This window comes from Amyelois transitella, chromosome 30 (genome assembly GCF_032362555.1).
Source record: "Amyelois transitella isolate CPQ chromosome 30, ilAmyTran1.1, whole genome shotgun sequence".
NCBI lineage: Eukaryota > Metazoa > Arthropoda > Insecta > Lepidoptera > Pyralidae > Amyelois > Amyelois transitella.
Window position 1 is genome coordinate 3,788,305 of NC_083533.1, and position 120,644 is coordinate 3,908,948.

At 38.0% G+C, this 120,644-nt stretch overlaps 4 protein-coding genes and 1 non-coding gene across 6 annotated transcripts; 3 read left to right on the forward strand and 2 right to left on the reverse strand.

Moving 5' to 3' along the window:
• Positions 1–5,063: 5,063 nt before the first annotated feature.
• Positions 5,064–32,468, reverse strand: LOC106131031 (wee1-like protein kinase). The gene is made up of 11 exons (XM_060953064.1): positions 32,102–32,468; positions 27,148–27,257; positions 25,940–26,077; positions 25,414–25,499; positions 24,790–25,007; positions 23,951–24,097; positions 21,709–21,851; positions 20,579–20,704; positions 16,379–16,506; positions 15,283–15,449; positions 5,064–13,610 (listed from the first exon to the last, which is right to left on the reverse strand). The coding sequence occupies exons 1-11, from the start codon at positions 32,350–32,352 to the stop codon at positions 13,433–13,435; spliced, it is 1,692 nt and encodes a 563-aa protein (XP_060809047.1). The 5' UTR covers positions 32,353–32,468; the 3' UTR covers positions 5,064–13,432.
• On the forward strand, positions 17,933–19,089 carry LOC106131032 (prostaglandin reductase 1). The gene has a single exon (XM_013330018.2). The coding sequence runs from the start codon at positions 17,987–17,989 to the stop codon at positions 18,992–18,994; it is 1,008 nt and encodes a 335-aa protein (XP_013185472.1). The 5' UTR covers positions 17,933–17,986; the 3' UTR covers positions 18,995–19,089.
• Positions 32,469–33,209: 741 nt separating the features above from the next.
• LOC106131017 (SID1 transmembrane family member 1) lies at positions 33,210–59,575 on the forward strand. Its single transcript, XM_013329996.2, has 20 exons — positions 33,210–33,496; positions 34,066–34,135; positions 35,197–35,293; positions 35,975–36,097; positions 37,841–38,061; positions 38,903–39,088; positions 39,803–39,886; positions 40,469–40,644; positions 41,007–41,161; positions 42,042–42,170; positions 44,387–44,501; positions 45,169–45,280; positions 47,287–47,469; positions 50,036–50,156; positions 51,197–51,319; positions 51,676–51,792; positions 53,195–53,327; positions 53,844–53,969; positions 54,940–55,018; positions 55,567–59,575. Exons 1-20 carry the CDS (start codon positions 33,399–33,401, stop codon positions 55,741–55,743), a joined length of 2,625 nt encoding a protein of 874 aa, XP_013185450.1. The 5' UTR covers positions 33,210–33,398; the 3' UTR covers positions 55,744–59,575.
• A 268-nt stretch (positions 59,576–59,843) lies between these two features.
• On the reverse strand, positions 59,844–101,873 carry LOC106131025 (GTPase-activating protein CdGAPr). 2 transcript variants are annotated; one of them, XM_060952906.1, is made up of 27 exons: positions 101,256–101,873; positions 95,847–95,947; positions 95,085–95,164; positions 94,469–94,563; positions 93,862–93,997; positions 93,185–93,347; positions 91,853–92,037; positions 90,311–90,402; positions 89,654–89,711; positions 88,427–88,553; positions 87,342–87,520; positions 86,593–86,791; positions 85,696–85,827; positions 85,239–85,389; positions 82,774–82,872; positions 82,047–82,138; positions 77,580–77,718; positions 75,473–75,533; positions 75,231–75,358; positions 74,326–74,444; positions 73,214–73,352; positions 72,763–72,866; positions 69,746–69,877; positions 68,917–68,991; positions 66,371–68,335; positions 65,348–65,447; positions 59,844–64,402 (listed from the first exon to the last, which is right to left on the reverse strand). In XM_060952906.1, exons 1-26 carry the CDS (start codon positions 101,307–101,309, stop codon positions 65,366–65,368), a joined length of 4,887 nt encoding a protein of 1,628 aa, XP_060808889.1. In that variant the 5' UTR covers positions 101,310–101,873; the 3' UTR covers positions 59,844–64,402; positions 65,348–65,365. The 2 variants fall into 2 exon arrangements, with proteins under 2 accessions (XP_060808889.1, XP_060808888.1); XM_060952905.1 differs by lacking the exons at positions 91,853–92,037; positions 93,185–93,347; positions 93,862–93,997; ... (2 more) ...; positions 95,847–95,947; positions 101,256–101,873 and adding an exon at positions 91,261–91,400.
• Positions 101,874–115,869: 13,996 nt separating this feature from the next.
• Positions 115,870–115,942, forward strand: Trnak-cuu (transfer RNA lysine (anticodon CUU)). Its single transcript has one exon. It is a non-coding gene; the product is annotated as a tRNA-Lys (tRNA).
• Positions 115,943–120,644: the final 4,702 nt, after the last annotated feature.

Sequence of the window (120,644 nt, forward strand, 5' to 3'; positions counted from 1 at the left end):
CTCGGTCTCCCCGCCTCCTCCATTGTACATAACATTGTTAACATCTTACGGGTATATTTGTAAAAGCATAGATCCGAATAAACTGGTCGCATTTGGTCTTACAAAATTGTTATTGCGGTAAACGATAGCGCATTTTCGTCTTTAACGGTTTACGAATAAAGTGTTTAAGGACAGATGATATTTGTTGAGGTATGTTTGTGTTAGTTTGAGATTTGTGTATGTGTGTGTTTTAGACAAGGGTTAAATAAAAAGGTTGTAGTTGAGTGCTTTTTTTCGATATCTGCAAAAGATCGGATTCATTGTTTTGTACTGTTAATCTGTGTTAGGGCGTGTTCAGAATAAAAAGGATCTTAGGGCGTCTGTGGCCACATACTTTATTGCATAAACTCGTCTTTAACAGGATAATGAGAAAATAAATTGGCATTTCATTTCGTTTGCTTTTTGTGTTGTTAAAGGTTTTTCAAATAGGTAAGTGTTGCTATTATGTTTTGAAACTAAGGGTGGAAAGAGTTAAGAATTCAAGATATATTGACGATTTTTTTTGCACAATCGTTTTATACTTTTGTTACCAATTATTTTCGATACAACAGCGAGGTCGATCAATTAAATTTTATTTAATATTGTAAAAAAAAATACTTTTTATATAAAAAGTTGGTCTAGTTTAAGTGTGGCATGATTTTCATTATTATTTTATAATAAAAGAAAGGACTAAGCATAAGAAGTCATCAATTTTGATCAGGTAATACATTAAAAAAAGTGAATATAAGCAAGTTCGAATAACTGTAGCTAAAGCTACGGCGTAGCAGTTCTTAAACCTTTCATATTATCTATATCATTAATAGTTCGTAGTAATGCGCATTTTAGTTTTGCAATTTAGTGTGTTGTCGACGCTTTTCTGTTTCAATAACTAATTGTCAACTATTGTTGACAATTAGTTATTGAAACAGAAAAGCAATAAAATTTGTTCCTGCTAACTGTTCGGAAAGATAGCTGTGTTAGTTTTTTTAACAACTCCTCCCGCGCTTAATTAAAATTCTCATTCCTCCGTGCGGGATTTTTCAGAAAAGGGTAGCCATAGTTAGACGTATGAGTATTCATATAAAATTTAGTCAGTCCAGCAGTTTAGCTGTGAAAGCATAACAGACAAACATACATACTTTAGCATTAGGTACATTATAGGTAAGTATGGATATAGACTATTAGAAGTACCTGAAAAATATGTAACAAGATATTAAAATGATAATTTAAAAAGAATGGAATTACTGGCTGGTATCACAGCAATAAAAAAAACATTTCGCATTGGACACATAACAAAAGCATAATGGAACGCAGCGTTTATACTCTATGGTCAGAGCAGTACTGGCTGGTTGTGAAGGAAAATCCGACTTGGAAGAAAAAGAAAATTTGAAATTAGCCACACCCCCGCGTTGTGTTATTGGTCGTTTCTCTCGTAACTAAACGACTTATACGCTTACGTTTGCTCATACAATTTTAAACTTTAAATCTAATGATAATAAAGAATGAAATTTTATAATACAGAAAAATTATATTTTGGTTTTGAAAACGTAGTAAGTGCGGTCCATGAATTTTATTTGCAAGTATTTCAGAATGATGACGTCACAAGCAAGGACAGATAATCACATTTAGAATTGAATTATGATATTAGATATTTTCGCAGGGTTTCGCTCATTTAGCAATTTTTAGTTTTTACTTTACCCTTAACGGGGTAGGCAGAGCCAAAGTTTTCGAAAATACTCGTAGGTAAGAATCTCGCGCGATTGCATAATGATAGAATTGGAATTCTGAGTTAATTAATAATTCTGAATTGTTAAACGCTGAATAAATTTAAGCTTTCTGTCAACCCCATAAGGAATAAAGACTTGAAATATTATATTAATTACACTCCCGAAAGTTATGTCATGCACCTACATCTTTGCGCATACATACATATAATCGCGCTTCTTTCTCGGAGGGATAGGCAGAGACATATTTTTGCTATGACGTTCCTTTGTAATTTGGTCAAGATACGTTCGTCTAGGCCTTCCCACTCCGACCTTTCCCTCCACACTCTCCTTGTATATCTGCTTAGTCAACATACATACAGTGACGTCTGTATCCCTTGCGGGGTAGACAGAGCCAACAGTTTTGAAAATACTGATAGGCCACGTTCAGCTTTTTGGCTTGATAATGGAATTGAGATTCATAATTGATAAGTCGCCTTTTACGACATCCGTGGGAGTGATCCTATTCTTTTATCTATTGGTGCCGTGTGGTTACACGGCGTGGCGGCCTTTCAGTTTTTTTTAGACTTTTGGTTCTGTCCACCCCGCAAGAGATATAGACGAGCATGAATATGATGGGAAAAAAATATACGATTGTTTCATTAATAGACATAAGTACATTAATAAGAATATAGATAAGAGCGATACATTCATTAAAACATAGATACATTAATGAGAATATAGATAAGAGATGTGATACTAAGTAGGTACCTTTATGTATAAGTTAGAATGTGTACTAATACATAATAAATGTTTGCAACATCCGAAAGGGTATATTTATGAAGATCTGGTATACATATAAATTTAAAACTTTGTTTCTACAATTTAATTTGAGCTTTCTGAGTAAGAAAGAATGAAGGAAGGTACCTTTACCTTAAAAGATAAAAATACGAAATTAATCGCGCGGACGAATCTTCGGACAAAACCTAGATATATTATTATATAATTTGTCACATCTTTCCGCCTATTACGCATTATTCAAATGATATCATTGTCCATTGTCGTAAAGGGTTGCTGTCAAAACAATAGTTTAACTTTAGGATATGGTCCCCTTCATAGGGAGACCGTAAAAGGGGACTAAACAAGCTTACTCTTGACTGGCTGTTGTCCGCAACTTAGTTCGCGGTAAAAGTTCACTGACATTCTCAATACTAAAACGCTAAACACGCGAAAAATATTCCTCCGATTTTAATGCGGTTTTATCAGATGTGATAGATTTGGTTGTGAAGAAAAAAAGGGAACTGAGAAAAAAACTTTTTTCAAGACTGTTGGCTCTGTCTACTCCACAAGGGATCAAGACGTGACCATATATACATTTGGTTGAATTAAAAATGTCTCCCCTCTCTAAGGGGGAATATTCAGTGAATTTTTATGGGTAATGAAGTCTCAGGCAACAGCTATTTTAAACTATTTTGATAACAGTATGCTTGATTTTGCTTTCGACACACCAAAAGTCGGTTTGGCCAAATCTTTTAGGAAATAGACAAAATAAATTCATATAGGTATAGGTATCCACGTAGGTAGGTTCATAAATATGTTATTTTTGTGTTTTTACGAGTAAACGTGCATTCCTAACAATTTAATTTAATCTCGTTACCATAAAGACATAATGAATAATAGTTTTATTTTTTAAAACCGATATAAATTACGCTAAACGCGGTCGATTCGATATTTAAATTTGACACACATTTTGGCGGGCGGGAACGGTCGCACGTGTCGCCATCTTTTGTTTGATTTGACACGCTTTCCTTTCATAAATTAGTAATGGAGATTTGGAATTGTCATAATTATATTTAGTTTTATTTACGAGGTCTTTAGCAGATGAAATTAGGATTTCATGGTCCGGTATTTAATTTTGTATTCAAATTTCGTATTAGTCTTGATTTGGGGACAGATATTAATTTTAGTTATAGTCATGGCATTCGTCCTGGTTGCGTCCTCTTTGGAGCCCAAGGTCCGTACCATTACCATCGGGGTTGATAACATGTAAGTAGGTTACTTATACTACACGAGGCGAAAGCGCTTATTCCTTCGGTCATCTCTTTCGATATCATCAAATTTGATATCTGAGAGCCGGGCATAAAAAATTTACCAAAAAAACCATCGACAATGTTGTAAAACATTACTAAAAATGTTTCAAAAAAGGAATTTTTGAATTTGAATTTAGTTTACCATAGATTTGATTCAAAAAGTCCATACTACAAAGGAATATTTTTAATTTGTGTGATTCATTGGCAATAAGAACAAGCTCTAAACAATTTATATTTTAATATTAATAAATATCTTCATAAATAGTAAAAATACTAAAACTGCATGCATGCCATCTTGTGGCTAATAGAAGAACAACATCAGATAGAGCCATCTATCTGTGAAAAGCAGAACTTTAATATATTTTTTTTATTAGGCAAGACTAATGAATTATACAGACAGACACATAAGGGCTGAGATAAACAGAGCAAGTAATCAGACTGAAAGCTTACATTTAACTTTGACAGAATTGCTCAGAAATCGCCTAAAAGGACCCCATAATCCTATCTTGTGACTGACTTGTACAATCTGCGAGAGAAGTTAAAAATCTTGCATAGCCTCACAAGAAAAGCCTCAAATATATCATAGCCTCAAAAGAAGCAAAGGTACTGTTATCAGTACCTTTGCTTCATAGCTTTAAATACCTACATATCGTCAAGCCTGTTTCCTATGGGGGTAGACAGAAATGCGGACCTCAGTCTATGATCCTAGTATGAACTATAATGCATACTTTTGGCTTTTACATTATTATAGATTCAATACGGGACTACATACATATAAAGATAATGGATAAAATATCAATAACATACATATTTATATAGGCACGTCTATATCCCTTGTGGGGTAGACAAGAGACAACAGTCTTGAAAAGACTAAAAGGCCACGTTGAGCTGTATAGCTTAATGATGGAATTGAGATCCAAATAGCGACAGGTTGCTAGCCCATCGCCTAAGAGGAATCCATGTTTACAAGCCTCTCCTTTAGTCTCCTTTTTACCTAAAGTGCCGGAAACCACACGGCACTATAAACAATAAAATTACTAGATAATAATAATAGTGCCTTGGAGTTTTGGAAAAACCATTTGGATATTATTATTATTTTTTGTGAATTTTACTATGATAACAATAATTAACTATGTTATATGTGCACGTTTCTGTGGTCCAGTCCAGATCAAAGTGTTAAGTTTATATTTATTTGGACGATGTTATCGATTGTAACCTGTTGTGTATACTATAAATAAATAAAACAACAAAATAATTGAAACAAAGCACATTTATTTGATACAGTATTCATTATAATAGCAAATATACAAACATTTTTATCCACAATCTTTCCATAACCAACCTTTGGTCAAACAGCGAACAGCCATTCCGTCAAACGAGACATTTCTCAAATTATCCGGACATATTATGGTCGAAAAATACAAATTTATCCCTTTTATATGTATATAGGTACTAGCTGTTACCCGCAGTTGTCGTCCGCACGAATTTAGCGCCACCTTCTAAAGAATACAGGTTTTCCGCAAATCGTGTCGTGTCGCAAATGTCGTTCTTTACGACATAAACTATTTTTCCGTGGGATTTTTTTTTTTATTGATCCCGTGGGATCTCCAAATTGTAAAAACGCAAAATTTAAATACAAGTACAGTAGATAACGCGTGAAGAGACAACGAACAAATAAACAAAATTAATTACCTTCGCATTAAAAATATTAGTTGGGATATTTCTTACAAATTGCCGGATAATTTTCGAAATAACATACAATTTAATTACTTTCTATACAGACCGCAGTGCGACGTCGGTCGTTATATATTGTTTTTGAGATCTTCATAACTTATTACACACTCACCATGTGAGTTTATAAATAATTATTAATAATAAGTAATGATAAAAAAAAAACACATGTGTGTGTTTTGGGCGACGCGTCGGTCTTTGGAAAATAACAATCAAAAGATTACCTTTTGTTCAAAATAGTATATTACAAAAAAGGTTTTTAGGTATGTATCTAATTGCAAATCCGCCACGGTTCAAGAATATAAAATAAATGTGCTAATTACAAAACTATTCTACTAGAACTCTCTAAATAAATATGCCAGGGTATAATGAGAAAGGTAGGTTTTTCTGATTGACGTGTGTTTTTTTTTGTGTAAAATATAGTATCGTCGAGTCAGTATCTCGTACTTTTCGAACTTACTTCGAGACTAACTCAATCTGTGTAAACGTCCCGTGTATGTTTATTCACTTTATTTAGAGTTTTATTAGAACAGTTTTTAAACAGAAAATAACACAAAATGTTGGTATCATTCTCACTGATCCTCTATTGGTATCATATCAGCACATTTATTTTTCACACATTTGAACCCCGTTAATTTAGAAAAACCATAAAAAAAGGACATACAATTTTCTCAATTCGATTATTGCCTAAAACTAAATGAAAGAGACAAAAAAAATACATAAAATTTTTACAAGACGGAATTAAAAAAAAAACAATAATTTCGCGCCAAAGACCGCGCGATTTAGCTGTAAGATTATTCAAGCTTCTAAGGAATATATTTTAGTATTCTATATAATATTATCTCTATAAAACTAGTCAGAATTGATTAGATAATAAAAAAAGTAAAATATTAATTAAAAAAAAAATTTCAATCACCATCATCCCTCCTGACTTTGGTCCCGTATCCGGCCTCCCCGGAGAGGAGCCCGGGGTGCGCCTGTGACCACGTGCTTAGAGTACAGTACTCACCACTTTTACAAGTTACACCGATGTACCTGCGCAGGAGTCTAATATTTCGTACGGCGCGAAAATATTTGAGCGGTTGAGCCAATCAGAGCGCGCCGATTGTCCCCACGAACCGAACTGTCCGCTATTGGACCAATATTACGAGCGAGATAGCAAGAGACATTTTTGTTTTTGGATTTAAACTTTAAACGTGCTTGTCGTTATTTTATTGAGTGTTCATTTTGTTTGTTTCGGCGGTAAACGGCGTCTTATAAAAATGGCAGTACTTGAAGTCAGGTTAATTACACTAAGCGACTCCCGTCTGACCTCGGTCACCGTGTTCCTAAGGTAACTCAGCTGGGATCATCGCATAAACAGATTACAATGTTTCAAAAAAAAAAATTGACAGGAATATACACAAATTAAATTTTCATCTTTTCCACACTACTCATTCGAAACTAACCTAAAATTGACCAATAGTTTGTCTACTGTATCATTAGAATAATTAGTTCTGGACATTTAAGATTCGCTTGAATTTATAGTGCAATCACTCGAATGACCAAACCTATTCTTCTTAGATTCAATAGGCATACTATTGAAATAATTGTTTTGACCCAAGGGCGTTTTTGGAATTTCATCATTTCACTTTACAAGTAAAAATCACATTAAATTCTTACAATATGATACCTATACATTTTTTTTGACAGCTAATTTATTTTATAAACTTAAACAGAATATGACCTATAAGTATTTCTAAGTCGACAACATAAATATATCTAGATCATGTGAATTATTCGAAATTTTGTTATATTTCCGGAGTAGATTACGTAGATTTTTTTTATATTTATTTAATCTATTGATAAACTAGTTTTTATGTTGGCGACTTACAAAAACTATAATAAAGTTTTAATATACTTAAAATTAATGTGTATTTATTTTTTTATAATTATTTTACACTTACAATTATTATGAAAAATATAACATATCGTTTAATATATCTAAAATCTATTATGTTATGAACGAGCAAGCATATTTTCACATTTATAGATATTTATTTAGGTTTATCGAAAGAATTTTCATGTGTTTTTACAGCCAAGGGTACAAGTCTTCTAAGGCTTTTTTTCAAGTCACAGTCACAAAGTCTAGTTAGTCAGTCATAGTCATGGCCGAGTCAGAGAAGGCCGAGTAATAGTTGTATGTGTTTTATATTGATTACACAGCTTGCTCGTTATATTACGAGTTTTTTCTAAATTCCCCACCAGATGTCAGCACTAAGGCGCTAAATCAAATGCCCTAACGCTATTAGATTCACAATTAGAGTTTTACTTTTTAAATTTCGAAAACAGTATGATAATAAAAAAATAAAAACAAAAAATCAAACTATACAAAAAATATCAGATTAAAAATAAACTTTTTATGTTTACATCTCTTTCAAATTTAGACCAATCAGAAAGAGGCAGATTATTTCCGTTTCCCACTGTCTCTTTATAATAACATATATCAATTTGTACGGAATGGAAATTTTCTAGGATATTTTTTCCTGATCTAAAGCTTTCTTTGAGCGTTTTTCAAAGTTGGTTATTTTTACATGGACAAAAAATACATACAATAATGACAAGGCCAAAGTTTAATTACCGCCATCTGGTGGTAAAAAATAACGAAAATACCCTCATTGCGTGTTATTTAAAAAGCTGCCTTAACTATATATGTATATATATTTTGAATTCGTATTCTCAAATCATACTATTTTGAATATGCCCCGGATATAAAAGAAAACTGAGTAATTTAAAAAAAAAACTTTATCGAAATTTTCATAATAAAAGCAGAACAAGTCACAAAAATATAATTATAACTGACTTATGTTTGTACACTAAAGATATTTCCCGAAAATTATCGACTTTTTTTAACATAACATTCACTCTCTGTATGGCCAATATAGAAGACAAAAATGTGATTTTGAAGAATTTCCGTCTGTAGGTATGTTTGTACTTGCGTTACGCGTAAATAATTTGATTAATGATTCTACTTAAAAATTCGTTAAAAAATTTCGGCTACCAACGAAATGAAGTTATATTTTTCCATTAAATGGCGGACGAAGCGGACACAAGCCGCGGGCAACAGCTAGTAAGTTGCATACATACATACGGTCACGTCTATACTCCTTTTGGGGTAGACAGAGCCAACAGTCTTGGAAAAGACTGATAGGCCACGTTCAGCTGTTTGGCTTTAAGATAGAATTGAGATTCATATAGTGACAAATAGCCCATCGCCTTAAATCAGAATCCCAAGTTTAATAGTATATCCCTTAGTCGCCTTTTACGACATCCATGGGAAAGTGATGGAGTGGTCCTATTCTTTTTTGATATTGGTGCCGGGAACCATACGGCTAGTAAGTTAGTTGATCAGTTTCATGACTTGCTTAAAAAAATTCGATACTGTTTCTCCGTACTTAAAACTATTTATTTATCATTTTAATTTTATATCACTAATCTAACACCACCCACCCGCATTCATTACTAATACCTACCTAATCCTAACCGACATTATAATATTTATTTTAATTTCATAAAAGAGCACTCAACATACATCCTAACTAAAAACCGTCACAATAATTATCACATCTATTTCACGTTGGAAGATTCCAAAAGGACAGTGTTTATTAATTATTAATAATAATAATAACATACAACATTATATTTTACAAGTAAATTCGTGTTAGCATAGTGATCACATATAAGTTTAAAATGGTGAAGGCACTTCGTTTCTCCTCAACATTTTTTCGTCGAATTGTCAAATTGAATTCGATGAAACGTATTTTATTTACGAGGGTAGCTAGTACCAAGGTCGGTATAGCTAACATTATAAACGTAAGATATGTCTTCTCACTCTCTCTTACCAAAGGATAGAAAGAGATATAAAACTTCTTATTAACGTTCGTGAATAGACCGCCTGTATTCATACGAGACAAATACGGCTCTTGAGTTCTCATTACAAACGTAAGATATGTCTTCTCACTCTCTCTCTCTTACTTTGACCAAAGGATAGAAAGAGATAAAAAACTTCTTATTAACGTTCGTGAAAAGACTGCCTGTATTCATACGAGACAAATATGGCTCTTGAGTTCTCATTACAAACGTAAGATATGTCTTCTCACTCTCTCTCTCTTACTTTGACCAAAGGATAGAAAGAGATAAAAAACTTCTTATTAACGTTCGTGAAAAGACTGCCTGTATTCATACGAGACAAATACGGCTCTTGAGTTCTCATTACAAACGTAAGATATGTCTTCTCACTCTATCTTTGGATAGAAAGAGATATAAAACTACTTGTCAACGTTCGTGAATAGACCGCCTATACTCATACGAGACAAAGACGGCTGCCATTTTTATTTACGCTCAATGTAAAATCATTTCACTAAACAAATTTTACATTTGAGCAGTGTGGCAGTTATATAGACTTAAAACAAAATTGCTTCAGTGTGTTAAAGTTTTTCGGTCAAATCGTAATAACCACATATTAAAACCGTTAACAAAAATACATAGATTATATAGTATGTTCATGTGTGGCTCACAGTACTTTGATATGGTGTTTTTACACAACTTTGTGTAGAAGCTTAGTTTAATGGCGTCCATTTCGTGACTCAAGTTTAAAGCAAATATGGCGACGATGTGAGGGCCAAGGCCTTATAAGGAGATGCGGCATATTGTTTTTTTTTTTTAATATCAAGGCGTGAATAAATAGTAATACATTTTGAAGAAGCTGTGACGTAGATTAATTTTTTTTACATAACTAATATGACTTATTTATTTCGGAAAACTAATCATAAAAAAATTCGGAAAACTAATCATAAAAAAAAAAAATACCAATTTGACGCATCTCCTTTGTGTCTTATTAAGGTCAAGTCATGTCTAATATTATTCCCTATATTTAATAAGGTTGATATTTTCGTGACATCATTATTTCTGCCACTTACAATTCAGTTAAGGATGTTTTTAATAAATTTAATTAAATATTCATTCACATCAACATTCGTTTTAATGTAAATAAATATTAAGTTTATTTTCATCAAAGTTTCGCGTTAGTAGAAGTTTTACCGGACGCGAAAAATGTTCTTTTTTTACTCGTGTATTGGATGACAATAAATAGGTAATAAGTACTGCGATTTAGACAATTTACCAATATGACATTCGGTTTAAACGATTCGTCGAATTGTATTGTACATTATTATACGGCGAATCTATACTATTATTATAAAGCTGAAGAGTTTGTTTGTTTGTTTGAACGCGCTAATCTCAGGAACTACTGGTTCGAATTGTAAAATTAGTTATGTGTTGAATAGAACATTTATCGAGGAAGGCTTTAGGCTATATAACATCACGCTGCAACTATTAGGATCGAAGAAATAATGGAAAATGTGAAAAAAAAAACGGAAATAATTCACCCTTGATGCTTCAATGACGCTCAAAATAACTATTCCACGCGGACAGAGTCGCGGGCACAGCTAGTCGTATATAATATGATTTGACGAATTGTAACTATACCATTCGGCGAATCGTCATTACGAATATCATGATCAACACTCTATCGACATGAAAGATTTTCCTATTATATCGATATTAAATGGGAGTTAAAAGTTTCAATAAGTGAATTTTTAATTTAAAAAAAACCTGATGTATTTAATTAACCCCCAATGAAAAAAAGAACGATTAATGATATAAGTTTGACGTCTATGTCTGAATGTGTGTGGCGTGGCGGGGGGAGTTTACAAATTTTGTCACTCTTCAAAATTCAATTTTTTATTCTTTTGAATACACTATGACAAAAATTGTGTGAAGGGGTTAATAATTTTTTTTTAAATTTAATTACATAACGCATTTAACATCAAGAACAGCGTTTCGCTGAACGCAATAATTTTATTTTTTATCCTTATCAATATTATACGAAGGTTAGTTTCTTTTTATTATTTGATTAAAAAAGTTATTTTTTCAACGTGTTCTCCTCTCTTTCTTTCTTCTCTTTAACGAGGAAAGGAGAGGATATTACTTTTCAAATTATTAATTCGACTTTCGAGTAAATATATTAAAATTAAATTATTTTGTTCACTCAATTTTCAATTTAAACTTTTCATTTAGTAAGAAAAACGTAAATCAAAAATTGTGTTTCCGTTCGAATCTTCTAATTCCACGTTCGAATTTGAAAATCTTGGATGACAAAAAAAGAAAATAATTTAATTTTAATTATAGTCGAAATTTAACATTTTCATTAAAATACCCAAGATTTTATAAGTTTTAATCTTGAAAATATCTCGGGCCCGACGCGTAGATAGGTACTTTTGGAAGCGCACTTAATGACAGAAATTGAAAATCAATCAAATATAATAAATACAAAACTTATTGCGTTACTATCTGACAGACAACATACAGCCGAAACTATTGAGCAGAGGCTGAAATTTGGCTAAGTAAATTCCTTAAATCGTAGCTATACTAAGAAAATTCCCAAAATTCCCACGTTTCCCGAAATTCCCACGTACTATTTCTACTAATAATTTAATCCGTTTTATACTGGGTGTTATAACTAAACGTTTCTAAGTAATATTTAGTGTGGAGTTATTGTATTCAAATGGTGCACTTCCAACGGTATGATTTCCCTTAATCGTATACAAATTTTACATCAATATGTAACAAAACATATGTCTGATCCGAAAAAAATCATGTAAATTTTTAGTGAATAGTTAAAATCAACCGCCATTGCGTCGCGCGGTCGGGTAAAAATTATAACAAAAACCCTAAAAAACAAAGATCAGAGACATACTATTAATTACCCCAAAATTTGGTAAATTCCAAGAAGGCGACCACACAGTCTCTTCGTCTGATCGGGAGACAAAAAGAACGCGGCTAGTTTAAAAACAGGGGTAATTTTATTTTTTTAATTTTATACTTATTTTCAATGGAGAAATCGATAAATAGAATCCAGACAAGCTTCCCAGCATGGTTTATCGCGGATCTGACAGGGTTTTCATTACACACTGTGTATAAACCGAGTTTATATAATAACGAACCTAATATAGATAAATTAATTCGAACAATGTATTCTCTCGTCCACATTTCTATTCTAAGTTTGGATAGTTGTGAAGTTGACGTTGTTAAAGAAAATGCTGCAGTGCAGTTTGTTAACGCTTCTTCTGCACTGACGCCTTGGAAGCGGCAGTGAACTTAGGTTTAAGTAATTTATTTGACGTCAACCAATGTTGTGAAACCAAAAGATTTGACTATTATCAAGCGATATGAAGTATCTGAAAATAATGAATAATTTTGAATTTTTTGAAGTTTGAATAAACCTTTAGAAAAAATTATATTAATTTAGTTATTCGTTGACTTATCTATATTATGTTACATAACTAATCTTTCATTTAGTACAAATCTTTAACGTATCCTGGATAAATCGGTGTAAGTATTGAATGATCTCATCATACACGCATGAACCCAAAATTAGTTTCAAGGAAAATGTACAAGTTAAAAAAAATATGGCTCAGTATTTAACCAAGGTTATAACCTTAAAACTGTGATGGCATATTATGTTATTCGCACATTTTATTACTACAAAAAAAAAAAGACTTTTAAGGGACAAGTCTTAATTATTCTTGCAAAAAAAAATGAGACGAGTTTAAAAAAAAATCCTGAAACTATTTTGGGCCCAATTTCTCATAAATTTTCTTAAATTTCTCACCTCCAAAGTGGAGTGAAATTTAATATACTTTTTTCATATACACACATATATATATATATACATATATTTTTTTGTACGCTAACATCTCAATCCTGTAACGTTTTCATGTTTACATTTCAATTCTTTTTTTTTAATATGTTTATATATACATATATATATATATATATATATATATATATTCACATCTTCTTGCACCTCCTGTCCGTGCGTCTGTCTATTCTGATGGGTGACGTCACGGATTGTATCATTTCCGCGAGCTGGGCGTCGAACCTGGGCTTCTGCAGTCTCTTGGCGGATCTGGTGCGGAATTTGGCCGACTCGTTCAGATGATAATTGGGTGTTAGTTGTTTTATGCACCTGTAACAAAATTTAAATCAATATTTTATGCAGAAAATAGGCTTTCGCAGGCACTTTTCCACGTCATACCATTCGGTTATATCAAATTACTAAAAAAAACGCATATATTTTTGACATATACTGATAACTACATAACATACAACTAACAACATACTAAGTACATACATACATACATATAATCACGTCTATATCCCTTGCGGGATCGACAGAGCCTACATTCTTGTAAAAACTGATAGGCCACGTTCAGCTATTTAGCTTTAAGATAGGATTGAGATTCAAATAGTGACAGGTTGCTAGCCCATCGCCTAAAAGAAGAATCCCAAGTTTATAAGCCTACCCTTTAGTCGCCTTTTACGACATCCATGGGAAATAGATGGAGTGGTCCTATTCTTTTTTGTATTGGTGCCGGGAACCACACGGCACTATTTTAATTTTAATATACAGTATTTGTCAAAAAGCTTAAAAGCTTTAGCAGAACAGAACGAAACGTTATTTATTTATTTATTTACACAAAATTATATACAGGAGCATTTATTACAATAATTCTAGTACAAAGGTGCTGCTTATTTTAAAAGGAATCTCTTCCAGTAGACCCATTAGAGGTGAAATGAATTTTGGAGCGGTATGGCGTGTGCATATAAGTACCAGTCAATTGGAGTAACTTTGGCCTCTCAGGGTAACATTAATCCACACTATTTTTGTAATTACTTTGATTAAATTATCGATAAAAAGTATGAATTAATATTGAAATTTAAATTGTTGATATGAAATAATACGATAGAAAAATTATGATTAAAGATTACTCGAAACGGAAGATAACGAAAAATACGAGGGACTATGTTACTGAATGATGAATTCACTGTAACATGACATAGAATCCCTCTAAAGAACAGAAGGAAACGTTCTTCAAAAGGGACACAGAATCCCTTTAAAGAACAGAACATATCTATACAGAAGAACGCGGCCCTCCGTGACTCTCTGTACCTCTGTGTAAGATATAAAGACGTGATTACACGTTTGTACATACATATAATCACGTCTATATCCCATGCTAGGTAGACAGAGCCAACAGTCTTGAAAAGACTGAATGGCCACGTTCAGCTATTAGGCTTTATGATGGAATTGAGATTCAAATAGTGACGGGTTGCTAGCCCATCGCCTGAAAGAAGAATCCCAAGTTTATAAGCCTATCCCTTAGTCGCCTTATACGACATCCATGAGAACGAGATTGAGTGGTCCTATTCTTTTTTTTGTTATTGGTGCCGGGAACCACACGGCACACACACACATTTACATACATACATAAAATCACGCCTCTCTCCCGGAGGGGTAGGCAGAGACTACCTCTTTCCACTTGCCACGATCTCTGCATACTTCCTTCGCTTCATCCACATTCGTAACTCTCTTCATACAAGCTCGGCGGTTTCGGGTACTTTTGACCTGACCCTTTACCAGGTCCAGGTCCACGTCCTTAATTTGATCAAGATACGTTCGTCTAGGTCTTCCCACTCCGACCTTTCCCTCCACACTCTCCATGTATATCTGCTTAGTCAACCTGATTTCATTCATCCTCTCCACATGACCGAACCATCTCAACATACCCTTTTCTATTCCTGTAACTACATCTTCTTTCACATCACAACATTCCCTTATATGTTTATAATTATATTACCTGGCGGCGTCCTGAAGTTTCCTCAACAATAATTCGTTCTTCATCTCGGCGGCCGCGAGTTCCCTCCTGAGCTGCGACTTGCTCTTGTTCCCGGCCGGGTGCAGCAGGGGATGTTTCCGGAGCTGGGACGCGGTGGGTCGCGAGTTCGGATCGGGGGCAACCATTTTCTATATATAAAAAAAAAAAACATTAATTTATTCCATATGTATGTGTGGGAATGAAAGTAAAACAGTGCGGAATTATATCGTAAATCTTCTTATTTTATTGAACTTGTTAAAAACACATCTTATAACGTCTTACATCGTACCACAGACTCCCTATTCTATCTCTTAGGTAATGTTGCCAGCGTAAAAATAAGTAAGAGGTCAGCTAACAAAAAGGATTTATATAAAAACAAAAAAACAAAACTTCTCCCACATGTATACTAATATTACTAAGATACAAGTTAAGAAACACTCCATCTCTTTCCCATGGGTGTCGTAGAAGGCGATGTCATGCCACTATTTTTTTTAATTCAATATCATTATATATCAGGTATTTTTGTCTTCCTTCGCACCTGTAAGTGACGATAAGAGGTTTACTATTACTACTTCCTATTTTTTTTTGGTTTGGTTTTGATTTATCATGTTTTAAAATGCTCTAAATAATTAAACTGCTCACAATTTAACACTCACTCTTAAAAGCTGATTGAATTCCCTGGACAAGTTTCAAAGATCAGGCAGTCTTTGGTAACTGAAGTCATGTCATAATGCTAAAACTTCTTATATATAAATTATTTTTTTTCAAGTATCAAACTGAAAATAAACAAATACAACACAAATAATCACGTCCACATCCCTTGCGGGGTAAACAGAGCCATCAGTCCCAAAGTCTGATAGGCCGCGTTCAGCTGTTTGGCTTAATGATAGAATTGAGATTCAAATAGTGACATGTTAACCTGTCGGCTAAAAGACGAATCCCAAGTTCATAAGCCTATCCCTTAATCGCCTTTAACGACATCCATGGTAAAGACAATGGAGTGGTCCCATTCTTTTTTCTATTAGTGAACCGGGAACCACACGGGGTATTAAGACTGCTCCAAATTTGCAACACTCACTTTCAACAGCTGATTGAATTCCCTGGACAAGTTTGGAAGGTCAGGGAGTCTTCCATCACGGTAGTCATGCCACAGCTGACCGTTCTTCGGCAGGGGACCACCTCCGCCAGCCTCGTACAATGTTAAACCTGAAAAAATAATAAAATTTGTCATCGAAATTGCCGTGTAGGTTCCCTAGGCACCAATACATACAAGAATAGCACCACTCCATCTCTTTCCCGTGGATGTCGTTAAAAGGCGACTAAGGGGTAGGCTTATAAACTTGGAATTCTTTTTTAGGCGATGGGCTAGCGACCTGTCACTGTTTGAATCTCAATTCTATAGTCTAAGATCCCAGAGCCCCCAGACCTACGTCATTTTAGCAAAGCTGAAATTTTGAGGATTTTTAGTATAATGTGTTATTAAGAGGTACGCGTACCCACTACCTTGAAAGCGGGGCCGTTTCTCAGGTAGCACGAAGTACAGGTACATAAAAAATTAAGTTACCTACGTTAAAGTAGCAAAGATCGTTTTCAAATATGTTTTTGAGTATATTATATAGAATTAAAATTGACTATTGCCAGACACTTTCCGTGGGCCATTACTGCTACCAGACGTCATAATTATTATTTAAAAATTTAGTACTTAAACTACGTTATAGTAGCAAGGCTAAATTTTATATATGTCATTTTAGGTATAATTTTAAGACCCTTTGTATACGGACAGACCAAACCGAAGGGCCATTCGTCCCCCCAGACGCCATTAAACTTTCCCTGTAAGTGCGAGAGTGATGGCATTATTCATACGACGTGACCATATGTATGTATGTCATCGAAACTTATTGAGGTGCGCTCTTGCGTACGGTGAGGGAAAACGTCGTGAGGAAACCTGCACATTCAGGCAACTGGATGTGTGACCATGATGGATCCAATACGGGTTAGGTTCCCGTGCAAAGGTTGCGGAGGTCAGACGGGAGTCGCTTCGTGTAAAAACCTGATTCACCATATAAAGGATCCATAGTCAAAGGCACACCCCGGGCTCCTCTCCAGAGTGGTGAGGATGCAACCGGGACTAAATCCAGGAGTAAGAAGAAAACTTGTAGAGGTATTCAGGGATAGTTTTATTTTGAGGTTCAAATAGTGACAGGTTGCTAGCCCATCGCCTATTAGAAGAATCCCAAGTTTATTAACCATTCCCTTGGTCGCCTTTTACGACTTGCATTCGCTCTGTCTACTACACAAGATATAATATATAAATGTGATAATGTTATGTGAATATATACAATTACAAAAAGTGACTCAAGCCTGACCTACGTGACCCTGTTTATAACGAAGGCTAATCCCACTTGAATTATAGTCCAACATATGTATGTATGTATGTATGTAATATACATGGAATGTTTGTTATCATGCATGACAATGACTTTATTATATCAGCGATTGATAACTCAATAACGTACCGGTATATTTTATATATGTAGTCATCATTAAAAAAAATACGATTTATCATTAAAAACGTCATATCATCACAGATAAAACAGTATTATCTTTCGACGATATGACTTTACACCACATCAATACATCGTCCATATATACCTTGAATCGCGACCTACACGGATCAGTCTTCGAAATGGTGCGAGCGCGAAAATACGTCGTCAAACGTCAATTCCAAGGCGTGCCCAAGCAAGAGGACTTTGAAATAACAACAGAAGAATTGCCAGCGATAAAAAATGGCGAAATATTAGTGAAAACTGAATGGGTGAGCGTGGATCCGTACCAACGCGCTTACAACGCAAGGTATCCGACGCCGTACGACCAATTCGGGTTCCAACTGGCCGTTGTCCAGGATTCCAAGAACCCTAAATTCCCTGTCGGCTCCAAAGTGGTGTCCCACAAAGGATGGCGCGACTACACTGTGATCGACCCGAATTCTGCGCCCACGCCGATGGACAAAGCCTACAGAATGCCCGACTTGAAAGGATTACCAGAATCATTGAGTATCGGCGCTGTGGGTATGCCCGGAGCGACTGCCTACTTCGGACTATTGGAACTTTGCAAGCCGAGACCCGGCGAAACGGTGGTGGTCACTGGGGCAGCGGGGGCCGTGGGTTCGATTGTCGGTCAGATCGCGAAAATCAAAGGCTGCAAGGTAATTGGTTTCGCCGGATCCGACGACAAAGTCGCATGGCTCGAGACCGAATTGGGTTTCGACAAAGCTTTCAATTACAAAACCGTCGACGCTGCATCTGCGTTGAAAGCGGCCGCGCCCAACGGCGTAGACTGTTACTTCGACAACGTTGGCGGTGAATTGAGTAGTACAATTATAAATCAGATGAATACGTACGGCCGTGTGGCCGTGTGTGGTTCTATCAGCGCTTACAATGAGGATCCGTCGAGAGTGCCCAAGGCGTCGATACTCCAGCCTGCTTTGGTTGGTAAGGAGTTAAAAATTGAGGGGTTTTTAGTTCCCAGATGGGCCGACAGGTGGCCGGAGGCGTTTGCAGATTTGGTCAAATGGATATCTTCGGGACAAATGAAGGTACAAGAACATGTGACCGAAGGATTCGATAATATTTTTAAGGCGTTTGTTGGTATGCTCGCTGGGGAGAACGTGGGTAAAGCCGTTGTCAAGGTCTAAGTGCGCGTGAGTTGATTTCCAACAAGTTTTTGTATGTGAAATTTTGTGAGTGAAATGTTGGTATATATATAATGAATTATTTTTTTTAATGAGAACTGTGTTTTATTACTAGACTTTCTCGAAGGTTATGGTTTAAAATCTTAATTTAATTAATAAACTTGACTGTCTTACAATTCAGTCAATACACATCTTTAAAATCTTAGTCAATTTTTCTCTGCCTTTCTGTTTTTTTGAGACTGCTGGCTCTGTCTAACCCTCTCTGTCGGGTGAGTAATAGACGCGATATTTGTACGCATTTTCTTTAAGTCAAAAAGGTCTGTGGTCAAACCCGGTCAGGTCATGATCGAAAACAAACTCATACTGATTGACCTGGATCACAAAACTAATGAACCGATTTTGATGCTCTATTTTAAATTTCATCGAAGTCAGACCAACAACGGTTCGAAAGTTATCGCGTAACAAATATACATACACACAAAAAAAATATATATTTTTGCCTCAAATTGACCAATGATTTAGTATCATGTCCACCCACAAGTCTCAAACATTGGAGTTAGTCCAATTTAAGTGATCTGCTCGTAAATTTTTACATTCAAGGTACTGTTGATCAAATCAAGGACGTCCTGGTCAGGTCAAGAGTACCCGAAACCGGCGAGCTTGCATGAAGAGAGTTATAAATATGGATGAAGCGAAGGAAGTGTGCAGAGATCGTGGCAAGTGGAAAGATGTGGTCTCTGCCTAGCCCTCCGGGGAAAAGGTGTGATTTTATGTAATTATATGTTCAATATATGGTACATTTTGTGTACACATACATATAACCACGTCTATATCCCTAGCGGGGTAGACAGAGCCAACAGTTTTGAAAAGACTGATGGGCCACGTTCAATGATGATAGAATTGAGATTCAAATAGTGACAGGTTGCTAGCCCTTTTCCAAAAATAAGAATCCCAAGTTCAGAAGCCTATGTTCAGCTCTTCGTCTTTAGGATATTGATTTTGTGTACAATATGTATTATCGCTTGCTGCAATAGATAACATCTATCAAGGTAAATCAATGATATAATATAGATTACAAAGTACAATGTCCATTTATTAAGTTGCGCATTATTACATAATATTTATATTTTTACGACACACATTATTTACATCTAATGCTATTCATTCATTCATATGGTCACGTACATATCCCTTGCGGGGTAGACAGAGCCACCAGTCTTGAAAAGATTGATAGGCCACGTTCAGCTGTTTGGCTTAGTGAAAGAATTGAGATTCAAATAGTGACAGGTTGCTAAGCCCATCGCCTAAAAGAGGAATCCCAAGTTTATAAGCCTATCCCTTAGTCGCCATTTACGACATCCATGGGAAAGGGATGGAGTGGTCCTATTCTTTTTTCTATTGGTGCCGGGAACCACACGGCACTATATATATATATAAGTATATAAGTATTTATTACAAAATATAGTATCGTTGAGTTAGTATCTCGTAAAACAAGTCTCGAACTTACTTCGGGGCTAAGTCAATCAATGTAATTTGTCCCCTATATATTTATTTATTTATTTATTTAATGTCATATTGCCAACTCACCGAACGCAAAGATGTCTGCCTTGGTGAGACACGAGAGGTCCGCCTGGAGCACCTCCTTGGCGAGGTAGCGGCAGTCGCCCTCCTCCACGGACGGGGACGATATGCACGTCACGTGGCCCAGGTCACCTGGAAACGATATTTATTCACACACTTATATATATACTAGAGGCCGCCCGCGACTTCGTCCGCATGGAAACCCTATCAATCCCGCGGGAACTCTGGGATAAAAAGTATGCCTATGTGTTATTCTGGGTCTTCAGCTACCTACATACCAAATTTCATGGTAATCGGTTCAGTAGTTTTTGCGTGAAAGAGTAACAAACATCCATACATCCATACAAACTTTCGCCTTTATAATAGTAGTAGGATATACTAGCGACCCGCCCCGGCTTCGCACGGGTGCAAAATTATAAATGTTATTATACATAAAAACCTTCCTCTTGAATCACTCTACCTGTTACAAAAAACCGCATCAAAATCCGTTACGTAATTTTAAAGATTTAAGCATACAGACAAACAGACTAAAATAGCGACTTTGTTTTATACTATGTAGTGATATACATATATATATACTAGCTGTCCCGGCAAACGTTGTTTTGCCATATAAGTAATTTCTAGTTAAAAAAAAAAAAGGTTGAGGGTGGACAACCCTTAACACTTAGGGGTATGAAAAATAGATGTTAGCCGATTCTCAGACTTACTGAATATGCATGCAAAATTTGGTTAAAATCGGTAAAGCCGTTTCGGAGGAGTGCAGAGACAAACTATGTGACACGAGAATTTTATATATAAGATATATATATATATATATATATACATATGTGCAGTGTGGTTCCCGGCACCAATAAAAAAAAGAATAGGACCACTCCATCTCTTTCCCATGGATGTCGTAAAAGGCGACTAAGGGATAGGCTTACAAACTTGAGATTCTTCTTTAGGCGATGGGCTAGCAACCTGTCACTATTTGAATCTCAATTCCATCATCAAGCCAAACAGCTCAACTACGGCCTATCAGTCTTTTCAACACTGTTGTCTCCGTCTACAAGCAAAGGATAAAGACGTGACAATATGTATATATGTATGTATGTATGTAAATCTACTCTATTCTATCAATCAAACAACCGACTCACCAATCTTGTAAGTGTAATGCTGTTTGCAAGTCTCGTCGTCGCCGTAACCGTCGTCCGAGTCGTGAGCGGGCTCCGAGTCGCTACAGACGAATATGTTGCCCGGCTTCACGTCCATGTGAACCAATTCTAACGAATGAATGTAGCTGTGAACCGAAAAATAAAAAGAAAAACTAAATATAATTACTATTCCACTTCAAATCAAATCAAATAAATCATCTTTATTGTGGTACACATGTTTTACATAGATCTTAAATATATAATAATAAATGTTTCAATGCGTCCTATTTACTTTCACTGAAAGAGAAAAAAAAGAAAAAATGTTTATTTGGTGCATAATAATACATATATACATGCATATAATCACGTCTATACCCCTTGCGGGGTAGACAGAGCCAACAGTCTTGTAAAGACTGACAGGCCACGTTCAGCTATTTGGCTTTAAAATAGAATTGAGATTCAAATAGTGACAGGTTGCTAGCCTATCGCCTAAAAGATGTATACCAAGTTTATAAGCCTACCCCTTAGTCGTCTTTTACGAAATCCATGGGAGAGAGATGGAGTGGTCCTATTCTTTTTTCTATTGGTGCCGGGAACCACACGGCAAATAATAATAGTATATCAAGAACAGAAACCTTAATCTATAACAACTATTGTACCAAAATGGCCCCCCCTCGCCATTTGTCGTGGTATATACCGCAACGCTGGTCTTCCAACGTGGAAAATAAAATAATAAAATTAAAATAAGATATGGCTGCCCTCTCGGTACACTATTGATCGTTCGTTTCACAATAAAAAAAAATATCACATAAAAAATTAAGAAATTAAGCCACCGTCACACTATATCATGATGGATACATGTATGTCGTAAAATGCGACTACGGGATAGGCTTACAAACTTAGTATTCTTCTTTTAAAGGCGATGGGCTACCAACCTGTCACTATTTGAATCTCAATTCTATCATTAAGCCAAACCGCTCATCTATGGCCTATCAGTCTTTTGGAGACTCTTGTCTCTATCCACCCCTCAAGGGATATAGACGTGATTCAGTACACAAGGGATATAGACGTGACCATATGTATGTATAATTCAGTACACTCACGCTAAACCATCGGCAATATGGTGCAACAGCAACAACAGCTCGCTCTCTGCCAGCGGGCCGCTCTCTATCTTCTGCTGGAGGGAGCCGCCGTCGCAGTATATCATGATGGATGTAGTAAAATGCGACTACACATAGGCTACCAACCTGTCGCTATTTGTAGCTCTACTATGCTATAGCTCAACTATGGCCTATCAGTCTTTTCGAGACTGTCAGCTCTGTCCACCCCGCAAGGGACGTAGACGTGACCATATGTATGTATGTATAATTCAGTACACTCACGCTAAACCATCAGCAATATGGTGCAACAGCAACAACAGCTCGCTCTCTGCCAGCGGGCCGCTCTCTATCTTCTGCTGGAGGGATCCACCATCACACTATATCATGATGGATGTCGTAAAATGCGACTAAGGGATAGGCTACCAACCTGTCGCTATTTGAATCTCAATTCTATCATTAAACCAAACAGCTCAACTATGGCCTATCAGTCTTTTCGAGACTATCAGCTCTGTCCACCCCGCAAGGGACGTAGACGTAATTGTAGCTCTACTATGCTATAGCTTAACTATGGCCTATCAGTCTTTTCGAGACTGTCAGCTCTGTCCACCCCGCAAGGGACGTAGACGTGACCATATGTATGTATGTATAATTCAGTACACTCACGCTAAACCATCAGCGATGTGGTGTAACAGCAACAACAGCTCGCTCTCTGCCAGCGGGCCGCTCTCTATCTTCTGCTGGAGGGGTCTTTTCGAGACTGTTAGCTCTGTCTACCCCGCAAGGGATATAGACGTGACCATATGTATGTATGTATGCATGTATAATTCAGTACACTCACGCTAAACCATCAGCAATATGGTGCAACAGCAACAACAGCTCGCTCTCTGCCAGCGGGCCGCTCTCTATCTTCTGCTGGAGGGAGCCGCCATCATACTAAATCATGATGGATGTCGTAAAAGGCGACTAAGAGATAGGCTTACAAACTTGGTATTCTTCTTTTAAGGGCGATGAGCTAGCAACCTGTCGCTATTTGAACCTCAATCCTATCATTAAACCAACCAGCTCAACTATGGCCTATCAGTCTTTTCGAGACTGTCAGCTATGTCCACCCCGCAAGGGACGTAGACGTGATTCAGCACACTCACGCTAAACCATCAGCAATATGGTGCAACAGCAACAACAGCTCGCTCTCTGCCAGCGGGCCGCTCTCTATCTTCTGCTGGAGGGAGCCGCCGTCGCAGTATTCGTTCTGTATTATCATGTGATCGTCCTCCGCCCACGCCGAGTAGTATCTAAAATAGAGAAATATAAATAAAGAAGTTAAATAAATATATCTTCACTACATAGTATAAAACAAAGTCGCTATTTTAGTCTGTTTGTCTGTATGCTTAAATCTTTAAAATTACGCAACGGATTTTGATGCGGTTTTTTGTAATAGGTAGAGTGATTCAAGAGGAAGCTTTTTATGTATAATTTTTTCCGAATTTTGCACCCGTGCGAAGCCGGAACGGGTCGCTAGTATGTGTATAAAATTGCAGTGCCGTGTGGTTCCCGGCACCAATACAAAAAAAAAGAATGGGACCACTCCATTTCTTTCCCATGGATGTCGTAAAAGGCCACTAAGTGTCAAACAAACTTTGTATTCTTTTTTTAGGCGACGGGTTAGCAACCTGTCACTATTTGAATCTCAATTCTATCATTAAGCCAAACAGCTAAAAGTGGGCTACAATCAGTCTTTTCAAGGCTGTTGGCTCTGTCTACCCCACAAGGGATATAGACGTGACCATATGTATGTATGTACGTATGCATGATCAGTCTTTTCAAGGCTGTTGGCTCTGTCTACCCCACAAGGGATATAGACGTGACCATATGTATATATGTACGTATGTATGTACTTACGTATATATGTATGTACGTATGTATGTACTTACGTATATATGTATGTACGTACATATGTATGTATGTATGTTTGTTACACATTCACCTGACAACGTGCGGATGTTTGCCGAGCGCCGCGTGCGCATACACTTCAGTGAGGGCGGCGCGCTCCGCCGCCGACCCCGCGACCGGCCTCAGCGACCTCTTGATGGCGTAGATGCAGCCGTCCAGCTTGTTCACGCATTTTGTCACCCTGCCGAACGAGCCGCGACCAATGACACCCAGCTCCAGGAACTCCTTGTTGTAACGGGATATGTTCGATTCCTGCGGACATATAAACATATTAATTAATGAAAACAGGTTGACTAAGCAGTTATACCAAGGAGAGTGTGGAGGGAGAGGTCGGAGTGGGAAGACCTGGACGAACGTGTCTTGATCAAATTAAGGACGTCCTGGTAAAGGGTCAGGTCAAGAGTAGTTCAGTAGTTTTTGCGTGAAAGAGTAACAAACATCCATACTGACATGTGAGAAAGGAATATAGTGAGAGAGTGAGAAAGTAATACAGTGAGAGAGTGAGAAAGGAATAGAGTATGAGAGTGAGAAAGGAATATAGTGAGATATTGAGAAAGGAATAGAGTGAGAGAGTGAGAAAGGAATAGAGTATGAGAGTGAGAAAGGAATATAGTGAGAGAGTGAGAAAGGAATAGAGTGTGAGAGTGAGAGATCTTACCCTGAGTCTCTTGGCGGGTTGTTCGGGAGTGGCGTCCCACGTCGGTGTTTTGGAGAGCGCGCGCTTCTTCTTGTTCAAAGCTTGTCCTGAAAAAAAAAGACGTGAGCAAATTAAAAAAAAATAATTTGAGAATTACAATAACCTTTTGAAGCAGTTGTAGATATACATAATTAGATTTAAGTGATGTGACGTCAATAAGTAATATCTTGTATCCAATTTTGAAAATAAATTTATTCTATTCTATCCCTTGCGGGTTAGACAGAGTCGACAAAAGACTGAAAGGCCACGTTCAGCTGTATGGCTTTATGGTGGAATTGAGATTCAAATAGCGACAGGTTGCTAGCCTACAAGAATAATCTCAACTTTAATAACCTTTCCCTTAGACGGCTCTTAGGATTAAATTTTTAGATAAGATTAGGATCACACCATGTATATCCCTGGATCTATGAGATATACATGGAGTGATCCTATTCCAAAGTGCCGGGAACCACACGGCACACATGTAACACACGACTTCATAACTCACCGTCTGGGGTGAAAGGGTTAATGTTGGCCTGAGGCCTCCTCATCAGGTGGGAATCATCATCCGGTGGTAGACTGCCGAGGGCACTGTCTTCATCACCAGATGGTGGGTGGAGATGGTGGCTGGAACCAGACGGCATGCCTGTGGAGACCATTGTGGGTTAACATCAACGTGAACCATTATTATGATTTTATTTATTTAAACGTCATTGCACAAAATACAAATGTACATATAGCGTAATTGGCGGACTTAACGTAATTATCTTAGCTTCGCAATTTTATAATATTAGTAGAATTATATATGACTTGCCGTTGAACATCAATTCATATTTCAGTGGATAAAAAAAATCATTTAGGTACAACATCAATTGTACAGTCAACCGCATATCAAGTTACACTACATGGTACTTTATAACTCGGTAATAGAGGTGTAGCGGCCGTTCAGCCTCCACGGACGGACAGTCACTTCGACTTGAATTTTAGATGAACAAAACTGACTGACAACATCACTACATAGTATAAAACAAAGTCGCTATTTTAGTCTGTTTGTCTGTATGCTTAAATCTTTAAAATTACGCAACGGATTTTGATGCGGTTTTTTGTAACAGGTAGAGTGATTCAAGAGGAAGGTTTTTATGTATAATTTTTTCCGAATTTTGCACCCGTGCGAAGCCGGGGCGGTCCGCTAGTATTAATAAAAAAAAGGACAAATAATTTTTGACTGAGACGACGACCAGACAAGACGGCTTGAACATACGAAAATCTAGTTTTCTGAACATACGAAAATCTAGTTTTCTAATCTGACTGACCCACCAGACCCTCGGCCCGTTCAAGAGGCGAATTTACTGTAAATTTGGGGAGAAAGCAGATTGAATATATTTAAGATAGAAAGTACCCGAAACCGCAGAGCTTGCATGAAGATAGTTATGAATGTAAATAAATAAATATATACGGGACAAATTATACTGGTTGAGTTAGCCTCGAAGTAAGTTCGAGACTTGTGTTACGAGATACTAACTCAACGATACAATATTTTATAATAAATACTTATATACATGTGAATGTGGATGAAGCGAAGGAAGTATGCAGAGATCGTGGCAATTGGAAAGAGGTAGTCTCAGCCCACCCCTCCGGGAAAGAGGCGTGATTTTATGTATGTATGTATGTATTAGGGAAGATGGCTGCGTTGCTGAAAGTTCTAGAATCTCTTACCCGTCGGCGCGTTGAGTTTCGGCGGGAACAGCCTCGACCTTGGAGGATGGTGTGATGGAGTCGAACATTTCTCCAGCAAGGTCTTCGGCGTGTGTGGACTGTCGGAGAGCCTGTAAAGAGAGAATCTTGGTTCACTACCTGGACACACAATCATGTGTGCCGTGCGGTTCCCGGCACCAATACAAATAAGAATAGGACCAATCCATCTCTTTCCCATGGATGTCGTAAAAGGCGACTAAGGAAAGGGTTTACAAACTTAGGATTCTTTTTTTAGGCGATGGGCTAGCAACCTGTCACTAGTTGAATCTCAATTCTATGGTTTTCTAGTCTATTTCTCAATCAATATATACCATATGTATGTATGTATGTATACACAATCATCTCGTACAGCTTTTACCATATTCACATATAATCAAGTCTATGTATATCCCTTGCGGGGTAAACAGACCCAACAGTCTTGAAAAGTGATAGGCCATGTTCAGCTATTTGGCTTTAAGAAAGAATTGACCATACAGATATATACGGGACAAATTACACAGACATTTAATTTTATACTATATCAACGCGCCGTTTTATTTTACTGTTCCTATCTCTTTTCATTCCGCACAATACGATAATGACAGCATATGTGGTTTCTAATATTTTTTCTTCAATCACTGGTTTAAATTTGAAATATTCTATGGCTCCATTCGTAAGCCATCGATTGTTTTCGAGCTCCGAAGAAATATATATATATATATATATATATTATATATTATAATAGACTTTCTTACACTTACAAAAGTATCAATGTTTGTGTGTTCAGGTGTATGCACGTGTGTGTATTGTTATTGTAATTGTGTATACATCTGTATAACTTCTCGAAGGGTTTCTCAAAAAGAGATATTTTTTTTTTCGTAACTGCCGCCCGAACTCGTATTTTGATGTGCGATCCTAATCGATGTGCATAGATACATATGATCACGTTTATAACCCTTACGGGATAGACAGAACCAACAGTCTTGAAAAGACTAGAAGGCCACGTTCAGCTGTATGGCTTGATGATGGAATTGAAATTCAATTAGTGACAGGTTGCTAGCCCATCGCCTAAAAGATGAATCCCAATTTTAATCAGTCATTAACTTAATCGCCTTTTACGACATCCATGGGAAAGAGATTGAGTGGTGGTATCACACTGTTAATAAAGCGAAACAATTTGTATTTTGTAAGTTTTTAACATATAAGTTTATAAGCCTATCCCTTAGTCGCCTTTTACGACATCCATGGGAAAGAGATGGAGTGGTCCTATTCTTTTTTGTAATAGTGCCGGGAACCACACGGCTTATAAACTTAGGATTCCTCTTTTAGGCGATGGGCTAGCAACCTGTCACTATTTGAATCTCGGTTCTATCATTAAGCCAAATAGCTGAACGTGGCCATTCAGTCTTTTCAAGACTGTTGGCTCTGTCTACCCCGCAAGGGATATAGACGTGATCATATGTATGTATGTATGTATGTTTAACATATAAACTCAAAAACAAGTGTGCTGATTTTAGGTCAAAAGCAGTTGGGATAGGCAGAAGAAGCCGCGAGCTAATGCTAGTAGATAAAACTTATTGTCACTAGACAATAATAAAAAAATAATACTACAATACTACTACAAAAAAAAATTTACAATGAAAAAAAAATTGTGCCGAGAAATTTGAGCATTACACAAAAATAGGTACATCCAATTGTAATCTGAAATAAGGTTTTAAATCCGTAAAAAATCAATAATAAAAGAAACATGTCTAACATAATGTGCACTAAAGAATTTACGAACTAAAAACATGCGCAAACGCGCTTTATCACTCAACAAAGTTTATAATCCAGTGACTTTTTCTTCTAAAGGTGGGTTTAGATGAACGCAAGCAAAAACACACCTTGTCCCTCAAAAAATAAGGTTGACATTTTTGCGAGTTAACATAAAGGTGCGTTCAGGTGGTGTGCGTTTTTGTAGGCGTATTTTTTTAGAGATCAGCTGCAGCATCAGATGTTCGTGCCATTGTCATGATAACTGTACCATAACTGAATTTAACCGAAATAAATTTAATTGTGTGACTTTGAAATTTTTTGACTTTATACTAGTTTTTGTAAAAGACTTTTCTCTCATTAGATTTACTTAGAAGCCTTCCTGAAATCCTCAGTAGATATTTCCTACGTCATTTAAATAATAATACAAAATGATTCAGATAAGAAGTGTCACAACTCTGAAAATGTACATAAATATCACTTAATCACAGAAAATCAGGAAATATAACAGAATATTTTGAAAAAAGCTTGATCAAAGCAATTTAACTTCTTTAAAACTCACACTTCAGAGGTTACAGATCAGTCACGTCTATATCTCTTGCAGGGCAGACAGAGCCAACAGCTTTAAAATGTCTGGAGGGCCTATGTTAAACTGTGTAGCTAAATCATGGAATTGAGATTCATACAGTGACAGGTTGCTAGTCCATTGCCTACATAAAGAATCCCAAGTTTATTAGCCCTTACTCGACTTTTACGACATGAAAAGATATGGAGTTGTCCTAATCTAAAGTGCTGGGTAACACTGTAAATTGTAGAAGTCCAAAAACACATGTTTCTCCCGTAAAGCATGCATTAATATTACAAATGCAAGTTTGTAATGTTGTTTGTGTTTTTGTTAGTCTACCACACAAAAGCTACTGAACTGATTTTGTATATAAGTTTCACATTCTTTCATGTTTTCTTTTTTAATATAGACAATGTGCATTCCTCCAGGATTTAGACTGAAGAGATCTATATTTGTAAATTGACGTCATGTAAAACTGCTGTAGCATAGTTTGTTATGCCGCATCTTCTACTCATGCGCTTTGGAAGCGGCAGTAGATATAATTAGATTTAAGTGATGTGATGTCAATAAGTGATACCTTGTATCCAATTTAGAAAAATGAATCTATTCTATTTTATCATCAAACTTTGCAGTAATACAGCTTAGACATCAGAGTTACATAATAAGTTAAAATTTCTAGATTATTTTTTTAATAATTTGATCATGAGTCATACTAATACCTCTAATTAGTAAGTTAGTTTATTTGTTTGTTTGTTATCTCTACATGCCTTATCTACTGAACTACAATCTTGTTGTAATTTTTCTCTTTTATAATTGAATGTCATTTTGTAAGTATTAATTATGAGATTAAAAGCTGTTCCATGTGCAGTGTCGTGTGGTTCCCAGCACCAATAGAAAAAGTAATAGGATCTCTTGCCCATGGATGTCGTAAAAGTGACTATGGGATAGGCTTATAAACTTAGGTCTCTTCTTATAGGCGATGGGATAGCTACCAGTCACTATTTGAATCTCGATTCTATCATTAAGCCAAACAGCTTAACATGGTCTTTCAGTCTTTTCAACACTCTCTGTCTATGCCGCAAGGGATATAGACATCTATATATACTTAATTAAATACATGTATTCATACATATAATTACATAATTATATGTATGAATACATGTATTTAATTAAGTCTGGAGAAGGATATGTAATACTTGTAATTTCATACATGAATTCCTTATCATGCCTTATGACAGAATTGAGATTTAAATAGTGACAGGTTGCTAGCCCATCACTTTAAAAGGAATAATAAGTTTATTGTCCTAGCCATAAAAAATTGGATGGCCGATTTTAGTCATGTGACATTACTGTATTGCTTATAATGTTACAAGGCCCCAGGAGCCAACATTATCTTATAGTACTGCAACAAGCTATCTCTATGACAAATCCAAATCTATGTAGGCTTTAAAGAGCACTAGCTTATGCCAACAACTGCGTCTGCGTTAGTACCCTATATTCATACATACATACATACATACATAAAATCACGCCTCTTTCCCGGAGGGGTAGGCAGAGACTACCTCTTTCCACTTGCCACGATCTCTGCATACTTCTTTCGCTTCGTCCACATTCATAACTCTCTTCATACAAGCTCGGCGGTTTCGGGTACTTTTGACCTGACCCTTTACCAGGACGTCCTTAATTTGATCAAGATACGTTCGTCTAGGTCTTCCCACTCCGACCTTTCCCTCCACACTCTCCTTGTATATCTGCTTAGTCAACCTGCTTTCATTCATCCTCTCCACATGACCGAACCATCTTAACATACCCTTTTCTATTCCTGTAACTACATCTTCTTTCACATCACAACATTCCCTTATCACGCTGTTCCTTATCCTGTCACTCAATTTCACACCCATCATACTCCTTAACGCTCTCATTTCCTATATTCATCCTCAGGGTTAACACTGTCTCTGTACCATATTTCATCAAATTTGGTTCAGTTGTTTAGGCGTGTAAGTGTAACAGACAAACAAACAAAGTTACTTTTGCTTTTGTAATAATAAGATGGATTGACCTTCAGAAATAACTTGAGACATGTTGCTAGCCCATTGCCTGTAAATGTGGGATATACTTATTCTAGTTTCTCAGATCTACACTTTGAGACATGTTCAAACATGTTACAACCAATTTAAAAACAGGATTTGGAGGAGAGAGAAAAAGGAGATTAATTATTTTGGGAAATTATAATTATCTTGTGAGTTCTCCTGGACTGGTCTCCTACCCTGGGGAAGACTCATCGTCCTCATAAGACTATATACAAGCATTGAAAAGGTTTGATGATTATGCAAAAATAATAGGCAATTTAAAGAGAAATTATTCATAACAGTCATAAAAACATTGTATGTAACTTCAATTATCAAAAAAATAAGAAATTGACTTAAGAAACTCCAGGTGTAAGCACATTTCTCATGGTGAATCCACTTTAACTTTTAAGCAAACAATGATTGTTTATATCAAGTAAAACTTGATGTTGTGATCATAATTCTGTCAAAATAAAACCAAACCGTAGAATAAAACGTGCCTCTTATTCGTACATAGTCATAAACTAACGAAACTTGTGGTGGACAAACATACCTCAGACTTCTGACCCTCTTATACGGAGGACTCAAAGATTCCGGTGGAGATGAAGCATTCCTCAAGCCATCATCATCATCTATACTGCTAAAATCCAGTTTTCTAGGCACTATGGATGCCGGTATTGGACTCAAATTATCCGAAAAGATGTTGTATGACTCGGATATGTTATCACAAGATGTTTCGACCGATAATTCCGAGGAATTATGTCGGTTGTTAAATCCATTTTTCATTCTGTACCACTCACTCATTTTTAATAACACATTAAATACACTATTCAACAATTTTATCACACAAATTCACAATTATTTAGAAATAACACAGCGTACTTTCACTAAATTCTCTTCTTTCAACGTTATGGCGGATGACGCATAGCACCTGTTTAACTGTGTAACCAATCAGAGCAAAGTATTCGACCGGTGAGATGAATGACGTTATTTGATTGGGCGACGACCTTTTTTTTTAAATCCAAATGTGTCTGCTGGCTTACTATTGGCTATAGTTTTAGATGCGTTCTATTATGATAAAAAAAAAAAAAACATTTTGTAAAATAAAACAAAAAGGTTCGTTTCAAAAAAGAAATCTTTAAAATATTAAAAGGCCGAGTTGTCCATTGCCCCATGATAGCGTGCCTAAAACAAGTATCGAAACAGTTCCTTGATTTACTTTTACTATCTTCATGTATTTTTTTTTTGTCAAATCTATCTTTAGTTTTTGACACATATCGCTTGTTATAATTTTTCTCCTGTAATAATTTTTATCATATTCAAGTCAAATGTTTATCCTAGGGTAATCACCCGAGAAGTTTAAAAGACCATGAAAATCTATCGCTGTCCCAATTCACATCATAATAATAATCAGCTATAGTTTTTCGCGCGGTTAAAACTGCTTCGCGCGTGACAGGACGTCCTTTATTTGAGGTACGTCAGCCTTCCCCTTCCAACGTTTCCATTCACGGTGGTGTGGTACAATTAATAGGTACTCCTAGCGGAGATCACCCACCTAACTTGCACTTGGCCCGACTAAGCGGATAATTTTTCCTCCAACGAACGCAACAATTACATACAAGTTGACATTGACGTCTGTGGTATGTACCAGTACCACCGTCAAATTTGTCATTTTTGACAAAGCAAAACAATACAGACAGGCGATCAAACGTTTGCTGATTTGTTCGATTTTTGGAAGAAAAACTAAAAAGCTAGTAAAATTATTGTCTTATTAATGTAGCTTACTAAATTCCTAATCCAAAGTTTGTCTAGTTAGTTATATATTCAACTGATGCTGCATATCATACACAATGGCGATAACAGTATTTTTGCTGAGTTTGTTATTAATACCTTGTTCAGCAGACAAAAACAGCGATGGGAACCAAATAATATTTCATTATAACAACACGTAAGTATTACTGTCATTAAAACTCTGATATTAAACTAAACTTTTCCCAATAATATCATAAAGTACAAATATTTTTTATTGATAAAAAATTTCTTTGTGTGTGAATCATTAGACTTCCATTTACTTTATCTAGCTCAGTTATTTATTTGCTTATAGATAAAATTGTTGTTATTATAGAAACATTAAATTCACTGACAAAATTTTATCTCTTCTAATTCTGCTGAAGGTGGCCTTTCAGTCTTTTCAAGACTGTTGGCTCTTTCTACCCCGCAAGGGATATATAGACATTAGATATAGATGTGACTATATATAATGTATGTATACATAGTCTATGCCTATGTTCTTCCTTAGGGGCTGCTCTATCTCTATGAAATATCATCAAAATTAGTTAAATGAATAAGGTGTGATTATTCATGTTACAATTTCGATGAATGTTGTTAAAGTTTGCTGAATGTACAGGTTTCCCATGATAATAAGCTGAATTATGTGGAGGATCAGAAACATGGCATAATGACTCCTATCATAACTGAACTCAAATTCATTAAAATTTAATAAAAGTTTAATTTCAGGTATGTGTTCAGTAAATATTACACAGTTTATGTAAATAAATACACCGAATACATCATGGAGTTTGCTGGTGTAAGTATAATTTATTTATTGCGCAAAGAAGCGTCTGCCAATCAACTTTGTGCATAAAGACCTTTTTGTATACAAATGTATATATATATGTGCCGTCTGGTTCCCGGCACCAATACAAAAAAGAATGGGACCTCTCCATCTCTTTCCTGTGGATGTCGTCAAAAGCGACTAAGGGAAAGGCTAACAAACTTGAGTTTCTTCATTTAGGCGATTGGCTGGTGAACTATCACTGTTTTAATCTAAATTCTATCATTGGGCCAAATAGCTGAAAATGGCATATCAGTCTTTTAAAGAATGTTGGCTCTGTCTACCCCGCAAGGGATATAGACGTGACCATATGTATGTATGTATAGATCATACATACATTCATATAGTCACGTCAATATCCCTTGCGGGGCAGACAAAATAGTCTTGAAAAGTCTGAAAGGCCAGATTCAAATAATGACAGGTTGTAAGCCCATGCCCTATAAGTGAAATCCCAAGTTTATAAGCCTATCCCTTAGTCACCTATAATGACATCCATGATAAAAATATAAATTGGCTTTATTCTAAAATTCTGGAAACCACACAGCAACATAACTTGATCATATGTATCATACCTTGATCAAAGTAGGACATCCTGGCAAAAAGAGTATCTACTTGAAACTGAACAGCTTGCATAAAGATAATTACTAAAGGGAATGAAGCGATAGAAGTCCCCCTATTTTCTGTCTGTAAGTGCTAATCTCGGAAAGTATGGGACAGACTTTTTTCCTGTTTGAAATGTTGAAACGAGGGTTTTCTAAGGAAGGTTTATATCTGTAAACGGTACCTGTGCAAAGCCAGGGCGGATGGCCAGTGTGGCGAAATCTATACGCCACAAGTCTAAAAAATAAAATTATGCGATGCTATCAATCAAAAACAGCGAAAAACCTAAATCGCGCAAGCAAAGATTTCCGACAACACATTGTTGGAGTCGCGGTTCCCCAGGCATAATACCTAGCCTGGCGGAAGATCTTCCCACGAATTTCCATCGCTCCCGCTACATCCAGTATGGTTATAAAAGCTATGATGTTTTTCAGGATAACATAGAGTATGAAACCCCGGCCAGGGTGTCGGTAGCCAGCGACTTCGCCAACAGATCATATCCTCTCTTCATAACAGCCAGGCAGCAAAAAGGTACAAATCCTTACTTCTGTATGTATATTTTTTTTCTAATGGTTTGGTTTTATCTATACTAATATTACAAAGAGTTTGTTTGTTTGAATTAGATTAGCGCAATCTCAGGAACTTCTGGTTTGAATTGATTTTTTTTTTTGCGTTGAATAGACCATTTATTGAAGAAGGCTTTAGGCTTATATTATACTATTACATTATACAGTTTCTTGCTCCTGCTACTTACACTGCTACTTACTTCTACATATACTTACTTATCTTACCAGCTGTGCCCGCGACTCCGTCCGCGTGGAATAGTTATTTTGGGCATCATTGAAGCCCTCAAGGATGAATAATTTTCCCCGTTTTTTTCACATTTTCCATTATTTCTTTGCTCCTTATAGTTGCAGCGTGATGTTATATAGCCTAAAGCCTTCCTCGATAAATGGTCTATTCAGCACAAAAAGAATTTTTCAATTCGAACTAGTAGTTCCTGAGATTAGCGCGGTCAAACAAACAAACAAACTCTTCAGCTTTATGATATTAGTATAGATTGGTATAGAATTAATTTAAAATGAATTGTTATTAACCCTAGAATAAGTTAAAATTATTTTTTTACTAACATAATATGGATGCAAATCTGAAATAAATTATTTTTATTTATGTATTTATTATTTATAGTGAACTACATATTTGATATTGCAGGCGTTTTCTCCTGGCAGCTCCCGATGCTGGTCCAGACGCCGGTCAGCTTGGAACAGTTCACCAACATATCGAGAACCCTCTGCCCTCACACCAATCAGTTCAGCGAGGATCAGGATAATTGTGGTATGTCGTTTGTGACGTGATCTTAACGCATAATTGTTTTTCGCATAATACGGCCTGTACAGTGGGCTTTTTAAATAGCAATGGCATATGTCTGGTGGAAATAATCTATCTATGTATATAAATCTCTTCCTACTGACTGACCGACAGATAATGCACAATCCAACCAAACTGCTAGATCTAGATTTGACAAATAGGTTCATGTGATCTAAGGTTCACCAAGACAGGGTTTCCTAAAATTCCCATGGGAACGGGAATTAACGGGGTATTTCGTTTCATGCAGACGGAGACGTATATGTTATATACTAATATAATAAAAATAATAATTTTCTGTGTTGACGTCATTATGCAAAATGAACTTTATGCATGTTGATTCAATTGTTTTGGTATACTGTAAATTTTTTACTGTGTTTTTTATGTTAGTGTTGTAAGAGATATTGTATATACATACTGTAACCTCTTGATGTCTAGCGGTGTTAACTTAGTATCTATTGAAACATAAAGCCCCTTCGGCGAGTAGGCTACCAATACAGGAAGGAAGAGTTACTGCAGCCATCTTCTCTTACCAGTAGTCGATTAGTTTGGGCGAAGAATCAGCGCCATTTTGGGGAAGGCGTCCATTTTAAAGAGTTTAAAGAGTGTTTCTTTCTCTTCTTTAAAGGGATTCTGTGTCCATTTTGAAGAACTTTCCTTACTGTTCTTTAAAAGGAACGCTGGCCTTCAAGGTGTTAAGTGCTTAGGTAGTTATTAGCACATAATCAAAAGTCATAATCATCATGATGCCTAAATTTCATGACGAAATTAACAAAAAGCTTTTTAAATTTTTCGTTTTTTCCAAAAAGTATCTTGTGATTTCTCTTTCTGTTCACGCTTGCGTAGTGCGCGGTGAATGGATTAAGGTCTACTGCGGATCGTTGATACGTAAATAATTTATTTATATGTATATATATATATATATAAAAAATGGCCTGTCTGTGGGGAATTATTATGTATGTTCTTAAGAAGGTTTAAAAATAAAAATCTTGATTTGATGTATTTATTACTAGGTTGTTATAGTTATTCAACGCACAAACTTATACATTTTACACTTTAGTATTTGATTGTATGCTATTTAATAACACTTGTCCTGTAATACTTATATAGAAAAAAAATGCAAAAGTTATGATTTAATAATATAACATTTGTGTGTGTGTGGGTTTTTTGTGTATATTAATTGTCTGGTGTGCGTACGTACTCATCTCACGCAATTTCAATAACAACTTGATGTTTATAATTGCGAAAGTAAGTTTGTTTGTTAATTTTTCACGCGTTATCTACTGACCCAATCTTTTTGTAATTTCGCGTATATACATTTAAAGAGTGTGAAGAAGAACATAGGGTAACTTTCATCACATAAATATATTATAAAATTGGAAAAAATACCTAACAAAATTCTTTTACTCTTTTGGATTTTAATGAAAATTTGAAAACAAAAGTTAGTATTATTCCAATAGTTTTAAAGAAGCAATTTTAAAACAATTATGTATGTACATAATAATTTCGAACAGACCAAATAACGGAAAGCATAATATTTTAAGTCACAATATTTCACACAGCACCCTTTTTTTGGCATAACCATCAGTCACTCATAACTTTTCAAACTAAAATTATATCATTTATGTCAAAAACATATTATGACAAAAAATATTATGCCAAACGTACTACGCAAAATCTAAACTAATTAAAAAAAAATAAAAATAATTACAGATGTCTCATCGGGCAACACACCAATTGTTCACTTGACATCATCATCACCGGATGATATAAAAGTGACAATAATGGTGGAAACGGTTCAGGATTTTTTCATCAAACTGAATTCTGTCACAAACCTGACCAGTACTCCGAGTCAGCCGAGGTATTACTTCTATCCGTTCAGTCAGTCGGCTGGCACCGAGTTAGACGTACACGCTCAGCATCTGAAGAAAAAAGTGAGTTTGTTTTTGTTGAATAGAATAGAATAGATTTATTTTCAAAATTAGATACAAGGTATCACTTATTGACGTCACATCACTTAAATCGAATTATAACTACTACCGCTTTCAAAGCGCATGTGTAAAAGAAAGGCGGAACAAACTACACTGCAGCATTTTCATCGGACGTCAATTTACAAATATAGATCTCTTAAAACTACATTGTTGTTGACACGATAACTAATGTACAGTACATTACTTACTGGCTATTGTAGCGGTGTGCTATAGTATTGAATCATAAGGTCCCGGTATCAAAATCCTGTCACTTTGTGACGGAAAGCTTAGTTTTCTGTTCTGATAAGTCTGAGTCAAAAATATATCAATATAAGCATTGCACTTGCATCAAACTTAATTTTATTAAATTTTTTATAAAAAAAATCGAGTGGTTCTTGAGATTAACGCGTTCAAACAAACAAACAAACTCTTCAGCTTTATCATATTAGTATAGATATGGAGTGTCTCATAATAATGAACAAAAATTTTGAATTTGTCTTTTGAATTTGTCTACCCCGCATAGGATACAGAAGAATGTATATGATATATAGATTATAGTGCCGTGTGGTACCCGTCACCAATACAAAAAAGAATAGGACCACTCCATCTCTTTCCCATGGATATCGTAAAAGGCGACTAAGGTATAGGCTTACAAACTTGAGATTTTTTTTTTTTAATTGATGGGCTAGCAACCTGTCACTATTTGAATCTCAATATATAGACGTGATTATATGTATGTACTCGTATACGTATGTATATAGATTACATGAATGAATGAATGAATGAATGAAATTTTTGCCAACAGGTCGCCTGCAAACAGCCATTAAGCGAAATCGAACACGACACACTACAGAGGCACTATTTCGTTCAGAGCATGGCCGATATGGGGATAGGCATAAGGTCCAGCTGGTTCTCGCAGTCCAAGAGTGTCGTGGTCATGATAGAGTCAGACGATGACCTTTGCGCTGTGGTGTCAATACAGAATTACTCGGTGAGTATTACATTATTTGGATCTCAATTCTATCATTAAGCCAAGTTGCTGATCGTGGCCGATCAGGCTTTTCAAGACTGTTGGCTCTGTCTACCCCACAAGGGATATAGACGTGACCATATGTATGTATGTATGTAGTATTACATATGTATGTTACGGTGGTAGATTGAGCCGGGTAGCCTTGAAATATTAAATTGTGCAATTGACTAGCTGTGCCCGCGACTTCGTCCGCGTGGAAGCAGCGTGTTGTTATATAGCCTAAAGCCTTCCTCGATAAATGTACTATTCAACACAAAAATATTTTTTTCATTTCGAAACAGTCGTTCCTGACATTAGCGCGTTTAAACAAACTCATCAGCTTTATAATATTAGTATATAGAAAGAAAGAAAGAAAGAAAAATCGTTTATTTGGTAAATTAACAAAATATAATTTGGAATTAGTGAATTGTTAAATTACATGCATGCACCAAAAATGGCCCTCGCTCAGCATGTGTCATGGCAGAGCCATGACGCTGGTTTTCTGCGAGTACCATACTAAAAATATATAATATAATGTATGTATGTAACAAACAAGGATGTGTTGCGTCACCTTGGCTGTTCAACGTATTCATGAGTTACTAACTGTTTTGATCAAATGCTTTCATGAGTTACTACTGTTTTCATCAAATGCTTAAATTTTAAAGATAATTTAACCAGTTTTTTTTGTTGTTTTAGTGTCCAGTATTTGATAACGAGAGAGACATATTGTATGATGGATATTATTTGACTATGACACGAAGAGGGGGCATCACACTAACGGTGAGTTAATTTCAAATGTAAATTGACGTCCGGTGAAAATGCTGCAGTGTTGTTTGTTCCCTGATGCGACATCGTCGGTTTTTGTTAATCTTGACCTGACCTTTCGCCTGTATGATAAATATGTTAATTATATTCAATCATAAATAATAAATTAAGGTGCCGTGTGGTTCCCGGCACCAATACAAAAAAACATAGGACCACTCCATCTCTTTCCTATGGATGTCGTAAAAGGCGACTAAGAGGTAGGCTTACAAACTTGGGATTCTTTTTTTTAGGCGATGGGCTAGCAACCTGTCACTATTTGAACCTCAATTCTATCTTAAAGCCAAATAGCTTAACGTGGCCTATCAGTCTTTTCAAGACTTTGTTGGCTCTGTCTACCCCGCAAGGGATATAGACGTGATTATATGTATGTATGTATGTAAGTAGGAAAGGAAGTATGCAGGGATCGTGGCAAGTGGAAAGAGGTAGTCTCTGCCTACCCCTCCGGGAAAGAGGCGTGAGTTTATGTATGTATGTATGTAAGTACACACAAAAAAAAGTTACAAATTAAAATTTAAAAAATGTACTTCTAACCCACAGAAAGAAACGTTTCCTGTCGGCTTTTACATAGTTTTCATTGTGAAGACCTCTGACGACGATTGTATGGCGTCGGTCGGAACTAACGCGAGTTTACCCAAGATGGCGTCTTATTTCGGTTGGCGGGAAAGCAGGACGTTGAACGTTAGCGGCAACGATGGGAGGGTGAAGACTTTCAGGTTAGTTGACATACAAACACACACGCATATGTGTATGTATTTATAAATATTATGTATATATATATATATATATATATATATATATATATATATATATATATATAATATGTATTTATATATTATATAGGTATGTATAAAATAAAATTTAAATTACTTTAATTTTTCATCAATATCAATATAATACATAAGACTCGTATGTTGAAAATTGATCAACATACAAATATATATATTTTTTTGTATATATATTTATATATGTAAGTATATATATGTTACCGGAAAATAACAAGACTCGTATGTATATATATAAATATTATATACATATTGATGAAAATTTTATTTGATTTTCTTAATCTTTGTTCCAGCTTCACAATAGTGGAGACGATATCTTATCAGGAATACATGATAGCCGCTGGGGCAGCGTTAGGCTTCTTCCTCAGCTTCTACTTGGCAGCATTTGCTGCCGTACTGTGTCAGAAGCGGAAGCAGGCTTCTGTGCCGGAAGTCGGTACCAGTGAAGGTAAGTCGAACTGTACTGTCGCTATGTTTCTGCTTGCGAAACGCGAAAACTGAAAACTTCAAAAGTGGCGTAAAAAGTAAAAAAAAAAGATAGAATTTATTCATAAAACACCATTACAAAAAAAATGTTCGATACGAATGTTGAATGCGGTATTTTCAGACGAGTCCAACTTCAAAAGTGGAGTCAAAAGTAAAAAAAGATAGAATTTATTCATTTGAATACAGTATTTTCAGATAAGTCCAACTTCAAAAGTAGCGTCAAAAGTAAAAAAAAGATAGAATATTCATAAAACACCATAACTAAAAAAAAAAGCAAACAAGAATATGTACAAATATAGACATGCAGTATGGTGTTCCCGAAAGGGTACCCCCTCAGCATAATGCTGGCGAAATTAGTCAGCTTTTTCAGTGAATTTTCAATGTGAACGAAGTCGCGTGCAGTACTAAATCTATACTAATATTATAAAGCTGAAGAGTTTGTTTGTTTGAACGCGCTAATCTCAGGAAATACGGGTTCGAATTGAAAAATTCTTTTTGTGTTGAATAGACCGTTTAACGAGGAAGGCTTTAGGCTATATAACATCACGCTGCAAGTATTAGGACCGAAGAAATAATGGAAAATGTAAAAAAAAAACGGGGAAAATTATTCATCCTTGAGCGCTTCAATGATGCCCAAAATAACAATTCCACGCGGACGAAGTCGCGGGCACAGCTAGTATACATATAAACCTGCAATTATTATAAATGTATAATACCATAAATCCTCTGCCAATATTAAAAAAAAACCTAACCTAACCTAACCCAACCCAAGTCCCATCCTTATCCCCTCCCATTCCACATTTAAAACAGCAAATTTTCTCAAATCCAGTATAAATGTGCAGAAGGTCTGACCGGCGCCGCGGTGCATGATGACGACACCGCGGCGGTCAGGCGGCGGAGAGTGGTCACCACCAGCGGGGAGTCATCATCGCATTGGGGGAGGGGGGACGGTCAGGAGGTCACTAGACCGGGTAAATAAATATAAATATATACGGGACAAATTACACAGATCGAGTCAGCCTCGAAGTGAGTTCGAGACTTGTGTTGCGAGATACTAACTCAACGATACTGTATTTTATAATGAATACTTATATATAGATAAACATCCAAGACCCGGGACAATCAGAGAAAGTTGTTTTCTCATCATGCCCTGGCCGGGATTCGAACCCGGGACGTCCGGTGTCACAGACAAGCGTACTGCCGCTGCGCCACAGAGGCCGTCAAAAGGTAAGATCTTTACACACATACATATGAGTGAGTAATAATCACGTTCTTGCGTTCCTTAAAGGGTAGACAGAGACTGACAAGTATGAAAATAAATTTAGAGTTCACGTTCAGCATTTGGAACAAACTGAGATGGATGGATAATTGTCACGTCTATATCCCTTGCGGGGTAGATAGAGCCGTAAGTCTCTAAAAGGCTGAAATTCCACGTTCAGCTGTCAGGCTTAATGATAGAATTGAGATTCAAATAGTGACAGGTTGCTTGAAGAATCTCAAGCTCATAATCATATCCCTTAATCGCCTTTCACGACATCCATGGGAGAGAGATGGCATGGTCCTATTCTTTTTTTGTATTGGTTGCCGGGAACCACACGGTATAAGTATTTTTTAAAACCCTTCAAAATTCATAATTTTTATTCATTATTATGGGACACTTCAACATCACTTAATAATTGTCATATCTTTTGGTTTCACAACATTGGTTGACGTCAAATAAATTATGAGCTTAGGGGGAAGTCCCCCAGTGGCGGACACCTAAGGTTATTTCAAAATAAAACATGAAATATTTAAGGAATGTTTATAAAATTATGACTTATATTAGATAACAAAGTTAGAAATCAAATTAATTTAACAAAAATGCAACCTCTGCTAAAAAATAATTAATACTATCAAACAAACTTTGGTAACAAAAAACATAATTTTAAAAAGTGGCACCTAGTACCGGACGAATATTTGTGCACGCAACTGACACCAGTTTCATCACAGTTATAAATTCTTGAGGGTGTGAATGTTGTACTGTTTCATCAGCTTTTCAAGGTTGTCGTAGAAGAGATCCACTCGTGGTTTGTTAAATCCATCGGGGCGCATCATGCTTGTCGATTCCGGTGTTCACAACGAAATGTCAGAATGCCTTTTCATGAAATCGTATTTTTTATTGCGACTTTTATTTTTTATTTATCAGCACTGCCTTTTTCTTTATGAAATCGATGAGGAATCTTCATGACTTCAGCTAAGTCGTATGCTAATTTTAGAAACTTCTTTTTCATGAGCGGCATGCATCTATTCGATAAATCTTTAATGTGGTCCACCAAGACTTCTTCATACTCTGCTGAGAAGGTGTTAGTGAATCTACCTAACTTTGGTTTCATTGTTACTTCTTCTCGATTTAGGGCCTTTATTTAATCATGTATAGTGCTTTTAGGAATATTGTATCGCATTGCAGCTTGTCTTACACTCAGTTCTTTTGACATAACCTTATCAATAGCAGTTTGTAAGCTCTGTGGATCCCAGGATCCTTTCTTTTTCTTGTCTTCCATTTTAACTATCTTCTTTCTTCTATACTCTAAAACAAAATTAAATAATTAGAATAAAATACGTAATTTCTTACAAGAAATATCAATATGTTTACTGTCCGGCACTAAGGGACGACTTAGTGTCCGGTGCTAAGGGACTCACATTTTCGTTCATTAGATGGTACCTACTAAAATTGTTTAAAAGATGTAATAATATTCTACCATTTTACGGATAACAATCGAGTACTGATTTTATCTTTGAATACCACTCAAATATAAATGCATAAATATACTAGAATTACTTACATTGATATTTAGGTGACGCCGTGATTTCGAGCCTAAAACAGCAAATGGTTACTCCTGCCGCGGCCGTGTGCGTCGCTGGCGAGGCGCGGCGCGTGATCTTGTACCTGTACGCCCCAGCACCCCTTTCACTTTTATTTTGAATCGAACTGATTTGTACTCGCTTGAATAGTACGAGTGTCCGGCGCTAGGTGCCGTCCGGCGTTACGGGACTTCCCCCTAAAACTAAGTTTACTGCCGCTTCCGAAGCGTCAGTGCAGAAGAAGCGGTAACAAACTGCACTGCAGCATTCAAATCATCATCTGTCCTATAATAATGCCACTTATAAAGAAAAAGTAGGTAGTAATAGTTCCAATTTCCACTAACAGATGGCGGTAGCTCCTCGTCGGATACGGAATCGGATTTCTCCACGCTGGATGACGTAAACGCCGATAAGGATATATATATGTTGGGTGGGAAACTATGCGTTGCCAACTTAGCCAGGTCAGTATAAGAAATTTCAATATATATATTTATATATATATAATAACTATTTCACGCGGACGAAGTCGCGGGAACAGCTTTATATATGTATATATTTATATTAGCTATAAATATATAGCTGTTGTCGCGACTTCGTCCGCGTGAAATAGTTATTTTGGGCATCACTGAAGCCCTCAAGGATGAACAATTGAACAATTTTCCCCGATTTTTTTTCACTTTGTCTATTACTTCGTCTTCCTAAAAGTTGCAGCGTGATGTTATATAGCCTAAAGCCTTCCTCGACAAATGGTCTATTCAACGCAAAAAGAAACATTTACTTTATTTTTATTTTTTTTCATTGTGACAATAAATAAATTATTGATGTTTTTTATTATGCCGTGTGGTTCCCGGTACCAAAACCAAAAAATAATACGACCACTCCATCTCTTTCCCATGGATGTCGTAAAAGGCGACTAAGGGATACGCTTACAAACTTGAGATTCATATTTTAGGCGATGGGCCAGCAACCTGTCACTATTTGAATCTCAATTCTACCATTAAGCCAAAATAGCTGAACGTGGCCACATTCAGTGTTTTCAAGACTGTAGGCTCTGTCTACCCCGCAAGGGATATAGACGTGTTGTATATGTATGTATGTTTTTATTATTTATTTTGCATTGCTATACAGATGCCGCCCCCGCGTCCTGTCCGCGCGCTCCAAGATGTACCTGTGGAACGTGCTGACTGTGGCAGTCTTCTATACATTACCCGTCATACAACTTGTCATCACATATCAGTTGGTAAGTAAATAAATAATTATACAGGGTGACATTTAAAACAACTGCATCCTTTTAAACATAGACTATACCCATGCTTCTGAGTTGTTTGAGCCTATTTTTATTTAAATTAAACGTCATCATTTTCACATTTAAAAAACCCTCAAACGTCACACGCTTTATTAAAGGCCAATACTACAAAAAGAAATTAAAACTAAACATATAAATAAATGTCTAAAATTTTTTTTTCTAGTATCAAGATCAAGTAAAGTACAGAGTTGTCGAGATTGCTCAGCTGAATGAATTGTGTCGTTGACCTCTGAATCTTACGCGTCGCTTTTCCGCCGACCGGGGTGATATGACGTATTTAGAATCGTGGATTTTAATATTTTTATTTTTTTCGTACTTTCTGAAATATGAACCGTTATTTTTCTTTTAACGTTTTTGAATATCCTTTAGATGAGTACACTTAACAGTTAAATTTATGCAGTTGAATTAAAAGTCACCCTGTATACGGGACAAATTAAAAGTGGTAAGTTAACTTTGATACTGTGTGCACAGTGTAGTTTGTTCTGCCGCTGCTTCTGCACATGCGCTTTGGAAGCGGCAGTAGTTATAATTAGATTTAAGTGATGCGACGCCAATATGAGTATTATGTCCGTATAACAGATAGATTTTTAGGGTACATATATACATACATATCGAATCAGATCAAATCATACATACATAAACTCACGCCTCTTTCCCGGAGGGGTAGGCAGAGACTACCTCTTTCCATTTGCCACGATCCCTGCATACTTCCTTTGCTTCATCCACATTCATAACTCTCTTCATGCAAGCTCGGCGGTTTCGGGCACTTTTGACCTGACCCTTCACCAGGACGTCCTTAATTTGATCAAGATATGTTCGTCTAGGTCTTCCCACCCCGACCTTTCCCTCCACACTCTCCTTGTATATCTGCTTAGTCAACCTGTTTTCATTCATCCTCTCCACATGACCGAACCATCTCAACATACCCTTTTCTATTCCTGTAACTACATCTTCTTTCACATCACAACATTCCCTTATCACGCTGTTCCTTATCCGGTCACTCAATTTCACACCCAACATACTCCTTAACGCTCTCATTTCCACTGCATTTATTCTGCTTTCGTGCTTCTTTTGCCATACCCAACTTTCACTCCCATACATTAATGTCGGGACCAACACGCCCCTGTGCACAGCCAGTCGAGCCTTTTTGGATAGTTTCTGACTGCTCATAAAGGCATGCAAAGCTCCATTCACCATGTTCCCCGCGTTCACTCTCCTTTTAATATCACTATCACACTTGCCATCTGATGTAAACTTTGATCCTAGATATACAAACTCTTTCACTTGCTCAACTTTTTCTCCTCCAATCAAAATATTACATGCTGTCATTTCTTTCTCCATTTCAAAAACCAGTGTTTTAGTTTTACTTACGTTCACTTTCATTCCTTTCTCTTTTAAAGCTTCATGCATAGTTTACCATCTCCTGTAACTCCTCCGCTGATGACGCCAGTATAACCTGATCGTCGGCATAGAGCAGACATTTGACGAGTAATTCATTCATCCTTAATCCACTTTCAGACTCTTTCAAATCTGTCAAACAACTATCCATAAATAGGTTGAACAGCCACGGTGACGCAACACATCCCTGCCTAACACCTTTCTCAATCTTAAACCACAGATCAAATCAACTATTTTATTTTCCTCATATCTTAAGAATTGTTCGGTTCCCAGCACCAATAAAAAAAAATAAAGAGGACCAATCCTTGTCTTTCCCATGGATATCGTATAAGGCGACTAAGGGATAGGCTTACAAACTTGGGATTCTTCTTCAAGGCGACGGGCTAGTGACCTGTCTTTATTTGAATCTCAATTCTATCTTTAAGCAGAATAGCTGAACGTGACCTATCAATCTTTACAAGTCCGTTGGCTCTGTCTACCCCGCAAGGGATGTAGACGCGTGACGCAGGTCTATTACAAAAGTTTATGCATTTCCATTACAGATGTTAAACCAATCTGGCAATCAAGATTTGTGCTACTTCAATTTCTTCTGCGCCCACCCTCTCATGGTTCTGTCTGACTTCAACCACGTGTACTCCAATCTGGGCTACGTCACCCTCGGCATCCTGTTCCTGGCTCTCGTGTGGAGGAGGCACGGGTACCATCTCGCCAAAACTGCCGCTCAGGTGAGGGGTTGAGGGGAGACTTGATTCGGGTCGGGGGGAAGTAAATCGAAGTGTGCAGAGATCGTGGCAAGTGGAAAGAGGTAGTCTCTGCCTACCCCTCCGGGAAAGTGGCGTGATTTTATGTATGTATTTATGTGAGTAAAACGAAGATTTGATGAATGTTTTAAATTTTAGTGGGTTAAGTACGCTTAACTGTGGTCAGGTTTGAGATGGGTCGCCGCTTAAGTATGTTGACATGAGAAAATACTACTTTTAAGTTACTAAAGTTAAGCACACTTTGGTGTGGTCAGCTATGAGATGGGTCGCCGTTTTATACTATAAAGAGCCAGAGATACTATCTGCTTTAGAGTGTTGCTTAAACGCGGGTTAAGCACACTTAAATCTGGTCACTTTTGGGATGGGCCCCCATTGTTACTAGTTACTAAGTCATCAAAGTGACTAAGCAGATATACAAGGAGAGTGTGGAGGGAAAGGTCGGAGTGGGAAGACCTAGACGAACGTATCTTGATCAAATTAAGGACGTCCTGGTGAAGGGTCAGGTCAAGAGTACCCGAAACCGCCGAGCTTGCATGAAGAGAGTTATGAATGTGGATGAAGCGAAGGAAGTATGCAGAGATCGTGGCAAGTGGAAAGAGTTAGTCTCTGTCTACCCCTTTCGGGAAAGAGGCGTGATTTTATGTATGTATGTATGTATCAAAGTGAAGCACCGTAGTGTGTGGACGCGTGTGAGATGGGTGTGCGCGGCGTGTGAAGCACTTCAACCACGTGTACTCCAATCTGGGCTACGTGACCCTGGGCATCCTGTTCCTGGCTCTCGTGTGGAGGAGGCACGGGTACCATCTCGCCAAAACTGCCGCTCAGGTGAGGGGTTGAGGGGAGACTTGATTCGGGTCGTTAGTTGGGATGGGTCGTTTTTTTTGCGGGGGGGGAATTAAAACTAAGTGTGCAGAGATCGTGGCAAGTGGAAAGAAGTAGTCTCTGTCTACCCCACCGGGAAAGAGGCGTGATTTTATGTATGTATTTATGTGAGTAAAACGAAGATTTGATGAATGTTTTAAATTTAGCGGGTTAAGTACGCTTAACTGTGGTCAGGTTTGAGATGGGTCGTCGCTTAAGTATGTTGACATGAGAAAATACTCATTTTAAGTATCCAAAGTTAAGCACACTTTGGTGTGGTCAGCTATGAGATGGGTCGCCGTTTTATACTATAAAGAGCCAGATATACTATCTGGTATAGATTGTTGCTTAAACGCGGGTTAAGCACACTTAACTCTGGTCACTTTTGGGATGGGTCCCCATTGTTACTAGTTACTAAGTCGTGTGAAGCACTTCAACCACGTGTACTCCAATCTGGGCTACGTGACCCTCGGCATCCTGTTCCTGGCTCTCGTGTGGAGGAGGCACGGGTACCATCTCGCCAAAACTGCCGCTCAGGTGAGGGGTTGAAGACTTGATTCAGGTCGCCTTTTTTGGGTGGAAGAAAAATTAAGATTTGATAAATGTTGTTAAATTTAGTGGGTTAAGTACGCTTAACTATGGTCAGGTTCGAGATGGGTCGTCGCTTAGGTATAGTTAGATGAGAAAATACTACTTTTAAGTTACTAAAGTTAAGCACACTTTGGTGTGGTCAGCTATGAGATGGGTCGCCGTTTTATACTATAAAGAGCCAGAGATACTATCTGCTTTAGATTGTTGCTTAAACGCGGGTTAAGCACACTTAACTCTGGTCACTTTTGGGATGGGTCCCCATTGTTACTAGTTACTAAGTCGTGTGAAGCACTTCAACCACGTGTACTCAAATCTGGGCTACGTCACCCTGGGCATCCTGTTCCTGGCTCTCGTGTGGAGGAGGCACGGGTACCATCTCGCCAAAACTGCCGCTCAGGTGAGGGTTGAGGGGAGACTTGATTCGGGTCGTTAGTTGGGATGGGTCGCCTTTTTGGGAGAATGAGATCGTGGCAAGTGGAAAGAGGTAGTCTCTGTCTACCCCGCAATGGATATAGACGTGATTATATGTATGTGACGTGATTACAATGAGAATAAACTCTAATGAGCCACAACAAAAAATTCTTGAAATAAAAATAGCAGTGCATAGAAGCGTGTTGGAGTCAAAACTAATGTAAGTACATACGTACATTTTCTTCCTTTCAGATTTAGTCCCGGTTGCATCCGCACATATCTGGAGAGGGCTGAGAAACAGCTTCAGGCAATCAGTCTTGAAAAGACTAATTGGCCACGTTCAGCTGTTTGGCTTAAAAGTAGAATCGAGATTCAAATAGTGACAGGTTGCTAGCCCGTCGCCTAAAAGAGGAATCCCAAGTTTATAAGCCTTTCCCTCAGTCGCCTTTTACGACATGGGAAAGAGATGGAGTAGTCCCATTCTTATTTCTATTGGGTGCCGGTAACCACACGGCACATTGTGACCACTTCTCATACATACATACATACATAAAATCACGCCTCTTTCCCGGAGGGGTAGGCAGAGACTACCTCTTTCCACTTGCCACGATCTCTGCACACTTCCTTCGCTTCATCCACTTCTCATTTTGGATATATCTCGTCGCAGAAGGAGCTAGGCATTCCCCAACATTTTGGTCTGCTGTACGCGATGGGCATAGCTCTCGTCAGCGAGGGGATGTTGTCCGCTGCCTATCACGTGTGTCCGAACGGGATGAACTTTCAATTTGGTGAGAAACTATCATTTACATAATAATTTATTAATTAAAATTTTATGCACGTAAAATGTATAACGGGTGGACTTAATGCCACAAAGCATTCTCTGCCATTGGATCAATCAACAGTCTCGAAAAGACTGAAATAAATATAATTAAAATAATATAAGTATATACGGGACAAATTACACAGATCGAGTTAGCCTCGAAGTAAGTTCGAGACTTGTGTTACGAGATACTAACATAACGATACTGTATTTTATAATTAATACTCATATAGATAAAACATCCAAGACCCAGGCCAATCAGGAAAAGTTCTTTTCTCATCATGCCATGACTGGGATTCGAACCCGGGGCCTCCGTTGTTACAGACAAGCGTACTACCGCTGCGCCACAGAGGCCGTTCAGCCGAGACTGATAGGCCACGTTCAGCTGTTTGGCTTAATGATAGAATTGAGATTCAAACAGTGACAGGTTGCTAGCCCATCGCCAAGTATATAAGTAAAACCCTTTAGTCACCTTTTACGACATCCATGTGAAAGAGATGGAGTGGTCCTATTGTTTTTTATACCGTTATTTGTTTATTATATTTTATAATTTTTATTTTATACAGGGTGACATTTAAAACAACTGCATCCTTTTAAACATAGACTATACCCATGCTTCTGAGCTGTTTGAGCCTATTTTTATTTAAATTAAACGTCATCATTTTCACATTAAAAAAACCCTCAAAAACTTTCTAGTATCAAGATCAAGTAAAGTACAGAGTTGTCGAGATCGCTCAGCTGAATGAATTGTGTCGTTGACCTCTGAATCTTACGCGTCGCTTTTCCTCCGGCCGGGGTGATATGACGTATTTAGGATCGTGGATTTTGATACTTTTATTTTTTTTCGTACTTTCTGAAATATGAACCGATATTATTCTTTTAACGTTTTTAAATATCCTTTAGATGAACACACTTAACAGTTGTATTTATGCAGTTGAATTAAAAATCACCCTGTATATATATATTAGTGCCGGGAACCACACGGCTTATTCTGTACGGTGTTGGCAGACACGTCGTTCATGTACGTGACGTCAGTGCTGTGCATGGTGAAGCTGTACCAGGCGCGCCACCCCGACATCAATGCGCGCGCGCACGCCACATTCGGAGTGCTAGCGCTCATCATATTCATCGGTGTGTTGTTGTTTTTTTTATATGTATGGACTAGCTTGTTGCCGGCGACTTATTGCGCGTGGAAATTTCTAAATAAATAATAATTACATGCATATAATTACGTCTATATCCCTTGCGGGGTAGACAGAGCCAACAGTCTTTTAAAGACTGATAGGCCACGTTCAGCTATTTGACTTTAAGAAATTTGAAAATTTCTAAATAAATAACAATTACGTGCATATAATTACGTCTATATCCATTGCGGGATAGACAGAGCCGACAGTCTTTTAAAGACTGATAGGGCACGCAAGGGATATATACGTGATTATATGTATGTATGTATGTTAAATGTTATATGTGTGTCTGTTTGTTCCCAGGTCTGGTCGGAGTGCTGAACGCGAACCTATACTTTTGGTTGGCGTTCACATTCCTCCACCTTTCCACCTGCCTCATCATGACATTCCAAATTTATTACCTTGGAAGGTTCAAGTTGGGTAAGTTGCAATTTTGATTAAAAAAAAATAAGGAAGAAAAGAAACGAACGTATCTTGATCAAATTAAGGACGTCCTGGTAAAGGGTCAGGTCAAAAGTACCCGAAACCGCCGAGCTTGTATGAAGAGAGTTATGAATGTGGACGAAGCGAAAGAAGTGTGCAGAGATCGTGGCAAGTGGAAAGAGGTAGTCTCTGCCTACCCCTCCGGGAAAGAGGCGTGATTTTATGTATGTATGTATGTAAGAAAAGAAAATTGTAATAATTTTTTTTATCTATACTAATATTATAAAGCTGAAGAGTTTGTTTGTTTGAACGTGCTAATCTCAGAAACTACTAGGGCTTTATAATATTAGTATAGATAGGTATAAAATTTTCGTGTCACAAAGTTCGTTCCCATACTCCTCCGAAACGCCTTGACCGATTCTCATAAGGAGATTTTGTGAGCGTATAGAGTAGTTCTGAAAATCGGCCAACATCTATTTTTCATACTCCTCAGTGATAAGGGTTATCCATCCTTAACATTTTTTTTTAAATTATTAGTCTTTTTGTAATTTCTTTATTTTTTTTAGTATGTCGCATAAAAAATACATACAACCCTAAATTTATACTTTTTTATCACCAACCCGGGACAGCTAGTTATTTTACAAATGTAAGTGTGTTACATATACACATAATATTTAGAAATATATACTAGCTGTCCCGGCAAATGTTGTTTTGCCATATAAATAATTTTTAAGTATTTTCTTTTTTCTATCATTAAGCCAAATAGCTGAACGTGGCCTTTCAGTTTTTTCAAGACTGTTGGCTTTGTCTACCCCGCAAGGGATATAGACGTGACCATATGTATGTATGTAAGATATAGACATGACCATATGTACATATTTATGGGCGCTTGTATGTATGCTGTGTCACGTGCATTTTATATAGTATAAGATACTAGCGACCCGCCCCAGCTTCGCACGGGTGCAAAATTCGGAAAAAATTATACATAAAAACCTTCCTCTTGAATCACTCTACCTGTAACAAAAAACCGCATCAAAATCCGTTGCGTAATTTTAAAGATTTAAGCTTACAGACAAACAAGACTAAAATAGCGACTCTGTTTTATACTATGTATGTAGTGATGAAGATATAGTCGTGACCATATGTATGTATGTCTGTATGTCTGTATGTATGTATGTATGTATGTATGTATGTATGTATGTATGTATGTATGTATGTATGTATGTATGTGTGTATGTATGTATGTATGTATGTATGTATGTATGTATGTGTGTATGTGTGTATGTATGTATGTATGTATGTATGTATGTATGTGTGTGTGTGTGTCACGAATTTTCAGAAATCATCGCTGTTACAACTCTCCCAGGTCTCCCCTATGTATGTATGTGTGTGTGTGTAGACGCCGCCATGGTGTGCCGAGCGTGCCGCGAGCTGGTCTCCCGCCCGCTGGCCGCCATCACTCCCACGCACTGCGGCCGCTGCGTGCTGCTCATCATCGCCAACCTCGCCAACTGGGCCATCGCCGGCTACGGGTGAGTGGGAGGCTCTGTCCACCCCCCCGGTGTTTAGTCCCGGTCGCATCCTCACAACTCTGGAGAGGAGCCCGGGGTGTGCCTTTGACCATGGACCCTGGATTGGGCGAGTCAGGTTTTCACACGAAGCGACTCCCGTCTGACCTCCGCAACCTTTGCAGGGGAACCTAACCCGTATTGAATCGATCATGGTCACACATCCAGTTGCCTGAATGTGCAGTTTACCTCACGATGTTATCCCTCACCGTAAAAGCATCGGTTAGTATTTAAACCAATGTATATAACTTCGAAAACAGTCATTGGTGTAAATGGCTGACATGGGATTCGAATCTGTGCCTATCTGAGCATCACGCATTTCAACCAGGCGCTTGTCACTATTTGAATCTCAATTCTATTATTAAGCCAAATAGCTGAACGTGGCCTAACAGTCTTTTCAAGACTGTTGGCCCTGTCAACCCCACAAGTGATATAGACGTGACCGTATGTATGTATGTATGTTTGTTATTTGCGTTTCAGAATGGCCCAACACAGCCGAGATTTCGCGTCTCATCTTCTACTAGTTCTGATGAGCAACCTGTTCTTGTACACGCTGTTCTACATAGTGATGAAACTGTTGAACAGGGAATCCATCAGGTGGTACAGGTGAGAGATGTCATTCAGTACACTTTTCATCATCATCATCATCATCATCATATAATCTAGGGATCCCTTTCATTCGACTAATTTTATTTTTCCTATTTTTGTTTGGAATTACGCGTTACGCATACTATTTTTTGGCATAATTTGTTTTGGCATACTACTTATTTCAATAGGCATAAATATAGTTTAGACTAATTTATTTTTTGCGCGGAGCAGATGTAGTGTTATGCGCTATAAGGCGAGTTCTTCTTAGGTTGGGTTAGGTTATGCTAATAGTAGATATAAAATATAGTATTTAAATAAATATGCCTAAAAAGTTATGCCAAATAATATTATGCGTAACAATTATTAGGCTAAACAAAGGTATGCCATGTAAAATTATGACACAAAATTTTATGCTTATAGATAGAGAACCTAAAATCACGCCTCTTTCCACTTTCCACGATCTCTGCATACTTCCTTCGCTTCATCCACATTCATAACTCTCTTCATGCAAGCTCGGCGGTTTCGGGTACTCTTGACCTGACCCTTTACCAGGACGTCCTTAATTTGATCAAGATACGTTCGTCTAGGTCTTCCCACTCCGACCTTTCCCTCCACACTCTCCTTGTATATCTGCTTAGTCAACCTGCTTTCATTCATCCTCTCCACATGACCGAACCATCTAAACATACCCTTTTCTATTCCTGTTACTACATCTTATGAACAGGGAATCCATCAGGTACAGATGAGAGATATCATTCCACTGTCATTATACCATCAATCCTACTCCTCAGTACACTTTAAGAGAATCATTTATTCATTGTTATTGCTACTTCGATCTTAAGTTGATCAATGATCTATCATTCCATCGTATTTTTTTCTGGTTTTCAGCACCGATAAAAAAAGAAAAGGACCACTCCATCTCCTATCCCATGGATGTCGTAAAAGGCGATTAAGGGATATGCTTATAAACTTAGTTTCTTCTTTCCAGTTGGGTATTCATAGCGCTGACTTACGGCGTTTGGTTCAGCTCGAGCTACTTCTACTTGGACCAAAGCACCAACTGGGCGGTGAGTCGGTTTTGTTATCACAAAAATTCAAAATTTTTATTCATTACTATAGGATACTATATATCGCTTAATAATTGTCAAAACGTACGGTTTAACAACATTGGTTGACTTCAAATGAATTACTTAAAACCTAAGTTTACTGCCGCTTCCAAGGCGTCAGTGCAGAAGAAGCGGTAACAAACTGTTTGTCACGTTAATCGGGTGCCGTGTGGTTTTCGACACTATACATTGGGACCGCTTCCAACTCTATCAATTTATAGATGTTGCAAAAGCTTTGTGGTTCCCGGAAAAAAAAAGAAAAGGACCACTCCATCTCATCGATTTCCATGGATGTCGTAAAAGGCTACTAAGGGATAGGCTTATAAGATTCTTGTTTTGGGCGATGGCCTAATAACTTGTCGCTATTTGAATCTCAATCTCAATTCTATCATAAGGCCGAACAGCTGAGGCAGTCAGCCATTCAAGATTTATGGCTCTGTTTACTCCGCAAAGGATAAAGACGTGATCATATGGATGGATTTAAACATATATTTATCCCTTATGCCCAGTTGACGCCGGCGGAGTCGCGTCGCAACAACCGCGTGTGTTCCCTACTCCAGCTCTACGACTCCCACGACATCTGGCACTTCCTGTCCTCGGTCGCCATGTTCTTCTCATTCAACATGTACCTCACCATAGACGATAATCTCCAGGGCGTGCCCCGAGACAAGATTATGGTGTTTTAAACTCTTTAACTTTATATATAGAGTCGCTTGTGGACCAGACTAAATTGTGTTATTTTAAGATCTACATATTATATAGGTACTAAGTTTTTCATTGAAAACTTTAAGTGTTTACAGGAAAATTAATATTTTTGTTTTAAATAGTTTAACGAAGTTCGTACGGCACCTAAATCGGTCAAGTAGTTTTCTTTTGAAGTTAATCACAATTTCGTTATTAAAATTGGTAGCTGAGTTCGCGGCAAACGACTAGTTAATTAAAAATAATCCTATGTTTATTTTATTTGATATACGGACAAAAATAATCATAATGATGGTAAAGATTCTCCATCCTTCACTGTACAGTCACTTTAAGAGAAACAAAATATATTATATATTATAAATATTATATAATAAATTTATGTAGATACATAAAACTAAATACCTACATGTTTAAACTTATTTATAAACAATTTTCTCAGTAGGCGACTATACTAACAAAGGTGAATAAATCTAACCCACACATGGTAAAATAAATTACTTTAAAAAGTAAACATATTAAAAAAATAGCAATACATATAATATTAAAAAACAGTGATATGAAAAATAAGAACAAGTAAGAGGAGAGTTATGAATGTGGATGAAGCGAAAGAAGTATGCAGGGATCGTGGCAAGTGGAATGATGTAGTCCCTGCCTACCCCACGGGGAGAGAGGCGTGATTGATGGTTGTAAGTTAGAAGAACAATCACATTTTAAATTGTTTCAATCAAGGTAGGTATAAATTATTAATAATTAAAACAAATATTTAAGGAATTTGCTAATAACTGAATCACTCGCAACACTTATAATAGAAAAAAAAGTAGGAGAAATCATAGTCGTAGAAAAAAAAAAGGACGGAGTGTCGCTTAAAAAAAAGTGAAGCATCATAATGGCGGATTTGTACGCATGTGTGGGTGACAGTCAACTTGCATTCGTGAGATAATCTATGACGTAATGCCAGCCGACTTTCACACTATTGGTAAGAGTGTGCGAGTGAGTCGTGTATATATACAGCGGGCATACTATTAGTGCTTCATTTTGCCGTATTGTAAAACTCCGTCCAAACTTTTTTTCTACGTCTATGGGAACAATGTAAGCAATGATTTTTGCATCGTTTTGCCTTGTTAGTATTTATAAGATACCTTTAAAAGGATTGTAGCTAGTTACCAAAATTATTCCTATTATCCATTACATAATTATAATTATAATATATATATTTCTTGTATATAACACAAGATTTAAATATTTTCAATTACCTTTACTTTTACAGTTGACTGGATGAGTATTATATTATCCAAAATCAATGACCCTTTAAAACATTAAAATAGTAATTGAATTTCCAGAAGATTAACATTGGATTTAGCAAAATTTCGTTGTATGAAACTTGTATTTTTTAACAACTATATTAGCGTACAGATTTTGTTAAAATGTTGTGTAACACGTCCACATTATCTGACATTGTTTAACAACTTTGAAACATATAATGTAACAATAATAACCTGTGTAATAACTTAATACTTAACATGTTTAATAACATTTAGTGTCCACATTCCTGAAACATTGTTAAATAGTATTTTTATTCAATAATTGTTATGTTGTATAATGATGTATGTACCGTAATATAAAATTCAGGACAAACTAATGACAAAATAATTGGATGAAAGTGGTGACTCACTGAAATTTAAAAAATTTGAATGTTTAATTGTTTTGTCAAATTTATAAAAAGGTACTGTTCACTCTATAATAATTCCACGACATATATTCCAAGCTATGACAATTTAGTGATGACACAATAAATTTAAAACGCGTTTGACGATTTTATTATAGCTTAGTAGACGTTTGAATGAACGAGTGAATGATTTGTTTCGTAAAAAAGGTGTTTAAAAAAGTTAATATAATATTGTTACAATTTACGGTCATCATTCTCTTAGTTTTATTCTCGGAGCCCTTTTAGCTTTTTTAATTTTATTGTTAAACTCTAAAAGTACTGAACCGATTTTAATCATATCTATTTCACATGTATCTGTTAACTTAAAATAAAGATATTTGTTTGTTTGGCTGCAATATAAATTTATTGTAATTTTTGAATTATGGCAACGCGTGGTTCGGATATACTACGTATATTTTTTATATAATATATCAAATGATGGAAATGTAATTTATTGTTTGGTTACGATATGCAGAGTTCCTTCGCAAATAAGACTCGGCCAGTAATTACGCTAGGAGAATGATGACAAACATTTTTGTCAATTTTCAATCTTTATTGAAATTTTTTACATTGTGCAATGGAGGTCTATTATTTCAAATGAATATTTTTAGATGTTTTCGACGGCTGCACATAAGTAGCTTGTGAGCGAGAATAAAATTTGGAACACGCATGTAATGTTGAGAGAGATTAATGGAAAATAGCGTAGGCACAACATTTTTGCATTTTTAACACGACTATGTGTTCTTAAGCATTTTATGATGATACAAAAATAGACGTCCACATAAGAACATCTTTTTTTTATTTAAGCACCCGAATTATTTGAACAATTTCTACACATTTAGTGTATATTTGAGACACCTCTTTGTTTTAAATTATCAGTCAGGCACTTTTGTTAATAATTAAGATATTAAGTTTATATTTTATTGTAAATTGCATACTTTTAGACTGTCCGCATTTTAACACCCATTTTAACATGTGCAAATTTTTTTTGAGTCACTCTTGATTCTTACATATGATTTTGTTGAGAATTTATTATATTTAATTATTTACGTTTTTCATTTGGACTGATTTACTTTTTTGCTTTAAGTTCTTTTTTAAAGTAGTGCAGTGTAATTGAAATAAGGAAAGAATTTTGAAAAATTGATTATCTTTTAGTACATGTAATTGATCTCTATTGTAAATTATTAAATTTTAAAAATAAGAGGCTTTTAGGCAAAATGAAAGGTGCTATTTATGAATTACGAATTTCTCTAAAATAACATTATATTAATTAGATGGCAAAATAGATAAGTATAAATGCGAACTTTTGATTTATACTGTTAAATATATTCCAAAGGTCTGCGAATTTTTTCCGTAAAAAAAAACATTGTAATAATTAAAATCTTATGCCTCGTATTCCTGCTCAACTTCAAAATCGTTTAATAGTATTTGTCACTCATAAAAATGTATTAAAAACCTTAAAAAAACTCAAACCAAAAGCATTTAATTTGGCGTCTGAACCAGCCCCGCGGAAAAGTATCGCTGTTTCGCTTTTTATTATGACGTAAAACGGGACGGCGATAGTTTTTCGCACGTTAAAAATGGCGAATTGTCCAGATTTCTTTCCCAATCAATCTACGATTTTAGCTATTTTTTTTATGAAATCTATTTTTAAGTTCTGATTCCTTAACCTCTGAGCTGCCGACCACGCGATCCGATTTACATCCGCATCTGCCGCGGGAAATCAATTTTTCGATCGAGTAAGGAGTATTTCCAAAGTTATAGTAATAGCGAATAAAATAAAAAACGTGGCCGGTAGTGCGAGCGCTGATCAGAGCTTAAGCAGTTGAGAAGTTAACACGTGTTATGTTATTTTTTAATTCTATCTGTTTGAACCTTAAAACTATACAAGTATTTGTGATTTTTCAGAGAATTTGTTTATATTAAAAATTATGTATCTTATTTGTAACGACAAAATCAGTATAGATTAGTTTCACTGTATTATGAACCAATCAGAACGCTCCGCTCATTGCAAGCGTCACCTGATTGGTCGTATGTAGTAATTCTTTAGTTGTTTAGTTTAATATTGTACTCACAGCTAGTCCTTGTAAATAAATGCTTTTTGTAATAAATTTGGTTTTATTTTTTCATTTTTTTTTACACGACGATTTTAATTAAAATTTGTTTGGTAGCTGCTGAACCAATGTCTTGAAATTTGGAATCTGGAGGACAAAGGATACTTTTCATAACCTGTAAAAACTATAGTTCCTGTGAGAATTGCGAAAAACCTGGAGTGGCGCTAAATTCGCGCGGACGAAGCTACTAGTAAAAGCTAGTCTACCATAAAATTCGCGATTAAGACAAAAGTAGGTACTTCAGAACGAAATAAAAATCAAACAATATTTTATAATACTTTTATTGTGTATAACCCTTTGTCAGCTACACGCTACAAGCCGGTAAATCTGTTAATTTAAATATTTAAACCGTATCATACATAAACATACAAATTACAAATAGCATAGCCCTCTATCGGAGATGCTTAAAGCTCTTTTTTTAAAATTATCAGCCCCACATTGGGCCGGATGACAGAGCTTCTTAAAATATTATTATCCAATTTTGATGACTAGGGCAGTGTATTGATGGAGTCTAAATTTATTTGACTCCGTCTACCCCGTTGGGAATAAACACGTGGCTCGATATAATCATTATGTTTTGATGTAGAGAAAAAAACAATCAAAGATATATTTATTTTAAAAAATTAAGAGACCAACAAATAATTTACGTATTTGATAGCTGACATAACACCTAATTATAAAATTGTGAATAAGAAAACATAAAAGTCACGTAGGTACATTATGTACAAAGTAAATTGAAAATCTTGACCAACAAAACTGGCAAAAATCTCAATTACAATAAAAAAAAATTAAAAGCACCAACCCAAGTTTAAATTTAGAACTATGCACAAAGATGAAACCCGTCAAATCCGGCCCACCGTTCGGAATTCAAAAAGTCCGTTCGAATACAAATATTTTAAAAATAGAATCATTCAATTTCTGATTGAAACTACTCATATAACATTGGTATAAGAATTCATCGGAGCTTATTATATAGTTCACGAAATTCTTATAATTACAATGAGATTCCACGCGTAATAGTTTTAACATCAAAATTGGAAGTTTATTTTAGTATTTTACATTTACATACCATTGCGGTTGTTATGGGTAAATTACACTATAGTATTTACCGGGAAAGGGCACCTATGTCTTTTTCTAAGACTCTCTCATTTAGATAGACTCTTTAACTATGTACACGCGAAATTCTATGCGTATGATTTCAGTAGATAACCCAGTGAAGAAATAACAAACAATGTGTTTTCGCTGGCTAGATCAGGATGAATGTTTTTTTTTTATTAAAAAAAATTAACAAATCGATTTTTGATGTTAAAACTAAGACGAAAAAATACATCAAATTTATAGCGTTACAAAATATGGATCTTAGCGAATTTACAAAACGGAGATTCATTGGATACTTATTTTTATAAACATTTGGCAGAGACTGGTATGTGGATGTGTGAACCAAACACGTCTCGATTTTTTGCTTTGTGGACAGAGCTTTGTTCATTTCCAACAAAATAATTTGTGCCGTGTGATTCCCGGCACCAATAAAAAAAGAATAGGACCACTCCACCCCTTTCCCATGGATGTCGTAAAAGGCGACTAAGGGGTAGGCTTAGAAACTTGGGATTCTTCTTTTAGGCGATGGGCTAGCAACCTGTCACTATTTGAATCTCAATTCTATCATCGAGCCAAAAAGCTGAACGTGGCCCGTCAGTCTTTTCAAGACTGTTGGCTCTGTCTACTCCGCAAGAGATATAGACGTGACTATATGTATGTACATATGTCAAATAATTTGCATCATCATATCATCATTAAGTTTTGGTTCGCACATTTACATGGAAGTTATGATAAAAAAAATTCATACAAATTCTTTGAAATCAAATCACAGCGGTCCATTCTTTTTTATTATAAAACCTGCAGAACAAAATGCTGCATACCTTATACTTATAATCACGTTTTACCCTTGCGGGGTAAACAGAGCTATGAGTCTTGAAAAGCTGATAGGCCACGTTCAGCTGTTTAGCTTAATAATAGAATTGATATTCAAATAATGACAGGTTGCTAGCCCAAATAGTAATCATAAAAATGTATATACGATACGATCGTATCGATCGTCAGGAGAAAATACATTACGATATCATTAAATTAAATTATCATTTAGTATTTTTAAGGTATCTTTAGTAGGAATTTTAACTCTCAAATTTATAGGAACGTACCGCTATGAATTTGTATGAAGAATTTTACATTTGAAAAGTTACATTAATAGATGGAAATCAAAGATTCATTTCTTTATACAAACATATGTTCCTTTACATTTGAAACCTTATGATCTCTAGGTCATGTGGTCAAATTCTATATAAATTACGTAAGGTTTGAGTGAGTCTTCTTCCTCCTGGCTTTAATCCCGGTCGCATCCTCACCGCTCTGGAGAGGAGCCCGGGGTGCGCCTTTGACCATGGACCCTGGATTGGGTGAGTCAGGTTTTCACACGAAGCGACTCCCGTCTGACCTCCGCAACCTTTACAGGGGAACCTAACCCGTGTTGAATCATGGTTACACATCCAGTTGCCTGAATGTGCAGGTTTCCTCACGATGGTTTCCCTTGAGACCATCGGTCAGTATTCAAACTAATGTACATAACTTCGAGGGTCCACTTCGTTAACTAGGTGCTTTGACAAGATTTTCTGTTTTTTTACGCAAAGCGACTGTCGTCTTGCCTCCACAACCCAATAATCTAGAAATCCTGAGTGTAATACGTTTATACATACATACATATGGTCACGTCTATATCCCTTGCGGTGTAGACAGAGCCAATAGTCTTGAAAAGACTGAATGACCACGTTCAGCTATTTGGCTTAATGATAGAATTGAAATTCAAATAGTGACAGGTATACGTTTATACAAAGAAATAATTACTGTTTCCTCTTAAGTTGAAGACTTGAAGATTCGAACTTTGAATTATTATTGTCTGCGTATAATAGCGTTTATTATTTTTTACATAAATGTGCTTTTATTTACAATATTTAAGTTTCGTATTTATAATTATGTTTTGAATGGCGTTTCAAAGGTCCCGCTTAAACCAAAGAAATGATTATTATTTATTTATCTGGATTTAGAAACAGTATCGCACTATATAATGATATAAAACATAAAAAATGTGTAATTTATCGTGACACCACAACGTGAACCACAGCTTACAAAGAGAATAATGTTAAGAAAAAAAAACATACTCTATAATATGTATAATTCAAATTTTTTTTCTTCTTTTTGAGCTTTCTCTTGTAAGTATGTGGACTTAAGAGTAACTTCATCCATTCATCTCTTTTCTCTGTTATTTTTTACTTTCTGGTATTTTGTAGGCCTTTTTTATAAATAATAATTAACATTTACATGCTATGTAAATATTTTATGTTAAAAATAGTGTATTTTAATACCTTCACTGGCAGGAGCGTCATGTTATGACAACCAAATAAAAGGTTTATACTCAGGGCATCGCGAACAATTCAGATTTTGGTGGTAATAATGTTAATTAGTTTTGTTACACGGAACGCCAAAGAATTTATTGAAGTTTCCAGTCAGTTGTGTGACGTGCATACTCAAGTTTTTTCAAGAAACGCCATAATTATAAATACAAAACCGTCTAAGTGTATGTAGTTAATTCGCTAAACGATTTAATACCGCTTATAAAAATATAGTAATAAATGCATTTTTTATTTGTTTCATATGGCAACACTAAGGGTTTGCCACGCAGATTACATCATTTAGATTTCAAATATTTTTTTCTATCTAGATTCTAGGTTCTCATTCGGTTCGATACCGGTGGGGATTTCGGGAAATCAGGCTGTCAGAATAGTAAATAATGTGAAATTACTAGGAAACAGGTTCCAAAATTTTCCGAACATACATTTATAAACTTTTCTTTAACATAATGATTATTCTGTATGCGTAGCTCGCTAAAAATTTACAATTTAAAATATGAAACTCGTTTACTGTAGCAAGATGACGTAATATATTTATGATTTCCCTCGATGAACATCATCGAATTCTTAAAAATCATGAAAGCGAAAAATAACTTGTTTATTTTTAGCCAACCCATACAAGTTAAGCTTTATATTGACATTTTTTGTGTCTACTTTAGTGAAATCACTTTTTTTTGCAAACTCTAAGAAATATTTAACACATTACCATAAATACCTTTCTTTAAGAAGGTCATAGCGCCATGCTACTAAAATTTTGCAAATGAAATGAATTAAATATTATTAAATTCAATTCATTTATTCTTAATTCAGACAATACACAGTCCGTAATTAGTTATTTAGCGTTGTGATGTTTAATTATTAAAATAAAATTATATAAAAAAAGAGAGTATAAAAATAAATAGGTCAACGTAACAATTAACTTATTATTTTGGAAATATAACACATTGTATTCGATGGCATATATGAATAACTACTATTAAATTCATTAAACAGGCTTTTTAAAATTCAAATAAATAATACCTCATCAAAATTTGTGAACGAAATAAACAAGTTTATTTAATAAGATAAAAAATGATTCAATAAAAAATGTTAACTCATAATTTTCACATTTGACATAGAGTACCTATGTTTATTAAATTCCTTTGAATAAAAGTTTGAAATAGAATCATAATAATTCATCATAATTAGTCATAACTTCAGTTGCCTGTTAACATGTTATATACAAAATAATTGTTTCAAATCAATGTAATGTGTTATATGCCCAAACGAACAATAACTTAAAACTACTGAGTAATCTTTTAAATAATAACAAAACAGACGTTCTCTCCCACTTATTTGTTTGTGTGTCTGTTCATTTATATATCTGAAACAGAAAAATATTTTTGTTGAATAGGATAAAAAAAGATGACCTAACTGATATGATAAAATCTTCCTTCATAATTACGTCTATATCCCTTGCGGGGTAGACAGAGCCAACAGTTCTCAAAAGACTGAAAGGCCACGTTCAGCTGTTTGGCTTAATGATAGAATTGAGATTCAAATACATGCAAGTCTCAAAAGTTTTCGCGTGATGCGGTTACAAACATACAGACAGATATAAAGCAAGGGTATTGTAATAAGACATAATTAATTAAACAAAATGTTGTTTATTATGAGGCGGGTTCAAATTAAACGCCAGGCGGGTACAAGTTACACGCTGTGACCGTGCCAATAAACAGATACACTCTTCATTTGTTTCTTTTATAATCTATTTTATTTTATTTTTATTTTAATCTTTATTAGGGAAACAAACAGTTACGTGGTTGCCTATTAATATTATCTTATACTATGGTGCATAAACCAATAAAGTTTCCTCTGTTTACTAATACATAGTATCGAAAAGGCAAAGAAATTAATATATAGAAATTATTATAGTACCTAAGTGTGTTAAACATAAACATATTTATTACTAGAGGCCGCCCGCGACTTCGTCCGCATGGAAACCCTATCAATCCCGCGGGAACTCTGGGATAAAAAGTAGCCTATGTGTTATTCTGGGTCTTCAGCTACCTACATACCAAATTTCATGGTAATCGGTTCAGTAGTTTTTGCGTGAAAGAGTAACAAACATCCATACAAACTTTCGCCTTTATAATAGTAGTAGGATTAATTTCGTGAAAAATTAACCAAAAAGCCATTGATTAATCTCAGCAATTTTGTGTTTTTAAACTTCTTTTATATGACATTATGGATAAGTTGAACAAATCAAGGTGCAAATCTATGCAATAAAGATATTACAAACAAACAAACAAACAAACAGATGACTCACCACTGTCGTCGGCGGACGTCAACCGGAGCCGTTGCACGATTTCTGCTCAAACATGGCCGCCATGTCTCGAATGTTGTAAGACGGTGACACTTTCTCTTTCCTGTCGATATTTATATACGTTCAATGTGGATGAAGCGAAGGAAGTGTGCAGAGATCGTGGCAAGTGGACAGAGGTTGTCTCTGCCCACCCCTCCGGGAAAGAGGCGTGATTTTTTGACGGCGTCTGTGGCTCAGCGGTAGTACGCTTGTCTGTGACACCGGAGGTCCCGGGTTCGAATCCCGGCCAGGGCGTGATGAGAAAAGAACTTTTTCTGATTGTCCTGGGTCTTGGATGTTTATCTATATAAGTATTTATTATAAAATATAGTATCGTTGAGTTAGTATCTCGTAACACAAGTTTCGAACTTACTTCGAGGCTAACTCAATCTGTGTAATTTGTCCCGTATATATTTTATTTTATTTATTATTTTATGTATGTATGTTAATGCAACGCCATGAAACGCTCTTATGATGAGGGAAAACATCGAGAGGAAACCTGCACATTCAGGCAACTGGATGTGTGACCATGATCGATCCAACACGGGTTAGGTTCCCCTGCAAAGGTTGCGGAGGTCAGGCGGGAGTCGCTTCGTGTAAAAACCTGACTCTCAGAATCCAGGGTCCATGGTCAAAGGCACACCCCGGGCTCCTCTCCAGAGTGGTGAGGATGCAACCGTGACTAAAGCCAGGAGGAAGAAGACTCGCTCAAACCTTACAAAATATATAGAACTAGCTGTGCCCGCGACTTCGTCCGCGTGGAAAGGTTATTTTGGTCATCATTGAAGCCCGCAAGGATGAATTCCATTATTTCTTCGCTCCTAATAGTTGCAGCGCGATGTTATATAGCCTAAAGCCTTCCTCGATAAATGGTCTATTCAACACAAAAATAAATTTTCAATTCGAACCAGTAGTTCCTGAGATTAGCGCGTTCAAACAAACTCTTCAGCTTTATAATATTAGTATAGATAATAACAGTGAGCTCACCTATCTAACTCTCTTCTACTCGTACTGCCTCCACCGTTCTTCTCCGGACTACTCGGCGACTGTATCGTGTCCAGATTGTGACTTGACCTGGCCAGTGAGAACCTCATTCTCTGGCCAAGATCCACCGTGTTCCTCCTCTCGAACTTCGGCAAATCCTCATCCAACCTCTCGCACTCTTCCACTTCTTTCTTTAACTTTATCCTGGTCAACTGCTCAGGGTTACTCCTAAAAGACTGACTGCTATATTTCTCCCGTAAGAAGTTGCGTCTCTCCTCTTTATATTTCTCAATTCTCTCCCTGCTCAATTTCTTATCAGCGTCGAAAGGTATCAAGTTTTTTATATCCATAGGCCGTTGGACCAGACATATCTTGTTTTCCGTTATCGGCGTAACGCTACCTTTGTGCACATTCTCCTCCATGTTCAGATTGAGGTCGGGCAGAAATTTCGACGGCCGCTTGACATCTCTCACTTCTAAACTCTTTCTTCTGTCTACGTTACTCTTGTCAGTGCCGAATTCTTTCACAAACGCGTTCTCATCCAGAGATCTGGCATTGCACGAGTTTTTGGATAATTTGTACGTTTTAGGCGACACCGGGGGCGGTAGCTTCGTCTCTTTCTTTTGCTGTCTGTCCTCGTCTTTTCTTTCCAAAGTCGGGTATTTGATCTCCGCTTTGAATTTCTCGAATGTGAACGGGCCTTTCTGTTCTGTGGGACTTTCAAACCTTATCGCTAATTCTCTCACGTTCAAATTTGAAACTTTGGCTTTAACAATATTACCGTTTTCCTTCTCGGCCTCTTTATGACCGTTGTCAATCTGATTTATCTCCAAATCTTTATCGCAAATTTTCAACGTTTCAACGTTGACATTCTCAAATTCTTGCCTCGCTTCGGCGAACGCTAAATTCTCGTAATGTCTCTCTTCTTTTTCCGGCGTCTCGAGAATCATCGCGTTCACTTCCTCTATACTCTTTTTAAAGAACTTAACCTGACTATAAACATCAACATCGTCATCAAATTTCGTCTGTTCAGTTGGCGTTTCCAGAATGATAAGATCTTCATTGAAATCTTCAGGTTGGCACGCCTGTTGTGTCGGTAGACTGGCATCAGACTCGGGCACGGGCGCTTCTTCGACAATAGAAAGATTTTTCTCCAAATCTATATCCTCATACACCGAATCCCTTTCATTAGTCGGCGTATCTACATTATCTATCGTCTCATAATCTGTTTTGGTCTTAGACGGCGACCTAAAAGTAATACTGATTGTGGATTTCAACGGACTTTTTAGCGGACTACCAGGCGAGCTTTTAGAAGTGCTGGAAGATTGCAGATTAATATAATTAGGCCTGGAAAAGTTGTAGCTCTCGTACTCTTTAGTTAGGCTCATGTTGGAATAGCTGGATGAACTTTCGTGCGATGACGTCATAACTTTCAGATCACAATTCTCGTAATTGGCATCCCTCTTTTTGTCCGAATTGTGCTCGGAATTAGACGACGTTGACACGGCGGATAGTCGGTTCAAATTTTGATAGCTAACATCTGTCGAATGGCCTGGACTATGTTCTAGACTGCCGTGTGTCTCGGCAAAATTATCATTTGCAACGTTTTCGTAATCAGTCGCTTTCAATTCACATTTGAGACATTTCTCCTCACAGCAATTGTTACAACTTGAACTTTTTATTGTAATAGTGTGTTTATTGTTGTCGCTAACTTCGGAATCGCTCTCGAGTGGATCATAGACGGGTGTTATAGGCGTAACGGGACTAGAATTTATTGTGCTCGTGGTAAGGTTGCTGATAGACGAATTCTCTATGGGCCAGTCTACTTTTATGAGTGTAGAGTGATTGTCTTTGCCGTGCCAACTGAGTCTAGAGTTGATGGTTACGTTTTTGTCGTCCAAGGCGATTGGATGGTGCATGCCGCTGTATCGAGATGAGTTTTTAGTTTTGCGAGGAGAATTACGCTCTCTGAAATAGTTTTAGAAGCGTTATAAAGCTGTGTGATAGAATACTAAGCATGATTTGATGCGATTAATTCGTTATTTGTCTAATTACATTCGGCCATTCGGCAAGAAACTACAGATTGTGGTACAAAAGACAACAAAACTAAGTAATTGTTCGTATTATTTTTTTATTTGATTACAATGGCGATTATATATATGTTACTAGCTGTGCCAAACAAACAAACAAACTCTTCAGCTTTATAATATTAGTATAGATGATTATGGATAAAGATTCATAGCGAAGTGTGGTTCCCGGCACCATGAATAAAAGAATAGGACCACTTCATCTCTTTCCCATGGAAATTGTCGTAAAAAGTGACTAAGGGATAGGCTTATAAACTTGGCATTCTTCTTTTAGGAGATGGGCTAGCAACCTGTCACTATTTGATTCTCAATTCTATCATTGAGGCAAACAGCGGACACGTTCCGCTGTTGGTCTTATCGAGACCGTTGGCTCTGTCTACCCCGCAAGGGATACAGACGTGATTTTATGTATGTATTTTTCATATTGAAACCATACATATTTTGGAATGTCACAACGCTTACCTCATTTTGACATTCCCGGGTGAAGTCTGAAAGTCAGAGTTTGAAGATTTCGGACTATCTCTGTCTTTGCACAGTCTGAAACAAGATTAATTATTGATTTAATTTCATATTCCAAGTGGCGTTGGCTTGCGGCTGTGAAAAAATGCCGGTATATTCCTGTCCCGCGGGCATTTTGGGAATAGCTCTCTTAGAAACTTATAAACCAGTCTGTACGTATGTATGTCAGTACGCATGTATGTCTGTATGCATATATGTCTGTATGCATGTATGTCTGTATGCATGTATGTCTGTATGCATGTTAGTCAGTATGCGTGTATGTCTGTATGCATGTTGCTCAGTATGCGTGTATGTCAGTATGCGTGTATATCTGTACGCATGTATGTCTGTATGCATGTCTGTCTGTACACATGTATGTCTGTGTGCATGTATGTCTGTACGCATGTATGTCTGTATGCATGTCTGTCTGTACACATGTATGTCTGTACGCGTGTATGTCTGTACGCGTGTATGTCAGTACGCATGTTTGTCTGTATGTCAGTACGCATGTCTGTCTGTATGTCTGTACGCATGTATGTCAGTATGCATGTCTGTCTGTATGCATGTATGTCTGTACGCATGTATGTCAGTATGCGTGTATGTCAGTACGCATGTCTGTCAGTATGAGTGTATGTCTGTATGCATGTCTGTCTGTATGTATGTATGTCTGTATGCATGTGTGTCTGTATGCATGTTGCTCAGTATGCGTGTATGTCTGTATGTATGTATGTCTGTATGCATGTGTGTCTGTATGCATGTTGCTCAGTACGCATGTCTGTCTGTATGCCTGTACCTCTTGGCGACGTCCCCCCGGGCGGGGCTGCGCGCGCGCTGGTGCCGCTTCTCGGCGGCGGGGCGCGCGCGCGGGGACTCCCCGTCGATGTACGACAGCTGCGACAGCTGCGACTCCAGGGCGGCGCGACGGCTGGAAATAACAAATATTAATAATGTATAAGCCTTATAAAAGTTTATAGGGATTCTTCTCTTATGCCACGGGCTAGATTAATTGGAAGAGATTGCATTAGCGATGAGTCCGCCTTTGTACAATCTCCGTCTGTTTTGTGCTGTTTTGTATATTTCACTCTATCATCGTAGCTCAAATAGATAACAGTGTTTATTTAGAAAAATATAAATAACTTACCATGCCATCTATAAAGATGATATAAACATATATGATATCTGCATGTTTACTCACCAAAACTTAGACTATTTACTAGACATAAGGAGAGATTTTATTTACCTGCATCTATACATATAATAAAACTTAAACTGAACTTTGTCTGTACATTGAAGATGTTTAAGAAACAAAAATTATAAGGGGTCTTTTTAGGGTCAATAGAAGCCAAAACATTTTATTTTTTGAATTCTTGTCTGTCAGTCTGTCTGTCCGTCCGTCTGTCTGTCTGTATGTTTGTACGCGCATTACGCAAAATCTACCGAACGGATCTGAACGAAATTCGGCACAGATATAGTTAGTAACCTGGATTAGAATATAGGCTACTTTTCATCCTGAAATTCTATCAAAATTGTTTGATATAAGTAAAGTAATCATAAGTTGTTATTATTGTAATTAACTAAATTTTAAATACTCACCGAGTTGCTACGATACGAACAAAATTATACATATCACCTGTATTATATTTATGACTCATAGTTGGCAAATAAACGTTTGAATTTGAATCTCTTATGGTGCAATGAAGAGTTTTATCTATCTCTCTAGCAACCTGTCACTATTTGAATCTCAATTCCATCATTAAACCATACAATTCAACGTGACATTTCAATATTGAAAATACCGTTTCACTTGCAAATTAATTGTACGTGTTCAACTCTCCAATAGTTTAAAAAAAGACTATTGCCTCTGTCTACCCCGCTATGAGTATAGACGTGACGCACGTACCTCTCTATTTTGCCAATTTAATTTATACATGTTCAGCTCTCCAATATTACAAAAAAGACTGTCGGCTCTGTCTACCCCGCTATGAGTATAGACATGACGCACGTCACTTTACTTTGTCAATTTAATTTATACATGTTCAGCTCAGCCAATATTACAAAACAAAAGTCTATTGACTCTGTCTACCCCGCTATGAGTATAGACGTGACGCACGTACCTCTCTATAATGCCAATTTAATTTATACATGTTCAACTCTCCAATAGTTTTAAAAACGACTATTGACTCTGTCTACCCCGCAATGAGTATAGACGTGACGCACGCACCTCTCCAATATCTCCTGGCCCGTCTCAATGTCGGCGAGATTCCGTCTCGGGCTCGGCTCGAGATTGAGACTCTTTATGGCGTCTAATGGCTATATGAGTTTTATCTATTATATCTATCTAGCTAGCAACCTGTCACTATTTGAATCTCAATTCCATCATTGAGCCCATACAATTCAACGTGACATTTCAATCTTGAAAATACTGTTTCACTTACAAATCAATACGTGTTCAGCTCAGCCAACATTACAAAAAAAAGACTGTCGGCTCTGTCTACCCCGCTATGAGTATAGACGTGACGCACGTACCTCAATATTATGCCAATTTAATTTACACATGTTCAGGTCAGCCAACATTACAAAAAAAGACTGTCGGCCCTGTCTACCCCGCAATGAGTATAGACGTGACGCACGTACCTCTCTATTTTGCCAATTTAATTTATACATGTTCAGCTCAGCCAATATTACAAAAAAAAGACTGTCGGCTCTGTCTACCCCGCAATGAGTATAGACGTGACGCACGTACCTCTCTATTTTGCCAATTTAATTTATACATGTTCAGCTCAGCCAATATTACAAAAAGAAAGACTGTCGGCTCTGTCTACCCCGCAATGAGTATAGACGTGACGCACGTACCTCTCTATTTTGCCAATTTAATTTATACATGTTCAGCTCAGCCAATATTACAAAAAGAAAGACTGTCGGCTCTGTCTACCCCGCAATGAGTATAGACGTGACGCACGTACCTCTCTATTTTGCCAATTTAATTTATACATGTTCAGCTCAGCCAATATTACAAAAAGAAAGACTGTCGGCTCTGTCTACCCCGCAATGAGTATAGACGTGACGCACGTACCTCTCTATTTTGCCAATTTAATTTATACATGTTCAGCTCAGCCAATATTACAAAAAGAAAGACTGTCGGCTCTGTCTACCCCGCAATGAGTATAGACGTGACGCACGTACCTCTCTATTTTGCCAATTTAATTTATACATGTTCAGCTCTTCAATAGTTTTAAAAAAGACTATTGCCTCTGTCTACCCCGCAATGAGTATAGACGTGACGCATGCACCTCTCTATTTTGCCAATTTAATATATACATGTTCAGCTCAACCAACATTACAAAAAAGACTATCGACTCTGTCTACCCCGCTATGAGGTATAGACGTGACGCACGCACCTCTCCAATATCTCCTGGCCCGTCTCAATGTCGGCGAGATTCCGTCTCGGGCTCGGCTCGAGATTGAGACTCTTTATGGCGTCTAATGGCTATATGAGTTTTATCTATTATATCTATCTAGCTAGCAACCTGTCACTATTTGAATCTCAATTCCATCATTAAACCATAGAGTTCAACGTGACATTTCAATCTTGAAAATACTGTTTCACTTACAAATCAATACGTGTTCAGCTCAGCCAACATTACAAAAAAGAGACTGTCGGCTCTGTCTACCCCGCAATGAGTATAAACGTGACGCACGTACCTCTCTATTTTGCCAATTTAATTTATACATGTTCAACTCTCCAATATTTTTAAAAAAGACTATTTGACTCTGTCTACCCCGCTATGAGTATAGACGTGACGCACGCACCTCTCCAATATCTCCTGGTCCGTCTCAATGTCGGCGAGGTTCCGTCTCGGGCTCGGCTCCACACTGCACAGCCCCGATCCTGGAGGCGTGGAACACAAGGAGTCCTGGAAAATAATAAAAAATATGCTGATTAATGATGCTAATAAAAATGTACTTGCGTGCGAAGGTAATAAAAACAAGAAAATAGAAAACGAAAATTTTACGAAGCGCCATCTATCAAAAAAAGGGTGAACTAAACAGTAAACTCACGTGTTGCTCCACATAGTGCTGGTGCGTATCATTCTCCTCGCTGAACATGTGCAAGTCTCTCTCTTGTCAAGTGATTTCAGTCTCATATCAAACCGATCATCTCTTATTATAAACAATATCGTCAAGTAACAAATTGGCTTCACATTGAAATCCTTCACAGCGCCATCTATCAAAAACATATGGAACTAAATAGCAAACTCACGTGTTGCTCCACATAGTGCTGGTGCGTGTCGTCCTCCTCGCTGAACATGTGTAAGTCTCTCTCTTGTGGAGACAGTCTCAATCTCATATCGGCCAATTCAGCTTGCCACGGCTCGAAGTATGAGTCGCACGATGATGATCTGTCAATTATTATGTTTTTACTAGAGGCCGCCCGCGACTTCGTCCGCATGGAAATACTATCAATCACGCGGGAACTCCGGTATAAAATGTAGCCTATATGTTATTGTGGGTCTTCAGTTGCCTACATACCAAATTTCATCGTAATCGGTTAGGTAGTTTTTGCGTGAAAGTGTAACAAACATCCATACTGACATCCTGACATACTCACAAACTTTCGCATTTAGAAGGAGTAGGATTTATTAACTAAGATGGTGGAGAGTGTGCCGTGTTGTTCCCCAGGCACCGATAGAAAAAGGAATAGGACTACTCCACTAATACTCGTAAAAGACGACTAAAGGAAATGCTTATAAACTTGGAATTCTCCTTTTAGGCGATGGGTTAGCAACCTGTCACTATTCGAAACTCAATTCTATCATAAAGCCACACAGCTTAACGCGGCCTTTTAGTCTTTTCAAGACTGTTGGCTCCGTCTACTCCGCAAAGAATATAGACGTGACTATACGTATATTAATCGGCACAGGTTTGAATCCCACTTCGACCATGTATCAACGACTATTTTCAAAGTAAAGTACATTAGTTTCAACACTAACCGATGCTCTTACGGCGAGAGGAAACCTGCACATTCAGACAACTGGATGTATAACCATGATCGATCCAATACAAGTTAGGTTCCCCTGCAAAGGTTGCGGAGGTCAGACGGGAGTCGCTTCGTATGAAAACCTGACTCACCCAATCCAGGGTCCATGGTCAAAGGCACACCCCGGGCTCCTCTCCAGAGTGGTGAGGATGCGACCGGGACTAAAGCCAGGAGGAAGGAGACTCGCTCGAACCTTACAAAATATATAGAACTAGCTGTGCCCACGACTCCATCCGCGTTAAATAGTTATTTTGGTAATCATTGAAACCCTCAAGGATGAATAATATTCCCCGTTTTTTTTTTAAATGTAGGTAGACTAAGATGTCAATCTTCACCTGGTGTGATGTTTCAACGTGGCTGGAGTCCTGGCGAGAGGCGCTAGCGTGTCGGTCTCCGAATTGAGACTCTCGCACGACTTCACCGGCCGGAGACCGGACGAGAGGAGTGGGGACTCCTGATGGGGGGGAAAAATGGTTATTGTTTTTAAATTTTAAATTTAAAGACCGCTTCATAGCATGAGTTTTGTAAATGTCAACCAAGGGATGGGCTAGCAACCTGTCCACATTTCTATTCTATGTTTGGATAGTTGTGAAGCTGACGTTGTTGAAGAAAATGCTGCAGTGGAGTTTGTTACCGCTTGTTCTGCGCTGACGCTTCGGAAGCGGCAGTAAACTTTTAAACAATTATTAAGTGATATTGAAGTGTCCCATAATAATGAATGAAAGTTTTGAATTTGAATTTGTCACTATTGGAATCTTATTTCCATCTTTATGCCATACAGCTGAACGTGGCCTTTCAGTTTTTTTGAGACAGTTCCCCCTGTCTGATATACATTTTTTTTTTGTTTATAATTTTATTTAAAAATTTTATCTATCGATCTTTATATATATACTAGCCGTCCGGGCAAACTTTGTTATGCCATACAAATAATTTTAAAGTAATTTCTTCTTAAAAAAAATGTAAAGTCTAAACCACCCTTATCACTAAGGGGTATGAAAAATAAATGTTGGCCGATTATCAGAACTACTCTAGTAATATGCTCACAAAATTTCATGAGAATCGGTCAAGCCGTCTCGGAGGAGTACGGGAACGAACATTGTGACACGAGAATTTTATATATAAGAAGATGTTAATATGCAGAGATCGTGGCAAGTGGAAAGAGGTAGTCTCTGCCTACCCCTCCGGGAAAGAGGCGTGATTTTATGTATGTATGTAAGATGTTATCTAATAATAATCTCACCAATACAGTGGTAGGTGTGAGCGGCGCGGCGATAGTCTCGGCCGGACGCTGTCTCGCTCTCTGCAACTTGTTGCGCGAGAACAAACCTCTCCAACCGGACGGTGAACGTTTAAGGGCGCGTTTTGCACCTGAATAAAAACATACATATAAAAGGATTGCTTAATAAAAAGTTGTACCTGGGTGACCGAGCGGTGGTCGGTGGACGTCATAAAAACTAAAAAAGGATATTTTTTAAATTTTACCTGGTAATGGTAGATCCAATACGGTGTGATACTGAGGTAGATTGTTAGGTCCAGAGCCCACCTGAAAACGAACAAAAAGTAAGCTTTGAAACATCACTTCAAATACCGGAGTCCGAGTCATCAGAATTGAGAGTTCACGATGACATTTGGTCATGCAATTTTTGTAGAAACTTTGCAATTAAGCAAGTATTTTTCTCAATGTTATATATATTTATATATATGTAACTAATAACTATTTATATATATGTAACTAAGAACATATATATATATATATAATACGAAACCGCCGAGCTTGCATGAAGAGAGTTATGAATATGGATGAAGCGAAGGAAATATGCAGAGATCGTGGCAAGTGGAAAGAGGTAGTCTCTGCCTACCCCTCCGGGAAAGCGTGATTTTATGCATGTATGTATATATATATATATTAGGTGCGCAACTAAGTTCTCGCTGTTTATCGATAGATGGCTCCAAAAGTGAAGTGAAACCAATTTTTACGCATCAAAGTGTCATGGCGGTAGCTTAGACATTCAGTAAACAAGTGGCTTCAACAAAATCGTGATTCCATTGCGGCGTCATATTCTTTTATTTGAATGAACATGTCCGATTTTGTGCCGAAAAATGGTCATTTGCGGGAAGTGTTAGTTTTCTTATTTCATTCAAAGAAAACAGCAGCTGAAGCACATTGAGAGCTGAAAAAAGTTCACAGGAACGGAGTTATAAGTGAGACAACGTGCCGTGACTGGTTTCGTTGCTTCAAAAACGGTGATTTTGATGTTGAGGACAGTCCACGTGAAAGAAGGCCAAAAACTTTTGAAGACGCTGAATTGACGAAACTGCTCGACGAGGATGCATGTCAAACGCAACAAGAGCTTGCTTTAGCATTAGGAGTAACTCGCCAAGACATTTTGAAGCGATTGCATACGTTGGGAATGATTCAAAAGCAAGGAACATGGGTTCCTTATGATTTGAAGCCAAGGGACGTCAAGCGTTGTTATTTCGCCTGCGAACAACTGCTCCAGAGGCAAAAAAGGAAAGGTTTTCTTCACCGAATCATGACGGGCGATGAAAAGTGGATTCACTACAGCAATCCAAAGAAAAGGAAGTCGTGGGGACTGCCTGGTCATGCGTCCACGTCATCGGCTCGGCCGAATATACACGCTGCGAAGGTTATGCTGTGTATTTGGTGGGAACAGTTAGGCGTTATTTATTATGAATTATTGAAACCAAGTGAAACTATTACTGGGGAACGATATCGAACTCAATTAATGCGATTGAGTCGAACACTACGCGAAAAACGGCCACAATACCAGCAAAGGCACGAAGAAGTTATTTTACTCCATGACAACGCTCGGCCTCATGATGCCAAACCTGTTAAAACCTACTTGGAAACACTCAAATGGGACGTCCTACCCCACCCGCCATATTCCCCAGATATCGCGCCTTCAGATTATTACTTGTATCGATCGATGGCACATGGTCTCGCTAATCAGGAGTTCCGCTCACATGAAGAAATCAAAAAATCGCTTGATTCGTGGATAGAATCAAAAGACGAACAATTTTATCGTGAAGGTATTCGTGCTTTGCCAGAAAGATGGGAGAAAGTTGTGGCAAGCGATGGAAAAAATTTCGAATAGTTTGTATGTATATTTTTTTGTAGAATAAAATTTAACTTTTAAAGAAAAACAGCGAGATCTTAGTTGCGCACCACTATATATATATATGTATATATATGTATGTATATATATATATATATACATAGCAAAAACAGGTTGGCTCGTACACAAAATAACGCCTATCCCCCGGAGTGGCAGGCAAGCAGTACCCACAAGTATGTAGCGGGAGCGATGATTCGGCTCGACCGCCACCAAAGGGAAGATCTTCCGCCAGGCTGGTGACGCCTGGGGAACCGCGCGACAGACGATGTTGAGTCGGAGGTTGTATATATATAGCTCCAATCCGTGAAATCTTTGAAATCGCGTCTTAGATTCTTCGCTGCTATTGGTTGAGCGCGTCAATTTCTTCGCGATAATTGACAGTTGTTGTGAGATTGAATGTTGTGACGAGTGGCGTAGAGATGTCGCCACAAGTGTATGCAGTCCCCGCGTACCTCAATATACTTGGGCCTGAGGTTGCCGGTGGGGCGCAGCTGCGTGCTGGCAGCCGCGGCGGGGGAGCCCGGCGCGTGCGCAGGCCGGGGACTGGGCGGCGCGGCGCCCGGCCGGCCGCGGCGGCGCGCCTCCTCCAGGCTGGTGGGGGGAGCAATACAAACATAATTCTAAACTGATGATCAGAGATCGGAATAGGTAGATTGAATTGGGGTCAATGAACTGAAACGGATATATATTAATATGGACATGCCTCCGTCCGGGATTGCGGGATTTGTAAATTATTAAGATTTTTTCCGGCATTTTTACAAGTGGGATGAAGGATATATTAGTGGAAGCGGTTTTCCCCCGACTTCGTTCACGTAAATTGTAGTCCTATGTTACCCGCGGACAATGTAGTTTACTGTTAGTGTAAGTACTGAAATGGAATCCCGGAAAAGAGGCTTATCCATGTTATGCTTTCTTATGGTAATTCATGATGTGAGTACATAAAATCAATGTACCTAGTCCGATCTCTGCTGATGATACAAAAGCCGTGTGGCTCCCGGCACCAATACAAAAAATAAATTAGGACCACTCCATCTCTTTTCGATGGATGTCGTAAAAGGCGACTAAGGGATAGCCTTATAAACTTGGTACACTCTTCTTAAATGCGATGAGCTAGCAATCTATTTGAATCTCAATTCTATTATTAAGCCTGAACGTGACATGTCAGTCTTTCAAGATTGCTGGCTCTGTCTTCTCCGCAAAGAATATAGACGTGATTATATGAATAAAACTAGAGGAAAAAAAACCTAAAATAAATAAATAAAAAAAATTTTAAAAGAAAAAGGCAAGATTAAGTGATACCGGACGAAAACCCGGATATCGTTATTATGACGGCCTCTGTGGCGAAGCGATAATTCGCTTGTCTATGACACCGGAGTTCCCACCTTCGAATCCCGGCCAGGGCATGATGAGAAAATAACTTTTTCTGATTGGCCCGGGTCTAGGATGTTTATCTATATAAATATTTATTATTAAATATAGTATCGTTGAGTTAGTGTCTCGTAACACAAGTTTCCAACTTACTTCGAGGCTAACTCAATCAGTGAAATTTGTCCCGTATATATTTATCTATATTTATTACATACATACATAAAATCACGCCTCTTTCCCGGAGGGGTAGGCAGAGACTACCTCTTTCCACTTGCCACGATCTCTGCATACTTCTTTCGCTTCGTCTACATTCATAACTCTCTTCATACAAGCTCGGCGGTTTCGGGTACTTTTGACCTGACCCTTTACCAGGACGTCCTTAATTTGATCAAGATACGTTCGTCTAGGTCTTCCCACTCCGACCTTTCCCTCCACACTCTCCTTGTATATCTGCTTAGTCAACCTGCTTTCATTCATCCTCTCCACATGACCGAACCATCTTAACATACCCTTTTCTATTCCTGTAACTACATCTTCTTTCACATCACAACATTCCCTTATCACGCTGTTCCTTATCCTGTCACTCAATTTCACACCCATCATACTCCTTAACGCTCTCATTTCCACTGCATTTATTCTGCTTTCATGCTTCTTTTGCCATACCCAACTTTCACTCCCATACATTAATGTCGGGACCAACACGCCCCTGTGCACAGCCAGTCGAGCCTTTTTGGATAGTTTCTGACTGCTCATAAAGGCATGCAAAGCTCCATTCACCATGTTCCCCGCGTTCACTCTCCTTTCAATATCACTATCATACTTGCCATCTGATGTAAACTTTGATCCTAGATATACAAACTCTTTCACTTGCTCCACTTTTTCTCCTCCAATCAAAATATTACATGCTGTCATTTCTTTCTCCATTTCAAAAACCAGTGTTTTAGTTTTACTTACGTTCACTTTCATTCCTTTCTCTTTTAAAGCTTCATGCATACAGTTTACCATCTCCTGTAACTCCTCCGCTGATGACGCCAGTATAACCTGATCGTCGGCATAGAGCAGACATTTGACGAGTAACTCATTCATCCTTAATCCACTTTTAGACTCTTTCAAATCTGTCAAACAGCTATCCATAAATAGGTTGAACAGCCACGGTGACGCAACACATCCTTGCCTAACGCCTTTCTCAATCTTAAACCACTCAGTGTGCGCTCCGTTTATCCTGACACAAGCACTCGAATCCTCATATAAGGATTTCAGTGCTCGTATTAAGAGACTGCTCACCCCATGCATAGAAAGTGCTGACCACAATTCATTCCTCTCAACTCTGTCATAGGCCTTTTCCAGATCTACGAATGTGCAATAGACTTTTTGACTCTTGGCCAAAAACTTTTCGGCTATGCACCGCAAGGAAAAGACCTGATCAGTACATCCCATTCCCTTTCGAAATCCCGCTTGAGCATCCCATATTTTGTCATCAGTTTCATTCCTGACTCTATTAATCAATACCTTAGCATACAATTTGCCGACGACGCTAAGCAGGCTTATACCACGATAATTTTTGCAGTCCAGCTGTGACCCTTTTCCTTTGTAAAGTGGCACGATAACAGCCTTACACCAATCTTTTGGTACTCGGCCGCTTCTCCAACACAAATTGAAAAGGCAGTACAACTGACTAGCTACTACGCCTTTTCCTGCTTTAAGCATCTCGACCGACACTCTATCACACCCAGCAGCCTTTCCCGCTTTCATACTCTTAAGTGCTTCCACAATTTCGAACATTTCAATTTCGCCTTCCATCTCATTCTCTTTTTCTTCGCTATAGCAGAAATCTTTCTTATTTCCTTCCTTTTTTTCAAATAAACTTTCAAAATAGTCCTTCCATATCTTTAGTACACATTCTTCTCCTTTCACAACGCTACCATCCTGGCATCTGATCCTAGTCAGCTCTCTGGTTATAGTATTTCCTCGGGCTGACCTTACGGATTTCCAGAATACTTTCAGATTTGACTGAAAGTCTTCTGATAGCCTTTTATCAAAATCCTCTTTATACTCTTCTTTCTTTCTAATCACAGCTTTCTTAACCAAATCTTTCATTTTCTTATATTCCTTACGTGCTTCATTCACATCTTCATCTATAACCTCTTGCATTCTTAAGTTAGCTTTTGCTGCTAACAAATCCAGCCATGCTTTCTTCTTTAATCGCACAAGTTCTTGCACATCTTTACTCATCCACGCATTTTTGTGATTTTTTCCTTTCCTTCTTCTACTTACACCACACACTTCAACAGCTACTTTCACAATTCTTTCTTTAAATTCCTTCCATCCATCTTCAATATCGCTCATTTCCTCTAAATCTTCAAATTCATCCTTCAGTCTATTAATATACTTCTTACCTACATCCATATCTTGCAAATTTTCTACTTTTACTCTTTCCAAAGCGCTGGTTTGCTCCCTTACCCTGTGCCGCCAGCGATTGAAGATACCCCTTATCCGGGATATCACCAGTAAATGGTCCGAGTCAATGCCAGCACCGCGATATGCACGGGTATCCAGCACTTTGTTCTTCAATCTTTCATCTACAATCACAAAGTCTATCATACTTTTTAAAATACCTTCCACTCTTGTGTAGGTGTGGATCTCTTTATGTTGAAACATTGAGTTCGACACAAAAAGATCCCACTCTAGACAAATTTCTAATACACTTCTTCCATTATCATTCACCTTTTCGTCACCAAACGCACCAAGCACCTTTTCATATCCATCACGCTTTACACCCACCCATCCATTAAAATCACCTAACATAATAATCTTCTCATTTGGCTTGGTAACTTTCAATACTTCTCTTACACTATTCCAGAACTCCTCGTTTTCGCTTTTTGCTGATGTTGTACCCCTCGAACCCACATCCCAAGGTGCATAAACACCTAGAACGAAGATCCGAGTGATTCCAACTTTCAGCCTAATCCATAGAAGACGAGGGCTGACACACTCATACTCATTCACGCACTCAGCCATTCGTGCAGAAAGAATTAGACCGACCCCTTGACAGCCTCGGCTGGTACTGGAAATTCCAGACCAATACGCCGTGTAAGGGCCGTGCTGCGTCGCGTCGCATCCTTTCCGCTTCGTTTCATTCACGCACAACACATCCAAACGTCTTTCATCCATCATCTGGCATACTTCCTCAATCTTATCCTTCATTCCTCCTCTTACATTCATCGTCGCAAAGCGGCTTTCAGCAGACCGCATACCGCTCCCGCCGGGAACGAGACGTGATGGGGTGCGGACACCATCGCCGCCATCTAGGTGCTCTTTCAAAAAATTTGCATCCATGCGATTCCCACGAGACGCTAGGGAAAAATTTTGTCCGCCCCAGCAGAGCCCCGCATGCCAGGGTAAGGCTAGCCATTACCTGGGGGTCGCCCAACCCCATGGCGGAAGTGGCACGCTCGAGACTAGGCTCGCCCCTAGCCATGCATCCATCGGCGCGGCAGACCTTAGATCTATATTTATTTATGAGTATAAAAATATTAACACGTTTACAATACCTCAACAATTTAGTGGGCGGGTTGAGAGGTAAGCTCTTAGGGCGGCGACCCGCCTCATGGCCGCGAAGCTCAACTTGAGATTCACAATGCTCCTGAAATCATATAAATTTTGTATTATAAACTAGTTAAAAGTACATACATACATACATATGGTCACGTCTATATCCCTTGCGGGGTAGACAGAGCCAACAGTCAGTGGCCACGTTCAGCTATTTAGCTTAATGATAGAATTGAGATTCGAATAGCGACAGGTTGCTAGCCCATCGCCTAAAAGAAGAATTTCAAGTTTATAAGCCATAGTCGCCTTTTTCAACATCCATGGGAACGAGATGTGTGGTGATCCTATTCTTATTTTTATTGGTGCCGGGATCCACACAGCATATTTATGTAAATTTATTTAAACAAATATATACGTCTATATATAAGTAGGTATTAAAATATTTTCTTAATAAATTCTCTTAGTGTGTGTGAGTGTGGAGGGAAAGGTCGGAGTGGGAAGACCTAGACGAACGTATCTTGATCAAATTAAGGACGTCCTGGTAAAGGGTCAGTCAAGAGTACCCGAAACCGCCGAGCTTGCATGAAGAGAGTTATTGAATGCGGATGAAGCGAAGGAAATATGCAGAGATCGTGGCAAGTGAAAAAAAATGTAGTCTCTGCGTACCCCTCCGGGAAAGAGGCGTGATTTTATGTATAAATTCTCTTAATAACTTGCACTAAAACTTACATGATCGAGCGAGCTAGGTCCAGACTCGCCGGATTCAGCCCCCTGGTCGTCCGCGAACAACTCCTCGGCGAAGCAGATCAGGAATTCCGTTACCACCGCCTGAGAATAAAAAAGTCAGTCAGTCTTTTCAAGACTGTTGGCTCTGTCTACCCCGCAAGGGATATAGACGTGACCATATGTATGTATGAGAATAAAAAAAAAAATCCGTCCTCTGTAAAGTCGGTTCGCTGACGACGACAGTTGAACGTGACAACGTCTTAAGAAAATACTGATGTAATGGTAGCTTTTTTCAAAAGAAAATTTTAATTTCATTTGTTTAGTAGATTTGTATGTATAGAGAGGAGGTATACGGCGGATTGTGCCTCTCTGTCGCTCGTTCCGCGCTCTCGCTTGCACTTCAAGCCTTACATGGAACGCCTCAGAGCGAGGTAACGCCGCATGAGTCATGTATTTTCGTGCGTGCAGCCGGCTCAATCGAACTATAAGTCGTTGTCACGTTTAAAAAAACGTTGTTTAAAGACTTGTTTTCATTTTCTTACTTCTACCTTCTTCGGCTTTAGTCCCGGTCGCATCCTCACAGCTCTGGAGAGGAGCCCGGGGTGTGCCTTTGACCATGGACCCTGGATTGGGTGAGTCAGGTTTTCACACGAAGCGACTCCCGTCTGACCTCCGCAACCTTTGCAGGGGAACCTAACCCGTATTGGATCGATCATGGTTACACATCCAGTTGCCTGAATGTGCAGGTTTACTCACGATGTTTTCCCTCGCCGTAAGAATAAATAATTTTGATAAGTATTAATAATTTTCCCCATTTTTTTCACATTTCTCATTATTTCTTCGCTCCTTATTAGTTGCAGCGTGATATTACATATAAAGCCTAAAGCCTTCCTCGATAAATGGTCTATTCAACACAAAAATATTTTTTTAATTCGAACCAGTAGTTCCTGAGATTAGCGCGTTCAAACAAACAAACAAACTCTTATAGACATGTATGTCTATATAATTGAGTGAAATTCAGTCGTCTCTTTACACATAATCGCCATATCGAGATGAATAACATACATACATACATATGGTCACGTCTATATCCCTTGCGGGGTAGACAGAGCCAACAGTCTTGAAAAGACTGAATGGCCACGTTCAGCTATTTGACTTAATGATAGAATTGAGATTCAAATAGTGACAGGTTGCTAACTCAACGCCTAAAAAGGAATCCCAAGTTTGTAAGCCTATCCCTTAGTCGCCTTTTACGACATCCATTGGAAAGAGATGGAGTGGTCCTAATTAGACATCGGCCCCGCTCGGTCAGTCATTCAGTCAGTTACCTGCACAGCGACGCCCTGGAGCGCGTGTTGCGGCCACACTATCGCCACGCAGAGATGGACAATGAGGTAGATATCAGTCATTGACCCCGCTCGGTCAGTCAGTCAGTCAGTTACCTGCACAGCGACGCCCTGGAGCGCGTGTTGCGGCCACACTATCGCCACGCAGAGATGGACAATGAGGTAGATATCAGACATTGACCCCGCTCGGTCAGTCAGTCAGTCAGTTACCTGCACAGCGACGCCCTGTAGCGCGTGTTGCGGCCACACTATCGCCACGTAGAGATGGACAATGAGGTAGATATCAGACATTGACCCCGCTCGGTCAGTCAGTCAGTCAGTTACCTGCACAGCGACGCCCTGGAGCGCGTGTTGCGGCCACACTATCGCCACGTAGAGATGGACAATGAGGTAGATATCAGACATTGACCCCGCTCGGTCAGTCAGTCAGTCAGTTACCTGCACAGCGACGCCCTGGAGCGCGTGTTGCGGCCACACTATCGCCACGCAGAGATGGACAATGAGGTAGATATCAGACATTGACCCCGCTCGGTCAGTCAGTCAGTCAGTTACCTGCACAGCGACGCCCTGTAGCGCGTGTTGCGGCCACACTATCGCCACGTAGAGATGGACAATGAGGTAGATATCAGACATTGACCCCGCTCGGTCAGTCAGTCAGTCAGTTACCTGCACAGCGACGCCCTGGAGCGCGTGTTGCGGCCACACTATCGCCACGTAGAGATGGACAATGAGGTAGATATCAGACATTGACCCCGCTCGGTCAGTCAGTCAGTCAGTTACCTGCACAGCGACGCCCTGGAGCGCGTGTTGCGGCCACACTATCGCCACGTAGAGATGGACAATGAGGTAGATATCAGACATTGACCCCGCTCGGTCAGTCAGTCAGTCAGTTACCTGCACAGCGACGCCCTGGAGCGCGTGTTGCGGCCACACTATCGCCACGTAGAGATGGACAATGAGGTAGATATCAGACATTGACCCCGCTCGGTCAGTCAGTCAGTCAGTTACCTGCACAGCGACGCCCTGGAGCGCGTGTTGCGGCCACACTATCGCCACGTAGAGATGGACAATGAGGTAGATATCAGACATTGACCCCGCTCGGTCAGTCAGTCAGTCAGTTACCTGCACAGCGACGCCCTGGAGCGCGTGTTGCGGCCTGGGCGACCGCAGCAGGTTGGGGGCCCACACTATCGCCATGTTCCGAGCCGTCATCCCCGTCTGAGCTCCGAGTAAGGAAACCCGTCGTAAATGGCGCATAAGGTAGGCCAGAGTCCTGAAATTTACAAATAAATAACGCCAGATTTATTAATTCTGCATAAAGAAATTTAAAAATAGCGTCCGAAGAGATCAATGTAGCGGGACATGTACGTACATGTCAAATTGGGAAACACCTTTTTATGAAGGCGGTTAAAAATATAGTTTAAGGGCAACCATGATTCAATATGGACAAAGTAAACGTATCCCTTGAAAAGGTTGATCCATAAGAAAGAGATGGGGTCCTATTCTTGTTAAATATATTGGTGCCGGGAACCACACGGTCATACATCTACCACATATAATGTATATAATATGATCTTACCTGTAATGCGGCGGAGGTAGTTTATGTACAGTGTCCCGCACGGCGCGCAGTTTGGCCGCCTCGTCGCGCTCTTGAACGCCACGAACGAAGCTCTCGTACAGTTGGTACGTGCACAGCGGATTTGGAAGCTCACTGTACCAAAAAAAAAAAAAAACGTATACAAAAATTACCAAAATAAAAATATTTGAAGCTAGATAAATGTGTATTTAACAGACACGAATGATGAAAACTCAATTAAATTCCAAGATGGCCGTGATGCACTCTGATTACTAAGTAACTTAAATACAACTTAAGCTTGTAGATAAATCAACCAGTAATCTCGAAATATTGTTACCAAAAGCTAGTTTTGGAGGTACTTTTCAGACATAAAAGATAAACACTCAATTTAATTTCAAGATGGCCGCGATGCACTCTGATTACAAATCGATAGAAGCTAGATTCAAGTTGGATTTTCTTGTGTACCTATTTCTCACCATGAATCATGAAATATACCTACCAAACTCTGGATACAAACTCCTTCTTTACATTTCGCCAATAAAAACCCAAAATAAAACTAAGATGGCGTCAATAAAACAAAATAACTAACTGGAAGACTGGGCACAGTATCCATGGCTTTTATTAATTACCAGTTATCTCTAAATATTGTCACCAAAGGCTAGTTATAGAGATACTTTCCACACATAAAAGATGAAAACTCAATTTAATTTCAAGATGGCGCCGATGCACTCGGATTACAAATCCATAGAAGCTAGAGTTAAGTTGGATATTCTAGTGTATTTCTCACACTAAATAAAAAAATATACCAACCAGACTCGAGCTAAAGACATCCTCTTTACATATCGTCAATAAAAACCCAAAACAAAACCAAGATGGCGTCAATAAAACCAGATTACCAACCGGAAGTACATCTTCAACAGGCTGGGCACAGCGTGGGGGTCCCTGGCGACGGCCGGGGCCGCGAGGTCGGGCGCGGCGCCCGAGTCGAACTCCGCGCGGAGCCGCTGCGTGAGGCCGGAGCCCCCGGACAGGCGGTACACGCCGTCCACGGGGCCGCGCGACTCGATTGCGCCCGCGCACGCTTCCAGCACGAGCGGTACTAGCGAAATAAAAAAAAAAAACAAACGTTAATATAAATCACTCTCAGAGAGGCAGGCAGAGACTATTTGAATCTCAATTCTATAATTTAGCCTAACAGCTGAACGTAGCTTATCAATCTTTCACGTCCGCTGGCTCTGTCTACCCCCGCATGGGAGAAAGACGTGATTACATGAATGAACAAAACGGGACAGCGATAGCTTTTCGCGCGATGAAAATGGCATCGCGCGTGTTACATTATGCTACTGTAACTGATGGGTCTAAATTCACATTTAAAAAGGCATAATGTCTCATCTATTCTGTCTTTCTTGACATAGACAAAAATAACAAATATATACGAGACAAATTACACAGATCGAGTCAGTCTCGAAGTAATTTCGAGACTTGTGTTACCCAGACCCAGCCCAATCAGAAAAAAGTTCATTTCTCATCATGCCGGAATTCGAACCCGTGACCTCCGTTGTCACATACAAACGCACTGCCGCTGCGCCACAATCATTATATACCATAGACAATCGTTATTTTTTTTTTAACCAATCCATCACACCCACCTGCCCTCTGACAGTTCAGCAGGTGCTCCCCTAGGTCGCAGCCGAACACCCGCTCCCTGAGGATGCCCTGCTGCTTGAGACTCCGGCGGGAAGGTCGCGACAGTATGAAGCTTCGGAACAGGGAGATCAGCTTGCCGTGCTTACGAAGAACGGGTTTTATCGGTGCCACAGCTACGGAACTGTGTAAAAAAAAAAAAAAAGTAAGGTCATCTGTAATTCAAAAATTCAAAATTTTTATTCATTACTATAGGATACTATATGTCGCTTAATAATTGTCAAAACGTATGTATTTAAGAACATTGGTTGACGTCAAATAAATTACTTAAAAACTATGTTTACTGCCGCGTCCAAGGCGTCAGTGCAGAAGAAGCGATAACAAACTGCACTGCAGCATTTTCTTCAACAACGTCAACTTCACATAAAGTCGGTTCACTGACGACGATAGCAGTTAAACGTGAACACAACGTCTTAAGAAAATACTGATGGGATGGTAGCATTTTTTCGAAAGAAAATTTTAATTTCATTTGTTCAATAGATTTGTGCCGTGTGGTTCGCGGCACCAATACAAAAAAGAATAGGACCACTCCATATCTTTCCATTGGATGTCGTAAAAGGCGACTAAGGGATAGGCTTAACAACTTGGGATTCTTGTTATAGGCGATGGGCTAGAAACCTGTAACTTTTTCAATTTCAATTCTATCATTAAGCCAAATAGCTGAACGTGGCCTTTCAGTCTTTTCAAGACTGTTGGCTCTGCCTATCCCGCAAGGGATATAGACGTGACCATGTGAATGTATGTATGTAGAATGAAATAGAATAGTATAGATTTATTTACAAATTGGATACAAGGTATCACTTATTGACGTCGCATCATCTTATTATAACCACTACCGCTTCCAAAGCGCATGTGTAGAAGAAGCGGCGGAACAAACTACACTGCAGCATTTTCATCGCACATCAATTTACAAATGTAGATCTCTTAAATCTAAATCGTGGACGAATGCACGCACATTGTCTACTTTGAAAAACATGAATGAATGTAAAACTATTTCAATACGAGTACACATATTTCGTCAACCACTTACCCCACGATGGGTGGCGGCTGGGTCATGTGCCTGGGCACCTTGTCACCGATGACGGCGACGCAGTGGTGGGGGAAGAAACCCACGCGGAACCCACGCTTGCCGCGCCACCACAGCGACTCCTGGGGACCTGGTAAATCAGAATCAATTGTCAATGTAATATGACTGACGGCCTCTGTGGCGCAGCGGTAGTACGCTTGTCTGTGACACCGGAGGTCCCGGGTTCGAATCCCGGTCAGGGCGTGATGAGAAAAGATTTTTTTCTGATTGGCGGGGTGGACAGAGCCAGCAGTCTTGAAAAAACTGATAGGCCACGTTCAGCTGTTTTGCTTAACGATAGAATTGAGATTCAAATAGCGACAGGTTGCTAACCCATCTCTAGAAACATCTCAAGTTTACAAGTCTATCCCTTAGTCGCTTTTTACGACATGCATTGAAAAGAAATGTAGTGGTCCTAATCTTTTTTTTTATTGGTGCCGGGAACCACACGGACTGGCATACATACATATAGTCACGTCTATATCCAGTGCGGGGCAGACAAGAGCCAACAGTGGTGACTGAAAGGCCACGTTCAGCTGTATCTCTTAATGATACAATTGCAATAAACTTGTATTCTTTTGTAGATGGTAAATACGCGCGGGCGAAGCTGCGGTTAAAAAGTTAGTAATGGATAAATTCAAACTACTAGACCGATTTTGATGTAATTTGGCACAGAAGTAGAATAAAGCTTTAGGAGTAAGATTTTTAAGTAACTGAACGGGCCGAGGGTCTATCTGGGTCTTTGTCTAAATAAAAACAGATTTTTTCCCGTTCAATATACGTCTTGTCGTCTTCTCGTCTTGGTGTCGATGTCGATTGTCCTTTTTTTCACCGTCTGTCAGTCAGTTTTGGTCATCTAAATTGTCAAGTCAAAGTCCGTTTGTCCATGGAGGCTGAACGGCCGCTACAGTAACGAAGGCTACTTTTAATTCCCACGCAAATGGCAATTTTATTTTTTCATTAATACCTATGGGAACATCCCAATTTAGTAAAAAATACAAGGAAATTATGAAGAACGTTGGATTGAGTGGTTTAAGGATGTGGTCTCTGCCTACCCCAACGAGAAAAAGGCATGAATAAATATATGTATAATAGGCCTTCCGTGTGGGGACGATGTAGAAAAACACCTCTTCCAGCGGCTGTCGTAGGAAGCGACTAAAGTAAAAAAAAAAAATAACGTGTGAAACTCACCAGGCATATCTATGATCGATATCATGTCCCCAACTTCGAAGGATATCTCGTCGCGAGCCTGAAACGAAATTGAATAATAATTATAATATGCAGAGATCGTGGCAAGTGGAAACAGGTAGTCTCTGCCTACCACTCCGGGAAAGAGGCGTGATTTTATGTATGTACTATAATATTTTTAATACTAGTGCCACGGTTCCCCAAAATTTGGGAGACATTCCGGAGCGGGCAACCCAGCGGACGGCCACGTGCCGCCCGCGGCGTAAGCTGCCGTGTGGTTTCCGCTTTAAATAAATAAATATATACGGGACAAATTACACAGATTGAGTTAGCCTCGAAGTAAGTACGATACTTGTGTTACGAGATACTAACTCAACGATACTATACTACAGACAAGCATGCTACCGCTGAGCCACAGAGGCCCTCAAATACTTTAGAATATAACCACTTCATAGCTTTCGCACAGACGTCGTAAAAGACGACTAAGGCTTATGAACTTGATATTCCTCATTTAGGCAATGTGCTAGAAACCTGTCACTATTTTAATCTCAATTATTCCATCATAAAGCCTTACAGCTGAACGTGGCCTTTCAGTCTTTTCGAGTCTATTTGGCCTACCCTGCAAGGGATATAGACGTGATTATATGTATGTATGTATACCTGTGAAACGTATTTCCGTACGGAATAAGCGGCCGCCACCGCCGGCGTGTTTATAGAACTGGAGTCTTCATTCGCGACGAGTAACTTGTGTCCTGTCGAACAAAAAAAAAACTAAATATCAAAATAAATTTATATATACTGAATGTAATGTAGGTACCTATTAATAAAATATAATAAATATACAGGGTGACATTTAAAACAACTGCATCCTTTTAAACATAGACTATGCTTCTGAGCTGTTTGAGCCTATTTTTATTTAAATTTTCCGCCGGCCGGGGTGATATGACGTATTTAGGATCGTGGATTTTGATACTTTTATTTTTTTTTCGTACTTTCTGAAATATGAACCGATATTTTTCTTTTTAACGTTTTTAAATATCCTTTAGATGAGTACACTTAACAGTTAAATTTATGCAGATGAATTAAAAGTCACCCTGTATATGGAACAGATTACACAGATCGAGTTAGCCTCGATGTAAGTTCGAGACTTGTGTTGCGAGATACTAGCACAACGGTTCTCTATTTTATATTAGAATAGAATAGATTTATTTTCAAAATTGGATACAAGGTTTCACTTATTGACGTCACATAACTTAAATCTAATTACAACTACTACCGTTTCCAAAGCGCATGTGTAGAAGAAGCGGCAGAACAAACTACACTGCAGCATTTTCATCCGACGTCAATTTACAAATATTGATCTCTTAAATCTAATTCGTGGACGAATGCACATTGTCTACATTAAAAAACATGAATGAATGTAGAACTAAAAAACACTTATATAGATAAACATCCAAGACCCAGGCCAAACAAGATATTAAACGACTCGTGGGTAAGATAGACACTATGGTCAAGAAATTCACTAAAGATGGCTAAATGTTACTACAGTCAATTGGTTAAGAAACATAATATAAAGGTCAATAAGATCATGGTCACGGATGTAAACCCACCTTTGTTATCCATCTGCAGCCAGTTGAGCACCGGCCCGCAATTGATGGAATCGTCCGCAATGATAGACAGGTGGTGAACGTAATGCGATATCAGTCTGTTATACTCAGCGTCGTCTTGCAGTAGCTGTGGTGTCAGTGTGTTAGTGTAGTCACAGACCGGGGACGAGGTCAGGGAGGTAGATACAAGAACAAGATATTAAACGACTCGTGGTTAAAATACACTATGGTAAAGAAACTCACCAAAGATGGCTAAGTACTACATACTACAGTCAAGAAGATCAAGAAAGTAACGAAGGTTAAGAAAAGTAAGAAGGTCAAATAAAGTCAGGAGGGTCAAGAAAGTCACGAAGGTCAAGAAAGTCACGAAGGTCAAGAAAGTCACGAAGGTCAAGAATGTCACGAAGGTCAAGAATGTCACGAAGGTCAAGAATGTCACGAAGGTCAAGAAAGTCCCGAAGGTCAAGAAAGTCACGAAGGTCAAGAAAGTCACGAAAGTCAAGAAAGTCACGAAGGTAGAAAAAATGTTACTACAGTCAAGTGGTTTAGAAACATATTAAGGTCAATAAGATCATGGTCATGGATGTAAACCCACCTTTGTTATCCATCTGCAGCCAGTTGAGCACCGGCCCGCAATTGATGGAATCGTCCGCAATGATAGACAGGTGGTGAACGTAGTGCGATATCAGCCTGTTATACTCAGCGTCGTCTTGCAGTAGCTGTGGTGTCAATTTCTCAGTGAGGTTGGGCAGACCGGATACTTTTCGGTCATATATGCATCTGAAATTGATATAAAAAAGGGAATTAAAATATATAGGTACCTACCTTGTCAAACCGTTTATTTTAATTTTGACAGCTAATTTAGTGTTGCACTATTAAAGTTGACGATGCCATTTATTACGATAATCGATTTTAACATTAAATGGATTCAAAAATTGTATTCTTTTTTTTTTTGTTTTACATATTGATTTTGATAAGTTAGTTACATAGTATAGATTTAGCCACAATGGTTATATGTTAGTTATACGCACACATTTACGACACGCACAGAGGAACAGATTCAAATCCTACCTACATAATGTATATTTGTTTGTGTGCCAATCGATGACCTTGCGGTCATAGAAACATCGTGAAAAAACCTGCATATTCAGCTGTGCAACCAGGATCCAATATTAGTTACGTTCCCCTGCAACGATTGCGGAGGTCAGACGGGAGTCGCTTCGTGTAATAACCTGACTCAGCCAATCCAGGATCATGGTCATAATCGCACGCCAGGTTCCTCTCCAAAGTGATGACGTAACCCGGACTGAGAAGAAGACCTATATCACAACTCTTCCACGGTAACCCCGCTGCAGCTGACACCAACGTCCCCCGTCTCCAGGAGGAAGCTGGAGACACATATACCTGTGCAGCATGTCGTCCAGCTGCAGCAGATGCGCCTTGTTCCTGGTGAGCGTCCACTCGCCCACGGGAGCCTCGCTGCAGCTGAGACCAAGGGTCCCCGTCTCCAGGAGGAAGCTGGAGACACATATACCTGTGCAGCATGTCGTCCAGTTGCAGCAGATGCGCCTTGTTCCTGGTGAGCGTCCACTCTCCCACGGGAGCCTCGCTGCAGCTGAGAGCGAGGGTCCCCCGTCTCCAGGAGGAAGCTGGAGACACATATACCTGTGCAGCATGTCGTCCAGCTGCAGCAGATGCGCCTTGTTCCTGGTGAGCGTCCACTCGCCCACGGGAGCCTCGCTGCGGCTGAGAGCGAGGGTCCCCCGTCTCCAGGAGGAAGCTGGAGACACATATACCTGTGCAGCATGTCGTCCAGCTGCAGCAGATGCGCCTTGTTCCTGGTGAGCGTCCACTCGCCCACGGGAGCCTCGCTGCGGCTGAGAGCAAGCTTCCCCCGTCTCCAGGAGGAAGCTGGAGACACATATACCTGTGCAGCATGTCGTCCAGCTGCAGCAGATGCGCCTTGTTCCTGGTGAGCGTCCACTCCCCCACGGGAGCCGCCTCGCTCCAGCTCGAGCTCAGTGAACGGGGGTCCACCGTGTCGTCGCAAGTGGAGTTCACGTGTGAGCGGACTTTGAGGCACACCCAGCCTGGTGAGAAAAGATGAAGAATTAGTGATGAATTATATCATCCTTCCTTCTTCTGCACGGCACTACTAACGGCACACAAAAAGAGCATGCAACCGGAACTTAAGCCAGGAGGCTTTAGTTCCGGTTGCATGCTTTTTAGTGCCATGTGGTTTCTGGCACTTATAAAAAAAGAATAGGACCACTCCATCTCTTTCCCATGGATGTCGTAAGAGCCGACTAAGGGGTAAACCTGGGATTCATCTTTTAGGCGATGGGCTACCAACCTGTCACTATTCGAATCTCAATTCTATCATTAAGCCAAACAGCTGAACGTGGCCATTCAGTGTTTTCAAAACTGTTGGCTCTGTCCACCCCGCAAGGGACATAGACGTGACCATGTGTATGTATGTATGTATGTATGTATAGTATTGCTCAAAAATGTTGTTAATCTTAACTACCATGAATATGTGTGTTAAATAAATAGTTTTTTCTTTATAAACAAGACTTCCACAAATCCTCTCGTGATAGTAAGTACCTTCATCAGGATCACATTTCTCTTCTGGACACGGCACCGTCTCCACGCTGAGCCCCCCCAGCGAGACCCTCTCGTAGTGGAAGTGGGCGCATTCCTCCAATTTGGGGAAACGGCACGACGCCGGCGACGGAGCGGTCTGCGATAAGAATTCATATTCATTAATTAAAACCTTTTCTTTTTAGTGTAGTGTGCCGTGTGGTTCTCGGCACCAATACAAAAAAGAATAGGACCACTCTTTCTCTTTCACATGGATGTCGTAAAAGGCGACTAAGGGATAGGTTTACATACTTGGGATTCTTTTTTAGGCGATGGGCTAGCAACCTGTCACTATTTCAATCTCAATTTTATCTTAAAGCCAAATAGCTGAACGTGGCCTATCAGTATTTACGGGACTGTTGGCTCTGTCTACCCCGCGAGGGATATAGACTCACGTCTATATCCCACATTCACATACATGCATTAATTACTTTTAGTTATATAAATATATAACTAAAAATAATTATACTATATGTATATATATATACATACATATATGTATGTAGTTAGGCTTATGTTGCACTGTTCCACAATCATATAATTTCTATATATTAATCACAATATAACATACCGTGTCGGCGATATCGAAGTTAGCCGCGGACGCAGGCGCGGACTGGCTCATCTGAGACACGGGAGTGACCGCGAGCGTGGTCAGGGACATCGAGCCTGAAACATAGGTATTTAGAAACCATTATCCTACTAATATTATAAATGCAAAAGTTTGTATGTCAGGATGTCAGTATGGATGTTTGTTACTCTTTCACACAAAAACTAGTGAAAATGAAAATGAAAATATTTTATTAGTTTAACAAAGTGGTACAGTTTAACAAGTATTTGTGACCTTCTATTAAGTGAGAGAGAAACACCTGTATCAGAAAGCCACGCTCTTCCTTAACAATGGTATTATTACAGTACCCAAAAACTTAATTCTAGTTACAAATGAGTAATGTGGATTACAACAAATGAATGATAGGTATGTGTGCATGTCTCGTTGAATTTTGGTATGTAGGTAGCTGAAGACCCACAATAACATATAGGCTACTTTTTATCTCCGAGTTCCCGCGGGATTGATAGGGTTTCCATGCGGAGACTATGGATTTCCACTTGCTACGATTCTTACAGACCTCACCCGCTTCCTAAACACTCATTACTCTTTTCATGTAAATTCAGTTCCAGTAAATTCGTACCTGGACCATCTCTCTTCGTATCCTGCTCATTATTACCGCTCCTTGTGGACCCTCGGGACTCTGAGCTGAAGCGGACTGATCTGCATATAGAAAATCAAAATTAGTTATTTATTACCAATATTTACTTGTAGATGCGCCCGCGCATATTCAGCGCCATCTATAAAAGAATACAGGATTTATGAAAATACCACGAGATCTGTAGGTTTTACCGGGATGAAAGATGACTCGGCGGAATTGCAACTTGTATTACAACTTGTCTTACAATTTTCGTATAACTTGTTTTGCTACTTGTACAACAACTAGTGCCATGCAAAAAAAAGCAAAAAAAAGAATAGGACCACTCCGTCTCATTCCCATGGATGTCGTTAAGGGCGACTAAGGGATATGCTTATAAACTCGAGATTCTTCCTTCAGGCCATGGGCTAGCACCCTATCACTATTTGAATCTCAATTCTATCATTAAGCCAAACAGCTGTGACGTGGCTTATCAATCTTCACAAGACTGTTGGCTCTGTCTATTACATAAATATCTCTGTATTTACCTACTGTTGTATCAACTGTTGGTGAACTGAATAAATAAATAAATATATGTATGTATGTAGGTAAAACCGCAACCGCCGAGCTTGCATGAAGAGAGTTATGAATGTGGATGACGCGAAGGAAGTATGCAGCGATCGTGGCAAGTGGGAAGAGGTAGTCTCTGCCTACCCCTCCGGGAAAGAGGCGTGATTTTATGTATGTATGTATTATTTAAAATCGAACCTGTGCAGTGCCGCGCAGTGCGTCATGGCCTCCTTGTCCGGTTCGACGAAGGCGCGCGCCGCCAGCGACTGGCACGACATCACCGAGCCGTGTGGGGAGCCCTGGAAACGAATTTAACATCATACATATGGTCACGTCTATATCCCATGCGGGGTAGACAGAGCCAACAGTCTTGAAGACTAAATGGCCACGTTCAGCTATTTGGCTTAATGATAGAATTGAGACTCAAATAGTGACAGGTTGCTAGCCCATCGCCTAAAAGAAGAATCCCAAGTTTATAAGCCTATACCTTAGTCGCCTTTTACGACATCCATGGGAAAGAGATAGAGTGGTCCTATTCTTTTTTGTATTGGTGCCGGGAACCACACGGCACTGCCGGGAACCACACGGTTTAATATTTCTATTAGGTAATATATAATTTTGGTCAGCACTTTCTATGCATGGGGTGAGCAGTCTCTTAATACGATCCACTGAAATCATGAACATGGTGAATGGAGCTTTGCTTTGCATGCCTTTATGAGCAGTCAGAAACTATCAAAAAAGGCTCGACTGGCTGTGCATAGGGGCGTGTTGGTCCCGACATTAATGTATGGGAGTGAAAATTGGGTATGGCAAAAGAAGCACGAAAGCAGAATAAATGCAGTGGAAATGAGAGCGTTAAGGAGTATGATGGGTGTGAAATTGAGTGACCGGATAAGGAACAGCGTGATAAGGGAATGTTGTGATGTGAAAGAAGATGTAGTTACAGGAATAGAAAAGGGTATGTTAAGATGGTTCGGTCATGTGGAGAGGATGAATGAAAGCAGGTTGGCTAAGCAGATATACAAGGCGAGTGTGGAGGGAAAGGTCGGAGTGGGAAGACCTAGACGAACGTATCTTGATCAAATTAAGGACGTCCTGGTAAAGGGTCAGGTCAAAAATACCCGAAACCGCCGAGCTTGCATGAAGAGAGTTATGAATGTGGATGAAGCGAAGGAAGTGTGCAGAGATCGTGAAAGTGGAAAGAGGTAGTCTCTGCCTACCCCTCCGGGAAAGAGGCGTGATTTTATGTATGTATGTATATATTAGGTAATAAAATATGTTTCGTGACATGCCGTGTGGTTCCCGGCACTGAAGAATAGGACCGCTCCATCTGTTTCCCGTGGGTGTCGTTAAAGGCGACAAAGGGATAAACTAATAAACTTGTAATTCTTCTTATAGGCGACAGACTAGCAACCTGTCACTATTTGAATCTCAATTCCATTATAAAGCCATACGTGGCTGAACGTGGCTGAACGTGGCCTTTCGTTCTTTTCGAGAACGTAATATTGTAACAATCGTTGACAAACTTAATAAAAAAAACAAAAATCAATGTAATTATGTTATACTAGAGGCCGCCCGCGACTTCGTCCGCATGGAAACCCTATCAATCCCGCGGGAACTCTGGGATAAAAAGTAGCCTATGTGTTATTCTGGGTCTTCAGCTACCTACATACCAAATTTCATGGTAATCGGTTCAGTAGTTTTTGCGTGAAAGAGTAACAAACATCCATACATCCATACAAACTTTCGCCTTTATAATAGTAGTAGGATAGGATAGTAGGATAGGTACGTAATTGAAAAGTAAAAGTAACATAAAGACACAAATATTTAACAAACAAAAATACCGATAAGCACCACTCGAGATTACGGCGCTCGTTAAAAAGTCGTAAACGCTGGACGCCACTTGTCTTGTCAGATAACATATGACATGAGCGAGTTAACGTATTATCACGGCGAGGGGAAAACATCGTGCGGAAATCTGCACATTCAGGCAACTGTATGTGTGACCATGATCGATCCAATACTGTTCAGGTTTACCTGCAAAGGTTGCGGATGTCAGACGGGAGTCGCTTCGTGTAAAAACCTGACTCACCCAATCCAAGGTCAAAGGCATACCCCGGGCTCCTCACCAGATTGATGAGGATGCAACCGGGACTAAAGCCAGGAGGAAGAAGATGGGTAGTTTTATCGCACAACCAACTTAAAGTATTTTTCTGTTTGGTCAACTGGTTGACTGGTAGAGAATGCCAAACGACATTAAGTACGCCTTTTGTGCATTTTTTTATGTGCAATAAAGTTTCAAATACATAAATCTTTGCTTTATGCAATGGGTACACCTAATATGCAGATGGTATGCAGAGATCGTGGCAAGTGGAAAGAGGTAGTCTCTGCCTACCCCTCCGGGAAAGAGGCGTGATTTTATGTATGTATGTATGTACACCTAAGATAATGCTTTTTACAAGCAAATCCTACGTGTCACGGAAATGAACATACTCCGCTGGATGTGTGGAGTGTCACAGAAGCACCGCGTGAGGAACTTCCTTATCTTCGGCAGTCCTCATGTCCGTGACGCAGCAGGCAAAATGGAGGAGAGCCTACGCTGACACGGCCATTCCTTGCGTAAACCGGCAGACTACTTGTGTAACAGATATCTGATCATGCAACCTCCGCGGGGCCCAGGTAAGAGGGGCTGCCCCCTTCCGAAGAGACCCCTTGACTTGGCTTGACGTCGCAAAAGATGATATGCGAGCCAATGACTAGGCAGCATTGCGAGGACGCCGAACCCCGGACCAAGTGGGGGGAGAAAGGTCGGAAGGCGGACTCAAGGCCCCGAAACACTTCTGTGGAGGGTGCGACCGGGATCGTGTTGATGAGACAGAGACAATACGATAAAGCTTTAGCATTTTCTGAGTTATTCCGATCTGATAAAAGGCGATTAAGGGATAAGCTTACAAACTTGGGATTCTTTTTTTAGACGATGGGTTGGCAACCTGTCACTATTTGAAACTCAATTCTATCATTGAGCAAAATAGCTGAACGTGGCCTATCAGTCTTTCCAAGACTGTTGGCTCTGTCTACCCCGCAAGGGATATAGACGTGACCATATGTTGATCTTCTTTCTCTCTGATCTGATCCGATTCTGACCCTCGTGGATCCTTTAACACATTTTCAGTGCAGGTGTCGGGAACCACACGGCACCAATATAATATTAAATCTTTGTCTTTACAGAGGAAAACATGGTAAGATAACAGTCTGTTCTGAACTCAACATGAGTACTGTTCATACTAAAATTCATACATAAATACATACATATGGTCACGTCTATATCCCTTGCGGGGTAGACAGAGCCAACAGTCTCGAATAGACTGAATGGCCACGTTCAGCTATTTGGCTTAATGATAGAATTGAGATTCAAATAGTGACAGGTTGCTAGGCCATCGCCTAAAAAAGAATCCCAAGTTTATAAGCCTATCCCTTAGTCGCCTTTTACGACATCCATGGCAAAGAGATGGAGTGGTCCTATTCTTTTTTGTATTGGTGCCGGGAACCACACGGCACACTAAAATTCTCTGACAGTTAACCTACTATTTTTATATGGCATATAAAACTGGTGTATTACCAGCACGGTGGCGCCTCTTGTCATGTATAGTGTGACCTACTTTGAAAGGATAGAAAGAAATGTCATGCTTTTGGTATCTGTCTTGCCCTAGTGAGAATGCAAATATAAACAGATTGTCAATTATTGTATGCCCTTTTTTTTTGGGAAAGCGAACTAGCGAGCAGATGCAATATTGTATGCCCAAATAGGATATATATATCACTTGTCATTAACAAGAAAATACAGAAAGTATAAAGAACACAAAAAAAATATCTACAAGATTAATTTCTACAAGGTATTAGAATAGATTTACGTCACATCACTTAAATCTAATTTTAACTACTACCGCTTCCAAAGCGCATGTGTAGAAGAAGCGGCGGAACAAACTGCACTGCAGCATTTTCATCGGTTTTCAATTTACAATATTAGGAGTGATTAAGAAAAAAGGTATAATAAGTATAATCACGCCATTATTCCTTAGGGTAGACAGAGCCAACAGTCTCCAAAAGACTGAATGTCAACATTCAGCTGCATGGCTTAATGATGGAATTGAGATTAAAATAGAGACAGGTTGATAGCCCAGTACCTTAAAGAAGCTTATAAGCCTATCAAGATCCTATCCTATAACGAGCTGGAGTGGTCCTATTCTCTTTTTTATTGGTTCCAGGTACCACACGGAAATAGAATAATACTCACATACATTCATACAAACATATGGTCATGTATATATCGCTTGCGGGGTAGACAGAGCCAACAGTCTTGAAAAGACTGAATGGCCATGTTCAGCTATTTGGCTTAATGATAGAATTCAGATTCAAATAAGGGATAGGTTTATAGCCCATCGCCTAAAAGAAGTTTATAAGCCTATTCGAGACACAATCCAATAACAAGATGGAGTGGTCCTATTCTTTTTTAATTAGTTCCGGGAACCACACAGAAGTAGAACATTACTCACCATATAGATTTAATTATCTAACAGTTGAGAATCTGGACAATTGTTTTATGGCCATCAACACAGTCCGCAGTCATCAGGGATACACATTTATGTTACAATTAAATTATTGTAATAATAACAATAAAAACATCTATAACATGCCATATAGAGTTTTATTGTTGTCATAAAAATTGCTTTTGTTCATTAAAATGCCTGTTAAGTGGAAGAGATCCCTTGGGATAAATCTGCCATTGCAATTTCCAAAAATAAGTATTTGTTTTTTAATTTCAGTCTGTCTGTCTTTTGGTCTGTCTATCTGTAAGTAGGTACTTGCAAAACACAAAAACAATTTTTTGATTTGAATGTAGATTTTTTACACATTGTATTATATTATAAAAAATGGTGTACAAATTTTTTACAGCTTTTTCAATGAACTTTTACCGTGAACGAAGTGGCTGACAATGGCTAGTGATATAAATGACAAACATGCAAGCACACATCTTTATGCCTTGTGAACATGAGTCATTAGTGGAAAGATGGCTTGATAATGAAATGTTTGATTGATATTTAGATAAAGTGAAAAGTTTAAAGAAAAAAAGAATTTGTCTAAAAAAAATTTATAATTTTTTTTTTATTATTTTCTTATCAAGGAAGAACGGTAACTGGTACTCATTATGAATGGTGTTAGAACAAAATTCCTATGTGCTGTACAACGCACTTAAGATTTATACAAGTTAACAACATTAAAAAGCAAAGGAAGTATGCAGGGATCGTGGCAAGTGGAAAGAGGTAGTCTCTGCCTACCCCTCCGGGAAAGAGGCGTGAGTTTATGTATGTATGTATGTAACAACATTAATAAGACACAATCAATGACATAATTTATGAAAGAGATGGTTAAAAAAAGTAAAATAAAAACAGTACAATACTTTTAAATTTAAATTAGGAACACACACAGAGAATTCAAAAAACAACACAATGCAACTATTGGTCAGTGACAGCTATGGGAAAATTAAAAAAGGAACAAATAAAGAAACATACAGACAACATCTAGTGACGGCTACATCTAGAGCCTCACATTCTGTCCGCATAGCAGCCAACTGTCGGAGCAAACTCCAAAAACCCTCCTCATTCTATTTTCAAACTAAAAACTGGCAATTTCACGGGCAAAAGTGCCATTTAGATTCAGTCGAAAAACACTTGGTAAATGGCACAAAATAAAGGTGCAAATTTTTTTTTTAACAACTATTCGAATTTAAATTCACTGTTGTAGTTTTTATTTTCACTTTTCATGGAATTTTAGCACTCGTTTCGATTTGGCACTTAATAGAAGACTAAGAGATTGTTAAGTTACGTTTGTCACGACGAAATGTTAGCTAAATAAAATTTCGAAAGTGATTTTTTAAACACTGGCTGCAACGTTTTCACGGTCCACCGATTGCAACTAGATTCTAACTAAAAAAAAAACCATCACTGCATTTCAACACTAAAAACAATATTTATACTGAAACTGGAGCTACAAAACAAAAATAGCCGACGACACCGCAGCAATATTGAAGCTCACTAAAGCTATTATACGAGGCTGGAGTTATTTCGTGACGTTATGCCGTTAATACGTAGGCCGCGCATCCAAATAAACAGCGAATTAATTCAGAAAAAAGCTTTTATTTTCTAAATAAATGACCGCGGACCGTAATTCTCGGGATATAATTCGATTTGACAGCCGCCCCCCGTCCCGCGCCTCCACCGCTAGCATTGAAAGCGGTCGATGGCTATGTTGCCAGTATAGGAAATATACCCCAGAATGTTGGAGATTGGTGGTGTTGTTTATTTATTCCATTAAATTATAAAGATAATTATAGGATCAATTTCTTTCTCTGTATTATACCTACATAATTGTAGTTTAAATATTTTTCCTTTAACTAGATATAAATAAAAAAAACAAGAGAAGCAAGGGATAAATATAGATTTACATAATAGAAAACATCAATAAATATAGGAATCAACCACTAAAGCCATCTATAAAACTATATCTTTGCATTAAGCATGCCGCTCCAAAATTTACTGTAAATTCTTAATCAAAAACAGGTAAGGAATCGTATAAATATTTATAACGATTTTATTTTAATATGTATATTGTTGAATGAACAATATATGTAAATGAAGCCGTAGTAACACTACCACATGTTTACAACATTTTTTATCTACTCTATAAAGATTACGTCATGGCGATCAGACAATATTTATATTTGCTCAATTGTTCTCCTCGCACATGCGGTAATATTTATTTATTTTATGAAAACAAAAATGATAAGCGCATAATGGATATACAATAAACTAAATAAATTAGTATAATATTACATAGTATAACACACACTCCCTCTCTTTCCCATGGATATCGTAAAGGCGACTAATAGTAGGCTTAAAAACTTGGGATTCATCTTATGTCGATGGGCTTGCAACCTGTCACTATTTGAATCTCAATTCTATCATCAAGCCAAAAAGCTAACGTGGCCTATCAGTCTTTCCAAGACTGTTGGCTCTGTCTACACCGCAAGGGATATAGACGTGACTATATCTAGGTATGTATATATAACACAGAAGTATAGTCTATTTCTTAATTTAATTAACAAGCATAGTGATAACGTAGGAGTTGACATTTAAGACATTAAGCTACAATAATATTTTTCTTGATACAATACATACTCGTAGGGTACCGTTCCAAGGGGATCACACATTTATACAAATCCGTTCTCTAAAGCAAATTTTTACCATTCACATACCTAAATTGAGTAACGATGGACATTTAAATTTTAGGAAACGTTCTACTTAACCAATTGGCCGAGAAAATTATGAAACTGTAAAATTAATCATGGAGTATCATTTCAATGATAAAATTCAACAATACTCGAGTAATAAAACAGATTACTAAAGTTATGAAACGTAGTATGAAAGCGAAAGGTCTGGACGCGATTCACTGACACTGAAAAAGAACACTTAACATACATACGTATACATAAAATCACGCCTCTTTCCCGGAGCGGTAGGCAGAGACTACATCTTTCCACTTGGCACGATCTCTGCACACTTCCTTCGCTTCATCCACATTCATAACTCTCTTCATGCAAGCTCAGGGCGGTTTCGGGTAGGTACTCTTGACCTGACCCTTTACCAGGACGTCCTTAATTTGATCAAGAACACTTAAACACATCAATATCGCATTTGGCAGAAGTAATTCAACCATCAAATCCAACATATGAGCTCAGTGTGAAAACAACTTTTAATACGAAAGACTTAAATGATTTTGAGTGCCGTGTGGTTCCCGGAACTATAGAACATGACAATTTCACCTCTGTCCCATGGCTGTCTGTTTCTGTCGTAAAAGGCGCCTAATGCATAGGATAATAAACTTTGTATTTTTCTTTTAGGCGATTGGCTAGCAATCTGTCACAATTCTAATCTCAATTCTAACATTAAGCCAAACAGCTAAAACGTTACTTTTCAGTCTTGAAAGACTGTTGACTATATAGACGTGATTATATGTATGTATGTTAAATTTCTGCTGGACGGAGTCGCAGACAACAGCTAGTAGATAATAAAACCGGACCACGAAGGTTATCCCCTCGATTCCAGCAATCGTCCGATATAAAACACGAACAATAATGACGCACCCTTTCTCCACGCCTCTTGACCTAATTATTTCTGCGATTGCAATTTCTCCTTGTTATATTTATGGTCACCACTTAACTTTATTGTGTGAGAATAATAGGATGTGCCGTGTGGTTCCCGGCACCAATAGAAAAAAGAATAGGACCACTCCATGGATGTCGTAAAAGGCGACTAAGGGGTAGGCTTATAAACTTGGCATTCTTATTTTAGGCGATGGTCTAGCAACCTGTCACTATTTGAATCTCAATTCTATCTTAAAGCTAAGTAGCTGAATGTGGCCTATCAGTCTTTACAAGACTGTTGGCTCTGTCTACCCCGCAAGGGATATAGACGTGATTATATTTTTTTTTTTTTTTTTTTTTTCAAACTCTTCAGCTTTATAATATAAGTATAGATGAACGGTACAACATACCTACCATTCAAGATTGCAATAATTCGCACAACAATTGTACAACTTCTGGAAACAAGTGGTCTACATCACGGATGGCTGAACCTGATGCATTGAAAAAACCGGTCAGGCGCGAGTTAGATTCTCGCACCGAGAGTTCTGTACATTCTTATGATATTAAAAATTAGACTATCTACGGTAGACTAGAGTATTCGATGTAAATTTTAATTTTAACTTAAGTTAAAAGTAGTGTGATGAATGTGGATGAAGCGAAGGAAGTGTGCAGAGATCGTGGCAAGGGGAAAGATGTAGTCTCTGCCTACACCTCCGGGAAAGAGGCGTGATTTTATGTATGTATGTATGTATGTTAAAAAGTAGTCTTACTTAAATTTGAGTATGCACACACTTTTTGTATGAATTCAAGTACAAAAATGATTTTAAACTTTCGCGTTGCATTTCACCATTTATATAAATACATAAGTTGGTTATGATTTTTTAAAAACATACGAGTATGTTCTGACAACAAAATATAAAACATTTTCTTTTTTCTGTACTTGTAACGTCACTTGCACGACTAAATATCATGATTTTAAATCAATTGGAAAATCTTGACAAACATATGGACAACCGAGTGATCCTATAAAGGTTCCGTTGTTTTTCCTCTTGATTTACGGAACCCTCAAATTAACACGCACATGCATAACTGACGCAACCGTGCGAACGGGTGTTCGGATTGAAAAAACAAAACGCATAAACAACTGGTATGATGTATTGATGATACATTACTACGCAACGAGGGAACGAATCGTCAAAAAAAGGAAGCTTCACTTCACTTGGCGGCCTCTGTGGCGCAGCAGTAGTACCCTGTCTGTGACACCGGAGGTCCCGGGTTCGAATCCCGGCCAGGGCATGATGAGCAAATAACTTTAACTGACTGACCTGGGTCTTGGATGTTTATCTATATAATTATTTATTATAAAATACAGTATCGTTGAGTTAGTGTCTCGTAACACAAGTCTCGAACTTACATCGAGGCTAACTCAATCTGTGTAATTTGTCCCATATATATTTAATTTATTTATTTACTTTGTAGTATGTAACACTCGGTTAAATTTTGCACCAGCTTGTTTAGTTAAATATGAACATTTATTAGTTAATTGTTATACAAACATGAGGTAGGACGAACGTAACTCGATCAAAACGGAGACGTTCTAGCAAAAGGTCAGGTCAAGAGCAGGTACCCGAAACCAAAATGAATGTGGATGAAGCGAAAGAAGTGTGCAGGGACCGTGGTAAGTGGAAGTCTCTGTCCATCCCTTCGGAAAAGAGGCGTGATTTATGTATGTATGTACCTATACAAACATACAAAAAAACACGCTTCTTTCCCAGATAGATACGAAGGGACTTACCATTTCCACTAGCCACGATCCTTGTTCAAAAGTTGTGTACAGTTATAATGTTATGATCTATTTAGTATTATTGTAAGTACGTATTATTCTATTTCAGGAGTTGTGAATTGCATGTGCGTGTTGATATTTCTCATCGCATGCCTTCTCTGATCAGGGGAAGAATTCGCTGTTATTGTACCTCTCAACTAGGTCGTGTAGCGTAATGTTCGTATGAGGATAATTGGCATTCTGTTATATACTTTGATTTTATTAAAATAGTAGTCATTAATTAATTTTTTAACATAACATACATACATATGATCACGTCTATATCCCTAGCGGGGTAGACAGAGCCACCAGTCTTGAAAAGACTGATAGGCCACGCTTAGCTGTTTGGCTTAATGATAGAATTGAGATTCAAATAATGACAGGTTGCTAGCCCATCGCCTAAAAGAGGAATCCCAAGTTTATAAGCCTATCCCTTAGTCGCCTTTTACGACATCCGTGGGAAAGAGATGGAGTGGTCCTATTCTTTTTTGTAATGGTGCCGGGAACCACACGGCACTATATTAACATAACAACTAGAAGAAATCCCTTCGTTGGATAAGTTCCTCATTGCAAGTAATTTAATCTAATTGTGTAAATTTCTGTGCAATAAAGATATTACAAATAACACATGTGTGGCTGCAGATCTTGACATGATCACCTCTTAAAAGCATGTGTATTTTTTACATGGTACTGACAAAATTTGTACAGTATGTACTGTACATATCTTATATCTTACCAGCTGTGCCCGCGACTCCGTCCGCGTAGAATAGTTATTTTGGGCATCATTGAAGCCCTCAAGAATGAATTGTTTTCCTCGTTTTTTCACATTTTCCAGTATTACTTCGCTCCTAATATTTGCAGCGTGATGTTACAAAAGCCTTCCTCGATAAATGGTCTATTCAACACAAAAATAATTTTTCAATTCGAACCATTAGGTAGTTCCTGAGATTAGCGCGTTCAAACAAACAAACAAACTCTTCAGCTTTACATACTATTAGTATAGATTAGTTTTACACAGGTTCACACAACAAACAGTCTAATAACATTTTAAGGGCATGGCACCAAATTAGGATTATCAATATGGCCACCAGACGGAGCGACGCGGGTGATGTCACACGTCTATATGTAGTTGTTTAAAATATGGCGTGTTCAAGCTTGCCCTTGCAAGCAATGAAGCTTGTTTAAACGAATACGTTAGTACTTACATGCATATAAACAAACATACATACGAATTTATTAAAAGAGAACAGATTTTTAGTCTTTTGGAAAAACTATCTCACTTTTATTTCTTATCCGAATAAAAGATAGGCTTACAAACTTGGGATTCTTTTTTTAAGGCGATGGGCTAACAACCTGTAGCTATTTAAATCTCAAGTCTATCATTAAGCCAAACAGCTGAGCGTGGCCTATTAGTCTTTGAAAGACTGTTGGCTCTGTGTACCCCACAAGGGATATAGACGTGGCCATATGTATGTATGTATTCCTTATCCATGGATGTCGTTCAGGGTGATAAAGGGAAAAGCTAATATATTTGAGAATCTTTATGATGGGCTAGCAACCTATCACGATTTGAATCCCAAAATCAAGTGAATACTTGTCAAATGAATAAAACAGTTTAATTCTTCGAGTTCCATATAATAATATACCTCTGTCCACACCGTAAGGGAAAAAGATGTGATTGTGAGTTTTTTTAAAACTAAACAGCCGGTTACAAATATAAACGACTAGAGGCCGCCCGCTACATCGTTCGCGTGGAATCAATCCCGCGCGAACTCCGGGATAAAAAGTAGCCTTTATGTTATTCTGGGTCTTCAGCTACCATACATACCAAATTTCATCTTAATCGGTCCAATAGTTTTTGCGTGATAGAGTAACAAACATCCGTACTGACATCCTGACATACTCGCAGACTTTCGCATTTATATAATATTAGTAGTTTATAGTTTTACCACTGTCCAACACAATAGTTTGTTGAAAAAACCCTCACAATGGTTATTGAACCTAGTTAAGTAACAGATAACATTATGTGACGTATAATATACAAATAAGACATTGGCGTCTGCCGTGTGGTTCCGGGCACCAATACAAAAAGAATAGGACCACACCATCTCTTTCCCATGGATGTCGTAAAAGGCGACTAAGGGATAGGCTTACAAACTTGTGATTCCTTTTTTAGGCGATGGGCTAGCAACCTTTCACTATTTGAATCTCAATTCTATCATTAAGCCAAATAGCTGAACGTGGCCATTCAGTCTTTTCAAGACTGTTGGCTCTGTCTACCCCACAAGGGATATAGACGTGACCATATGTATGTATGTATGTATGTATTAAATAACATTGTAACTATACTTCCTACAGCAGTGAATGAAGCGATTCTGTTAGTGCCAGTCGCCGCTCGCCTTTTTAATCGACCAGTGTCGTAAAAAGTTAAGGTCCGATGTTTCTGTAAAAACATCGTGATGGATTGTATGAAAGCTTTTAACACTGTCAAATATATTGTGTTACAAAAACGTAAGGTCGATTTTGTTTTTTTATTCGTATCTCATTGTCATATGTTATCACGTCTATGTATATCCCTCGCGGGGTAGACAGAGCCAACAGTATTAAAAAGACAGACAGGCCACGTTCAGCTATTTGGCTTAATAATAGAATTGAGATTCAAATAGTGACCGGTTGCTAACCTGTCGCCTAAAAGAAGAATCCCAAGTTTATAAGCCTATCCCGTAGTCACCTATTACGACATTCATGGGAAAAAAAGAGTGGTCCTATTCTTTTCTCTATTGGTGCCGGGAATCACACGGCACACATTCACACACACACACCTCCTCCTCAGTCGTTCACTCTTGACAGAGTGGTCGTGGTTTTATGATGATGCGTCTTTTTTGGATAATGCAGCCCCAGCGATGCACCTCCATTTGTTGCGGTCTTCGGCGTTACGGGAATATAGGACTATAGACACACACACACACAGGCACACATTCCTTTGTAGGTGTTGCTTAATTCGCGCGTTAAAACTAGTCAATCATTATATGAACAGACAGCGTGTAATCTTGCGCCGTCTCGTTTGCGTGCTACCGTGAAATGGATTTCTTGCATTTTGAATAATGTGTGCTTATGATATGATGATCATTGGAGGTCGGTAGTTAAGGTACACGACTATATAAATAAATAAATAAATATAAATATATATGGGACAAATTACACTGATTGAGTTAGCCTCGAAGTAAGTTCGAAACTTGTGTTACGAGATACTAACTCAACGATACTATATTTTATAATAAATACTTATATAGATAAACATCCAAGACCCAGGGCAATCAGAAAAAGTTCTTTTCTCATCATGCCCTGGCCGGGACTCGAACCCGGGACCTCCGGTGTCACAGACAAGCGTACTACCGCTGCGCCACAGAGGCCGACAGCCGCTATATACACGTATGTTTACGGGTTTGAATCCCACTGCGTGCCATGGACTTTTTTTAAAGTCATTAGCCCGCCGATGGAATCTATACTAATATTATAAAGTTGAAGAGTTTGTTTCTTTGTTTGAACGCGCTTATCACAGGAACTACTGGTTCGAATTGAAAAATTCTTTTTGCGTTGAATAGACCATTTATCGAGGAAGACTTTAGGCTATATAACATCACGCTTCAACTATTAGGAGCGAAGAAATAATGGAAAATATGAAAAAACGGGGAAAATTATTCCTCCTTGAGGGCTTCAATGATGCCCAAAACAACTATTCCGCGCGGACGAAGACGCGGGCACAGCTAGTATATTATAATTAAGTATTTAAATTATTCACTAAATGAAAACCATCGTTTGGTTCGATTAAATGCACGGATGATATTTCAGATACCAACATAGATTAACATAGGTATACATTTTTATTTTTAATATATACGTTATATCCCAAAGTAATCCAATCGTTAGTTAAATTTTCCAAAACCTAATAGTAAGAGTAATTATCATCAATAAAAATAACTGTACAAATTCATTTAACAAACTGGCAATACCGTTCGCTGACCATGGTCAACTAACTGGTAAAATGTTTAGTGAGTATTTTTTTTGTCCGAAAGTCACGGTGAGTAGACTTTAAGATTAACTGTATCTTAATGAACAGTTCTTGCCTATCATGGTGGTACGTGTCCGATTTGACCATTGTGTATTTATTTTTTTAAGTATTTAAAGGCGAGGCATTTTTATTTATTTATTTTACCAAAATTTTTTGGAAAAATTACATCTAAAAACTAGAGTTGCTAATCGTTTGAAATTTAGATCTCTGTAAATCTGTTTTTTCAAATAAATCTTATTATTATCTTAATATTAATATAAATATTGATTGATAAAATTTGTAAGTATGAAGTTTAGCTTGTTTCCACGAAGGCATTTTGGGGAGAAAATAGACATTATATTATATTTTTAATTATATTTGGTACAGTTGTAGGCCACCTTCTTGGTATACGCCATAGCAACGGTTGCCATGATTTTGTTAGTGAGAAAAATGTCATATAATAAAAATATTATTAATTTTCATGTTAAATAATATAGTTATATTAAACTGATTATTTCTCTCCTCTTTTCTCCTTCTATCTTCTGTAGGTATAACTAACTTTATAACTATACTTCCTACAACAGTTTTATTTATTATTTATATTTGGCTGGCCTTGTAAATAATATGTGGCATAAAATACGTTCTAGTTACATTTTACTTGCAAGATGTAACATACAAATATAAAAGAAAGCTTTAAAAATCAAGGAGAATAAATTATATACTAATATCCTAAATTAGGAAAGAGGTAGTCTCTGCCTACCCCTCCGGGAAAGAGGCGTGATTTTATGTATGTATGTATCCTAAATCTGAAGTTGGCGCACCAAGTAAAAAGTTCAGACCACATGCACACATTGAACTATGTTTGTTTGTTTACAAGAAAGTGTGCTTTGTTAATGCGACGCACGCGAGAACGCGCGGCAGTCCGTCACTCACGCGATGGGGTAATTTTGCGACCGCGCCTGGCAACACTGACCGCGAATTGGCGAGACACATTCGATATTTGATTAATTGTTTCATGGGCACTAAGATGATGATAATAATAACTAGGTAGGTCAAATAAGTGGATAAGCTCAATTAAAATGATAAAATAAATTATAATATTTACTTTACACTTATCAGGCCCTTCATTATCTAGTATGAATTTTTTAATTGAGCAAGCCACCATTTCTCTAATTTTTCTTGGCCAAAAAGTCGTACACGTTTCATGGTTCAATTTCAATAAATCATTATGTGTATTTTACGGTACGAAAAGATTGAATACATAATTCAATTATCTCTTACGGGATAGATAGTGCTAAAAAAACATTTGAAATTTTAACGATCACATCATTTTTAATACAAGAAATAATAAACGCACAAACATGCCAGCAAATAAGTTAGTAATTAATAGAAAAAAAGGGCTATATTGACAAATCAGTTACCTAGCTCCTAATATTAGAAGACAATAATCTACACAATACCTAATCAACTTAATGCCATAAAGCATTTCACTCCAGTTGTACATTTTACGTGCAAAATTGATAAATAAACAATCACAAACGGAAGAGAAATCGACCTACCCAACTATACGAATCAATTCGGAAAAAACACCCAATATTTCATAGAGTCGGCCAAAATCGAAACTCAAATCGACCCATCATTACTAGTGCCGTGACCCCGTGCGTTTTAATTCGAAAACCGAACTGGAAACGAACCTACAACATTATCATAGAAAGCAAGACGGCCAACCGGTTGGTGCTAGCGCGGATAATGTTAAACTATAGTTGTGTTGACTACCTATAGAGGTACCTTTTACTGTTGAATAGGTGTTGCACCTTCGTGCTTTTAATAGACAATGTACTTTGTCACATTTGGATTTAGATAGTATTGCAAGTGCCGTGTGGATCTCGGCACCAATACAAAAAAGAATACGACCACTCCATCTATTCCCCATGGTTGTCATAAAAGGCGACTAAGGGATATGTTTACAAACTTGGGATTCACTATCACTATTTGAATCTCAATTCTATCATTAAGCCAAATAGCTGAAAGTGGCCATTCAGTCTTTTCAGGACTGTTGGCTCTGTCTACCCCGCAAGGGATATAGACGTGACCATATGTATATATGTATAATATTGCAAAAATGTTGTTAATCTTAACTACCATAAATATCAAATAATAAATGTTTTAGCCCTCACCGTTTTAAACAAATAAAATAACAAACTGATGGAATGATTTTAATTACATTTTCATCGAATTATAATACCATAACTCTTTACAGCAACACAATAAATGCAACAGCAAATTCACATGTTTTTAAAACATAGTGATCACTAAAAGCTTTATCTTCTTGGTAACGTAAAAGTATATATACACATAGACTACACTTTCCAGAGTAACAAAGGCTTCATATTTTTTTCCTGAATATATCAAATTTCAGCTAAAACTGGCATACAAATTATACACATCACTGACTGCCCACACATCAGATGCCACGCGACGACATAGACAAGAAATTTGCCATACAGCTGACATAATAAGTCGCATAACCTTATTAGCACACCGATTCAAAGCTCAAAAAAGATCGGCAATAACAGCAGCGCATGCGCGCACGCAATAGCCGAAATTTTAATTGCGTAATGTCATTTCTAGTTGTTACTTAACCCATTTATATAGAGCGACCAAACTAGAATGACTGGACTGGGTTTCTCCGTACCTACTGTTAATTTTAATGATAATACTGTTACCGTCAAAGCGAATCTCGTAAGATGACATTCGAAGATGACCATCCGTATCGGCCTAAGTATGTAATATTGATAATTATCTTTGCGTAAGTACTTTGTTTCAACGTCAATCAAGTACGACATAAACTTTGAATTCCATTTATAGTTATTTAAGAAGATAAAGTCGTGTCGTTAACATTTCTTTTCTTAGTTTGGATAGTTGTGAAGTTGACGTTGTTGAAAGAAAATGTTGTAGTGCAGTTTGTTACCGCTTTTTCTGCACTGACCCTTTGGAAGCGGCAGTAAACTTAAAAGTAATTTTTTAAACGTCAACCAATGTTGTGAAACCAAAAGATATGACAATTATTAAGTGATGTCGAATACAAAAAAAAAACAAAGAATCCTGTAAAGTCAAGATTTGAAATCATGATCGAAGCTATGTTCTGCTGCATGGTTGCAAAAACCAGACGGAAGTTGCTTGGTACAAAAGACCCGAATGCTCACTGCTGGATAATGTTAGCAATCATCAAGCCTCACTCCACAAAGTTTCACGACAGGATGATGATTAATGTATCAAAAGACGCCAAAAATATCGAAAACATCGTAAAAACAAACTTACATACATAAATACATACAATCACATCTTACCACTTGCCACGATCTTTGCATACTTCTTTTACTTCAACCACATTCGTAACTCTCTTCATGCAAGCTCGACGGTTAAGGGTACTCTTTACCCGACCCTTTGCAAGGATGTCGTTAATTTGATCAAGATACGTTCGTCTAGGTCTTCCCACTCCGACCTTTCCCTCCACACTCTCCTTGTATATCTGCTTAGTCAACTTGCTTTCATTCATCCTCTCGTCAATCAATAAAATCAATCCATCTCGGCTAAACAAACTTCCTGCAGAATTACTTGTTATTATGTTTAACAGTAACATACATACATGGTCACGTCTATATCCCTTGCGGGGTAGACAGAGCCAATAGTCTTGAAAAGACTGAATGGCCACGTTCAGCTATTTGGTTTAATGTAAGAATTGAGATTCAAATAGTGATAGGTTGCTAGCCCACCGCCTAAATAAGAATCCCAAGTTTGTAAGCCAATCCCCTGGTCGCCTTTTACGACATCCATGGGAAAGAGATGGAGGGGTGCTATTCTTTTTTGTACTGTTGCCGGTAACCACACGGCACTGTACTGGTGCCGGGAACCACACGGCACGTTTAACAGTAACTCCGAATCTACCGCTGCGCCAATCTGTCGTCGTATTGTTATCCGTGCATTGCATTGACACAAAATATCACATTTTGACCATATGACTACACGACACTGTTATATATACACACACACACACATTCTTACCGTTGCGTGAACAAGCAAGTTTTTACAAAAGCTTTTCGTGATTAAAATTTGTCTCATTATTTTTTAAAGTAATTCTATTGTTAAAATATCTTTTTTTTTTCGATTTGATTACAATCTTAGACTGTTTGTGATAAATGTATTATTACATTTAATTTAATACAAAATAATATGAAAATTATACAACCTTCTTTTAGCGAAAAAACATACATATAAGCTTAGCTCACATTTTAAAAAAATATCTCTTGTATCTGTTGTAATACCTTTTTAGAGTAAACAAAATTTTATAGTTTGGGAATTCCAGCAATAATATCTCTTTTTGACGTTATATATACGTAGATCAACTCTTTCATGCACCAAGTAAAAATTGCTACAAGATATATACATACATACATATAATCACGTCTGCGGGGTAGACAGAGCCAACAGTCTTGTAAAGACCGATAAGCCACATTTAGCTGCCTGGCTCAGTGATAGAATTGAGATTCAAATAGGGACAAGTTGCCAGCCTGTCGCCTAAAAGAAAAATCTCAAGCTAATAAGCCTATCCCTTAGTCACCTTTAACGACATCCATGGGATCGAGATGTAGTGGTCCAATTCTTTTTTTTTTATTAGTTCCGGGAACCACACGGGACTACAAGATAGTATAATGGTTATAAATCCAGGTTACATAGTCAGAAGCCGCTCATAAACAGAATACTCAGCCCACTTCGGCCGTAAGGTTCAGCAAACCGCTACGGGGCAATGCGGTGACCCGCGACGGGCGTATCGCATAATTATGTTAGTTTGTTACCGTACAGAACGTTAACTAGAATGCGGAGTCATGAAGGCATTTTATTTAGTTACATACATACATAAAATCATACATACATACAATCCTATCTTAAAGCTAAATAGCTGAACGTGGCCTATCAGTCTTTACAAGACTGTAGGCTCTGTCTAGCCCGCAAGGGATATAGACGTGATTATATGTATACATACATACATAAAATCACGCCTTTATCCCGGAGGGGTAGCAAAGACTACCTCTTTCTTGCCACAATCTCTGCATACTTCCTTCGCTTCATCCACATTCATAAGTCTCTTCATGCAAGTTCGGCGGTTTCGGGTACTTTTGACTTGACCCTTTACCAGGACTTATTTATTTAGTTATTTTTTCATTATTGTAAAAATTACAATATGTTAAGTACAACAGGCGGACTTAATGCTAATAGCATTATAGTGTAGATAGTGGATTAGTGATATTTAATCTAAAAAATGTTGCAGAATATCTTCTGTCATCATTTTTGACAAAAGTAAATTTTAATAGGAAAAGATATGAATGGAGCTCTTTAACATGAGAAGATTAAAATTTAATGAAATAAGAAAAAAATGCATATAAAATCACGCCATATTAAACCAAATCCAACCGTAATAATAGAAATTTTCCTTTTTACATAGTCAAAGCAACGGGAATAATCTAGTGTAAAAAAAAATTCGACGGCATTGGTGACATGGGCCACTCGACGATTGAACAGCGGAAGCGACAATGAACTTGGCGGGAAGCGGGCATTCTTAATTTAAAATTCATAGCTCGACGCGAAGAATTCTTTATTTTTCGGGGTAAATTAATTTAGAGTTGTTGCAACATTTACTTTATTTTTTTTATTTTTTAAACAATTTCATTACCTAGGTACTTACGTTCTTACGTTAGACAAGTACTGTGAAGGAATTGTAGGTAGGTACCTGAAACAAATAGCGGTAAGTAATTATGTAATAAAACCAGATTAATAGGTATCTACCATGGATAAGGTACATAGTAGACAACACTAAGAAAATTCCAAAGAAACAAATGTTTTAAAATAGATACTTAATAACAATCATTTTTTATAAAATTTGTCAATAATCAACCGATCATATATATGTATATTCAGAAATATATAATAAAAGATAATCAACAATAAAATTTATTACATCTTAGCATTATACATAGTCTATTAGTGGTTTTTACTACTAAAAGTAAGAAAAAAAAAACAACCAAAAAAATTACCTAAATGACGCATAGACTTTTAGAATGTCAACGGTAAATTCAACACAACGCTCGCAGCCCGGCTAGCTCAGTCGGTAGAGCATGAGACTCTTAATCTCAGGGTCGTGGGTTCGAGCCCCACGTTGGGCGAAAATTTTTTTACCCTTTTAACATTTTTATTGATATTTTAATTTGCTGAAATCTTTTTTTTTTACTTTTTTACTAGCTATTTCATAAGGAACGCCGCTATACTTAAATTATTTCAACGTTAAATTCCCCCACACTGCGTTCCTTTTACGCATCACGGAGCGTTCCCATCGATGGCCACATGTCATAAACATATATAATTTTATCAAATTAATCCTTATTCCTTGAACGGAAGGTTCATTTTAGGGTGACAATATGCTTTAGTAAAATAAATGCTCTAAGGGTGCATTGAATTATGTGTATAATACATACCTGTAATCACGTCTATATCCATTGCAGGGTAGACAGAGCCAACAGTCTTAAAAAGACAGGTAGGCCACGTTCAGCTGTTTGACTTAATGATAGAATTGAGATTCAAATAGTGACAGGTTGGTAACCTGTCGCCTAAAAGAAAAATTCCAAGATTATAAGCCTATCCCTTAGTCGCCTTTTACGACATCCACGGGGAAAGAGATGGAGTGGTCCTATTCTTTTTTCTATTGGTGCCGGGAACCACACGGCATAATTATGTGTATAATTTTAACATAGTAAGGAAAAAAATATGAAATATTGATTACTCTAATGGCTTCAATAAAACATTGATTATTGTGGATGAAGTATGCATTATGAACGTGGCATATCAGTCCCTTCTAGACACTTGGCTCTGTCTATCCCGCAAGGGACGACGTGATTATTATGTTCGTATGTATGTACGTGAATAAAGTTATGAATGTGGATGAAACGAAAGAGGTATGCAAAGGTCGTGGCAAGTGGAAAAAATGTAGTCTCTGCCTATCCCTCAGAGGAAGAGGTGTGATTTCGTGTACCTAAGTAAATAATACGTGAGCCAATCGATTGGAAATTATATTGTTTTTCTATTCTGCCTCACCTCAAATCAGCCATTTGAGTGTCTAGTCAATTCGCAAGGTATTATTAGATGTTTTTGCCTGCCTGAACGAAGAAATATAATCCCGTGGGATATAGAGGGGTGTACGTGTGACGTCATTTAGACCGTCGCGACGTCTAGGCGAGTCGAGTACAGACTGCAAAAGCATCCCAAGGGTGGTCCCATTGTAAGGAAACCAGGATCTGTTTTGTATTTTTTTTTTTGGTAAAACATTTTTGTACACTTGCGATTATTATTTAAAAAAGCTTTTCACGCTTAACACACCTTCACTTACTGCACTCATGTTGGCAAATGAAAAGAAAACTAATTGAATGCAAGAATCGCCTAAGAAATTTTTGTATGTGCTGTTTACACAAAGAAAATTTTGGTAAGCAAAACTTGTGCAAAAGATCAAAATGTTACGTACTGTTTAGACCATGCAGGTAATTTATTGCTTCAATTTTATTGTATGCAACAGGCAAGAAATTTGCATCATGTAAATGGCGCTGGTACGTACTAAAACAAGTTGAACTATGTATCTTGACAGTCATTTATTTTTATTGAATAATACATTTTAAATTAATTTATGAAAAAAATGAAAAGAATTATAATAACAGATTTCGTTATGAATAACTTTTGCTGTTTTGACCAATAACGTCGATTTTTTTTCCAAATTTATAAATCGAATATTGCAAATAAAAGTTAAACAGGTTAACTGATAACTATATGTCTGAAAATATTGGAACGTTTTTTTCGCGTTTTAGGTAAGTACATAAAAAGTAACACGTTAATAACTTTTGTTAAAAAAAAAACGCCTCCTATCGATAATATCGGTTTGATTTTTACAACCTTCTATAAAGTGTAACAAACACTTTCCTGAAAACCGCATCTAAATCGGTTTAGTGGGACGCGACATTATCGTTATAATCGCGGACAAACATGTGTACAGGTCTGACTGAGAACCACCTTTTTCTTCGAATGCGTTTAGAAACAAGTTGAACATAGACAATTTTCTTTGCTGACGCTACCAAAAAATAGGGTAGCTGTTATGACTAACATTTCAGCACGCTGGGTACGACATCCCTCGTACTCATTGGCATTTCTAGGTATTGTGATATTATGGGACCTGATTCATAACTTTTCAAAAGAATTTTGTGAACAATGAAATTCTTTTTCGGGCATCGGTTTGTAAAAATTTTGAAAATCTCGTTTCTTTCTTTCTTTCTTTCTCGGATAATATTTTTATTAGTTCTAGCCAAGGGCTCTCGTGGGTATATTAATGGAATTTACCCAAATGAAAATTAGTTTTTTTGGTGCGATAAACAAAGTAAACATATTTTAGGATGCACTGGTCTGGACCACGCCACAAAAATATTAAGATGATAATAAGAGAGTTATGAATGTGGATGGCAAAGGAAGTACGCAAAGATCGTGACAAGTGGAAAGAGGTAGTCTCTGCCTACACCTCCGGGAAAGAGGTGTGATTTTATGTATGTATGTATGTTAACTAGACCAGCGACGCTTTTAAGTTCTTTTATTACTGTTGAGAAAAAATCTAGTTTCTAATACCACAAGTCTCAATCCTTTGGTGTCCGAAGTATGTCCCACTCCCACCCAACCCATGGGACGCAATGCGGCCGCTAACTGGGTCAAGGTGGGGAGGGGCCGGGTGACATCACAGCCTGGAGTACACGGCTGATTATACACACACATACGGTCACGTCTATATCCCTTGCGGGGTAGACAGAGCCAACAGTCTTGAAAAGACTGAATGGCCACGTTCAGCTGTTTGTCTTAACGATAGAATTGAGATTCAATTAGTGACAGGTTGCTAGCCCATCGCCTAAAAAAGAATCCCAAGTTTGTAAGCCTATCCCTTAGTCGCCTTTAACGACATCCATGGGAAAGATATGGAGTGGTCCTATTCTTTTTTTGTATTGGTGCCGGGAGCCACCCGCCACAAGGTACACGGCTGATTAGAGCAATTTTTTGGATTGATTGAACTGATGAAAGTGCCGTGTGGTTCCCGTCACACGATAGAAACTTTGGATTCTTGTAGGGGATGAGATAGCAACCTGCCACTATTTGAAACTTAATTCCAACATTAAGCCTAACATTTGTACGTGGCCTTTAAGTCTTTTCGAGACTGTTGGCTCTGTCTACCCTGTAAGGCAAAAAGACGTATATATGTATGTATAATCTGAAGAAATTAAACACCTTTTTATTGAATGATCCTACCTCTGCTTAACACTGACTCTTTCTGAGTTAGATAGATAGATAGATAAAACTCTTTATTGCACCATAAGAGTAAAACATACAAAACAACACAAGTTACGTAAGTACCTACATTAGTTTGTATGCTAACAGCTTACGAGGTCCAGGTAGTGAGGGGCCGGGTGACAGAAGCAATTTTTGTATTGATTGAACTGAAGAAAGATATTCTAAAGTGCCGTGCGGTTACTAGCAGTCAAGAATAGTATCTTCGTTATAAAAGAAACTTGGGATTCTTATTGCAGGCGATGGGTTAGCAACCTGTTATTATTTGAATCTCAAATTCAACATTTAATCTGAACGTGGCTTTTCAGTCTCTATGAGACGGTTCGCTCTGTCCACTCCGTAACTGAAAAGACGTGATTATTTGCGTATATTATGGCTTTACCCGAAGAGCTAATCAGATCATACATAAAATCCCGCCTTTTTCCCGGAGGGGGAGACTACATATGTCCACTAGCCACGATCTCTGCATACTTCCTTCGCTTCATCCACATTCATAACTCTCTTCATGCAAGCTCGGCGGTTTCGGGTACTCTCGACCTGACCCTTTACCAGGACATCCTTAATTTGATCAAGATGTGTACATTTTTACACTAGCAACAATCTTTTACTGCATAATTTTTTTTAACCACCTTCAAAATTAAAAGATGGTTCTCAGTTTCACCTGTAAGTATGAATGAATGTATGTTTGCCCGCGTTTCACTAAACCGATTTTGATGTGGTTTTCAGGATAGCGGAAGATATTTATTAGATTTCATCTGGGTTATGGAGATCTGGTATATAAAATACTAGCTGTTGCCCGCGACTTCGTCCGCGTAAATTTCGAGTTGAATCTTAATCATACAGTCAGATACAGACAGACAGACACATAATGTAAAAAAAAAAATTCTCTATCCGTTAAGTCAAAATATTAAATGTATACGTCAAACTATTAAATGAAATATATAACACAACATCCGTCTGTGTGTTTGTATGTAACAATAGTCATTTACCACAAACCACATTGTGCGAAGGACGATAGAAACTATAGTTGATTGGCTTACATTCACTATAAACAAACATACACTCCATCTCTTTCACATGGATGTCGTAAAAGGCGACTAAGGGATAGTCTTTTATTCCCTGGAATTCCTTTTATGTTCATGTTGCGTATCAAGATCGGCTCAGCGACAAGCGAGACATACATATACAATATATACATACAAACAAACATACATATACTAGGTCAAACTGAAAACCACCTCTTTTTACCAAAGCGGTTAAAAATGGGTAAAATAAAATAACCATTGCGTCGTAGCGCTAATTTTAAAGATACATATTATTATTTGCCGTGTGGTTCCCGGCACCAATACAAAAAATAATAGGACCACTCCATCTCTATCCCATGGATGTCGTCAAAAGGCGACTAAGGGATAGGCTTACAAACTTGGGATTCTGTTTTTAGGCGATGGGCTAGCAACCTGTCACTATTTGAATATCAATTCTATCATTGTCTCAGCCAAATAG

Bases quoted from the DNA above. Each gene is read 5' to 3' on its own strand.
- LOC106131032 (XM_013330018.2), top strand. From the start codon at position 17,987: ATGGTGCGAGCGCGAAAATACGTCGTCAAACGTCAATTCCAAGGCGTG.
- LOC106131031 (XM_060953064.1), bottom strand. From the start codon at position 32,352: ATGAGTGAGTGGTACAGAATGAAAAATGGATTTAACAACCGACATAAT. The intron at 24,098-24,789 runs GTGAATGTGTAA...TCTCTATTTTAG, and splicing joins AAACATCCGCACGTTGTCAG to ATACTACTCGGCGTGGGCGG. The intron at 13,611-15,282 runs GTAATATAATTA...ATTTTGTTACAG, and splicing joins AAACTTCAGGACGCCGCCAG to GTGCATAAAACAACTAACAC.
- LOC106131017 (XM_013329996.2), top strand. From the start codon at position 33,399: ATGGCGATAACAGTATTTTTGCTGAGTTTGTTATTAATACCTTGTTCA. The intron at 47,470-50,035 runs GTGAGGGGTTGA...ATCTCGTCGCAG, and splicing joins TCGCCAAAACTGCCGCTCAG to AAGGAGCTAGGCATTCCCCA. The intron at 55,019-55,566 runs GTGAGTCGGTTT...CCTTATGCCCAG, and splicing joins ACCAAAGCACCAACTGGGCG to TTGACGCCGGCGGAGTCGCG.
- LOC106131025 (XM_060952906.1), bottom strand. From the start codon at position 101,309: ATGAGGAGGGTTTTTGGAGTTTGCTCCGACAGTTGGCTGCTATGCGGA. The intron at 75,359-75,472 runs GTAAAATTTAAA...GTTTTTATTCAG, and splicing joins ATTGGATCTACCATTACCAG to GTGCAAAACGCGCCCTTAAA. The intron at 72,867-73,213 runs GTGAGTTTGCTA...ATTATTTTCCAG, and splicing joins AGCACTATGTGGAGCAACAC to GACTCCTTGTGTTCCACGCC.